At 40.1% G+C, this 144,179-nt stretch overlaps 5 protein-coding genes across 14 annotated transcripts in view; 3 read left to right on the plus strand and 2 right to left on the minus strand.

Annotated features, from left to right (window-relative positions):
* Positions 1-1,428: 1,428 nt before the first annotated feature.
* Positions 1,429-14,965, minus strand: scyl1 (SCY1-like, kinase-like 1). The gene is made up of 18 exons (XM_042419470.1): positions 14,749-14,965; positions 11,606-11,746; positions 10,382-10,504; positions 10,046-10,272; positions 9,814-9,904; positions 9,211-9,366; positions 8,725-8,883; positions 8,447-8,554; positions 8,027-8,140; positions 7,765-7,920; positions 7,456-7,644; positions 6,472-6,547; positions 6,159-6,356; positions 5,386-5,534; positions 5,206-5,295; positions 4,749-5,066; positions 3,338-3,416; positions 1,429-3,018 (listed from the first exon to the last, which is right to left on the minus strand). The coding sequence occupies exons 1-18, from the start codon at positions 14,854-14,856 to the stop codon at positions 2,894-2,896; spliced, it is 2,607 nt and encodes an 868-aa protein (XP_042275404.1). The 5' UTR covers positions 14,857-14,965; the 3' UTR covers positions 1,429-2,893.
* A 3,094-nt stretch (positions 14,966-18,059) lies between these two features.
* LOC121901665 lies at positions 18,060-39,041 on the plus strand. Of its 2 annotated transcripts, none has more exons than XM_042418564.1 (7): positions 18,060-27,224; positions 29,714-31,334; positions 33,508-33,536; positions 34,430-34,558; positions 35,270-35,336; positions 35,484-35,591; positions 36,691-39,041. In XM_042418564.1, exons 1-7 carry the CDS (start codon positions 27,112-27,114, stop codon positions 37,324-37,326), a joined length of 2,703 nt encoding a protein of 900 aa, XP_042274498.1. In that variant the 5' UTR covers positions 18,060-27,111; the 3' UTR covers positions 37,327-39,041. The 2 variants fall into 2 exon arrangements, with proteins under 2 accessions (XP_042274498.1, XP_042274499.1); XM_042418565.1 differs by having other exon boundaries at positions 27,118-27,224; positions 29,965-31,334.
* A 2,725-nt stretch (positions 39,042-41,766) lies between these two features.
* rom1b (retinal outer segment membrane protein 1b) lies at positions 41,767-46,778 on the plus strand. The gene is made up of 5 exons (XM_042418566.1): positions 41,767-41,917; positions 43,203-43,445; positions 44,228-44,415; positions 45,029-45,275; positions 46,474-46,778. Exons 1-5 carry the CDS (start codon positions 41,768-41,770, stop codon positions 46,723-46,725), a joined length of 1,080 nt encoding a protein of 359 aa, XP_042274500.1. The 5' UTR covers position 41,767; the 3' UTR covers positions 46,726-46,778.
* A 2,104-nt stretch (positions 46,779-48,882) lies between these two features.
* ccdc88b (coiled-coil domain containing 88B) lies at positions 48,883-100,411 on the plus strand. 5 transcript variants are annotated; one of them, XM_042419306.1, is made up of 28 exons: positions 48,883-48,972; positions 50,947-51,095; positions 51,981-52,089; positions 58,860-58,929; positions 59,121-59,179; positions 60,130-60,213; positions 61,080-61,220; positions 63,366-63,511; positions 64,408-64,489; positions 66,131-66,289; positions 68,623-68,769; positions 69,095-69,278; positions 69,504-69,619; positions 70,055-70,123; positions 71,318-72,031; positions 72,982-73,161; positions 76,350-76,690; positions 76,877-77,036; positions 78,359-78,757; positions 80,439-80,600; positions 81,500-81,777; positions 81,950-82,093; positions 83,607-83,793; positions 89,275-89,420; positions 94,951-95,058; positions 96,960-97,105; positions 99,479-99,826; positions 100,236-100,411. In XM_042419306.1, the coding sequence occupies exons 2-28, from the start codon at positions 50,965-50,967 to the stop codon at positions 100,271-100,273; spliced, it is 4,848 nt and encodes a 1,615-aa protein (XP_042275240.1). In that variant the 5' UTR covers positions 48,883-48,972; positions 50,947-50,964; the 3' UTR covers positions 100,274-100,411. The 5 variants fall into 5 exon arrangements, with proteins under 5 accessions (XP_042275240.1, XP_042275243.1, XP_042275239.1 ...); XM_042419309.1 differs by lacking the exon at positions 48,883-48,972 and adding an exon at positions 48,982-49,055; XM_042419305.1 differs by lacking the exon at positions 48,883-48,972 and adding an exon at positions 49,069-49,208.
* Positions 100,412-113,086: 12,675 nt separating this feature from the next.
* The window catches only part of macrod1 (mono-ADP ribosylhydrolase 1), a 128,126-nt gene continuing 97,033 nt past the window's right edge, over positions 113,087-144,179 (minus strand). For 4 of the 5 annotated variants that reach the window (XM_042418909.1, XM_042418911.1, XM_042418912.1 and 1 more), the window contains 5 exons: positions 129,125-129,246; positions 126,688-126,718; positions 123,865-123,938; positions 119,769-119,850; positions 113,087-113,507 (listed from right to left, as the gene is read on the minus strand). In XM_042418909.1, the coding sequence (XP_042274843.1) occupies positions 113,473-113,507; positions 119,769-119,850; positions 123,865-123,938; positions 126,688-126,718; positions 129,125-129,246 (344 nt within the window). In that variant the 3' untranslated portion in view covers positions 113,087-113,472. Of the gene's footprint in view, positions 113,508-117,965; positions 117,999-119,768; positions 119,851-123,864; positions 123,939-126,687; positions 126,719-129,124; positions 129,247-144,179 lie in introns of all 5 variants that reach the window. The other variant, XM_042418910.1, reaches the window with a different exon arrangement.

Consider the following 144,179-nt stretch of genomic DNA (forward strand, 5'->3'; position numbering starts at 1 on the left):
AGACTGAATGAAAACAATCATGTACACCATATATATCTTATTCTCACTATCTTAAGAATTAATATCAGTTTCTCTGGAGTTGCTTCCTGCGTTCTTACAGTGCAGACGCTTCTGCTCGAATCTTTTTTTTTTTTTTTGCTGATATTCGTGTTTTTCCTCTGCAATAAAACTGACTTTTCTGTTCGCCACTTCCTTTTATTAAACCAAATTTGAGGGTTAATATCTCACACCGCACTGTAACTTTTATTCTCCTGTTTTATCTCTTATTTTTTATTATTTTTTATTTTTTATTTCCAGTTTAACACTTTTTAATTGTATTTAAATGTCTTTTTATATTGTCTTGTGTTGCTTTTATGTTCTATGTAAAGCACTTTGAATTGCCTTGTTGTTGAAATGTGCCACACAAATAAACTTGCCTTGCCTCTACCACCATGCAGTAATTTATGAGTAGAAGAAGTCAAGGGCCTACATTTGCCAACACCAGTAAATCCAAGTAAAAAGGGGTCTTTTGTGCATCTTCCAGCAACGTGCAGCAGAATCAGGTGCTTCTCAGATCAAGGACATCATCTGGGGAACAGCTCTGACAATTCTCACCCTTGTGTCAATTATCCAATAGATTTAAATTCCTGTTCCACCTTTTACCCAATGACCAGTAAATGTATATTTGTAGGCATAAAAAAAAAAAAATTGCTTGCTGTCTTGATTTAGGCAATGCATCTGTTTGACCAAGCTGAGAAGACACAGCTTTGACAGCTATTGATGCAGATATTCAGAATATAGCAGCTTGAGGTTGAGTTCTGAGCTCATCAGCTGTCGGGACATTTTTATTTTACTGCAACAAAAGTACAAACTTTCTCTGTAAAGTCAACATATATTTTTTCCTGTTCTGTCAAGTTTTTATGACACTGTTTTCAGTTTCCATAGTATTAGATGCCACCTTTTGTAATTGTTGAAGTAAACAATATGATATTCTCTCTCAGTTACCTATACATCCATCTATTCATCCAGATAGTTTGGGTTTTATTTGTCCTGGCTTTAAGATATTGGTCTCTGCCCGTCTTCAATACCAATGCGCTAAATAAAATTTAAATTATGGTGCTTTTTTTTTTTTTTTTTTTTCTAAAAGGCATCAACAGCAATATCTCTTTCCAGAATCAGTGTCCAATACAGTGGAGATCAATAGATAATCCACACAATTAACTTTAATAAATATAAATAAATTAAAATTAATTTACATGGGAATATTTCCTACTGAAGATATACTCTCTATGAAAATTGTCCACATTGCGGTCTGTTGAAATGTTCACCTCTGTTGTATTGTGGTGTAAGCAGCAGAAATCTCAGATATATGTCTCAAAACCTCTTTTACGGGTACATTTACTGAGGAGTAATATGACAGCAGCCTTTAATTTAAAGAAGAAACATACGTTAATTTGAATTTATATTTATTTTTAGAATAGCTCACATGCTACATGATTTGGACTTTGTGAAATGCATCCAGTCTTCCTCAGTCCACCAAGACTAATGCAGCATAGTTAATTGGCTAACAATCCCATACCAGGACATTTGCTCCAATGGTGATCGCTGTTGATTGTGTCAGCTGGCTGATCTATACAGCATTTTGTATGGTGAGTAACACCCAACCCAACAATACTATATCCAACACAGACAGGCAATATGGGGTCTCACTGAAAGGTTTGATGAAAACACAGAATCTGCAGGTTTGGGACATTTCAGATCTAACTTTTAGTTCTGGGACGTGATCCTACAGAGCAGATCTGCAATATAAATAAAGGCACAAATAAAAAGAGCAAAAGAAACTTATAATCTCCTTTACCCCGACCACACCCAGTACCATTAAAACCCAGTGATGGGTAAATGTTACATCTTCAAATGATCCTAAAATGCATGACGAGACCTTCAACAGACTAAAAAATAAATCTTTTGATTCCACAAACCCTCCACCACAGCGCTATACCTCATGGGAGACAAAGGAAACATAAAGTTCCCTCGATATCAGTCCTCCAGCCTCTTCTTTGTGTCCGAGCTGCTCCGCTGTGTGTCTGGAGTGCACGTTATACATTTACAGATCTGAATCCAGTCAAATGTGTCACCTGTCAGACCAGGTCAGTACAGTAAAATACAGTGTTGTGTGTGCAAAGTAAACTCAACATGTTTGTAATTTCTGGCCATGGAAGCTTTTGTTAGGCCACACAAATACACAAGTGCATGCACGGATTGATTTAAAGTCTGTAAGTTAGTGACAGCTGAACTAAAACATTCATAACCACTGTGTGTGTGTGTGTGTGTGTTTCTGTGTCTGTGTGTGTTTATACTGAAAAACATTCAGTATATTAATAATACGTTTGATTCTGAAATTCTGATATATATATTTTTCCATTTTTAAAAAAAAGTGTCATTTCTTCATGTCATTTTAAGACAAGATGCACCATTTATATACATTTACTTTACAACGGAGACTTTGTGAGTTATGGATTTAAAAAAAAAAAAAAACAGAGGGGGGCATATTGTGTGATCAACTCGAGCCTCTGCTGCGAGTGGTGCTGAAAGTCTCTCTACCTCTCCGTCTTTGCCCTCGTTTCCTTTCTTTCAACTCGATTACTGCTTTTTCCTTTTTCAGCCATCTCTCAGTTTCTTAATGATGAACAGCAGAGAATCTCCAGGCTGAGAGTCGTCTACTGAGCAACAGTGACCCTTTCCTCTCCTCATCAAGTCTATAACAAGGACTGTTCACAGTATTTTCCTCACTGCTAACACTCCTGGTCCTGTACTTATGGAATGTCGAGCCTCCATCCACCGGTCCGGGTTCAGTCACTGCAGTCTGTGCCCCTCCCTCTCCGTCCCCAACCTCAGATCTTTCTTTCCATCTCCATCAGTCCAGTTTGCGTGCGCCCAGTTTGAGAGGACCTTTAGCAGCTTTGCGCTCCGCCCGCTTCGCCTCCAGCTCTTTCCTCCTCTCCTCCCGTTTCTTCTTGGACAGCTCGGCTTTACTGAGACCTGGTGGTCGATACAGAAAGACAGACAGTTCAAAGAAAAGGCATAAAGTGGCTACATCATAACTATCTAATGGGAATACCTGAACAGAAGTAAGTATACAGAAAAACTTCTGGTGAAGATTTAGAGTCGGAGGACTAAAAATGCTCCAGTAATGAGAACAGATGCCACAGAAATCACATAAAACCAAAAAAACTCACACAGATGGTTGGATTTTTATAAAATGTCCAACTAAGTGTAAATGTGACATCTGTTTGCAGCTCATTTTGACCAATTAAAAAGAGTCGTGTTCCTGATGAGGGAGGCAGGCCGATAGACTTACCCTGGCTTCCATCCACAGACTCCCAGCTCTCCTCTGCTCCCCAGTCTCCTGTTGCCTCTGCGGCCCATCCATCTGCAGCCTGACCGGGAGAAAACACAACACACGACTCAATTAAACTGATCACACTGACCCTTACATTCCTGACTGCACCCCTATTGTATTCGTTTCATGCGCGTGCTTTCATAACCTAAAGATGATGCTCTCATTAAGGGAATGCAGTATTTTAGGTGGTTGTTCTTAATCCAGATTGTACAAATTGTGTCATTATCTCAACAGTTTTATTTAATGTCCCCTTGCCTCGTCTTTACAAGCCAACTGGTCTAAAAACAAAACACGTTATATTCATACTTGTATGTTAAGAGATTTGAGACTTCAGTAAAACATCCAGCAAAACCATCTGCAAACCTTCACTGTGATGGCTCTGATCTATGACAGTGAATGAATGATTGTGAACACAGTAACTGCTCTGGAGTGTCTCCTATTCAGTAAAAAAACAAGGGGTGATGCAAGTATGTCCACCAAGGCTCTATGTCACAAAGTTAATGAAATAATGTAAAACACAATTAGTGTATAATTCACCAGCCTAGTGATGATCAACAACAGAAATCAGACACTGAGCTGTAAGTCAAAACAGATGCTGACGCCCCCTGTGTCAAACATAAATCCAGCTTTAGATTTGACAGCACTAAGCGTCTCCCGTCTCCCTTCTTCTCCTCCTCCTCCTCTTCCTCTATCCCTCTACTTCTGATCTGATAGTAACATCAAGTGTACTGTTATTTGTATTTGGTCACATTTTTTTCACAACAACAATGTGAATAGTTAGCTGTGCACATTAGCTGTTAGCTGTGCGCATGTATCGGACATTCATTTAAACATGTAACTAGAGCTGCAACAGTTGGTCAATTAATTGATTAGTCAATTGACAGAAGATTAATCACCAACTATTTTGGTAATGGATTCATTGTGAGTCATTTTTTTAAGAAAAAATGTCCAAATTCTCTAATTCCAGCTTCTCAATGTTAATGTTTTCTGGTTTATTTAGTGAAAATCTTTGGGTTGTGGACTGTTGGTCAGAACAAAAGACGACATTTGAGGACGTCACTTTGGGCTCCAGGAAATGGTGAACGTCATTTTTCACCATTTTCAAACATTTTATAGACCACACAACTAATCAAGAAAATAATCAACAGATTAATAGATAATTAAAATAATTGTTAGCTGCAGTCAAACTTGTAACAAATAAATGAGGATGCAGCATTTTTATCTCTATTAAATGAATCGATCTGTTATTTTCAGCTTGTGATTCACAATTTCTGTCAAACTTTTTTTACATTTCAGATCTTATCAGCACAAATTGAATTTGTCTCTCTATCCTTTACTCTTGTGTCTTGTTGCTTCCCTCTCTCCTCACCGTGGCAGCAGTGCCGGCTGTGTTTCTCTGCGACACGCTGGCAAACAGGTCGTTCTGATTGACTCCTTTGGTTGTGCTGCTGCTTTCCCAGTTGTACTCGCTGGCTAACCGCACCCCCTCAGGCAGGGGGAGCGTCTTGTCAACTGAGGTCGTGTCCGTCTCCTCCTCGCCCCAGTCGTTGCCCCAGCCTTCCTCGCCGGCAGAACTCTGCCCCTGGCCGTCTTTCTCGTTGGACCAGCTGTCGTCGGCGTCCCAGCCAGAGCTGCTCCAGTCAGAGCTCTGCTTTTTCATCGCCATGGAGGACGACGTCCGGCCCACCTAGATAATAACAAAACAATCAATTCATCTGCCCAAAAGAAGACATTTTTATCTTTTGCTTCTCTTTCATTTGATATTATTGTGATTACAGTAGTATTAGGTTCATAAAAGCAGTCTGGTGATATTATAGGACACATACTCCTCTGTCACTGGCCTTCTTTTTGGATGATGACATTCCTGACCAGTCAGTGGTCCAGTCATCAGTCTCGGTGTGAGCTTTCTCTGGATCCTTAGTGGGAGAAGCAACATAATCTAACATAAACGTACGTGTCTCTACAATTATTAGTAATCTTCTCTTTCAGAAGTGTTGAAATCGTACCTCTAAACTTCCCCAATCTTCCTCGTCGTCCCAGCGGTCTCCTATTGGCTCGTCGTCATTGTCCGTCACTTCTGGAGTCTGCGATTGGTTGGCACGGCTAGAGGCAGCATGGTGAGTCAGAGAAGCTTGTGGAGTTTTATCTTCAGAATCTGTGATAGAAAGAACGAGATAAAGAATAAAACATAGTACAGTACATAGTCTATACTTCTGGCAGATGTGAAGACTATACACCTATCCAAACATAATTCAATGTTGGGTGGTGTGCTAATATAAGGATATATAACATCATTAACACAGATGCAGCACATTATTGTGCAGATCCCAGCTGTACTGCCATTCTACTAAATGTCTCTCCAGGCTCCCCTCACTGCCTTTCTATTGTACACAACCTGAATTATTAATCATGAAGCTCTTATGTGACTGAAAAATAATTTACTAGCATGTTTCCACAGGCTATTATAATGTCATACAGATAAGGTGGCAGAAGTGTCTCATGCAGTCTGACTTCTTTTGTTTGCCTTCATCTAGTTTATAACATTTTGTTGACTCTTATCAGATACGTGAGGAAGAGTCTTATTGTTTGACAACATCTGACAACATTTTTGTGGTGACTTTAGTATTAAGGAACATTCTCCTCTCCTGATTCTTTGATTTAGCATGAATATCGTAACTGGATATCACACAATTTGAACTGGAACCCAATTAGCATGATCAGGCTAAGTGTTTGTCAGCAGATAACACATAAGGTCCCTGCACATCCACTACATCCCTACCAGGTACAGTTGCTGCATCAGTGGCGCTGGTAGGGCCGGTGGCATTGGCAGGATCACTGCCCTCAACCGCTACACCTCCCTCTGTCCCTGGAGCGTTGCGGATCAGCTTAGAAGTTATTGTCGACATGCCGGTTACAGCCCAGCCGGCCCAGCTGGAAGAGGCACCTGCAGGCTGAGCGCAGGACGCTACGTCCTTTTCTGCAGGACAGACGGGAGAGAGACTTTCATGTAAAAATTCCACTCGCTGGTTTTCTTACTGAATGAGACATGAATGTAGAAAGCAGGTTGCAGCTCAGCGCGGTGCGTTACATACCGATCTCAGCCAGCTTAGTTGGATCTTCTGACACCGTCTCCAGCTTGGAAATAAAACTCTTGATGGCTTTGAACGCCTGACAGAGAGGAGAGGGTAGAATAGCACATTCTGAGTAAAAACTTTTCAATTTATGGTAACAGAAAATGTTATCTACAGTATACAGTGGTTAAACATCTAAATATGAGGCTGAATTATTTAGCCAGAAAGAGGTGGTAAAGTTCGGTAAAAACAACTGGCATCACAAGCCAGCTAGAATCTAGAGCTGATCGTTGCTCTTGACACTTCTGAGCTCTTTGACTCATCCAAAAAATTTCATCTGGGGTCACAGTGTCTTAAATTAAACAAGTAAAGCAGCGTTTGCTAAGCTGCTGAGCATCATGAGTTAGTAATGATCCACTTAATATTCTTAGTTAATATGTTGACATTTTGCTGAAATTTTAATCAAAGCAAAGAATCTGCCGTTATTTTGTTCTTAAATTATCTATCTTCTCTAATTAATTTTGTAATAAATACTGTTGTTGTAGAGACCAGGCTTCACTGTGCTGCCTTATTCTGCTGTGTGACGGTAACACTTATTGCTTGTGTCTCTGTGAGAGGAATCGATAGAGGGCGGCAGAACCCAAAATGTTTTTTTCTAGGTTGTGTTGTTCTGCACCTCAAAACAGACAAGCTGGCAGATGTGTGTCGTGCAGTGTTAACATCTCATATTACTGTCTGTTGGGGAGAGTACTTGTATCAGATTACTATAATTAACCATTCACGTGAATCCAGCCTGTTCTTTACTTATCTAATAGGGGCCACAGTAACAAAAAAGTAGAAAATCATAAAATCAATTAAGTCAAACAATTTCTGTAACATTTTGTGGCTGACAAAACACTTTTGAATTTACTTTAAATAATGAGTAACAATATCAATTTGTAGATGTTTTCTTATCTGCACAGTAAAGACATCATGTAGTGATAAATCCCTAACAGACATGTGTACCTGGTCCCTGACGCTCTTATCAGGGTCAACAGTTATAGCACAGAGCGTGGGTAAGATTCTGGCAGCGATCTCCGTTACACTGTAGTAGTTGTGTGTGGCGGCGAATCCCAGCACGCCGGCGGAGCGTGAAGCTGGGAAGGGGTCTTTAGTGGCTCGTGAGAAGGCGGAAATCAAAACACGCTGTCGAGTCTGTGAAAGAAAAAAGGATGAACATTTAAAAAGGAAACTAGTGTAGGTGGACTTCTACAGCAAGCTGGTTGGAAAACATCAGTTCAACATATTGCACAGAACGGTGTGGGAGTGGTTTACCCCGGCGTTGAGGTAGGAGGCAATCTTGCCCAGGCAGACGGTGGTGTTGCAGCGTATCGGGCCTTGTTCATCTCTGGCCTGCAGCCTGGCAAAGTGCCGCATCAGCTCCTGGTTCAGGTTGGTCTCATTCAGTTTGGGAGCCAGAAGCAGCATAGACTGGAGGCGGAGAGAAAGAAAAGTAACGGCTGCAGCAGGCTGACAACATACTGAAGAGAAGTAACATATATTAAGTCCTCCTGGGTTGTAGTTTGAGTTTGAATACCTTAACAGTCTGTTCTCTGATGGCAGGGTTGGTGTCTGTGAAGCCATGAACAACGTGAGGGAAAATCTGGGAATTGACTGCTGCCTCATTCAGATATTGAATAAACTGTTCCATCTGAAGACAGACAAATAAACAGAGAGGAGAAACAATGTTAGATTCAATAAATGCCAAAATACCTCATTCAAACCTCATTTCTGTGACATATATAAAACATACAGTATTTCCAAATGTCTGAAACATTTGTTCGAAGCTAACATATTTTGATATGAGTGAGCTTTTCAATTGTCCTGTCATTTAAGTCATGGGGTACAAATCCTGGTGGTTTATTAAGCTAACTTTTTGCTCTCAGGTGCTTCTGCGTGGAGGGTGGAAAGTGTCACCATGAGTCCTGATGAAACAGGCCTTTGGTAAGTTAAGTACCTGCTGCAGCAGTCGTATCCTCATGGCTCGGTCTGTGGAGGAGAACATCTTCACAATGACAGGGATAATCTTCTGTTGATATTCTTCAGCTGACAGGAACTTCCCCACCTGGCAGACAGATGGAGATGAGATTCTTTTTAAAAAGCTGAGCAGAGACATAACTTCCAAATGTTTACTGAAATGAAGTGCGCTCTCGGATATTAATACCAGTATAAGATTTGACTTTGTTTGGAAAATGTTTTTGTAAATGTTTAATTTATGCTTAGGTAGGAATTTACCTTAAAGAGGGGTGTGAGTACTACGGCGCCTGCATTGCCAAACTCGAAGGCTGTGAGCAGTTGAGGCAGGACCTTGTGTTTACAGAAGTCTTCAGGAAAAGAGTCCAGATTGTCACTCAGATCCTGGAAGAACTGCTGCTTCTCAGCTGGCTCCTTGATCTGGAGAGGATCATTTTAGACAGAAACTTTTAATATAATGTTACCTTAAAACCTGATTTTCACAGTTATATGAATTTTCCAAGAAACAAATGAACTGAATTATTGCTATCGGTATATTAGCACAACTAATCCCCAGTACACCACAGTTTTCAGAGCTGATACGATGGCAGAGTTTAGTGCTTGCTTCTCTAAATTAAGCAATGTTCCTGCCAGAATAGTGCGACAAGAATTTGATTTGTTTCTATCTTGATACTTTAGGTTGTGAAACACCACTGTAATAACCTCTGTTGTACATGAATAGACTTGTCTTTATATGAGTCTATGGACCTGGATCTCCTCCAGAAAAAGGTTGCTCTCCACAAAGCTGTTGCTGAGGAATCCTCCCGGGGTTCTGCAGTTCTGGAGGAACCGGGCTGGGTTGGGACGTGCGCGGGGGTTCGCGCCCACCAGCTCGCAGTAGTGAGGGACGAGGGCTTTGGGGACCTGTGGGCACGGAGAGACACACGGCACTGTGAGCTACAACATTCTCAAAAAAGCACATGACTGCATTTTATTTTCCATTTCAACAAAGATTCCTTTGAGATGTAAAAGCACTGTGAAAAAGTCAACCTCAAAGTGCTACAGATGAAGGAAATGGAGAAAGCTGTGGTCAACATTCTTAATGCAGATCTCTAGATAAATATTCTCTGTTTATCAAATGCTAAACTGGGCTGTCTATGTGTGTATGTTGCCCACTTTAAAGGCAGCTTGGCAGTAACATATTAGAGAGAATGGAGAGCTGAGCTCCGAAGTTCAATCTGACATCTCTTCTTATCATGACTGAAATATTAAGTCTTGATAATATGGGATGTTTTAGTGAATATTGAACAATAGAAGTTTCTCCAACATCACACATCATGAATCAGTGATGATGGTTCAGTAATTACATACCTTTCCCAGTGAACGAAGGGAGGAAGTGCGAGGTAGTGGCCCGTTGAACACCTCCCAGATCAGACAACCTAGCCGCCACACCTCCCCTGCCCTGCAACAAACATACACACAGTTTAAAACACACAAGTTTCTTCAGAAAAACAGGATAAATAACAAATAAACAATATAACTTGAATTTATTTATCTTTATTGTCTGCAATAGTCCTGTTATGAACTTCTTCTAAACTCTCACCATTTCTCTCCACTGCTGTTGGGCATCTCAGGTGGGTCATATTTTTCCATGTCTGGGTAAACAACCTTAGGGGCGGGGAGTGCGACCCCGCTTGGGTCACCCTGCTCTGGGGCCACATGGTCGAGTGCTCCTAGCTTCCACTCCCCAGCTCGATCCACAAAAACAGCCCAAACACCCAAGTTGTTGTGGAGCAGGTGGCAGTCATTGACCAGGAAACTCAGAGCTTTCTGTGAGAGGAGGCACAGAGATCTTACAGAGGACAGCTGACAGAAATCATTGAACTATGGCTCCCCTGAGACCAAATATCAGTTAGTGCTCTCTGATCAACCTCCTCACCAGTATCTGGTGCAGTCCCCAGGAGACCTCCAATTCACTAGATCCGCCCTTCTCTGCCTGGGCCTTCAGGTGGACAGCCAGGGGCGTCACCTGCTCCGTAACTAGGTACAGGCTCTTCTCTGTCTGTAACAAGCAAGATGAACTTTGATTAATGGCTGTTTTATTGTACAAGCTAATCTTTAATAATACTCAACTAGAGGGATAAATGACAATAGAAGCTAAAATTTAAAAAAAAGGTACATTTTTAGGTTTCTGGTCATCACAATGTACTAACTACATGGTAAAATAAAAGTGGGTAAACACAATATCTGATGCATTCATGATCATTATTGTAAACATTATTGTTCAATCACTACAGATTTCTATTAAAAGACATTATATGGGAATGCCCCAGTGGCCTAATGGTTAAGTCCACGGTTCGGTACCCTTGTTGCATGTCATGTCAGACCCCTCTCTGCTCCCATGTTTCTTGTCACTCTCTACTGACTCTCAAATAAAGGCAAAAAGGCCAAAAAAATTACTCTTGAAAAAAAAAGATAATATATGTAAATACTGAATTAATACCTAGATCTACTCAACTACAGCAAGTGAAACACAGCTCAGCCTTGTACACACAGTCACATTTAAAAAGGACTTTTTGACAACTTCCCAGACGCTACTCATTTCTGGCATCTTCAGAATTATAAATATACAATACAACCAACTAACAAGGACAAGGAGGAAACAATGAATGGACAAGAAGGGCTTTGCTAGTCATGTTTCCCTTGTATGTTTAATTTTCGATTCATTCTTTTGGCAAGTCATGTAAGATGCACCGATTTAACATGGACAATAGTACGCTAATGGTTCACCATAGCTGGACTATTTGTGGAGGTATTTTAAAATCTTGTTGAGCAAACAAAAGTGAGAAAACTGCAGTGCACTACTCACTATGACTACTGTGCAAATATTAAAGCCCTACATTGCAATATTCACACTCACCTCTATCTGAATGCAAACATGCAGAGAAGAGCAGACAAGACATTTAATTAAGTGATAGTTACATGACAATTTTGCACCATCACACAAGGCTCATCACTACGTTGCAACATGTTGCTAAGCAGGCCGAACAACGTTTTCCTCTAAACAATTACAGTGGGTGTGAAATGACTGACACACAGACACACAGACACACAGACACACAGACACACACACACACACACACACACACAAATACACACATACCTCCAATCCATCAACATAGGCCAGGATGTTTGGGTGTCGAAGGGTCTTCATACGCTTGAAGGCAGCCTTGGCTAGCTGGGTCTGCTGCTCTGTTCCCTGAGCCATCTCGTACAGGAACACAGACACTGGCTCTCCGCTGGTCTGAGGACACAGGTAGGGGTGACATGAGTCATATTTAAACCACTACTATATTAAACATTAATAACTTAAAGTCATAGTCAAAATCAAACACAGTACTATCATATCACCACATAATATTGTATATACTATAAAATTCTCCTCCACTCAAAAATATGTTTTCTTCTTGTTCCTTCAGTTGGATGTTTGAGCTTCACTGTGCAGAATGATGTATGTGCAGAGTCTGACACTAAAAGGCTGTTTTCACATTAATCTGTTGAAAGTGGAACGTTTCTCTGAGCTCATTGACAACCTGATTTTAAGGGTCGGGCCTATGAGCAGGATTTGTGACATCACAACTAGTTTTGAAGCCAATCCTGGTTCAATAATCAACTCACACAAGTGTGATGTGGAAACTTGAAGCCTCCAGTGCAAAAACACTGAGAATGGACTTTACAGTGAAGTAGGAGACATCTTGTGTCCAGCAGTTAAATTTCTGAGATTTAACATATTTATATATTTATAGACCCTGGATTTTTTAATGAGAGGGAAGGAGAAGACTTGCGTATGGTAATTATATTATTTTTTTCTCCTAGAAAAACCATATCAGACACACATTATTGGGAGTATTTTTGTATGTGTAGAGGCGGATCTTTTACCTCTTAAACTCCACAAGGACGCCAGCGTCCTCGGTCAACATTACTGTCTTTTAGGGGCTGTAGTGGGCTCAGTTTTAAAGCTAGTGGATATACTGGTGTCACATGAAACTAGACAACCTAAGGCATCCATTGGTACCAACCATTGGTACCAGGTCATTGGGAAGGTGCCTTAATAATGCTCCAGAGTTAGGCTAAATTTTGGCGAGGGACAAACTGGCATGGACATTTTCAAAGGGATCCCTTGACCTCTCACCTCAAGATATCTGAATGAAAATGAGTTCTATGGGTACCACTGAGTCTCCCTTTACATATCCACTTTATGTTATCCCATGCCATTTTGGGCAAAAACCATGCAGTTTTTTGCATGGAGTATAAATGCGTCATTTTCGCCTATTCTAAAAATTGTGTATTTGAATATTTCTGCATACTGGGGTCCCTAAACAGTCCTGGAATTGTGTAAATTGGGTATGACTAGAAAGCTGAGACTCTTGTGGATTAATGAGCCCAATTGTATTCATGTGTGAAGATGTTAGTCCCCACAGTAGCCATTTTATTGTAGTGAGACCATTTTTTGAAACTTGAACTCACCTGTATAAAATGACTTAAAATGACCTCTAGGATAATAACAGCCTCAAGAAACTTTACAACCACAAACTACAGACCGAGGGCATTCAGAGGATGTATGGCTTTCCAAGGTATTTTGACAATAAAAGGGTTTCGGAGCAATTTCCAGAACAGAAGTGCTCGCCATCCAATCGCTGAAAAAATGCAATTCTTAGACAAATCTGCAAATGTCAAAGGTTTTTGATACCAAATCACAGCATGAATTTTTCTATGGTGTTCCTCAAGGTCTCTGTGTCTTAATTTGGTATTTTGGAGGAATTTTTGACCATTTTTATTAATTGAGTGGTCAAAAATTGTTAAATTCAGCACTAAATCTGTGTAACAAACCCAAAAATTGCTGCAATCATTTATGAGACATAATTGAGCAGGGGAATGGCCATTATAATGTTTTAAGCCCTTATATCCTCTAAACTTTCAAAATTTGAATAGGTGCCTAACCAAAACACAATGTCTATTACAGATTTAGGACTAGAAAAACTTGACCCCCAGTGCTGAACTGCATCTTAACTTTATCTTCAGGTTCCCAGCTTTCAGATGATGTATACCACCTCTATGTGGCATATAACGTTGTTGATCTCCCTAAAGATCCCCTGCATATAGCTCTATGGTAGGGTGGGGAGAGTGGAAGAAGTTAAAGAAATTACAATTAACATGATTCAGGGTAATGAAAGTAGGAAGCTGGTGCTTGGCTGTCATTATCGATCCTTGCAGGGACGATGATTGAGGCTCTCAGCGACATTAACGACAACAGTCGGTTTTGTTAGTAGCTGTCAGCGATGAGGGACGAAACCTTTATTACAGCGATAAAGCATCAACTTGACAACGCTTTCAATTACAGATGTTAACTCGGCTAAAACGGGGTGACGTGGCGAGAAATACGTGTCTGTCTCCCGGAGTAAACAAAGCCTGAGTTCACTTCGTTAGCGAAGCCCGACGATAGCGTCACATAAAGCAACCAAACGACTTAAATCAGCACTGACAATGAATCAGCAATACAGACAAGAAACATACAGACACGACTGATGAATAACCACGCCGGTATAACAACGGACATCGTGTGTATAGAGGCTAAATCAAGTAGCGAACAGGCACTAACGTTAGCCGGGGTTGCGGTTTAACGAGTGACCGTGTTAATTGGTGACTCTCAGCAGAATGCGTAGCGGTTGCTCGCAGTGACGACAACCGTTGGGGAAAAAACGTACAGAACAGCCTTCAGTTTTACTTCAATCAATTTTAAATACTAATCTGTGCTTATTATCTACGCTAACCATTTGCGTATATTAAACTGTGCTAAGAAAGACGTATTCACCTCCCGTAACGTTTCCGTATCCTTGGATTTTATACCGTTAACTTATCCCAAATCGGAAAGACCCATATTCAACTAATGAGCCTGTATAATAGTACTGTAGTGTTCTGCTAATCTATATTTTCCCCACATTATAAGTAACTTCAAGAAAAGTGAACGCTTGTTGTTGTCATACAAAAAGGACCAGACGAATAACTTTATATACTGTATTGAACACATGATTGAACATTCAATTTAAGTAATTTAAAGCTTTTACAAGGACAACTATGTGTTCTGTTTTTATTTTCAACGGCTGCCGTCACTACGACAACTACGACGCATTCGGCTGAGAGTCACCAGTTAACACGGCCACTCTTTAACACGCAACACCGGCTACAGGCCTCCCGAGCTATCGCTAACCGTTAGCGCAGCATCGGCGGTGGGCTTTTTTTTTTTACCTTTCGCTTCCCCCGATGTAATGTCCATATTCCAGACTTCTCCTGGGTGTCTGGCAGAATTTCATAAGCAAAGTCTTTGACAGGATCCCTGGCAAAAAAGGACCACATCTCCTCTTTCTACCACACCTCATCAAACACACACAAACAGCGACAGGAAACTTGAAACAGACTGCAGCTGGACGGCTAGCTTGCAAGAGGAACGAATGTAAAATGTCTCCGTGGAAATTTGTTTCTGCACATTGGTTCCGCAAAAGGTTGGAAAAAACAGGTAACCCACCTCAAATTCATTAGTAACTAACAAAGTTAATGCTTACATCCTGTTCCGGTGAAATTTGACCCATATTTACATTTGTAAAACGCTTTTTTTATTTGACCCAGGACATACAAAAATGGAAATAATGTTTCAACTCTTTTATTTTTGAGCCGCTGATTAACATTTTTAGAAGGTGATCCTGGTTAAATATGACCGTTTACTTTTTTTTTAAAGATGTTGCTTTTTTCACTTTCAATAACATTCATTGAGATCATGATGGCTGTTCTCCTCTTTTATGTAACACAAGATCAAAATATAGTGTAATTGTGAATGTTTTTTCTGCATAAACAAAGTGTAAAACCTAAAGAATTCACTCTCTCTCTGCTCTCTGAAAGCTTCATTTAGGATCAATCACCTGTTTATTAATGACTGATGAAGCATTTATGCATGAAGAATAGATTTGTGGTTCAGAAGTTTGGTATAGAGACTAATTATGATGAAAGACTGAAGAATCAGAACATGAACAGTATGTGAAGGTTAAACATGCATTTTATTTAGATGAATCAATGTAAATGTCTAGTTAAAGGCACAATCCGTAATTATGTTTTTGTAGGAGTCACAAGATGATTCTGATTTTCTTTGTAGCGTTTCTGCTTCTTAGTATTTTTGAACACAAAAAATCATTCATTATATGAAGGTTCAAGTCAATACCAAGTAATGACTTCTAGACATGAACAGATTATGAGAGTATGGGTCCCTGAAAGGAACCAACCCACAAATCTAATACCCTCACTCAACAGATGCACCACTTTAATCAATGCTATCCAGTCCCAAACTACACTTATGCTTACATCTTGCATTTTGTGGTACGTACTTTAATGTGAACATTTTTGTATTTAATTTGTATAATGAGAGCATTTTTGTATTCATTGTTATGTATATTTAAGATTTTTTATTCTGTATTTATTGTACACACTTGTCTCGTCTACATGTGTTACATCGAGGCCCTGATATTTCACTCCTCTGTGTGCCGTGCGCACACTGTAGATTGACAATAAAGCTTGACTTGACTTGACTTGACTTTAAGGGCTGGATTATTAATGGGGCCCCGGACCATCATGGGCCCCAAAGGTCCCATGTTGACTATGTGTCGCTGGGTTTATGGTAATTTAATTAAGTGCAAATTTGTTTAGGAGTATGCACCACTTGAAGCACAATATAGACCCAAATGAACTGGGCTTCAAGGTGAGTCCTGCACAATTACCTGTCTAGTCCGCCTGTTTTGTAGAGGGGTCCTGTGTTGAAATTTACACATAGCATATTCTTCAGTATATATGTGTTAATGCTGCCGTCCTGGAAACAGATGCCTACAAGACCTATTGTCGTAAAAGGCAGCCTCCGCCCTAACCCACATTATAAAGGTGTCAACAGAAGTTAGGCTTCAGCCCAAGGGCTCCTCACATCTTTGGTATGTCAGAAATTGGTGTGAAAATATTCAGATAATGTCATAAATATGTTTAGGGGTCAAGTCAAGGATCATTAAAAATATTCAGCACACATTTTTGACAACCAATTTACTCTTTCTGAGATATTCTAACACACACAGCCTGAAACTGATGAAAAACTATTTGTGCTCCAAAGGGAGTCAAAGGAGGCTCAAAGACTGAACCACGGACATAATCACAGACTTTAAACAACTTAACTCAAACATTTCACATTTTTACCCTAAAGTAGGTTCATAGTCGCAGCCGATTAAAGGCACAGTGATGGCAACACTGCAGTCCAATACTACTACTAACAATAACAATCATGATAATAATTCAACACCTACGACTACTTTAGATCACTACGTTTGACCAAAGTTCCAGTATTTTAGCGATCATTGTGCTGCAGTGTTTGGGACTGTTGTCTGTTTCTAAGTTGAAAGGGTCATCAGTGACTTTTGTCTTTACCTTCTTTGGCTTCTCTTCATTTAGTCTGATATGAACCAGTCATACTGGACTGTGATAGACGAGTGGCTGTGACATGGAGGAGCAATTCAGACATTTTTCTGCCTGAGAAGGCTGTCAGTGTTGTTTTAATGTTGCTCTTCGGGATTTGGATGAATCTGCAGTGAGAAGACTTAGTAAATCTATAAGATATGACAGACCAGTGGGAGCCTGAGAGTCTCCTGGATCAGTATTTCTTCTCCACTGTTCAGTGTTAAAATGATCACTATACAAGATGATGTGTACTTGTAAAACATTTTAAGATGGCATGCGTTTGAATTGCTTCTCAGGTTAATATGTTAATATATGGTATGTATAGTGTTCAATGTTAAGAAGCTGAAAAATAAATGTGTTACAGAGAAAACTCAAATATGACATTTCATTTATAGGTGAAGGTTTTGGCAAATTAATAAACTATAATGTAAATAAATTAGTCTTTTGTGCTTCACATCTCTTGATATTCAGTTTGTCTGACTTTTACTCTCCAGCTTCTGAGTAACAAAACAAGATAAAAAAAAAAACCCAAATAATTTAGGAGGAAGATAAATGGTGGTGAGTTTACATTCAATTCATTCATGCTGTGTCACCCATTATGTACATCATTCATGTTGTTCAACTAGTGTTTTTAAGTATGTCATGTTCACATTAACGGAAACACATCAGCTCTGAACCCCACTGAGAAATGTAAAAGATTTGTGTGCTGCAAGTTAACTACAAGATGCAGTATCCTGATTTATTGTGCGCTTCCTTTTCTTCACACTACTTTTGGTCTTCATTAATTCATTCACCCCCATTGTGAAAATATTTTGCTATGCACTATATTTGAAACAATGCACTGAGATAAAATAAAGCACATAACTGCTCAATGTCAAAACTTCTTAGTTTCTGCTAAAATGTACTTCACATTAGTTATCATCTTATGTCTAAAAATGAGCATAAAAATAAACTGTAATAAGATTTAAAAGCCATTTAAGACAAAGTAACAATTACAGGTGGATGAGACGATGGGAAGAAAAACAGCATGTCAAAGCATAATGACAGTTTTATTGATCATTTACATTTTTTATATAAACATTTCAATTCCAACAGCGTCCTTTCTTGCTCTCAAACGCCCCATTTGTCTTCAGTTCCTGTGCTATTCCTTTATGAATTAAACCACAACATTTAGAACTAATTAACTTTTTCCTGTAGCTGAGTTCCAGAGCTCTTAAAATGAAAAATAAAAAAAGTAAATAAATCTGGTCAGGGGCCCATATCTTAACTTCTTTAACATAACTAGATCCTCAAATGACTTCATCAGTTTCCCATCACAGCACATTGAAAAAGCAAGACACCGCAGGGAATTGAACCCTGTCCCAACAGAGTCAGGAGTGCCACCACCGGAGTCTTTTGCTTTTTTTGTTGTTGCTGTATTAAAAAGGGCAAAAGCAAAACCTGGAGGAACAAATTTGTTCCTCCAGGAAAAGAAAGCCCGTGAACACCTGGCTGCTACATTATCTTGTCACCACATGGGGGATTTCTCTTGGTCACGAGGCTGAAACTAGAAGAAAGAGACAACTGGTTTCCCCCAATCCCCAGCATTTCCCAGAACGACACTGTATTGTTGCATGACCGATTCCACTGTATCCATATTTAACAAACCCAGGAGACCAGCATCTCTGGTGATACTCAAAGCCTTTGACAGGACTCACAGGTCAAACGAACTGCCAAGTTTACAGCTGTAACGGAAAAAAGAGAGACAGGACAATTTAAGCTGCCCCAACCCCCTCCCACATTAACCCCACACTTGTACCAAATGCTCATCCAATATGACAAATTATGCCAATATGGTTGTTTACCGCGTAACAGTATGTACCAGCTATTCTTCCTCAGTGATACTCAATTCTTCAAAGTATTTAAGGTTTTACCCCTAGAGGCTGGTTGTACCAAGTCATCCAATGACTCCCTGCAGAGGTTTAAGTCGCCTGGCTCAGTAGCAAGTTAAGCTGAGTGAGAAATCTGAAAGGAAGAGAGAAGAATGTTGCCCCACCCCCCCAAAAATCCCTGACCAAACACTACTGCAATGTTTTGACAACGACTTCATGAACACTATGTTGTGCGCATTACGTATAAAATGTTATGTAGAGCTGATGTGCATGCAACATGTTGAGTTACACATTAAAGCCATGATATGTTAAAGAAAAAAATCAAGGGAACCAAAATTACTTAACTTAGCACCCATGAGACTGAAGTGATGCAGTATTAGCGAGACAAGCTTGCAGCTCTTGATCTTAATGTGACTGGATTCTCAGTGTTCCATCACAGGTTAGGCCATCCCAGATGCCAAATAAAAGACAATCGTTTTAGGAAATTTGACCTGAGAAACCAAAGGGAAAAGAAAAAAAGGCACACACACAAACACACAGAGAGCGGGGCTTCTGCGAAGGACGTCAGGGGGGGGTTCAGATTTAAGCTCAAGCGCACAGAGGGGGGGGAGGGTTGGTACTTCATTCAGGGGCCACACTCATATTCGCTGACAGCTTCCACAGATGGCTTTGCATTCAGAGGCAGGCGAGATCGGAGTGGACAGACGAAAATGATCTGAAACAAAGAGTGATCTACACAACACACCCACCACACAATACTCAAAGATTCGAGTTCTACTCATCTTATGGGTTTTAAGATGCAAAGCAACAGGGCCCCTTGGCCAAAGAGGAATATGCTAGTAAAGCATTATTGTTACTGATGATTTGAGGTTAACATAAAGCCAGTTCCAAGATGTCATTTTGTCAACTACATTACAGAAGTTTAATTTGACAAATTAAGCCAACATCTTACTACACACTCCAGGTTAGATGACTTCACTCGTGCTTGAACCAGTCTTGCACTCTGATTTCTGTGAAGAGAAGTGCAGGGATACGCCCAACCAAAACCAATGCACAATAAACTACAGCAACACATTTGCGCTGCATGTCAGACCAAATTAAAGCTGCACCATGCACAGCTTTCCTCAGCTACTTAATTTGTGAAAACTTTCGCACAGTTGCGCGATTGCAAATTATTGAAGACAACATACTGACCTGCCGCTTACACAGTTGCGCAAGGGCTAGCAGCTGAGGACTAATTACTCCCATCTACATACATAAAACACAACCTGACTCCATTTGTTCAAACTGCATGTTGGTTGATTTCAAGGGCATGATGATTCCTGTGTTGTCCTAGTAGATAGCATTCTTCTTTTGGACTGTTCTGTAAGATCAAAAAGGCAGACAAGAAACACCCCTATGCCCCCCCACAGTATCGTAGAACTGACTATTGTTATCCTTACCCAAATGCTTTACTGCAGATAACGTCAGAATCAATGAAGGTCCATCAAATCTTCCCGTTATCACAAGAGACTCTTGTAAGAAAGCACAACAGTGCTATTTCTACTGTCAAGTATAGCAAGTTGCTTTCATTTCGAGAACAGGGCAGTTGAACCGATTCAAGATAAGTGACCGTTCTAGGGTTGAGAATTTTCTGCTTTCCAACATCAATATTTGATGGATTCAACTTATCTGCCTTCACTTTCCACTTTGAAAAGGATGTCATTCGAGCCCAGGTCACATCCGTGCGCTACAAAGCTCCAAGCTTTAGTCATACCTGAAAAAGCACAAGAAAAGCTCCCCCACACAAGCCCCCAAAAAGAACAAATGCATACCAAAACTGTATTCAATCACAACAAGCTATGCATTTATTATGCAGTAAGAAAATCCTTTACAGATAGTTCACTCATTGTATTGTCAATACAAGGCATAGTAACTAATTGCAAAGGAATTGCAATGGAGGCATTTTGCCAGACAATGAATGTTAAAGATAATGTGAACACATTTAGTGACCTTACGTGATGCTCGCTGCGCAAGGAAACTTGAACATACAATGAGTTAGGAGAGTTCCTGATGGTCTCGGGTATTGGAAAGCGCACAGGACACAGCACACTGAAAAAATGCAAAGGAAAAAGCCTCTCCCACAATACCCCTCCCCAAATACAATGAAGCAGTACAGAACTACAACACAATTACTGGCATTACAGCAATTAGAAGTAAATCTGCCTTAGTAAAGGACACAACTGAATGACTATGAATACAATTCACAAATGAAATCAAACTACTTTCCAGAAGAAGCATTTAAATACCGCAGGCCTGAACGCGAAGGATTCCTTCCTTATGAACTGAAGACTTGGACTTGAATGGAGAATTTTGAAGGGCGGGCCATTTAACTTTATATCTGCAAGAGTCACAAATACAAAGCCCCCTCCCAACCCCACAAAGCAACTTGCAGCCTGTACAGAATTACAATGACTTCTAGTAAAGAGACTTGTTACCGCACTCCCTGGGAAAATAGAGCTTCTTGCTACACCAGGAGGCTATTTTTGAGGTTGCTATCCTGCGAGGCAAAGTGTCCACTTGAATCTTGTTGGTTGCACCTGGATGTTTCCTATTCAAGCCGTTTTGCGTTGGGTAACAAGGAGCTGTGAAGTCTAGGAAGAGACTGATTAACGCCCCACAACCCACCCTCCCATTACCCAAGATATGTGCATCAAACCCCATTTACAACACCTTCCAAATAGTGTAGAATTGATACATAGTGAATCTAATGGACTTATTGAACAATACCAAATACCTTCCTACATCTCTTAAAACCGCAGTTGATGCACATGATCCCGATCCATAGCACTACAGTAAATAAGATGAGCTCAACCGAGCGGCTAGCACAGGGGGGTTCTTTCGATGGGTCACCTTTAGGGGGCCAAGCCTGTGAAAAGAAGAACTCGAAACACGTTTTAGGTACCCACCCCCCACCCCTTAACCCAAAATTCTTTTGTAGTCAGGGTCAAATACTACTTCAATACATTTTTTTGATTGCAAAACTACTGTATACTATACAGCATAGGCAATGATGACTTGATGTACAGGATAGTTACACCCACATGTACATTTCATGCATTAACTCACTGCTCGGGATAAGAGGTAGATGTAGCTGATTTGTACCAATGAGGCGCTGCTGAAGCACTGAAGGGTTGCTGTATACACTCAATCGGCCGCACAGGAGACCATCCACTCTCACACTCCAATGCTGAAAACTTCTCTGGGGTAGACCTATTGAACAACAAAGGACTGCCTCTCCCTCCGGCTGGGCAACTACTTCTGATTGCAGGGGGTAGAGAAGTCCCGATAAGACGTTCCTCTCGCCAGCACACTACCAAGGCATTCATGACAGCAGACACCACCACACTCATGTCAGCGCACAACAGGAGGGGTGACCACGGTACGAAACACTTTACACGGCTTGCCTGAAAAAGGGAAGAGAGAACTGTGCGAGAAATTGTGTTCTACAACAGTTGCTACTAGAAAGTAGTTAAAATAACTAAGTGCCTGAGAATGTTACAGAGATACCTCAACCCAAAATACAAACCAATCCCTTGCTTTTAACTTGAGAAGCTAGAAGACACTTGTGCGCCCCGTCCCACCCTCTCATCACTGGCTGGCTTGCTCGCTCGCTCTGGAACTGCTGCAACTGCGTCAGTGATGGCCACTCTGCGCTGCTACCCTGCCCTGCGCCTCTGGCTCCATCTGGTGTACCCTCGATGACTGCTGTTGCTGCTGCCTGCTCTTTTGGGCCCCCTCTGATCCTCCCTCCATGCCCTCTGGTCCTGTACTGCCTGGCTCCACTCTGGTCCTGTCCTGTCTGGCTCCACTCTGGTCCTCCCCGTGTCCCACGGCCTCGCTCCTCGCTGGTCCTGCGATCTTCCTCTAATAACTAAGTCCATTCTTCCTCACAATAACTAAGTCCATTCCTCCCCACGATAACTCAGTCCATTTCCCCCGAAAAAAAAAAAAAAAAAAAATCTTCTGTCTTCACTAAAGTAAAATAAAAAAAATATTTTTTTTTTTTTTTTTTTTTTTAAAGTTGACAACTGAAAATGAAATCCATACAGAAACATCTAGCCTGTGGTTCCTTGAGCTACAGCTAGGGCTCTGGTAATATAAGCTGTGATTTCTTCCAAGCTGCTTTCTAAATCTGACTTTTTCCTCGGTTATTTCTTTGGTCAAAGCAAAGGTGATCACTTTCAATTTTGAACGTTATTAAGGCAAACGCATAATGCATAATGCCTGACACAAAGCCACTGAGTAGAACTCAAGTAATTTAAAAAAAAAAAAAAAAAAAAAAAAAAAAAAAAAAAACTGCTTGATTGCATTCAAGGTTTTCTTCGCCCAAACTAGACTTAAGATTGAGACCAGAACCTGGTCCGCGATTTTAAATAAACAAAATACTGATTTGCTTCTTTGGTTATTAGCAGAAATAATCTTGCTTCCTTTTATAGAAAAATTAGGTTTAACCCTTTTCTCTTCAGTCTACATCATTGACGTCCTCTATTTAGTCCGAGACTGGTGCCTCTGCACTCAATTGTTCATAACTTATTCAATGATATTTGAATTGGATCTGATGTTAACATCTGTTTAAATAATTAAAATGTTTTCTCGTTTTGTTTCTCTATTCATAACAGAGCTGCTCTGAATACTCGTAACTTTCTGATCTTCTGTTTTTTAAGATTGTCTGCCCCTTCTTGTCTTCGCCTCGTCAGCATCTGGCTTCACTGCCTTTGTTACTTTCAAAACAATCTTGTCAGTTACAACAGTAAACCGTGAACTGCCTATTTTGTTACTAAATAGGTTTTTCTTCTTCTGTCGCTTTCTACCTTTCGACCTTTTACTTCGGGCTAACGAAAAATACAAGCGGTCGGTTGGTGTAGTTTTGTTGCCAGTGCTAACGGTTGCTAACCTAGCGGCTGGTAAAATCCTGACCACTCCCTTATAACCTCCGTCTAGAAACACATAAGGAAAAAGATCGGCCATGTGACCGCGTCATTCAAATTAACCAATAGCCAACATTTGCAGGCTGCTACGTCACGGCTCCCATCTTGAGCCAACTGCCGTTACTAACATGAAAATCAGAGACTTTGATTCGGTTCTTTAAAAAAAACATAACGTTAATCTTCTATACTGATAACTGTTTAGGCGCTATTTTGACTGTTTGTTCACAGTACGACCACAGTAATATGCTAACAACGTTGACATTAACGTTAGTCTATATTTGGCTCGTTTAGCCTGACGTTATCGCCATAACTAAACAGTGACGATTCAAAAAAAAAGAAAAGAAAAAAAGCTTCGGTTTCGAGTGAAGGCCATTTTCACTTCAAGTTTGCCTGACGAAACTTGTCATTTTAGTAAAAAGACTTGCTGACTCTTCAACGTAAGATACGTATCTTGATAATGAAGCTAATGTATTTGCCTTCGAGACAGGGCCTCAGTTAGCGCTCATTGACTCCGATTAAAACACGCTAAATTCAAATATTTTACAATATCAAGCTTAGTAGATCAAATCTACTATCTTCGTTCCTAATAATCGAATCTTGAAGTACTAAAAAGAAAGAAAAACAAGGTCGGTTTAACCTGAGACGCCTTCTATCGAGCCGAATTCGTTTCAGTGCCGCTGTGTGAAGCAAATGGCGTCACTCGCTCATTTTATACTGTTTGAGTGATTCGACTACGGCAAGGGGAGGTATTCGTCCGACGAGAAACTAGTCCCACTTTCGCACGACCCAAACGCTTGCAAATGTTGATTGTGGCTGTAAAATCGAGTTCAAAAGAGCAAGCTTAACAAACTAATTTATGTGGGAAAATAAATTATATATACAGTACTTTTAAACACAGCACTGTAATAATACACACAAAGATACGTTCAAACTGACTTGGAAAGGCAACCAGTGAGGGGAGTTTGTGATTTTGTTATTATTAGTAGTTTAATGTAATATTTGAAAATATCTTAAACACAAACCAGTGAAGTAAAATACAATAAAAAGATGTATTTTCAACCCACTTTAGCTACACATGATAACATCAAAACAGCTGACGTCACACGGATGGCTGCGCGGCTTAATCTTGATATATGTGTAACACGGTCCTACAAACCGGATCAAACTAGAATGTGGTTGAATCGCCGGAACTACTTCTCCTTTACTGCAATGATACGCTGTTTGTGATTGACAAACAATAGAAAAACAGCCAGCTCATCTCCTTCTTTAACTTGGATGGCTTATGTTCAATAATGTGTTCTCCTATTTTGGTAGATTGTTTAGTAGTTTCATTAAAAGCTGCTGGTGCTTGCTGTATATTTAACAAGTTTCATATGTAGTTATAAACCCATCTTTGACAGCCTTCATTGTTAGTCTATAGTCTTATGGCCCAGTTCATTCCGAACTTATGTTCAGGTTGATATTGGACTTACAGTGGTAGTGTTGGCTGAAAGTACATGATAAAACCAGAAATATCTAGAAACATCCAGAGCCAGAAAGTGTGTGGTGATGACAGGGTGGAAAATTACCAGTGCTGCAAAGGGAGTTGCTCCTGTTCAGCAGCAGAGGGAGCAGTGAGGATATGCAATCTGTCACGTCCCTCCCAAAACATGAAATCTCCCTATCCCTCCCTTTTGTTTTTATCCGCACTAGTTTTCAACATTGATTACAGTAGCTACCCTGGACAAGTCTGGGCAACCTCCCTTATGTAACTATCCTCATCAAAGCTCTATGCCATTGATCAGCAACAGTGTGGGGGAGTTGTCCTCTGGATGAGTTTCAGTTCCTCCCAACCTCCATGAATTGATCTCTTTCATGGTTGTTAAACAGGATATAGTCAGTCCACACACATTAGAGAGAGAGGCATCTTCTTTCATGTGATAACCTAGCTTAAGCTAAAACAAAGGCCTTTAATTCTATTGGCTGATCAAGACCTTGGTGTGATTTACTCATCAAAGTCATTATGAAGTGTTATAGTTCATAAATTAGTGTTATAGTTTTGAAAAGTGATTGTGTCAGTAATGTGAAATGTTAAAAATACCACTGCAGTCCTCTGTCACATGAGGCTATGTCATTTTATATCATAATTTGATGTGGGGTGAAAATCCAACCAGAAACTGTTAATTAATTAAATAACCTGAGAGTTAAGTAATTAAATAACCCAACAAAGAGGAATGTTTTGGCACCTCCAGCAAATTAAAAACCTGACAAATCAAAGTAGTTCATCACATTAATGCAAACATTTGAGAACAATGAAATATGACCAAGCACTCCTGCTTATTTGTAACATTAACACCAATGGTTTAATTCAATCAGAAATATTAAAGGGGATAGCTGCCACAGTATAACATAATCTCATAATATCCTCTCACAGTATATATGTAACCTATAGTCATTTCGCCCACCCCTTTTTAATGTAATTATTTAGGCCTTAGCCAGATGGTAGTTGGAAACTTTAAAATCAATGGGGCAACTATGGGCAGTTCAATAGCACCGGTGATGCTCATAGATGCTTTTTGTATATTAATAACAATTGCAGTGACAAAAAAAGTTTAGAAAAATGTCACACGAGATTACAGGAAGGTAACATAAACTTGAAGTGTAGTACTAAGCCACAAACGTGGGAAAAACTCCATATTGCAAGTTACATCAGTGGGTTAATTGAACCCTGTTATAGATCATGTTCCAAAGGGACCGGTTCGATTGTGTCCTGTAAAAGGACAAAGGTCTCACTCTTTCAGCTTGTTCGATGAGCTCCCAGCTGTTACATCAGGCGTGATGTCAAATCAAGCCAACATCCAGTAATTCATACATGCCTGCTCACGAGCCATGATTCCATTATTCTGCAGCCAGATGCTGAGGGAGACAAACCTATCCATGCAGGTAGATAGATACACAAAAATCCAACAACTGGATGCTTTGGAGATTTATCCTTTGAAGAGTTCATTGTGAGCACACTCTTTGAGGATTAAATTCCTTATTAGCTAGTTTAGAATATTATTCATTATTCAGATATTGTACCTATTTTCGTGGTCAGAATGACTGCAAACAGTCTAAAGCGATGATCTTTACAGCTGACATCAACAAACAGGTTGTAGCCTTACAGAGAAAAAGATTGCCAGAAAGACACTAGAGCTGCAGAGCAGACGAAACAGCTGAGCACCAACACGGATCCTCATCAGTGCCACCTGTGTAGTCAACCCAACCAAGACGGCATCGCCAGCCTGCCACCAGGAAAGAGACAGGTGATGGAGAAGTTTTTTAAGCCTGTTCACAGCCCCTCTGCCCCGGATGAGATCAAGCTGAAGAAGCACCACCACCACCACCATCATCATCATCACCATGACCCTCAGTCACACAGGTAAGATGATTCATTCCAGTCTGGCAGATTTATATTCATGTTTAATGGTACAAGACTTGAGAAATAAAATCCATGTACATTCTGAAATTGCAAGGATTCAACAATAATTTATTTGCAGTACAGAAATACGAGGAATTTTCCTTGATTCAGCTTTCAAAACAAGCAAAGACATTTATAGGCTATTCAGTAAAAAATCTAGTAAATAACATAACATAGACACTGTAACGGTGGGTGGGTTCAATAAAAAACCTAACCAATAAATAAAAATCTGATAAATAACATAAAACACAGACACTGTTATGATGACACTGCTATTCTGAGGGGGGAGTTAGGAGTGTTCTTGTGTCTGCTGGTTTTAATTGTCCAGTATCTCCTCCCAGAGGAGAGGGGCTGTAATATGTGGTGGCCGAGGCATGAGCAGTCGGCCAGGATGCCCCTGGCCTATTTCCTGGCCCTGGAGGTGTGGATGTCATGGAGGGAAGGCAGGCTGCAGCCAATGATTTTCTCTTAGTGGACAATTGCACTGCAGCCTGCTTCTCTCTCTCTTTCTCTCTCTCTTGGTGGCTGAGGGGAACCAGACCAGTGTGGAGGTCAGGATGGACTGGATGATGACGGTGTAAAACTGCACCAGCATTCTCTGTGACAATTTGAATTTTTTGAGTTGCCTCAAAAAGCAGAGCCTCCGTTGAGCCTTTTTACAGATTGAAAGTGTAACATTTTCCCATTTGATGTCCTGTCCCAGAAGGGCAAGACAATGTTGTCTTTTCTAAAGTCCACTACCATCTCAACAGTTTTGGTGGTGTTGAGCTGCAGGTTGTTGGCACTGCACCAGGATGCCAGCTGCTGTACCACCTGCTTGTAGGCCAACTCATCACTTTTATGGATGAGGACAATCAGTGTCGTGTGAGAAGTTTGATGGAGGGGTTGGTGGAGGTGCAGTCATAATTGTAAAAGGTGAATATGAGGGCAGAGAGCACACAGCCCTGCAGGGCTCCCGTGCTGAGGGTCAGGGTACTGGAGGTGTGCTTACCTGTCCTCACGCACTGAGTCCTATGAATATCCACTGACAGATCAGGTCAGGCACACCTAGCTGGGACAGCTTATGGTGGAGGAGCTCTGATCGGGTGGTGTTAAACGCAGAGCTGAAATCCAGAAGCAGGATTCTGGCGTAGCTGTTTAGGGAGTCAAGGTGCTGGAGGAGGATGTGGAGGCCCAGGTTGATGGTATCCTCCACTGACCTGTTGGCCTGGTACACAAACTGCAGGGGGTCCATGTTGGGATCTGTTATGCCCTTGATGTGCCTCAGCACAAGTCCTTCGGAGCACTTCATGGCCACAGACATTATGCAACAGGTCTGTAGTCATACAGCTCCAAGATCTTGTGCTTTTTGGGGACAGGCATGATAGTAGATCTTCTGAAACAGACTGGGACTGAGCAGAGGGACAGGAACTGGTTAAAAATGTCAATGAAAACAGAGGCCAACTGGTCTGCACAGAGCTTTAAGGTGGATGGGGAGACAGTCAGGTCCTGGGGCTTTTCTGGCTTCTGGGTTTTGGTAAGTTTACAGTTTGCACTCAGGGGGGACGAGGGCTGGGTAGAGAGTGGGTGGGGAGGCTGGGGGCAGATGTTAATGTTGGGGTGGGTGGGGGTGGAAGGATTACTGGATGGCTCAAGGGTGTGAAGTGGAAGGCAGGGTGATGGGGGAGCAGGCTTAGACTTAGACTGAGAGGTCATTTGCAAGGTGATAATCGTCCAAGTAGTAAGGGGTTTTCTTTTTGTAGTCTGTAATGATCTGCACTCTGCAGTCCTCTCCAGACAGCAGATGGGTCATTGGATGCTGATTTTTCTTTCAGTTTCTGGGAGTGTTTCTGTTTGGCCACTCTGATGGCCTTCTGACATGTGTATTTGGACTGCAATCCAGGCAGGCCTGTGGATCCTGTGTAGCTGTGGTGGTCCATCTCTTTGCCGTTGACACTACAGGCTTTGCAGATTTTAGAGGGTTTTTTTAGATTTGGTTAAAAGTTGCAGCTTGGCCATTTTGTTTGAAATGTAGTGTACGTTTGACAGACAAATTGTCAGTAAAGGTGTCAGTATGATTCCCAATTGAGAAGCAATAATCAAAAATTCAGAGCATAGATCTGGGAAAACATCATCTTATGTTAAGAAGTTCTTCTCATGCAAAGGTAACTCTTGTTGGTTCAGTAGAAATAGTACAAATATATATATATAAATAAAAACACAAAATAGAAGAGAGCTGAACTGCCGCAGCCGTTCGTGGCGGCGTCATGTTTTGTCTACTTCCATTTGCCATTATAGAACAGAGGCTGTTAATAAAGACCACTTCATTTAGTGAGCCACCTTTTGAAATCAAACATACAGAAGCTGAAAGTGGTTATAAGTTACAAATGTGCAGTTATGTGTACATTTAATACTGACTGATGCAAAGATATCATTAAAGTTGCTCAATTCCCTGTGTTCTCGTGTTGTAGGTACACAATGTTTGATGACACCGACAGAAATACAGATGAAAGCCATGGGCACCACCGCCACCATCAACATGGTCACTATGTCCATGACAGCCCTCACCGTGACACCCACCATCGCCATCAAACACGGCAATTTCACCACAGCGAAGAGGATGAGATACTTTACAACCACGACACTCCTGTGACTCTTTCTAGGGCCTCTTCCTCTTCTCTGTCTTCATCCTCTTCCTCCTCCTCTTCCTCCTGGTACACAGAGGCAAGTGCAAACGATCCCTTTTCTCTTCGTCACGCTGAGCGGCCACAGCATTCTTTGTCCTGCTCCAACATCTCAGATGTGCGCAGGGGTTTCCGGGAAGATGATAGCAGCGAGCCTGTTGTCTTTGCCACCATCAAACATGGCAGCAATGGCACTGGTTGTAGTCAGTCACATGGGAGCTCACAACAGAGGGGAAAGTGTGGTTTTTCTCCCCTTGACCGAGGTCACAGCAGGAGTGAAGAGGGCCTTCTGCAGGGTAATGAAAGTGATCAGGGAGGAGAACAATCCAGGGTACCCCACATGAACTATGGACCTCTGTATAAGACAGCTAGTTTGAACCGAAGCCTGGCTTTCAGTGAGGAGGACATTGTGTTAGGAGTCTCCAGAGGCCCAAAGAGAGCAGTGTCCTCCAGCCAGCTTCCCAGCAAAGGAATCCTCAAGAATAGGGACCCTCGTGGAGACATCCGCAAGGCGAAATCAATGGAGGTGTTGTCCCCAAGAGTTGCTAAAGGACAAGATCCTAGTGGACAGAAGGGGAAAGGGGTCGATCAAGCCGTGGTAGAGCAAGCCAGGGCAAATTTTGTGCAGGGAAAGTTGCAGTTTTCAGCCTTCCTGGATGAGATAACCAAACAAGTTATAAGTCCATCAGATCTCAACATCTTAGGTGTGAACAAAGATAAAACAACCGGCAAGAGCGTTGCCTCAGCCCAAACACATGGCCCAGTCAAGCCTCAGCTCCCACCTAAGAAGCACAGAGAGAGTTCAGGTGAGGAGAGGGAGCAGCATCCCAAACAGCACAGCCGACAGGAGAAAGCAGCTCGCAACAGCTCTCGGAAACAATCGGACTGCTCCAATCCTGATAAACTGATCTCATATGGGGCTAGGAACCACCATGGTAGCCCTCCACCTAGTCACTACCCTAACTCCGCCAGCCACAATACTCACCATGGTAGCAACCGTAAAGACAGGAGGCCGTCACCCACTGGCAGCTCCACGTCAGGGGACAGGTATGGCAGGTGTGGCCCTCATCTAACTGATGGAACCAGCACCAGCCCTGAACCCATCCAGCCCAAACAACGGCACCACCGCAAACACCAGACGACCACCTCTCACAGCCCACATCCTCATACCCAGCACTTCCCTCAGCCGCAGCCTCACCAGGCGCACCCTGGTCCTGGGCAACGAGGACTAAGCAACTCCCCTCCATCCTCAGCCCAGGGTGCAGGACCAGGCCCCGGATCTGAGTCTTCATCCTGTAAATCAGATTCATCCAGGACCAGAGATACAGCCTCCACAGCTACCAGTCATAGTTCAGAGCAGAGTGGTCGACACCATTCGCAGCATGTGGGGCACTCCAAACAACACAGGGTAAGTTGACTTAAACAGTGTTTTTGCTGTTTGTTAGAATATGATATCACAAGACAGGAAAGATTTCAGGCTTCAAATCATTAATCTGAAAGGAAAATGTCACAAACACAACATAAATAGCTTAATTCAGAAAACATTTATGAAAACATGTATTGGTTGATAACATGGTTGTAACTACTCTAAAAACAGCAAATGTAATTATCTTAATGTTACACAATTGGATTATTTGACAAATAAGCTTATCTGTCTAGCATTGCTTGGTCAGCTAATATAACTTTTATATTACTTTTTATCTTGTATTTATATTATATGTCCTTTAAGATATCCATCAAATAAACCAATCAATTTGAGCAACACATAGAGAACACATAGAGAAACCTTACTGCTAAAACAAAAATGGTTTTCAATGGGATATTTGTGAGAAATACATGAACCTTTGAAATATTTATTGCTTCAAGATATGGGAAAATGGGCAACCAAAACCTGCAACATGACCTCTTCGTGTTCTATCTTATACAACTATAATGTCTGTTTCCTTGTACATTGTACTGTACTTTGGCCTTATCATGAGTCATGCTCCTGAAAAAGAACTCTGGTGATCTGGATGAATCATGAGCCTAATTGTAAAACAGGTCAGTTATTAAACTCATAGAGACACAGCACTGCACTGAAGGGAAGGTATAGAAAGAGTAGGATGAGCATAACAAATGGAGTGTTGCTCCTCTTTTGCAGAGGCAGTGTGGCTGAGTCACTCTGTGTGGGATGGGTCCAATGCTGCGCACTTCAAGCTGAGTCATACATCAGCAATGCAGCAGACGATAGTCCTGTGCTTTTAGGGGAAACTTGTTTGGAGAACTATTTTATTCATCGATTTAAATGGCGTAATTGTTTCTTTACAAGGCTGAGCTGCTGTATGTTCTATGAATCGACTGTGTAGGCTGAGAGACTAACAATACACATCAACAGAGATAAATCTGTAGCACATACCAGCAACCAGCCAGCACTATGCAGAATGTGAGAGAGAGTTGGGTGGATAAGAGTTAGTATCACGTTGCTCTTATGTAAGTATCTGTGCAGGCTTACACTCTTATGTACTAATAAACACACACAACATTACATAACTTCGCCTTTTTCCGTGTGGGCACTGTGCAGGATATGGTCTCACTTGGGTTGCCTGGTTATGGTTCAGTCAAATAACACACACACACACACACACACACACACACACACACACAATACAACTCATACACACACACAAAAAAAGAAAGCACCCCCCCCCCCCACCCATGCCCCAGGCACATTAACACACGTTAGCACTAGGGACATTCGCTGTTGGTTACCAGCACTCAATCAATGCGATTATGCATCCGTAACACACGCACACACACACACACACACACACACACACACACACACACACAGACGAAAAGAAAAATCCTGGCTACAGTTTAGCTTCACAGAACTAATCGATTCCGGTAGACTCCATTTCCGGGAGCAGATCTGCCATAACTCAATATTTTATTCAATTTGTCATGTCCCCAGTAATGGACTGGCGACCCATCCTGGGTGTAGTCTCCCTTTTACACAGTGCATGCTAGGCCAGGCTCCAGCCTCTGTAAGACTGAACAGTAAGAAGTGGATATAAAAATGGATAGATGGTTGTCATGTCCTTATTCTTACTCACTTATTGTTCTCTATATACTGTATGTTTGATACTTTGTATGCTTTTTCATCCAGCAGGCCTGAACGGCCAGTGTCACGTATATTTTTATTATATTATTATTAAATTATTTGTATGTTCCTGTGTATGTTTTTCATAGTTTTTTACTTCTACCAGCCCACTGCAATTCAAATGAAACATGACTATGAGGTTGAAGTGATGACTATCAACAAAGGCACTCAAGGAGTGTTCACATTTATGTTGGGTAAACAATGAAGAGCTTGTCCTCCACTCCAGGGGGAATAACACAAAAAGGGCAACATGAGTGTTACACAGTTAATCAGATGTGGATGTAAATGCTCTCAAATTAAAGCAGAAAGTCATTGTTTCATTTTCAATTCAGTGTGCTGGAGTACAGAGTCAAAATGAAACTTGCACTGCATTTGTGCTCTGTATGAAAAGCCAACTAGGCTTGTACAACTTCCTCTTATCTTTCTTTTGTTATTTTTCTAGGACACGCTGTGTGACACTGACCACCTTCAGTAAGTGCTCTCTGTCCACCCACTTCACATTTGCCTTTCATACATTTCTCCCTGTCTCATTTTGTTGTCGGTCTCTCTCGTGATGGGTCAGTGGCTATTGAGCGCTCTAATGACAATCCTCTCTCACTCCACTACTGTTTTAACAGGAAGACGTGTGACCATCATTTGAATGTTGTTAGCATGAGCATATGTGACAGGAAAAAGGGTTGGACAAAATAACATAAATACCAAATGCAAAAGGAGTTTAACTTTAAAATAACTCTAATTATAATTATAAATTATAAATAATAATATTATAATTTTAATTAAATAAATATTTAATTTCATGCTAGTAGTATTTGCCAACTTGCTATATATTGTATGTGTCCACCTACACAGACTGTTCCCTTTGAAATGTGAAATATTTTTGTCAGGTGAAACTCAGATAGGAATTATGTGACGTCATCAAACTACATCCACAAGTAAGAATGATAAAGGTGTAATTTGTCCCGCCCTTATAAGGTGCAACAAAGCTAACAGGGTGTGAAAGATTTGTCAATCAGTCTGTACGCAGGTCTAACCAAGCACAATAAGTGAAAACACGTGTGTACCATGGGTGTGAGGGGCCATCATGTATCTTTATAGTAAAAAAAACCCTATCTGCCCATGCTTGGGATAATGAATAGATTCTCAAAATGGAGGTACATGAGAGAAGGCCTCATTTTGAATGGTTCCTAAAGTTATTACTGCCAAATAACTGGGCCTGGATTTCAGACTTTATTAAAGTAATAGACCAAAAACAGCATTTCTTTAAAATATTCATCCAGATCCACACAGCGTACACCCCTAAATCATCTCAGGAATAAATATATTCCGTGACAAAACTCCATCTCCCATCATCCCTCTGTGTTCAGGGCACTGCAGGAAGAGAATGCGGATCTTCACCAGAACTTGCTGCAGACGGTGGTCTGCATTGAGAGCCTGGAGGCAGAGTTGCAGAGAACCAGGGACGAGCTTAGTCATGTCAAGGAGAAGTATAAAAGGTTTGTGATCATAAACAGAACAAAACTCAACATGTCCTGCTTATACACAAGTACTTTTATGCACAAATAAGTATTTAAGATCACACGAATTTCGTTCACATGTAGGATAACATGACGTGTGCTCACATACTGACGCCATAGAGAGTCACTTCCAATTCATATCCCCTGTTAATCAATAAAAATCGATCAAATCAACCTATAGCTTTCTGTAGCAGTTTCTATAGATCAATTGATCCATGGAACATACTGGATGACAACAGTAGAGTAACAGCACATGCTGCACATTTGCCCCCGTGCAGGTTTGTGGGTGTTTAGGTCTTGTAGTGACCCATTTTCCTAAGCCAACAGAGACACAGAGTCAAGGCATCTGTCCTGTCTCTTCACACTCACCAGTGAGAGTCTTGTTCTGATCTGGGCCCTGTGAGGCCTGTATTTAGCACCAAACAACTGCCTACCCGGCACATACCTCACATTCTTCAATAGACTGGAGCAACTGGGGTGAATGGTCACCTCACACTGGGCTCCAGTTTGGTGCCAGTTGTTTCACATTTGTTAGCAGAGTTTGTGGTTGCAAGCTGACCTCACAAACAACTGTCTTTGAAGATATAATAATGGCATGGTGATAGAGTGGTAGTAACATGTCTCATATTACAGAATTTGAAAAAAAATCCCAAGTTTCATGGGTGTCTCTTCTTTTGATTTGTCCTGTAGCCTTTTGGAGACACACACTGGGACCAAGCAGGCCAATAATCTGCTGGGGGAGCACCTGCACATAGCGGTGAGAAAACTTTCAGGGAGATTTAGATGGGAAACCCCAGGCAAAATAACACAAAAGTGATCTTATCTTGTACCAGACTAACAATAGTCACATCCCCCTATGTACTTTCATGTAAATGTAACCTTTTCTGTGTGTGGGTGTGTGCAGTCAGAGAGCCTGTCCAGCGAGAGGAAGTACCTGCTAAACCGCGTGTCCCAGCTGAGCTCAGAGCTGGAGGACGCCCACAGGACCATCGCTGCCCTGGAGAACATTAATGTGAGCACACTGCCATCTACTGGACACCTGTGTGCACATACACACACACACACACACACACACACACACACATCCACAAACAGGAGATACAGACATATTGTAAACATTTTAACCGAATGCATTATTGGGATGAATTTTTCTTCTTTAATCCTGATTTTGGCTGGTAGTTTCTGTCTTTGACATTTAATATCATAAAACCACATCTTCCTGTGTCCTTACTTTAGGAAAAAGCTATGTTTCACACACAGCTATGTTTACTTTAGCACCTGTATTTGAACCTGCGTTTGCACAGCTGCTCCTCATATCTCAAGCTGAGCCCCATCACACTCAGGTCAAGATGATAAGTTATGAAACACATTTTTTTGTGCATCCTAGAGATGCGTGTGAAAGCATGGATGAATTATTTAACAGGCCTTCTCGGCAGAATCCTAGAGGCCCTTTGGGGCCCCCAGACTGTTATTAACAATTTGTCACTGGAGAGACCTCAGTCAAAAGTAGATATATCCTGGTCACATTTTTTGCTCCTGATCCTTTAATAGTTTAATAGATCCAGTTTTTTGAGTAACTGCTGATATTCACTTTTGTTAGCCTATTTGTTTTTTTTTCTCCGACATAATACAGTGAAAATTAAGCCATAGCAAACCTACATTAAAATTAGTAAGGCAATTTAAATATGTTAGCTGAATAACTCTACTTTAAAAATCTTGAGCATGAACAAAATACAGTACAGAAGTTCAACTGCAGTTTTCAACCAACAGCAGCACTTTACACATGGTTGACCTGCAAAATGTCACTAAAAAGATGTAAAACAACGTGGAGCGATGCAGGGCAAGGACAAGAGGAACGGAAGGTAGAAGTTGGCATTTTACGTGTCTGTGCCAAGGCACCCACAGCTCATAATCCGCTGTGTCGAGTGTTATAACTGATTACGTACTCCAGCCCTGAAATGACACTGTAGGCCAAACAAGTATTTCAAAAAATGAGATGATCACATCTTAATGATCTATTGTAGAAAACTCTTAGGAGTGTATAAAGTGATGTTTCTTCTTCTTTTGTTTGGATTTAATTCAGAGTTTATGTTTGTTGTCTCAAACCCCAGGTGCCGTGCTTGATAAAGGATTTATTGGAGAAGCACTTTGATTCAGCTGAGGCCATACAGAAGTTTCTGACAACTCCCACTCCGATCAGCCACTCTGCCACCTCTCCACAAGGAGACAACCAATCCCATGCTCCTAAAGTAGAAGAGACAGCACATGATTGGTTGACAAAAGAGGCAGGTCCACAGAGGGTCACAGCCTTCATGCCATTTAAACAGGGGGTGCCGACAACAGGAACTGAAGGCTGTCACTCAGGCCAGCACGATGCCAGCCACAGCCCGCCTTTCTCTGTGGCAGCCATCAGCACTGCAATCTATAAGAAAATGGCTGACAGTTACGCTGCCAGACCACAACCTCTCTATCCCCAATGCCAACAGCAACCTTCCCAGGGCACTAACCATACCGATGCCCCCCCAAACCTCCCGCAGGCCCATGTGGGTGGTGACAGCTGGGGTGGGAAGGGAGGGGTAGAGGTTACGCTTTTGGAGCAGGATGTTGTGGATGTGACCTCCATGACAGCCCAGCAGATCCTGGATGATTTCCTGCAGCAGCTGCAGGCCCATAAGGAGGCTGGTGGAGGGAAGGAGCAGCAGGGCGGGCAGCAGTGGGCGGAACAAGCAGGCAAAGTGGCAGACTGACAGTCATCCAACAACATGAATGTATATTCTGTCTCAGAGAAATATGGAAATATGGAGTTGCTCATATGTATATATCATTGCTGCTTTTTGGGCTTGTATATAATGTACTTTTAGTTTATCCATGGAGTGTTGAGAGGATTTCAATAACCAGACAGAAGAATATTATTTCTTGCATAATGTTGAAATATAAAGATTGCCATAAATTGAAGGTACAAGATTTTCACACCCACACGAAAAAAGGAATTGAGAAAAGAAAACAAAGAAAAAACATTTAACATTGGAGTAAATACATTAAAATGATTTTAGCAATTAAATGATTAAATATTTTAAAATTTGAACATGAAGTAGTAGAAAAGATAAATACAATTATAGAAAACTATTTAATAAATATGCTATTTTTCCATTTAGGCAGTAATTCTAATAGCATGTCATTTACTGCCTGTTCCCTGTCACCCTGTAATTTCCTCCTAAATGAAGAGAGAGCATGTTGATTACATATAATGGCTTCATTCACTGTGTCATACAAAGTCCCTACTGTAGCAGAATATGGCCTCTATGTTTAGTAGCTCCCTGTGTGGAGAGTTGAAATGACCAAAACATCCAACATTATCTATGACAATAGACATCAAGTGTGAAGATGTGAAAAAATCTACTTAAAAAGACTTTTAAAGAAATGTAAAAAGAAATGAATACATCATTTTTTTTGAAACAGAAACTGTTCTCCATTTCAGTAGTGAGTTCAACAGCTACAGTTGGCCTATTAGATTTACTTATACAATGAAAGTCAAGATTTTTGAAAACATAAGACACCAAGGATATTGAATTTTTTTAAAAAGGGTTTTGAGGTTAGCATAAAGTGTTATTCAACACTGTAGCCTCTTATCAGGGATTATCACTTATCACTTTTTAAAGTAAAATACATGTCATGTGACGTGATTGTGCTACCACCTACTATATTTCAATAGATGACTCTTGAATTAGACAAAGACTGAATGAAGTTTACAACCTTTTCAGATCCAGTACAGTGCTTAGAGACCCTGCAAGCAATGCATCTCTTTTCAGACACTTGAGTGAGTTTATAATAGTCAACGGCAGCCTGTTGTACCATCAATGTCAGTGTCAATGAGAAAAATGTATTTCAGCTTTTTAAAATTTTAAAATTCAACCGTGAGAGTAACCTCTAAAATTTCTTTTTTACAAACTTAATAATCCATTTTGTGTTTCCTTGTGTTGTTTGCACTGTACAATTGTGAAAAATGACACTTTAGAAAACCACACTTTAGAATTGAAAGCAGATGGTGAATGATATCTAACTGAAATTAAATTTTACAGTTTAAAACATTTCAAAATAATTAACTCTTTTATGTGAAATATAACTTTAAGTTAGCAGAAAATGACAAATTTAATATTACTGTACATGCAGAGAATTGTGTAAATATTGATTTTCTCTGTGTAAATGTATATATGATACATAAAATGTGCTGGTCCTTCCTTACTGAAACGGTATGTTTCCTGAGTAGATGTTGTGAGCTGTTGTAGAGGGAAGAATCAAAATGTATAGTTAAAAGACATTAAGTTGTAATATTGTGTAGTATTGTTATAATGTCAGCTGGATAGAGTGCAGCAGCAGCATAGTAATGTTATTTTTTATCTGTATAGCCACCAATCCCTCATCAGATATGATTTCTGCCCGCCCACATCAACTCAATATGTAATTGTACCGGTATAACTGTTCTAACAATAAATATAATAATATTTAATTAAAGCAATATCTCAGATTACACAAGTCTGTTCATTATTTTTTTATTTTCTTATTCTCTTTCTTCTTGTAAACCTCAAATGTCATAAGGAGTAATGATTCTTCATATAACATACAGACGTTATTGCTCATATTATTGCTCGTTATTGTTCTCAAAGCCTCAAAGGATAGGTTCACAATTTTTCAAGTCTGTCTTAAAACAATAGTCAGGTGCCCAAATGAACACTGTAATGCTCTCTGTAATCATTCCTTCTGTCCATACTGGCCATTAAAAGATCCCCTCCTATAATTAAGTTTATCTGAAGATAATATGAAGCTTCAGCAGTCTGAGTTAGTCAAATAAAGTAGCTATCTTCCAAAGTTACAGTCTTTGTAGTAAAAATCTCTGTGTCTCGACGGACAGTGTTTTCCTGTTGAGCTGTGGTGGAAGTATAGTAACAAAGAGGGACTTTGGCACTAAAAAGCAACTCTGAAAGATATCTACTTGATTTGACTAATTTGGATGGCTGAAGCCTCAAATTAGCTTCCAATAAACTTTAAATACATTTTTGCACAGAAGGAGGCTTGTGGACCTTTTCCCCCATCACTTACACTGTAAGAGCATTATGAAGGGATCTCTTAATGGTCAGTATGAACAGAAGGAATAATTACAGCAAGAAAAATGTGTGTTAGTCTTCATTTGGGTTCCTGACTATTGTTTTACGACAGACTTGAAAAGTTGTGATCCTATCCTGAGTATGGTGCAAGAATGAAAAGCTATGAATCTCTGACTCATTACCAATTATCCTCTAGGATATCCGCACCAAATTTAATGGCCATATAGTCGGAAATTGTCAAGATATGTTTCTCTTATCAAAATGTCTGATGGACAGATTAACTGAAAAACGCCACCATCTCTGCCACTAGAGGGAAAACAAGTTTGCTCATTATGCCAATATGAGCAAGCTTCTCAATCTCACTATTAAATTACCTTCCCGGAAATGTTATGTGATGCTAATGCTAATGGTGTAAAAGAACCTTAGTGGACAATCTAGAGTTATGGTGTGAGAGTTTGTTTGGTTTGGTGCTTTGTTAGAGCTGGAAATGTGAGACTGGCTCCGACTTAACTATAGCTCAAACTCAAGCGGTCATAAATACTTATAATAACAGTCTAATCCTATAGATCCAGCCACACCAAGCTCCCTCACTGCCTCACATGCTTTTAATCATCCTCTACAAGCATAATTCTCCTCTCCATTGCATTACTTTCACTTTACATGAACTAGCCCCTGCCTGACTCCTCGTCAGAGTCTCAGGGATCATTTTGGGGGACAATATTTACTCCATCTCAGTCCATAAATGAATCAATGAATATCTTTGCTGCGGAAAAGGAAGTTATCTTCATATGGTTTACTCCCTTTTCAAGACATGAACCCAGAGATTCTTTGAAAAAGAAAGATGGCAATTTACAGTTGGTTGTTTTGTTAATGTAATGTCCCACCATGCATAACCAGAAAGTAAATTATCAGCTGTGTTAACTTAAAACTAATTTAGTTTGGATGCAATTGGGTTGGGGAAAGTACAGTGAGTTAGTTGGATTCTGGTTGAAACGAGATAAGAGGAGACTTCATTACAGGTCAGCTGTAACATTTGCCATTGTTTGAAGTCAAACATGGGACTTCTGGAGCTGTTTCAATGTGTTTGTCCCCCTCATCTCTTTCTGCATATCTTTGCCTTATTAAACAATAAAATATTCAGTACTGCGGACTGTAAATTAGATTAACTTGCAAGGTTACCCACATTCCCAGTCCCCATGATATTCCTGCTATTTAGCCGCAGCTATCACTCTCTATCATATTTCCTTTGTCTCTTAGGCATCCATAGTGCCCCACTCTGTGCTGATGGATGTCAGGTAAGTCCACCTGTCATAACAGTCCCTCCCAGTCTACGTGTATATCAGAACAAGTTTGCTGATCAGACACTGGCCTGCTTTCTCATTGGCCCCTGGATCTTAATAGGATCCCAGGGACTCTGTTGGGGGATTACGGCTCCAAACTCTCGACTTTGGCCACTCTCTGTGTCCTCCAGCCATGGGTACAGCGGTTTAGGGGGGCGCCGCACATGCACAGACCCAGAGGGGCGCCATCAAAAGACAAGATCACATCAAGAGGAAGAAATCGTTGGTTTCAGCTCGAAGGGGGGGCTGCGGCGGTGTGACCAATTACTTGAGGGGACAAACTGTCATCTCCGGGAAAAGGAATATCTCTTTTCTTCATACATTTCATTCATCAACAATTTTCTCACATTTTTCTAAGGTTCTTTTGTATTGAACTGGATTATAAAGAATCTTTTTGGGACCAATTCAACATCCAAGTGAAAGTGTTTGGATTATCCTCTGAGATCGGCTGCGTCCTTTACCATCTAAGGGATCTACCTGCTTATCCCCTGTACCTGGAACAACTTAGATGAGCTCAACCTGTTAATAACTCACCAAACAACAAGTGCAAGGCCTGCATTGACCACTTTATGACTGCAGCTTTATTCTGTAACAACATTGAAACCAATCCTTAAATGTTTCTTTACGTGCAGCTGGCAACCTCTGGATTGACGCTCCATTTTTGACCACTTCCTTCCTTTGCTCTCATTTCCCCTCAGCTCTCTTTTCTCTTCCTTTTTGTGTTGATTGGTGCATAGTAGTGAGCCATGGTGCTGTTGAAGGTCAAGTTCACCCAGCAGAGGCGGGTGCGTGTGGCTCAGGGCCTGTGGCTGCTGTCCTGGCTGGCAGTGATGTGCGGGGCCTTCATCTTTTGTCTGGGGGTTTATCTCAAGACAGAGCTGCTCCGACGGGCCGAGGTAGAGAGGGGGAAACACACACACACGCAGTACATTAAGACTAGAAGGCCAAGTGGGGCTTAAGTCTAAAAACACTGACACGAATTTAGTCTAAATTACACAAACGTTGGTTTATATGCTCAGTGATTTGCCTTTACTTAGGGTTGTTTAATGTGTCTGTCGCTTATCAGTGAATTTTATTTAAAGTTAACGCTACAGTTTAATCTACAAACACACAAAATACAAGTGTACATACACACACAGTGACACTAAGACACATTCATACATGTACAATCATGAGGATGTTAAAAAGCTTTTGGAAAAATCTACGTTTTCTTTCCAAAATCGTCAGGAATTGAATGGGTTTTGAATTTAAGTAACGTGACCAGTAAGGTGAAGGTCATGACCTCAGCATGATTGGAATTTGTTCAAGCCAACTAGTCATCGGGCTCAATTGATCACTGATTGACTCAGATAGGTTGGAAGCCTGTCCGGTGGATGACACAGGAAAGCTGCAGGCCATGAATACATGCCTTCAGATATATATTGATCTTCAATGAGAGAACAGGTTCCATAACCTCTTCGTTGTGTTGCAAAGTGTTATTGAGTTGGTGTAGAGATAGCTTAGAGGTGTCACCGACTGAAACACAAAGTCAAAGACGCTTGCTTTGAGCTCTCAATCTGAAGACTTGAGACCAACAGAATAGTGTTTCACAGTGATTCACAAGTGGATAATCTGCTTTTATACTTGTTAGACCCACCATCTCATTCAGACAACTTGCTGAGCACTTAACTCTTTGATCAGGCCATCGACAAAACTGATTTTGCCTCATTGAGCTGAAATTATTCCTTTTCAATGAGTGAAGATTATGTGTCCAAAACTCAGTTAAACATAGCAGGCCGCACAGACAGTACAGGATAATGGTATTAGACGGTAGCAGTACTGGGCTGGGCTTTTAATGGTCATTTTAAAACAACAATGGGGCAAAGGTGTTTTTACTGCTGGCAGAAATTTGAAAATTCAGCCAATTATAAACTCAGTCCATAATTGACTTTTGCTGTAACCGGGGCAATGAATTCAATTTGTCATCTTCTTGCCATAGTAGCCTTTGCATCCAGCATATCAGCAGCTAATTGAATCTCTTGGCTGCCAAGGTCATTTTTAGAATAGATAATGCTAATTGAATGCAGGATTATTACTTGCTAAAGTGGGTAGAGGAAATGACAAAGTGACCTGCAGTTGGCTGCTGCTCTTGTCCAGCTCTTATGGCAACTATTATCTTTGACTGTGATTTTTCTTCTTGAGGTGATGGATAACACAGAGATCCACGTGGTGCCCAACATCCTGATGATGGTGGGCCTGGCCTCCATAGGCACTAACTGGGTCGCCAGTCGAGTATGTCAGGACTCCCTGGACGCAAGCCGCTTCCCACGTTGGAAGGTTCTCCTGCTGGCCTGGTATGCCACAGCCGCAGTTCTCTGTTGTATGCTCATCGCCGTCGTGGTGCTCAGCTACGCCCTGCAAGGACACCTGGAGGAGTCTCTGAAGGTGGGGTCACTTGGCTGGGTAATGATTGGCAGGAGTGACAGGAGGTCAGGGTGCAGAGAAGGTGTCAGTATCTGTCCCAAAAAAAACACTGAACCTGCTCACCATAAACTGCTTTAGCTGAAAGAGTCAGACAGCCGTCTAAAATGTGATGGCAGAGTTTAAAGGTTTAGGATGGAAAAGGGTTCTATTAATTAAAAAACACACTTTTACCTACTTATCCTCAGCTATGCATGAATTTAAAGTAAACAAATGCTTGTGCAGGAGAGGTAGGAAGCTAGGAGTGTATACAAAGACCTCTCCTAAAAACTTAAGACAAGTTAACCATAATTACATTAAATAAAAATAATTTTAATACACATTTAGAAATGAGTATGTATAAAAAAAGGAAAAGAGGTTGAAACTGAATCTAAGAAACATAATTACAGTAAACTCCTGGACGAGAGAAAGATGGAAAAAAAAATGCACTACAGCCAGTCATTGCAAATGAATTTCTGACCATATTTAACCAACAATAAAGTGAAGGATTACAGTTCATTTAAATGTGCTGAAACCAGTAATGCACTCGAAATAAAGAGTTCTTTTAGTGCTCATATTTGTTGTATATCGATTCATTTACAATGCAGAAGAATTTAACCAACAAACCAGGCAACAATGAATAAAAATAGGCTTTGAATTTAACTGACAATCTCTGTAATATGGAAACAGCTAGAAACTGCATTCTTGAAGACGCCTGCCCTCCCTCCCTCCCTCTCTCTCTTTCTTTTTCCTGTCCTCACTCTCAGGTGGGCCTGAGGAATGGTATTCGTTTCTACAAGGACACAGACGTGCCGGGCCGTTGTTTTCAGAAAGAGACTATCGATCGTCTGCAGATGGAGTTTCGCTGTTGTGGAAACAACAACTTCAGGGATTGGTTTGAGGTTCAGTGGGTCAGCAACAGATATCTGGACTTCACTTCCAAGGATGTCAAAGAGTGAGTGAATATCAATACAGTGATGTGCAAATTATGAGCTGCAGGGAGGTGACATGATGAATTAGAAAGAGAGGAGAAACTGAGTCAACAGGACTGATGAGGGAAGAGTACAAGCCAGAGAGGAGAGGGGGAAAGAGATGAGGTGGAGGTCTAGATGACAGATAAGTAGACTTCACATCCAAAAAGGTCAAACAATATGTTATGGAGGAAGGATTGAGGGATGCTGGAAGAAAAAGAATGATGCTAGAGTGGAGGAGGAGACTTATTTGAAGTATATTAAAAATAGATCTGGCCTTTACTTTTGAAGGGAGTGAGAGAAATGGATGGAAAGGTTGTCCGTGAAGCAAACAGAGACGAGTTGGTCGAAGATGAAATAAGTGAAAAGGAAGGAGTAAACAGAAAGGTTATGACATGATGACACCTGTGAAGAGGCACTGCTCAAGGCCTTTTCTCTACTTTTACCTCCCAGAGGATTACTATAAACGAAAGAGCTTTCACCTTTTATTCCTTCCTTCCTTCTTTTGGCTCTCACTCTTCCCCCATTTCAACCTCTTATCAATCTGTTTCCATCAACTTTCTTCTTCTTTCTGTCCCTCCCTAATTTCTCCTCCAGTCGTATCCGGAGTAACGTGGACGGGCGTTTCCTGTTGGATGGCGTTCCCTTTAGCTGCTGTAATCCCGCCTCTCCACGCCCCTGCCTGCAGTACCACCTGACAGACAACACTTTCCACTACAACTATGAGTTCCAGTCAGAGGAACTCAACCTGTACAGCCGTGGCTGCAGGCAGGCTCTGGTCGACTACTACATGAGCTTGATGAATTCAACTGGTCCAGGTGTGCTGTCAGTCATCTTAATACAGGTGGGTGACATGACAGCCTAAATAACTCTCTAGAGGAAATAATTTATCAAAGTTTTTACTGACCATTTAATTACTCTGAGCTATTTTCTTCACCAGGCACATTTGTTGAGAAATTACCCCCACGCAGACTAAAAAAAGAGAAAAGAATATTGAATAATAGTCCTGATTGATACATAGACTGCCATGACAACTGAAAAAAAGAAAACATCACTGAGACGCATTGATTTCTGTCTTTTAATCAAACATTCATATTCACTCCTTTGCTGGATCACAGTATCGATGGCACATTCTCTTTGAATAACAAACAAGCGAGACCAGAGGCTGGAACAGGACGCTCACACACATGTTTAACAGAGCATCGTTACACATGGCCTGCAGCTACTCAAACAATCAATTTTTTTAATGCAGCAGCTCAGTATGGTGTTTTTTTTCTAGTACATACAATATGACAGGGACAGATGGATGCCATGTGAGGAGCTACCAAGGCCTCAAGCTGAGCTGTGAAATAAAGTCTGATTTTCAACCAAAAGTCTTGCTTTGAATCGTGTTGCCTGAGATGAAACAGAAACAGGAAAGAAGCATAAGATCAATCTCAAAATGTCTGCATCACAACTGGTAGCTATAGTGCAGGTGTTGATTTTTATGGACTGCAGCAGTGTTTACAATTTGGGGATGCAAACCCCATTTTTTTTCAAGAATCACTAGATAAAAGTGTGCATGTTTTAAATATTGACTTTCCATCCCATTCTCATGCTTGAAATCCATCAGTGAAACATAATAATTTGTAATAATGTAGATTTTTTCCAAAGTGATTTGGTATCACAACTGAATCAGAATCAGCAAAACTTTTATTACCATTGTCTGTCGCAAGATAATGGAAATTTATCTTTGACATGGCTCACACACATTGAATAAAAGCATAAATATAGCAAAAAACAAATGTATAGCTTGGAAAAAAAAACTGTATATACACATAGAGTTATAGAGTAGCCTATGGCCGTATGCCACAGTTCACATCTCTGATATAACACGATGGATTGATTCTAAAAAGGTGACTCTTCTCTTCAGGGTACTGTTGTACATCAGTTTTTTCGAGGCTAACAAGATTTCAGCATCTCATTTGGTGACACACAGTGCAGGCTGACACTGAATTTTAGACCCAGTTTTCACAGAATCCTTATTGCGTCTTTCTGTCCAGATGTCGGTGCTCGTGAGCCTGCGGTACCTGCAGACAGCTGTGGAAGGAGCCATGGCTCTGGAGGACCCAGAGGGCGAAAGTGAGGGTTATCTCATGGAGAAGGGCATGAAGGAAACCTTTGAGGAAGTCAAAGTCAACGTCCTCACCATGCTAAAGTTTGGGCAGGTTGACCCCGGCGCCGAAGGGTCCTCTGACGATGCAGATGCAGAGAAGTCCGACGAGAAGGCTGCCACCCCTACTCCTGCCAGCTAGAGAGGAAAATGATTAAATATGATCTGAGGAAGAAGGGATACGGGGGGGGGGGGGTTGTGTCTGAGGTTTCTTGGTTGTGTGAGTTGGCTGGTGGCTGGTAGAACACCTGTTGGTTTTGACACGTTAGGCTTGATTAACGCTCCACCGATGCAGCAGCCGCAGCTCCCTCGCAGATGGCCCAAACGAGGCAACACATAGGGAATCTTATCAGGCCCTGCACAGACACCAAAACAAACATCTCCTCTGTGCAGGGCCTCATGAATGTGTGTCCATCAGAGAATCTGTTCAGGAAATGTGTAGTACTTTTTGTTGTAATAGAGGAGAATACATTCAGTTTAAATGGGAGTAGCGTGCACACACAGACACATATTTAACTCGTTTTGACAATTTGACTCAAATTTGGCAAAGTGACAATCACATGATGCTAAAGTTCATCCCATGTGCACTGTATTTTTTCGTCTCACAGCTATAGAGTTTGCACTAAACTGCGATGAAATGCTTAGGAACCTGTTAAAATGGCAACGCACATGAATTATATAACCTATTAAAGGTAGAAGTTTTTAACTGCTTTGTAGTGTCTGCTTCCTTTTGTACACAGAGGTAAATTAACTGCCAGTGGGTTATCTGAGTTCAGCAAGGAGAGTTGGATTAAGTGTGTGTGTGTTTGCGTGCGTGTATATGTGTGTGCGGTGCCCTATATGAAGCTGTCATCTTGTCTATTCTGGCAGCTCTGAAACAATCTGATAATCCTGGTGTAGTTAATCCCAGAACTGCTGCAGCAGCAGTATCAGCGCACACTGACAGCACACAGGAACACACTCTGTCATATAGTGACAGACACAGCACACTAATACACCGCGTTGGAAAGTATTTTATAAAGCAAAACAGTGTTTAAATGCTCCTTATTTGCAAAGAATATATCCAATGTGTGCTCCTTCTTGAATAAAACCCTATCACAGAATAAGGCCACTGAATGTTTTCTTTTATTCATAACGAACAGATAAACCTGCTTTCAGTGGTTGCAGAAAGACATGTTCTTTAATTATAAAACATGAGTGACAGAAACTGATAAAGGAGTGAGGTTTAATTTTTGGTTTCAGTCTTAGTCACATCCTTCAGAAATATTACCTGTAGTAATCCAGTAATTATTTTACAGTAACACAATGGGAGATAGAAAGTGTTTTTTGGTGAATAATATTATATTTCTTAAATAGTTCCAACAAAAATAGTGACAACATTGATCAGAGATATTAATAGAAAAACAACTTATGGCATACACCAACTTGTGATGCACCTGGACACATCATCAGTGATGTTACCTGGGGTCATTGGGTGTTTTGGGTCTTTGGGTCATTGGGTGTTTCAGGTTTTTACCCTCGCCCAAGCGACCAAGCTGGGGTTGATCAAGCTTCGGCTTGTGTACAGGTAGCACTTGTTTTTTAATAGAAAAACAAACAAACAAATTTTGCAAGCAATTTTTCATAGTCAGTTCTCAAATATTTCCCATTAATTAAATAGAAATAGGTATCTTTCAACGTTACAGGCTTTTTAGTGCCAAAGTTCCTCTTTTTGTTACTATACTTCCACCGCAGCTCAACAGGGAAACACAAAGGGGGAATTTGATGTTAAAAAAGACTGTAAATGTGTCAGATATCCACTTGATATAACTAACTCAGACTGCTGAAGCCATATATAAGCTTCAGATCAACTTTTAAATGCATTTTAGCACAAAATGACCGTGGATTTTGGCCCCCATCAGTCACACTAAAAACACATTGAAGGGGATCTTTTAATAGCCAGTATGAACAGGAGGAATGATTACAGTGAGGAAAACCTCTTTCAGTGTTCATATGGGCACCTGACTGTTGTTTTAACACAAGAATCTATCCTTTAAGTGAGAAGGGACACCTATTGTGGATCATTTGTGTTCAAAATGGGTACATAGCATTGTTCACATATAAATTAATAATAATATTCATCCAATCTGTGTAGACATTCAGATAAAAGAGGTTTATATAGCAACTACGAACCTATCCAAGCTAGAATGAGTCTATAAAATGACAAACACTCGCTGCAGATGCAGAGATAACACATTATAGGTAAAAATAGTGTTCCTTGTATAGAAAGTGCAGCGTCTAAGTGAAAGCAGTGCTGCCTGGTTGATACGGAAATAATGATGTAATGAGTATTTTTTTAACGAGCAAATAGGAGCTTCTGTCTCACACCACCAGAGGACGCCGTTACACAGTAAGTTTTGTCAGAGCAACACCGTCAACAATTCTGTCAATTTACAGGCAACAACTTGAGTCAAAACCTTCCTGATTTTCACGGTACACCAATGAGTTTTCACAAGATTTTACACCTTCAGCGCCACCTGAATGTGTCAACATCAACATCTGTTTAGGATTAGGTGTTTTTTTTTTAAGACAAACATATATTTCCATATTTTACATGCAGATGACATCCATTTAAAGTAGCCGGCAGTGAGTATAGATACGTGTTAGGCCTGTAGTCGTTTGTTAACATCGTATATGAGGAAGTGAGGCAGTATTTTCAGCCTTCAAACTCTCCCTGCATACCAAACACAATGCATGTTATTATATATTTTAGGCAATATAATATCTGGAGAGATGTCTGTGTATGTTAGTCTACTGATTGAAGGGCGTATAAAGAGGGAGGCTTAAAAAACGCAACATGTGCGTTTTTGAAAATTCCGGTGTGGTTTTGCAATGAAACCAAAGCAAACTGACACACAGTCAGAGAGGAAGAGACAGCGAGGTGGAGGGAGGGGAAGGGCCGCATAAGTGTCAAACTACTTCACTTGAAGCAAGATGTTTTCCTCTCTTGGATTTATTATATACGTATCGTTGCTGATATTTGTTAATTAGTCGTCTGCTCTAGTGTTTCACAGCTCTTGTGGCACAACAATGGACTCTAACATTATGGAGATAATAGAGGAATTCATGGAAAGTGCGTTGGCGCAATGGGTACGTCATTTATCATTTATCACTTTCAGTTAGAGAAAAGGTCATCATTTCTAGAGGCAGAGAGAGGAGAATAAAACTGGAGGATTGTGGAGAAATCAGTTAGCTGCCCTCACTTCAGATGCAGTGAAGTCTACATTATTTCCAGTCACAGACACTTATATATCTCTTACAACAGACTATTTTCCAGTTCCATTCACCCAAATAAATGTAAAAGTATGGCTTTGATAACTATTGAAACACACAAAAAGCCTAGATACTGTCTTCTTGCTATTGTGTATAGCCAAACAAACACCCTACTTCTCCTTTTAGCAGCTTCCTTCGTCTCCTTAATGACCAGCTTTCTTTCTCTCTTAGCCCTCACACTTCCGTGTCCTTGGGCTCTTCTGATTTGAAAATAATATAAAGTTATCTCCTGTGTATTCAAGGAAATGCAGTCTCCTTTAAAGTCGGCGGAGGATGTGTATAGCGTTTGTAACAGACTGAATTTCCAGCTGGGTTTTCCACATGGGAGACCAATCAGCCCGGGGGGATTTTTTCCTCTTCTGGTCAATGAACAGAATTTATGATATAATGTGAAACTGTACTGAACCTTGTGGGGATATTCTCTGTAATGTTTCCCCCTTCCAAAGAAGGGTCAGAGGTCAGGTTTAACAGAGTGTGCCCGCAGCTGGCAGAGGTTTAGCATCTCGTTCAAGGGCAGTTATGCACTGACACGAGAGGTTTCACCCCGCTTCTCATATGTTGAAGGACATCCTCTTTATCCGCTCCGCCACCCTATTTACCCTGTCGCACAGGGTCCTGAGCTCCTCTGCCGCACCTTATCAGCTGAACCAACTCGAGCTTGTTACTCTGTTTACCAACAGTGCAGCTTTTAGAAGGTGCAGGTGGGGAATAAACCTCATTATATTGCAGTTTGCATTGGCACAGCTCTTCTTAGCAGAGAGAGAGACCTTGGCTGCGGTCCTGCTTGGCTGCCTGTCCCTGTGAAGTGCTTCCCAGTGTGAGCGCACAGATTCCACCTGTCCAGACAGGTGCACCGACTCAAGTGGCTTCCTTTGTAAAAATGCTTTCCCCTCTCCATCTCCCTCCTTGTCTCTCTCTGTGCCTATTTTTTGCTCCGGCCTCTGTCTTCCTTGTCTTTCTCCACCTCTTGGCTGGTACACACTCAATGCTTTTCTCCACACACACACACACACCACACACACACAACATAATCCCTCTTTGGCTCTCACAGGTTCAGCTGTTTGAGAAGATGGTGGAAAGGGAGGATGGAGTCCCGCTCTACAGCCAGTACATGGAAGTAAACTCAATTTCGCAGAGTGTTCAGGACCGTTATCTGAGGCTGACCAACGGGATTTTCCTCAATGAGGTCATGAGGGTCATGTAAGATTGATTAAGATTTTCTTGCTTCATTGCCCTGCAACCTTGCTCAGGCTGCAATAAAAGTGACCACAGAGAAGAGAAAATAAGAGCTAATTCCATGAGCATGTGAGGTCCTTTCCCAGTCAATCTGTAATGTTAGAAGCCCATTTAAATCTAAAATTAAAAGCAGTCTAAAGTGCTCATTTTCAGTCAGCTATGTAAGAAAATTAATGCAAAAAAACCCCCTAAATTGAGTGTAACCTTGCATTTAGTTCTACAAATTGGCAATAGCTTTTACTAATATGTAAAAAAGGGTGAAAATTGGCCAGCAACTCATTGTCCAATTAAAATCCAAGGCACACGTCTGAGTGAAAACTATTAAAACGCATTAAAATAAGTAAGTAGGACTTTGCTTTTCTTTTCCTTTCTTCCATACATTTGATGTAACATTTATCACATTCCCTTTCATAACCTCACATTGTTCTGCAGCTAGTGTGAAAGGATGGTATAAATGTATGACCCATTCATATTTAGCACAAATTGCCAGTGAATCATGAAATGGGGTTCTGCATACGTGCCACCCTGTTAGTCATCTCTGCTGAATTCCTTATCTCCATGTTCAAATTTCAGCAGCATAAACCCATTTCCCTCTCAACAGGCAAGACAAGATCTTAGTCAGTGTTTGCCGAACAGCTGATTAATTTGGCCTGACCTAAGCCCCGTTATTTCAACAAATAATTGCATGTGGATTCTCACCGCCTGCTTCTCAGGCTCATTAAAATTTTATTCACTCTCTGCTTAAATGCACTGTTGCATAAGAATTTCTCATCTGGAGAGACGTGGTGCTGGGCTGTTTGATCAAGCTGCAGTAAATACACCGCTGTGTCTTTTCTGTGTTCGTCCCAGAGACCCCAACCCCAAGGTGGAACGGCTGTATGACAGCGCGAGAGATGACCACCTGCTGAGAGTCCAGAACTTTTCTATTTTAAATCGACACCTGAGAGCCTTCTACCAGGTAGGGGAGGGTTATGGAGGGGGGTTAGATCAAGATGTTAGATTAGATCATCAGGAGAGAGATTAGGAGTGACAGACTGAGAGTCAATAAAGCATGCACAGGTTTTAAATACTGAGATAGACTTTATAAGAGTTTGTTTTTGATCACAATGGAAGTAACTGTATTTCATAAGTCATGTGGAAGTGCCATGCGTTGTACTTCCACATTTTTTAAATCACATCTAGTACAGATGACTAATTTTGCATGACTAGATATTCACAAACAAGCCAAATAGTAGGTAAACAAAAGCAAACTCCACACGCTATATCTCATGGTCTTACAGCTGAAAGCTCAGCTGTTAAGTGTTTGTCAAACTATCTCCAAGGTCAAGAATGACTTTTCACTCTCAGCCACATAGCGTTGAAACTGTCAGAGTGCTGCAAAGAGATTAGTAATCTGGTTTTATGGCTGCATCTGTATTTTTATATTAACAATGGATCAAACTCTGTAAAGTGAAAAGGGTTGCTCTGAGTGGCAAACCTACAGAAAATCATCACTCAGTTCTGCAGTTCCTCTCTGCATTGTTTTGGTTTTATGGCCCACAACTTCACTGTTTTGGTTCACTCTCACCACTCTCATCCACCTATTTCCAGCAGCAGAGAAAAACTAAACCTTGTACTGTTCCAGCACCAAATGGCAGACAGGCAAAGCTAGCAGCTAACTGGCTAATTGGTGAATGTAGTGAAGCCTTTAGCTACTAAAGAGTCAGATATTTCTCTAAGATGTTGATGGAGGCCAAACTGGAGCTAAAAGGAGAGCAGACGTTGGACTTATATTCATCTGCTTGCCAGAAAAACAACTCCAAAATGCCAGTGTTGCTCTGTGTCTGCTGGATGTGTAAAAAGGCAACGTTTTTGCTGACATATTCACCATATTATCTTTATAAGGTGATAACATGTCAATGTTGTAATTACAGCTTGTTCCACTGCCCCCAAGTGGCCGAAAAAATCAATGAATGCTGCTAAGAAAGCTGTGCATTGTACTTCTTGATTTTAAATCACATCTAGTACAGTTTACTACTTTACCATACGTACTTGATCAAAAACTACACAAATATCAACTCATTTGTAATTGTCAGTGTGCTGCAGATGAGGAATCTTTGAATTTTTTGCAAAGTTATTCTTTGAATTTATTGTTTCTCTCAGCCTTTAGAAAGCTTATGAAATAGCATAAAAAGTTGCCATCTAACAGCATTTGTACCACTTTCATGTCTGTGTTTTAAATATAAAGCCACAGCTAACAGTCAATTAGCTGAGCTTAGCATGAAGACTGAAAACAGGGGAAACAGCTAGCTTGTCTCTGTCTTAAGTTAACAAAACCCACCTTAGTTGACACATTATATCTTGTTTGTTTAATAGGTACACACCTGAAATATAAAAATGACTTTCTGAATCATGGAAGTCAAATAGCCTCGTCTCACACGTCTCACACATACCCTACATAATATGTAAACATATTTCCTGAAACGTCAAACTATGTATTTTGTGGTAGTTTTGTCTTTATATAAATATTACCTCAACAAAGTGTAAATGGATATTTTGATATGCTTTAAAGCTCTGTGGCATTATCTTAGCAGTAAAGCAAGTCAGTAGACAGACAGGTGATGTTGAGGTAAGTCCGTGACACACTAAAGAGCCAGGCCACAATCATTTGGAGATGGTCAGTAGATTGAGCTTCATCTGATGCACTTTAGAAAAATGTCTTGTGTAGAATTGTTCACTTGCACAAACACTTCTAGTCAAAAAGTTCCCCAAAATACCATTGTAATGGCTTTTTTGTGGATGGGCTGAAATGACCCCCAACTCATTATAAATAGAAAAGCCTTGTAAATCACTGAAATATCCTTTTAAAAAATAACTCAGGGCCACAACAAATGGCGAGGGAGAGGGGGGGGGGGGTGATGGTGGAGGGCTGGCGAAGCAGTTGTCTTGCTGTAAGGTAGCAAAAAAATGGAAGACAAGATGGAGGAGTGAAGCAAAGCTCAACTTACAGCCTTGAATATTCCTCCTAAGGATACTGTAAAAAGTTTCAAGTGCACACAGGGGGTGGCGGAGCATTTGCACAAAAGAGAAGATGAAACACAGAAAATTTCCATCCTCAGTAGACGTGTCCCGGCTTATTATCAGGCAAATGGGGTGAGAAAAATGGAGGAGTGGCGAGCTGAATATTTCAGCTGCAGCTGTGGTTAGGAGGTTGAGGAAAGAAAGAGAATAACTCTCTATCAAATAGCTCTCAGCATCATGCATTTCATAATATGCATTGTAGGTGGCATTTGAGGAAATGACACAATTCTTTCCCCTAAGGATGATTCAAAGGCCTCCGTTCGCAGCAGAGAAAGCCCCTCCGAGTACTAGTCAGGTGGATTGAACAAGCACCGCTTAGTTTGTCACACAACATAAGAACAGGAGTCTACAAGGCCTCACTTCCTAATTTTCAGTGAATCACTAATGTCCCTTGAAAGCTCAGAGCAGCACAAAACACTGGCGATAATTGGGAAGCTCAGATCAGGTCGGCATTACACGAGAATTTTACCAGGTGCTCTCAGAATAGGCTCCACTGTTGCTGTGGGCGTTTACTTCCACATTGGTCTCAGTTTTACTTCACTGTCTGTTTTCTGACAACGCTGTGTTGCTATGTATGTGTTTATGTGTGTGTGTGTGTGTGGGTGTGTGTGTGGGGGGGGGTGGGTGTGTGTGTGTGTGTGTGTGTGTGTGTGTGTGTGTGTGTAATACAATGACAGCAGTGTGCAGCAGCCCGGCAAGGCTCAATATTCTCTACTGTGACCTCAGCTTCTCTAATACCGCTACAGTGTTATTTATGTACACGTACAAGCATGAAGGCAGAGAACACGATACAGTATTTACTCTATTACTCTATTGTGTTGTATTCTACTGTATTCTATTCTGACTATTTGTCCAAATCTAATCAGTTTGTCCTGTTTGTTTGTTTCATTTCCATTCTATTTTTTTTTTTTTAGTTTTTTTTATAGTTTTATTCTATTGTATTCTTTTGTTTTCTATTCTAATCTATTCTGCTCTGTTCTATTGTATTATTTCCTATTCTATTCTATTCTATTCTATTCTATTCTATTCTATTCTATTCTATTCTATTCTATTCTGTTCTATTCTATTCTGTTCTATTCTACTCTATTATCTTGTGTTCTATTCTATTGTATTTAATTAGTGTGCTATTCTATTCTATTCTATTCTATTCTATTCTATTCTATTCTATTCTGGTATTCTGCTCTAGTATATTCTATTTGTTCTATTCTATTGTCTTTCATTTGTTCTATTCTATTCTATTTTGTTCTGCTCTGTTATATTATTTTCTGTCTATTTTCTGTCATGTGTTATATTCTATTCTATTTGTTCTATTGCATTCTATCTAAAAAGCCTTTAATTCCTCCTGAATGGAGACACTCAGTGTTCGGCCGTGTTAACAGGATTTTAAATGTTAATTATTGATCCAACATGTTAACTTATTTATTGACTTGACAAAGATCTCGGTTTTCAGTAAACTGAAATATTTTTAAGGCTGTTGAGGATCCAATAAATAACGTTTCAATTAACTTCAAACAAACTGCAGATGGAATCTGGTTTGCACAAGTTCTAAAGTCCTAAATCCTAAAGGCAAAAAAACAGTAAAGATAAAGTAAGAAGCGAAACGGCCCACAGACGTGTTGGAAATCATTAAGGGAACTTGAATGTGGAACATGAAAAACAATCCAAACAACATAAAGAGGAATTATTTGGAAAAGATAATGTTGCAGATGGATTTTAATTCTCTTTACGACTGCAGCAGCTTGATGGCAAAGTTTGTTCCAAATTCAAGACTATAGAAGAGTAGATCATTTTCAGAGGCAGAGTCACAGAGGGATAAAGACTAATTCCTTCTCTTTTACTATAGTTCCACCAGAAAAATGTTGTACGTCCTCTAGAAATTAACATCAAGAGAAACCTGGAAGCCTGACAATCTTAACACAGCAGGTGTTACCCAAGTTGTTAATCTCTTACTTAAGCAGGGTGTGTAACTGCACTGAATGATGATGTATAAAATATAGTGCAGGAGGGATTTGGTTGAATGTATGTATTTTGGCCGTATCATGCTGCAGAGGGAATTGTTCATGAGAGGACATTTGCATGCCAACAACAACAAGTAGCTTGTATATAATTTTCAGTCTGGCTAATCTGCAGAAGTCTTGTTTGGCATCATGAACCACGAGGCTGCACGATGACCAACACAGAGCTGCAGTGGCTGGTATCCCACATGCCCTGAAGGAGCAGAAACTTCAGGTTGGCTGCACATGCCTCTGATGCCAAACCCGCACACAATGGAGCCGCTGAAGGGAGTGCTTGCCTCTTGGTACATTTCCCCTCTCAGTTTATAAATTACAGTACACAACAGAGAGAGAGAGAGAGAGAGAGAGAGAGAGAGATGTAATTGTGACTTGCTTCTGTACTCTGGTGATTTTTGCATCGATGGACCGCAGGAGAATGTGAACAGGCTTTCAGAGCAGTTGGGATAGGAGCTCGCCAAAGTCAATGTGTGGCTCTTTGACAAAAAAAACATTTTTAATTAACAGGGAAATGCTTCTCTCCATCTCAGAGTTTAAGACCAACTACAGTAAATAAAGTAATAAAGTAGCGGGCAGATGACTTTGCTGAAATTCTTTTAACAAAGTCATCTGCCCGCTACACTGGTATCGCACTAGATGGCAACGTAGGAGGATCAAAGTACTGCAGGTCCACATGACATATACTTCTTCTTGCTGCCAGAAAAGCCAGGTTTCTGGAAAGGGAATGTCTGAGGCGTTTGCCATTCAGCTTGATTCAGCGTCATTTAGAGTCTGTCAGGAGGTTTGTCCAAGACATCAAGGCAGAAACTACAACTTCGCTGAAACAAGCTGACCACAGTGTTGGTGGACTTTCTACTAGTCCTGAATCCCCATGTTTACTCTTTGACGCATTATAAATCCCTCCCATTGCAGGACCAAAGAAGAAATATCCAGATTTGAATTACATTACCTGCCGTAAATGATACAGGACCAATTTACTCACTGTGGTCCACAGTATAGTAAAATTCATCATAAGCTCTAGTAAAGCAGGTCTATTACTGAGAAGGTTTATATGCACAGTATGCCTGACACATTCTGTGGCTGAGATTAAGCTGTTTTAATAAAAGTGAGTAAATAGCAGCCCGTGTTTGATTTTTGAGGTCAATATCAATATAAATAATTGAAAGTTTTAAAAAAAATCTGATGATGATATTGTTGGTTCCCCGTGAAAATCATGTATGATCTCCATATTTGGTGATTTTAAATATGAAGTGTTCCCGTATGGGTTGAGGAAACCCTCTGACTACTATTCTACTTCTCAAACTAAATAAACAATTAAAAACCCATTTCATTATTGGTTAAATTGTCACCAAGCTGAAAACTGCTGTTTTTCTTAGCTCATCAAAAGTTAATGTTTTAGAGAAACGTGGTTTTCAAAGAATAGCAACAATATATTAGCCGATATTTGTTTAAACTTTTTTGGGAATGTTTGCGTTTCTTTGATAGTGACAAGTGAAAAGTCTGCTTACAGGTCTTGGGGAGTATTACTGCATATGTGAAAAATGTTTTATAAAGCCTTTTGTTGTTCTAGAGCGAGATGGGCAAAGTCTGATAGATTTTAACAGTGGTTAGTGTGTAAGACTTCAAGTTTAGAAATGAAAAACATCTGGGGATGTGGAGCCTGCTCCTTATCTCTGCTTAAAGCTAGCAACAATATTAGCCTCTACTAGCATAACACATCTGAATCCGTACAGCAGAGTGACTCTTGTCATGTTGCATTGGGGTAATGTAGGCACCAGGCTGACAAGTAAGAAGAATACGTGAAATAAAGAAGACAATATCTCTTGTTCTGCTGCTTCGATTTTGATCTTTTAACTGTCCATCATGAGTCTGACAGTAGAATAAGAGTGCAGTAGTGTATCTGTAGAGTACTCTTAGCCACCAGGACAACCCTTAAACAAACATTTTTGATAAAGATTACTTACGTTTGGTTACTAAATAATTATGAGCAAGATATTTACTGAGCAGGATATTTTACAGTGCTCTCTGGTGGAAAAACTATGCAATGACGCCACTGTTTCTAAACTACTGCAAACATCTTTGGCATTTCTGTACTGCTATTTCTTGTAACTTATTGCTGATATATCTGTGATGATGACCAATATTATCGGCCATGCCAATGTACTGTCAAGCAGTGGAAATCTTTGATTTGTAAATAGTAATGGGTTCTTTTGTGTTTGACATCAAATATGATGTTTTGTGACTCTGTACTTTGTTACTGTGCCATGTCTGTCGTGGCTTTCACTGCCTGCTGCCCCACATAACCCATATTTTCTATCCACAAGGGCATCTACAGAAGCAATGCAGATATATTGTTAAAACATTGGTAATCATTCATGGCATCTTTTCTATTTCTGTTTTTTTTAAGAATCCTGAAAATGAGCTTCACTGAAATATATTAAACCTAATCTACAGAAGCCTTGTTGACCTGTAAGAACAAATGAAAAGTTACTCTTATCATATATCTTCTCTTTGTTTACATCACAAACTGCAGCAGGCTGGTGGAAAGTTTTTCTGTCGTCGTTTATTCAGGCTCACTGTGGGCAGACAGACAGGACAGGCCAGGCGATCACTTCATGTTTTCCACTAAACTCTTCACATTTATTCTTTTCTCCAGGAAGACCTGCAGCAGTTGATACTGATGCCTCTCCCAAACATTGCCATTCTGGGGCAGGACCCCCTAACAGGTACAAGATAAGAGAGTGATCGTATCAGAGCCATGTCTCTCGGCAGCAATGAAGTAATTATACTTCATATACAAGTCCATATCTCTGCTATGTGTGAAACACATTAAGGTGATAATGATAGCCAGGCTGATGGTTGGGGGTGGAGATGATGATGATAATGATGATGATGACAGTTATTTCTGTGTCCTCAGAGGCAGCCGTGGAAGAACTCAGGCGACTGTTGCTGCTTTTACTAGGATGTGCTGTGCAGGTGATCACACACTCACATGACCATCACGCTTTTTGAAGGTCGATGCAACCAGTAAATAATACTGATGTTCAATATTATACATTGTAGCCATGCTGGTGGTGTGGCTCCATAGATGGTGTTAGTTCATGACAAGATATCTCTTATTATTTGAGCCGAAAAGATTAGTCGATTAATCAATTAATTGATCAACAAAAAATAATTTGCAACTGATAATTCTGATAATCAATTAATTGTTTAGGTCCTTTTTAAAGCAAATATGCCAAAAATTTGATGGTTTCAGGTTCTCAAAATTTAATTTTTGCTGCTTTTCCTCGTCTTACATTACAGGAAAATGTATGTCCTTATAGACTGTTGTGTGGACGCACAACAGTCTATAAAGATAAAGAAAGATATTTAATGTCAAAGTGAAAACAGGTCTCTACAAGATGATATAAATCAATCACAAGTATAAAATACAAAATACATGTTTGCATGAGTATTCTCCCCGTTTAACAGGACAAATCTAAATCATCACTGGTGCAGCCAACTGATTTTAGAAGTCATAATTAGTTAAATGGAGATCATGTGTGTGTCATCAAGAGGTTTAGTAGGGCTTGTAGTATGAATGCACCTGTATCTGGAAGGTTAGTATCATGGCAAAACCTATATCACGAACATCTTGTCACAAAAAAACACATTGATCACTATTATTCATTTAAGGTGGATCAGCATTGCTAATTTTTAGTGAAGAATTGACTGAAAAATAAAATTATTGCTCAGAATTAAATATATTTTTTTGCAGGTTTGCCGACCTTTTTACAGTCAGGGAGGAGATTTTATTACATCATGTGTGGACCATATTAAATATGATATTTAACAAAAGGATCACGGCCTGATACTGTATATTGCCACATGGATATATTTTGATCTAACACACACACACCTGACATTTCATCCTACTGTGTCTACAGTGTGAGAATAAGGAGACGTTCATTCAGCAGATCCAGTCTCTGGACATTGAGACCCAGGCAGGCATCGCCAACTGTATTCAGCAGGTATGCTCAAGTGTAGAATTATTCAAATCAAGCACCCTCCAAATATAAAAGGCATTCACAGACTGACCGTCAATTTGAAGAGATATTGTCCTGAGGAGATACTTCTAAGGGGATTTTTTTTTGCCTAAAAATGATTTGGCAAAGAATTTGACCTGTAGGCAGAGAGAGTGAACTATTATACCTTCAACTGGTGCTTCAAGTAAATGTGAAAATGAGCTGCTTGTCATTCTGCTGGCAGCCTTTTAAGGACCTCTGGGTGCCCCTTTGCTGCCACCGTAGGATGGATCCTCCACCCTCATGTACACGTCTCCACCTCTGTCACATCCTCCTCTCTCCTTCATCTCTTTTATGTCATTCTCTTCTTTTCTGTCCCCCCCAATAAACCATAAATGCCAAATTGTACTCTTTTAAAAAATACCCCCCATGAATAATTGCCAGCATTACAAAAACAGCATGTTGCATACCAGCATGTCTGAATAACAGTAACAGCGTGCTGCCCACCTGCCTCTTTTCTGCCAGGTTTCTCAGCCTCATAAATCATAGAGGTGAGAGGTGCTCTTCCTGTGTGGATGGATGCACCCCCTGCTTGCTGTTCATATGCCTTCTGCCCGAGGACATTTCAAACCTGTCTACATGATCATTAGTTTTGCATGCATTAGTACAGCATTTTTGGACCCACTTCCCTAACAGATACATTCCCAAAGATTGTGTTTTTTTCCATGTTGCACACAGATGCACAGATTCTGCTTGGTATTCACACAGCCTTCACACTGCATCGTTTGTCCCCAGATCTGCCATTTTGTGTCAGGTTATCCAGATGCACATTGATCTTATCATAGAGACCTGAGAAACTGTCCTTGCTTCAGGTGACTCAGGACCCTCAGACGGTGCTGCCGCTTCAGTGGGAGGAGCTGGTGGAGGTGGAAGGTGCGGACTTACAGCTGGTGTTTAGTTTGATGGCCAAACAGATTCAAAGCATGCTGGCGCAGAGAGACACACACCTGCAGGTATGCAAACATACTTAAATCACATCATAATGGTCACACCACAGGGAGAAATACTGGAACACAAGATATAAACATTCAATTATACCTGACTGTTGTATAATACAGCTGATTGGACACATGGGGACAATAAACTGCTCTGTCTCTTTACATACATGTGTACTGTCTACACGAGTTCAGACAGAGGGAGTCAAGGGCTGCAACTAACAATTACCTTCATTATCGATTAATCTGCTGAATATTTTCTTGATTAATTGATGAATTGTGAAAATTGTGAAAATTCAGTTTTCTATTATGTATGACATAGAAAAGCTTCAAATCATCACATTTGAGAAGCTGCAACCAACAAATGTTATTTTATATTTACATTATGTGATTTTTGCTCGATGAAAATGATTATTTGATTATTAAAATAGTTGCAGATGAAATTTTTGTTGATTGTTTAATCAACTAATCGTTATAGCTCTTAATAGAGTCAGAGGCATATATGGCTGCAACTACAGTGCTGTGGGAGCATGTGAATCACTTGCATTTCTACAGATTTGTTTTGTGCTTTAAAATTAGTTTAAATTAAATCTTTTAGGGCATCCTTGTGGTGGCCTTGTGTTTTAAGACAGACACCATGAAATATAACCATAACGTCCCCAGTTTGATTCCTGCAGGAGACTTTTGATTTATTTATGTATTTATTGTTTATTTAACAAGGACAGTGCACAATATCTTTATTGTACCAGATACAGCTAAGAGCTCATTTCCATCTGTAGTCTCTGGGCAGAGGCCAGCAGTGATGTGCAAGTTGCCGAAGTAAAAGCTAACAGTCAGTTGTGTTGAATTAAAACATTAATACCTTGAAAACAGACACGGTAAAAACATCAAAAAGAATAAAAAATAAAGAATAGCAAAACTATTCTTTAACAAGGGAGAGTACCATCAGTAATCTTGACATCTTCAAGAGCAAACATTTATCATTAGAAGAACCAGACACGTAGTACTAATGTTGGTCGACACACTCAGTGTAGCTCAACAACTGTTGCTCTGAGTATCCTTCAGCCACATTTCCAAACTAGATTTTAAATGTCAAAAAAAGTTAAAAGCCAAAAAATAACCCTCAAAAAGTGTGTTTGGCATTTTTGTGGAGGCTTGTGCAATGTTTTCCATTACACACGTGTCATATGATGAGTCTGTTTATGAAGTTATGAAATTTAATCATCTGAAAATTAGAACATGCATAAGTAGGTCTTGTTTCATCAGGGCTTTACTGGGTCACTTATTTGATGAACATTTCATATGCCACGCTCTCATATTCAGTTTGTTGCTATTATTTACCACTTGCAGTTGTAGTAATTCTGCCTTGACATAAATTAAATCTCAATTCAATTTAACAGGCTGAGTATAGTGTGGAATATACTGTAAAGTTCACTGTGAAATAGCTTTGGGATCCATGTAAGTTTCAATAAATAATAATATTAAAAAAAACAATAAATGAAAAAGGAAAATGCAAGTCAGTGGACTCGAGTTGCTCCTGTGAAAGTCCATAAATTCATTTCAGATTCCTTTTTTTGCTCATGTTTTCTGACTTTGAACCCACCCTGCTTGCTTAAAACCACTGAGGTTCCACTGAGACCTCTTACCAGCTTTTATTGCATAAAAAGACATTATTAAAGAAATTGTCAGGGTTTTGTATGATTGATAATGCTCTAAACCTTTCGTTACAAGCTTAATATAAGGTCAGATCAGCACACTTTGATCAAATAATTTCCACAGACAAACCAAGGGCTCACTTTGCTTTGTGCTTGGATTCTGTAACAGACACAAACAGAATTTCCTCTTGCTGTTGTGTCACAGAAAATTTGAAACCCAGCATATTTTGTAGAAAAAGAAATTGCAAAAAAGCAAAGAACATGATCACATTGCTGTACTTTCAGTCAATGCAATATTAAGAGTCACTATTACTCACTATACATGACTGTCTGTAACATTCAGAGGATTTAGATTTCTAAGTATCCAACACTTCCTGCTTATGATCTCCTCCTTTCTCTCTCATCTCTGTCATTCTCACTCTCCTCTCTTCCCCAAATCTCTCTTTCCCTCTGTCCTCTTTGTCCCTCGCCACATCTATCGTCCAATCACTCTCCCTCGCTCTCCCAGAGGATAGCAGAGCTGTGTCGGGAGCGGGAGGCCCAGACTGACTCAACCACGGCGCCCCTGGGTGGTCACAGTGAGGAGCCACCCCAAGGTCTGGCGCTCCAGCTGGCAGACAGCAAGGCCAAACTCCGCCGCCTTAAACAACAACTGTGAGTGTGTGTGCGTTGCGTGTGTGTGTTTGTGTGTGTGCCTGATAGAAAAAACTGTGAGTTTAAAATAGTTTAAAAGTTTAAAATACACAAAACTGTGAGTTGTTCCTCTGCAATGAGGAAGGAACAAATCAGGAACTTGCTGCCATAATCCTTCAATTCAGCTCACAGTGAGTATTCTGACTATATGATAAATGTTAGTGTTGCCCAATTATAATTTTTGGATATACCTGATGTAGGACAACCTGTCTTTTTACTATTTCTACCGGACACAATCGTCTCTAATTGTATTATCAGCCAATGTATCACTAGTATAATGTTTTAAAGGGGACACATCATGCTTTTTGTGATCTAATTCCTCGTTGAACTGAGGTGAGTTTGTCCGCACATGCCCACAAACGATAGTCTTTGTTGCTAAGGTTGTTTGCATTGTCCACTTGCATATTTCAGGTCGGATTTTCTACATGTACGGGACTATTTGAGAAGTTGACCTTTTGAGTAAAGAACGAGAAAGAACTAAAAAAGAACTATTATAGTTTTTTCATAGTTTGTTTACGTAGCAGCTGGAGCTGAAGGAAGTCTGCAGAGACGCAGCTTCTGGGACCTGACCAATCAGAACAGAGTGGGCTCATTGGGAGGAGGGCCTTAAAAAGACAGGAGTTAAAACTGCCTTTTTCAGACAGAGGCCGAACTGAGGGGCTGCATAAAGGGCCAGTATAAGATAAATAAGGAGTGTTTTGAACTGTAAATCATGCAAAGATATTCCAGTAGATCCCCATAATATAAATATAGACCTAGAAATCTGCATGATATGTTCCCTTTAAGCAACAAAATGGTATTGATGGTATTAATTTCATTTTTGGTATTGATGGTTTCGTGTGTATCTGGTTTTCTAGGGAAGATAAAGGTGATCAGATATTGGATTACAAGCTGGAGATTCAAACCATGGAAGAACAGCTAAAAAAACTTCAGAAAGAGGTTTGTGCACATACAGATACGTGCTTAGAGGTCTGCAGTAGGAACTGAATTCATTGTACCCACTTCTTTAAGACTGAGCTTGACTTGCACTGCTAGATTTAAAAGCAAAACCTGATATCAAGTCTTAGTAATTCCCTTTTCAAAGAGAAAGAGACACTGTTTGCTCTGTTGGACTCCCATAGAGGCTCACAAATACAACATAACTCATATGGCAACAGCTATAATATGCTGTATGTTAGGCTTAAATAGAATAAGCCAACAGCACAAAACACAGGTGGCCACTTATTAGATTCTCTCTCAGGTTATGTATTTAACAGCAAGCAGATGACACACATTGTAGCCAACTACAATTTTTGCCAGAGAAACATTGTTGTTAACCTTCTCTCTCCCCTAAATGTGGCAGTTTAGACACTAATCCATAGCAGAACAGACTACTACAGGCATGAGTAAGGGTCAAACAAGGTTATAATTCTTACATTACATTGCAAACATAGAACTTTGTCTTCTGTACCATGATTTATAAATTAAATCAGCCACACAGAAGGCTCCCTTTCTGAAACACAGCTCAAGTTTCTTATAATCATTCATCCAGAAAAACTCTTCAGAAATTAAGGACATTTTACTGAATAGTGCAGCCCTTAAATCATCATATAATGAGCAATAAAACAGAATCAGTCTCTTCTTCAGTCCCACTTAAATCACACAGCCAACAAGAGTCTTTTCTCTTCAGGGAGACCAGTAAACCTGCCTGTTTCTATAGCTAATTGTAATGTACCTGAACGTAACTGTGCACACAGAGATCTTTGACTTTAGGATAAATTCTGCTTCACAGAAGGCTTCACACTGTAGTTGTTTTTCATCAGACAATATGTTCTTAATTAAGGTTTGTACCAAACATCAATGATCCATCTTTATTTGTACATCAGGAACAGTTTGCTCTGGGCATCATGAATATTACATTTTAATTTGTTTTGGAAAATAAAAAGAGAATCAATCAAACAAAATAGGGATTTCACCTCACTTATCCAGGGGTGACCATGCAAAATGTCCCAATTAAAAATCTTTCTATTCAGGCATATTCACAAGTCTGTTCCATCTCATATTTATGTCTGACATTTGATGGTTCCCAACCCATATACCATACCATACCATTCCCACAGTGAAGAAGACTTTCCTGAATTATGTTTATATATATGTATATATACAAGTCATAATTCTACATTTACTTAAAAGTAACTCACTGATTTTGTTATAGCACTGAGATAACATCCAAGAATCGCAAAATGAGGGGATTCAAGGACAGTATTTGGCACTACAACAAAATGAGTGTATCTTCATTTAAATTATTTAAACACTTTTTCCACCACTGTGTAAATCTTACTTTAATCTAAACCTAATCCTAATATTAATTTAAAACTAAGATCTTGTAGAAAAAGAAGAACAAAAAGCTTAACACTTTCTTTCCATCATTGTTAGAACATTCGGTCCTCACAGATATATACACACACACACAGACACACACACATTTCTTTCTTCCTGTATCAGACTGTCAACATTTGCTTTACTGCATATACCAGATCTGTTCACAACCTTCTTTGACCTCATCCCCACTGGTGTGTGTGTGTGTGTGTGTGTGTGCAGAGCCGTTCTCTGCAGGGTGAGGTGAGGGGCATGCGAGCACTGCGGGATGAGCTGGACTGCGCCCGTGAACGAGCTGCGCGGGCTGAGCAGCTCCAGACTGAGCTTCAGAGCTGTAAACACAGATTGCGTAGCCTGGAGCTCACACGCACTCAGCTGAAGGTACACACACACACACACACACACAAAACAAACACACACACACACACACACACTCCAAACTCACAACACTACACACACTTCTGAATAAGTCATTTGCACCGGAAAAGAAAACAAGCAGCACAGCAACAGCTACAACATAAAATGTGTTTGGATTGTTTTGGTATTGAGTCACATGTTGAAATCTCTCACACAGAACAAAAACCAAGCAGTGCCTTTCTATACATGTACACACACAAGCACACACTCTTTACAAAGCGAAGACCTCGTACGAACATTACCAGCGAAGGTCACATCGAGAAGATCTCCCTTTTCCCCCTTTTTTGGCCGGGGCCTGCCCTATAAACATGAAAGTCTGTCCCTGACCGACTGACTGACTGACTGACTGACTGACTGACTGACTGACTGATGAAGTTACACCATTAGTCGGCCACTCCTTGGATCCGTTGTTTTAAATTAAAAGTCCTCTAGCATTTCACTCATACGTCCAGCCATACACTAGGTTTTTGACCTAGTCTTGTTAAATCTTTCTCTGAGTAGCTATTACTTTTTAAAAAGAAGTACCACTTAATCTCAAAAGCCATATATTCCCTCTCAGAGCCCTGAGCATTTCAATCAAGAGTGAGTAAGAAGAACTGAAAAGCTCAAAGCCAGAGAATGAGATTATATTGTGTGATGTCATCAGGATTTACAGCCTGGAGCGGCTTCATTGACAAAGAGAAGGAGTATGGCTTCAGTTATTGGAGCTTTTACACCCAAATGAGATTTATTCTATGGTAATAACTGTTAGGAGGCAGAAAATGTGCGCATATACTTGTAAAACACCCCACAGTGTCCTCACTTGTCACCTTCTCAGTCTTATTTAATTCATTCTGCCGTTGCTCAGCATCCTCATGACAGCCCAGATTAGCTCTCAGGATGAATTCTTCTTGTGTTTGGATTTATAATTTATTTTCACAAATTCAAAGGGAATTGTTGCAGAAGTCTCTTTAACTCTATTGTTAAAATTTGGGGTTATTCCTACTGGTAATAATGTACTCACCAAATTAAAGGGTCCCTGTGAAGTTTTCCTGTGAACAAACAAAAGTTATGTTTACACTCACTGTTACTCACCAAAACTCATTATGTATATCCTTGTGATCTCACAAATGTGTTGAATAAATTTCCTTCTTCATAGAACATTTGCGAAACAGATTTTTAAAAAGAATTTTAAATCCTGTATTGTTTACATCCATGTTTAGGCCTGCAGTCTTCTTCTTCTCTGCCTTTCCAGGCGCATTGCTGTGCTTCTCGGCACATTACAGCCACCTGTAGATCAGTGGAATAGTGTGAAATGAGTTTTAGGACTGCGCATCACATCGCCTGCGTGCACATGCACAGGACAAACAAAACTGGGACCCACTCATAAAAAAACTTCTCCATAGCACTACTAGAGGCCAAAAACTCTACAGGGAACCTTTAATTGCAGATATCTGGGAACATGGTGAAATCCCTAAAAAGAAGTCAGATAATCAGGTTATTACTGACATCACCGGTTCACTCACTTCCGGTTATATCAGAATGTCTTGTTTAACTAAAACTGGTTAAACCACTGGTGCTTCTTGCTCTGTCGCACTGTGTTGAATTATTGTTGCGGTGTTTCCAGATCTCAGTAATCACTTTGGTGAGTGCAACATTAACGATGGAACGAAAAACGAAAGGACGAAACGACGGACAAAACTGCAAAAATAAGACCAGAATTAACTTTGAAATGCCATTAAGCATGCATTAATGATGTATTTCTTGACCCATTTTGTCGCTTTTATTGTTGCTATTTTGTTTTTTGGAATCATAATGAAATGTCAGGTTTTGGCGGTCATGCCTTAGAATAAAAAAGCAAAGGTTTCTTTCTAGAAGAGGTTAAAAGTTAAAAGCAGCTTTAAGTTATAGTGGGTTTTGATTGCAGGACATGACTAGGGCTAGTTGTAGTTTAAAGGTACAGTTTTACTAATTTCTACTCCTTTTGTACCACCCTATATGATCCTTGCTTTGAACAGTATATACACACTCTTGCTTCACTAACAATGCTCTCAGGAAATGCAGGAAATACAAAGTAGAAATAGTTGCAGCAGGTTAGAGATGGTTGGTACAGAACAAATTAAATTACAACCTTTTCTCAGAGAATACATTTATGTGTACACTGTGTACAATGTTGACACTGTTTTACCATCTTGTCTGCAAGCTGACAGATGTTTGGTCTGAACGTTCACCTTCCTAGAATCAGCTTGAAATGATGATGACTTCATTTAATCTTGTAAGTTCATGTTTCCTCTCTGTGTGCACGGCGCCCCCTGCAGGAGCAGCAGCAGCTGTGTGCAGCTCTGCAGGAGACCAAAGCTCTCCTGGAGGAGCAGCTGGCGGACGCACGGGCGCGCTGCTCCTATCTAAGAGAGCTGGAGAGGGACAATCTTCTGCTGCGTCACAGGATCATAGATGTTGAAGCGGTGGGTGGAGCAATGTGTGTGTACATGTGTGTTTATCTGCTTATCTGTGCACATTTGTGATTATATTTGAGTGTGTGCAATTGAGTGGTTGTGTACATGTTAGTCAAAATACATGTTGTTGACTATGTTTGTGTGTGTCTTTAATTTACTATTCAATAAGGAATTGCCATCTTTAAAATCTGTGTATTCTTTTATGGCATAGTAGTAGCATTTCATTCAGAATATCTGTGTTTGTTGTGTGTGCCCCTTAAATGAATGAATGTGTGTGTGTGTGTGTGTGTGTGTGTGTGTGTGTGTGTGTGTGTGTGTGTGTGTGTGTGTGTGGGAGCGGGACACCGAGAGGCAGCGAGTTGATGAGCTGCTGGAGATCAACATGAGCCTGGAGGCGGACCTGAGGCACAGCAGCAGCGGTGGCCATGGTGGCGCCGTTCCCCCACTGGTCGAACCAGTTCACCACCGTTTCCTCCAATCAGAACTGGAGTCTGACGAGGAGCCGAACGAAGTGATTGGTCAGAGCACCTGTCTCTCTGCACCTTGTCATTTAAGACATTTTAATTAACTGATAAGAGAAAATATGTGGAAGTAATGCTGGCCTACAGGTTATCAATCAACAATAACCGAGTGAATCTCTTCATATATCCATTTCTCCTGCTCTCCATCCCTATCTGTCTCTCAACTCTTTTTTTCATCTTTTCCCCCCCTTTATTCTTTATTTCTCCATCCCTCTGTCTCAGATCAGAAGCCGCTGAGCGTGGAAGTAGGCGAGGCGTCGACGCTGAGGCTGCTGGGAGCGGAGCAGGAGAACGCAGAGCTAAGGAGACGTCTGGAGGAGCTACAGGCTCAGCAGGAGGTCAGAGTTCAGGGGGCGGGGGGTTATCAGTTGTAGAATCAATCCATAAGAGTTTATCTTTACCCGGTTAAAGGTTAGAGGTCAAAGTAGGTCATCAGATTTAACAACAGACTTCAGCATACAATTAATGAAACAGTATTAGGGATCGAGATCAGTGATTGCTGGAGCTCCAAGAGGAGACAGTTAGATTAGAGAGCTTATCGCACATGTCCAACTCAATCGTATGTAAACAATAAAGAGTTTCCCTTTGATATAATTATCATGTCTTGGCTGTAAGAATGATGAAAATACCAGTACACCCACCTTTCAAGTGAACCTGGCATCACTGAGTCAGACATGTATCTCCTTGCTATCTGCACCTTCAGTGTATAGATACAAATGAAAAGCAGGAAGCAGCAGTCGGTGGAGTTAACCATCCATCTCCTCTCGCTGCAGGCTGATTCGCCAGAAGCAAAGGATGAGCTGGCCTGCCTGGAGACGGAGCATCAGAACACACTCAGGGAGGTGAGTTCAGAGAGAACTAATGCCGAGGTTATGTTATGTTCACATCCAATCAACAAATATCACTGAAACACATGTGGTTTGTGGGAGACTGATTAACATATTCTAAGAACATCCTTGATCGGTGTCTGATATCAAACCACATCTTTGATCAGCAAACGTGATCTGTTATGATTTTAGACTTACAGTGGTTTTATACGAGCGATAAAGAAGAAGATCATTGAATGTGAATACATTTAGCCACCAAATCTTTTTTCTGTAGTCAACAGAAAATGAGTTGATAATGTTTGATTTTAAACATTGACTAATTTAAGCCATTTAAAAGGTCAAATCTCCAAACTGTTCACAGTTTCACAAATGTAAAGATTTGCTGCTTTTCTCTGTTTCATATCAGTTTTGACTTCTGGTCAGACAAAATAAGCTATTTAAACCTTACTCTGGCATTTGCCACTTTGATATTACAAGGGTGAAATGGTTACAGTATGTAGAGTATAAATAATCAATATATTAAACGATAATAACAATAATCATCAGTGGCAGCCTGACAGTGTGTGTGATATAAAAATAGCACAGACTCTTGTTGTTTAACTTAACAGTTAATACATAAGCACATTTCCGCATATGCATTGTTAAGTTTTTGTTTCCATGAGAAGTGAATGTGGTGATTGGATGTAACTCAGCTTTGAACATGTGGTTACAAACATCTGGAGCTGCTACAACAGCTGTGTTTAATTAATGGTAATGAAACTGTATGAATCTACAGATCATTGAAAAACTTTTGAGAACAGTGGCGCAGCTGTACAGCTATGAATTATATTTCAAACAGTGTTTCCATGTACTCTGATTTGTACTATTTTAAATGGTAGCTACTGCCTGTCATTCTTTCAGGATGCCCAGTTCAGCCTGTTCAAGGGTTTCTGTGATTATTTGTGTAGAGTTGTGCCTTTGTATACTATTTTTACAACCATCCAAAAATCATCTAAATCAATCTCCAATTTCTCCTCACCTTTTATCCTTCTTTCATATTTCACTTCTTTTTCACTTCCTTGTATTGAACCTTGATACAGTTTGAGTAAGAACGAAGTGCATGTTCAGTACATGAAAGAACCAAAAGAAAGGAAACAAAAAAGAAAGTGCAAATGCAGTAGATTCAAAGCTGAAATTTCTCTCCCATTATGCTCCCATTATACTTTTCAGTTTCAAAACTTGAAGAATGAAAACGCCACTTTGAAGCAGCGACTGGAACAAATGGTGACCAAGCTGCAACACGTAGAAGAGAAGAGGAGCGATGAAGGTGTGAAGAAGTCAGAAAGAGAGGAGGCGCAGAAGGAGGAGAGAGGAGTCCAGGGCTCTGAATCCTGCAGGGGAGAGGGTGAGGGAACGGTGAGGTTGATGGAGGAGAGGGAGAGAAGAGGAGAAATCATTGGGATACAAAGGGAAGCAGGGGTTGGTGAGGAGGTTCTCCACGTTCAAGGTGGAAAAGCAGAACTGTGCGATGAGGAGATCCAGTCCAAACGCAGGGGGGAGGCAGAAGGAGGACGGAAAGACAGAGAAAAACAGGAGAAGGAAAGTGAGCTAAAGAAAGAACAGACTGTAGTAACAACAAGCTCAGAGATCCTAAATCATCCAAAAAGCAGAGAAGATAATACAGACCAGGACCAGACCACAGCTGCAGACCAGGCTGTATGCTCCCTGTCTGGTCCTGATGTCGAGCCTCTGATGACCCAGCTCCAGGAGGCCCAGGAGGAGGCTGACAGACAGGCGATGGTGGCCCAGGACCTGCGCTCCAAGCTGGGTGAGCAGAGCAAGAAAGCCTGGGAGGCTGAGCAGCGGCTGGTGCTGCTCGAGGCCGAACTGCAGCATCTGAAGAAAGCTTCAGAGAGTCTGGGAGAGGCCCGCAGGCAGATAGAGGTATGATGGATGGACGGATGAATGGATGAGTGTTTAACTAACTTAACCTGAGTTCATTTAACTCAGTTTGAAAGAAGTAATAATAAGATCTGGAGATCATGGTTGCCAGTAAGGATGGTAAATGAACAGATGGATGAATATGTGGATAGATTTAATGTCCATTAAGTTCTAAGAAAACATGCATTTGAGAAGTACAATCATTACAGGAATATGTTTTATGTTTAATAACATTTTCCAAATGTGATATTAAAGTGAGACTATTAAACCTTTGGAGAATAAATAATAGATAAAGCTATAAAACACACTCCTTGCACAGTTCAATACACTCACAGGTTGTGCAACTACAGCCTCACATGGTCTGGTATCACCAGTAACTCATGATGGCTGTTTCATTTCACTCACTTTATGACTCTTCTCTTCTTGTTGCACTGATAAACTGATAAACATTTCAATGCTTTTATCACAAAAATACATTAAATTAGTAAACACACTCACCTCCCCAGGAGACATATTTGTTGCTTTCTGGTTGCCTAATGATGATGCCTTTAAAGCAACTGACTCAAGAGAATCCTGGAAAATGAAGAGAAAGTCAATGTGTGATTATCCTTTAATCGGCATTTGTGGCCACACAGCAGCTGTGCAGCAAAAGTAACATAATCTTGCTTTAAAGAAAAGCAAAAAATAACTGTAAATCTTTCTAAACTGATATGGGAAATACAGTACATTTTGATCATGATTCACACACTGATGCAGGTAGCAACTACATAGTTTTTATTTAGCACAGAATTATCCTAACATGTCATTTATTAAAAACATCAAGTCAGTGTCAAAGTGTTTTCTGGGAATGTGTTTTCAACAGTGAGGTAATCCATGTGGATGTCTGTGTGTACAGATGGATAGGTGCACAGCTGAAAGAATATCCTGCCATTTCTCTCTCTGGGGTGCGTTAGGTTCTTCAGTCAGACGGTCTGGTTATGGAGGAGGAGCTGTGCCGCCTACGGAGCCAAGAGGAGCTTCACAGGATGCAGACCACGGTCATCGCCACCCTGGAGGGAGAGCGAGCAGCACTGGAGAGAGACAGGGACACGTTACGCAGCACCGTGGACGCTCTGCGCACAGCCCAGCGCAAGGTTGGAGAGTACACATGAACCAACACACACTCATGCATGATGCAGCTGTGACACCAAACATTTCCATGACCATGGCAGATGTCACTTTACCTTGGGGAAGATGGATGATAGCAGAGGAAAAAAAGTGAAAACCATGTGAAGGGGAGCAGAGGATTTTTTATATAATATAAATCCATAGTGTCAAAATTTTACTCAATTTTTAATAGCTGATCCTGTAATCTCTTTAATAAATACAGCTGCAAGCGGCAATTTGCAGGTTCAAACCTGCACTCAAAAGAAAGAAGCAGGTCAATCGGCCAAAATTAAAGCTGTGAGCAGCAACGATTGGGTTTCAGGCTTCACAAAGGTGAGAAAAGTCACTTCAGCTAGTTTAATTCTGTTTAAGGAAGGAGTGAGACCAATCACACACTTGTTTCATCATCAGAAAGCCTGCAGTATTACAATAATTGTGCTGTCAAAGTTCTGCCATTCGTCCCCCCTTCATCAGATTTGAATGAAACTCAGTGCGTATGTTCAGGAGATAACGCAGGATGTCTCCAGCGAGTTTAATCAGGATCGCTCAAAGGCATCTTGAGTTATTAGCAAATATATGATAGACCATGCCCACTTGCACCGATCAGTATGGCCTTTTAGATTTTGGTTAGTATCGGAGCATGCACACCAGTTTTGGTGAAATTCTGTCCACCGGCTTTTCAAATACGCGTTTGTGACATTTGTGGCGCCCACTTATGGGTTGGACTCAAAATGCTTTGGTAGACTTATTCCCAATCACAGACGTTTTGTACCTTAATTTATGGTGATTGGACAAACAGTTAATGAGTTATATACAATATTCGCTGTTTGCTTATAAAAGAAATGTGTATCTCAGTCTCCCAAGGCCGTATACCAAATTTAGTGTTGATAGAGTAAAAATACAAAAAAGTGGATGTCAAATTACTGTTTTTTGCATTATGCAAATTGGCAAAAAATCCTTCAATGTGGACCTTTATGGTCCAAGAGGCTCTTTTGTAGAGCACATTGAGCTGGAAATTTTAAGGCAATTGGACTTACAGTGTGAGGGGCGTGGCCTTTCTAAAATTGCATTTTTAAGCCTTAATTACAGTGCCACCATCTGGCCGATTGAGCTCGCATATCCTGGGAAGCACATGCACATTATTTCCAATTATAGGGCCAAGTTTCATGGTTTTAGCTCATTCCAGCTCACGGCAGTTTGAGCCGCAGAAAAAAACATTAAATAATAATAATAAACCAGCACAAACACAGAAGGGTTCTAAACCCTTCGGAGTTTAAAGCCTAATTACTTGGTTACATTAAATGACAGAGGTTAAACTTGCCAAATACATCTATGGCTATGATACAAATTATAACATGGAGAAAACTGTTCAATAGGAAGCAGATTTGACTGAATAATTTTTTTATGCACTTAGTATTGAAGAAGTGTTGTGAACCGGCATATTCATGTATTGACGAGAAACTTACCCATGCTCAGAGGAGAGATCACAGGTTAAGATTTCAGCACAACTTCTTTAGTGGATTTTACCTTGATGAAGATCCAAGGAGAAAACTCAGTTTAAACCACACATCAACTTTTTTTTTCTCCAGACACTCCACTGCAGGATGTAGTGTGAAGGATGAAGTCTTTGTAATTTTTCTCAAAGAATGCGATGCAGAATACTATTTAAGGTGCTATTTGCAGTAAAATTGCAAGACATGGGAGAAATTGCAAGCTAAGGAAAAGAACAGTGCTAAGTCAGCATTAAAGAAATACCATGAAAGGGATTCATGAATACCTCCCATTCAGAAAGAGTCACACACAATTCTTGTGATTCTAATGTATTACCCTCCCTCTTTTGATGAAGGGAAGATCCAGTGTCTTTATTGTGGAGGTTGCATCTGTACATATTCCCAAACACTACTGTACATATCTTTTAAATACATTATAATACATTATTTGCTGAGAAAGCACCATTTATCTGTTTACAGTCAAGTTCAGATATGTTTCAACTGTCTCTGTAATATAATAGTTTCCAATTTAATACTCATTAAATGTTAAAAATGTTCTGCCATGACACCACCCAGTTGTATGATCCCAAGACTTTGCATCCGTGTGTCATCTGGTGTGCTAACACAGTATTTCTGTCTATGAAGCAACCAATATTCTTGTGCACTATCTTTCTAGTATTACTATAGTACTACTGTATATCAAACAATATATAGAGATAGATAAAAATGTGGAGTATTCCTTTAATTTCTGAAAACAGTCTGAACAAGTTACAGCAGAGGAGTTGCTGTGGTTTAATTTCAGTTCATGAATTATAAAACCTAAGCTCGACATCAACACAGTTTTATATTTTCATTTATGTTTGAGATAGATTTTGTGCTCTAACTTTCAGAGTAAGAATCAAAGAATTAATGGAGATTATAACGCTGTGTGTTAAATGAAACATGAAGCACTTACTCTACTTCTTTCAGCTGCAAGGGAAAATAAAACACAAATAGGAAATTACACCTCATCAACATTCTCTTTTGTTTGCTTCCTCGCTGTTGAGTCAGTTGATTGGAACTGAAATATGACCAAAAATGAAGTATTATGTTGGTCATTTCATGCAGAAAAAAAAGACTTTTTGGAAATGTTGCAAAGAGTGATTGAATATGCATTCATTAAAGTGCTCCTAAAAGAAGCATTAAGTAATTTCCGACCAACAACTTCAATAAGTTATAAAAAGAGAGAATCACTTCAAACCAGACTTCAGTTTAAAGGACATCCTCAGTTTGGTGTTTTCAGTAGTTAAAAAGAGGCATAATTTCTGAGTTTTCATATCATACACTGTATGTTGTTGTTACAAATTGTTAGTTTTTAAGGTTTCATTTCATATTTACTGCCAGTTTTATTGCTGCCATTTTCAGGTGTTTCACTTATGGTCTAGCCTTTTATTTATTAGTTGATCGCTTACATTTAATATATGTAGTTTTTCAATTATGTGGCCAGTTCCTAAGCTACACTAATGTCCTCTTGGAATATGTACTACTGCTGTACGTTTTTCATATGATACATTACTTATGTCTCTTTTTTTATTTGTGCATGGGCGGCCAAACTAGTTTCACCTCTAGGAATTAGTTATCTATTGTAATTTAATCTAAAGTGACCAGTAAGAACCATTACTCATCCACCTTCCTTTTTATGCTAGGGCGACCAGTTAGAGCTGACCACCCAGACTCTCAGGGCAGAGCTGGAACGTCAGGCACGCAGTTTGGAGACTTCTCGACGTCGGGAGGAGGAGTTGGATGCAGAGCTGCGTGAGGCCACCGTGGAGGCCGAATCTCTGGCCCGGGCACGAGACCAGGCGCTGCTGGAGGCCTCACGTCTGGAGCAGGAGAAAGAGGTGTGTCAGTCGGAGCTGGACGGCCAGCGGAAGGAGGGGAGGCAGAGGGAGAGGGAGGCGGCGAGACTGAGGCAGCAGCTGGAGAGCACGACCTTGGCCCTGGAGCACAGCAACCAGAGAGCTCGGGCTCTGGACACCGAACACAGGTACACACACTTAACCTTGATCATGAGCTAAGGTAGCAATTAACTTTACAAGGCATCAGAGGGAACTACTTGGCTGAACCATGCATTTATCTATAATGTCAACTCTATCTTCATTCAACCTGTGTCTGACCTGTGTGTGTGTGTGTGTGTGTGTGTGTGTGTGTGTGTGTGTGTGTGTGTGCGCAGACGTGTGTGTCAGCAGCTGTCTGAGTCTAAGGAGCTCTGCACTCGGCTGCAGGACCTGGAGAAAGAGCTCAGCACTCGATTAACCAGCATGGAGGAGGATAAACAGCAGCTGCAGGAGCAGTACGCAGATGCTCAGGCCAAGATTAGCTCTCTGTCCCAGGTGTGTTTGTGTGAGTGTGTGACATGGTAGTTTAGTCACTGACGGTGGGTGAACATATAAGCACTGCTGCAGGGATGTAGTGGAGGGTAAACTCAACTGAATTCAGCTTTCCTCTCTTATCTGGAGAACAGAGTTTATACTGCATTTTAAACTGTGTTTGTGACATACAGTAAATTCACAGTAATAACAGTGTATTATATGATATTTGTCAATTCCGTACTACATATTAATACAGTATGTTTACGCTGACAAAGTGACATAATGTAGTGTACATTTGCATATTCAATTTTTCTGGATTTCCCTCTGTCCCACAATGCAGTGTACTATAGGAAATAATGGAGTCACCCAAAACAAATTGTGGATGATTGTGAGACAGCTCTAGGAACATTTTCAAACAAGAACTACAGACATGCCAGTAAGTCTGTGAGGCTGTACTTAGGCACAGTGGTGCTTTGGGTAAAGTGATAATGCCAGCATGCTCGCAATAACAATGCTAACATGTTGATGTTTAGCAGGTTTAATGATTGCCATGTTCATGATCTTAGTTTAGCGTGTTAACATGCAAACATTTTCCTCACTTGCAGTAAAGACTGAGTGCAGCCGAGGGGAATGCCAATTGTTTTGCAGGCATTTGGTCATGAAACAAAGTATTGGACTAATTCAAAATTTAACTTGATGATGGTACTAGATGAAAAGTCAGAGGATCATCAAAGTTTTTACAATTTATCCTGACATTTCTCTCAAAATCACAAATGTCATCCTTACGGTGGCACTAGATAAAAAGTTGGGAATCACCGAAGTGATTAGGATTCATCTTCTGGGGACCATGAATGTCTGTACAAAATTTAATGGAAATCCAACCAGTAGTTGAGATATTTCAGTTTGGACCAAAGTGGTGGACCGGCTGACCGGTGAACCGACGTCTCCTTCCATAGAAACAAAATAGGGTAAAATTACTGGAAAAACATTTCGTTTTCTGCTTGTTAAATGTTATTGGTAGGAGCCAAACAAAGCTTGAGTGATGCATCACATTCATTTCAATTGTCTAGTAATTGCAAAAATTTATATTATAGTATTGTGAGGAATAGTATGGTATATATAGTTCATACTGCGTCATACAGCGATATGACTGATTATATCAAGATTTTTCTTTTTAAGCAAATGTAATAGAAACAAACTTTTATGATATTTTAATATAGACCAGCCAGTAAAGTTAATTTAGTCCACATATGTAGTTTTGTTTTGTCTCAGGATGATTATTGTTTTTATTTCGTACAGATTATAATCTTTGGACACTTTGTTTCCTATCTCTCTCTTATCAGGACCTATCCAATGAGCAGGCTCGTTCTCACGGTCTGTCCACTGAAGTCGAACACCTGAGATTGAAACTACAAAAAGCTGAGGCCGAACTTAAGGGGGCGACTAATTCTCTCAACCAATCACAGGAGAGAATAGAGTCTCTCTCACATTCCCTTAAGAAAAGTGAATCTCTTCTCCAGCTGGAAAAGAGAAGAGGAAGTGTGGACACGGACGCTACGCTTAATTCAAATTCAGACCCCTCAAACGAATCGCATATTTGTCAGACACAAATCCAGGGGACGTCACCTCTGGATCAATCCCCCAAGGTTGGCAAAGGTCATGACCTTTCCACGACCCATGATTATGCCACAGGAGAGACAGAGAGGCAGCTGAGTGAGAGGTTGATAGAACTGGAAAAAGAGGTGTGTATCTGTGTTTGAATATATTTCTGTGTGGGCCTTTAAATCTCATTTACAGGATGTCTGTGTGTGTATGTGGTTCAGTTCAACTTCTGTGCGAGGGAGATGATCTATATTATGTTGAAATTCTTGCTCGAGGGATGCTTGACGTCTATCAAATCACACTAGCCCACCACTTCCCAAGTGCAGCACTTTATTTCCAGAACTACAGCTTTATCTCTGCTCATCAGTTTTTATAATGTCACCTCGGCTACTGTTAATCTTCCTTATCTCCTCTGCTTCTCTCTTGCTTTAGCTCTTACTATTTCTTTCTCTCTAACACACACACACACACACAGACACACATAAACTCTTACATCAAACTGTAAGGGGTGGCTCCAGCACCACCAAGGTCAGGAATTTCATTCAACACATTGCTCAATAGGTACGGTGCTGCATTACTACGGTTAGGATTTTCAGTTTTGAATGAAGATAGATGAAGTAAGGGTTCACTTCCTTATCTCCCTCATATTAAGGTGCAGGTAGGCTTGTTGCTACATTGGCAGGGAGAGGAAAAAGCAGGAAACTTAAAAACACCAGTGAAAAAGTACAAATCCCCTGTGCAGTGGGTGCTGGTAGGCAATGTGAGAAGAATCCAAAATGAAAAAAGAGCTTCTGCCACAAAAAATCAGCTCCAGACTCTTCAGATGATGTAAACATGAAATGTGTTGTTGCTTTGCCAATTCTTGCTAAAATGTTAATATAAATCCATAAAGTTCAGTGGCTGTAGAGCTGACTTTTGGTGTGCTGCAAGCCCAAATTTTAATTTTGGATTAGAGCTGCAATGATTAATCGATTAATCAATTGATAGAAAAGTAATTGGCAGTGATATTGATAATTGAATAATCATTTAAGCAAAAATGGTAAAAATTCACTGGTTCCAGTTCCCCATATGTGAATGTTTTCTGGTTTTCATACTCTTCTATGATAATAAACCGATTATTTTTGGATTTTGGACTGTAACATGTACAAAACAAGACATTTTGAAAAGTAACCATGGCCTCTGACAACCTGTGATGGACATTTGTCACAATTTGCTGACATTTTACAGACTGCACCGATAATCGATTGACAGAGAAGATAATCAGTAGATTAATCAATAATGAAAATAATTGTTAATTGCAGCCCTATTTTGGATAAAAACACCTTTTATACTTGAAGCAATTTTGCAAAATATTGTCTGTTAATTTCTAATGTAACCATCATAGTGTCCAGTCAACATATTTCTTTATTCATCAGAGCAGAATTGATAAAGTCATGTGTCACAAATAGACGCAAATGTGCTGATCGGATTATTACACACATGCAAAGATTCCACTTGGACTAAGGAGAAAATGTGGTAACACTGTACAATTCAGTTTCAACCTTTATGTATGACAAAAGATGAATTTAATTTCTATATTTATAGATTGACACAAATGTCATATAAAGCTGCAATCTGACTGGGAGCGCCTGGAAAGGTCAGCTGCAGATTCAGTCCAAGTTCAAATAATATGGATATTTTGAGCGGTGTGTGTGTGTATGTGTGTGATGGTAAAGGTAGGATAGCTTCTGATGTGGCAAAGACTTGCCTGTTGATGCTCTTGCCATATGAAAATGAAATAATTTTTTTTTTTTCTCTTTATCTCCTCACTCTGATTCTCAGAAAGCGGTGGTGGTTGCAGGGCAGGAGGCTTTGCTGTCACGGCTGTCCCAGTCGCAGGAGGCGTGTGAGCACCTTAAGGAGCAGCTGGAGGCTCTGCGCCGAAACTCCCTCAGCCTGCAAGACTCCTGCACCCGACTGCAGACACTCAACACCCAGCTACAGGTGACCCAACACACAGATAGAAAGCATGATCATGGCTGAAATTATTTACCCATATTGAAAACAAAAGAGTTTATTGGACCTTTCCTTCGGTCTGCTTAAATTAAAGCACACTTTTTTGAATTTCGACATAAAGTTTTCAAGCACCTGTTACATTATTGGACTGTAAGACTGCTTTGAAGAGAGGGAGGCGCCCTTTTCTTAAAGGAATAGCTTAACAATTGGGAAGTATGCTAATTTGTTTCTTTGTTTAAAGTTAGACAAGACGATCTAAACCTCTTTCATATCTCATATCATATGTAAATATGTATCCGGTGCCGGCAGCTGGTTAGCTTAGCTTAGCTAATTAACGACTGGAAACAGGGGAAAACAGCCAGCCAGAGGCAACAAAATCTGCCTACCAGCACCTCTAAGACTCACTTATTAACAAGGATTAGTTTATGTTTGGGACTTTTTCTTGGCCAGGACCAGTGACTTCCTGGAATCTCTGCTGGTTGCCTGGCAACAAAGAGCGGTATCTTCTCATCTAACACTTGGAAAAAAATGTCAAACTGTTCCTTTAAGGTTCCAGTTGTAGACTCATTGACGCATTGAATCTGGATTATTATTTGGACATCTTGTGGTATTTGGAAATGACCACAATGCCCGAAAAGGCGAGAGTCTAATCCATTGTTACATATTACATATTCATATTCATTGTACTTTTTATAATGGTATAGCAGTGCGTATAATTTCTACGTAGCAGTAGCATCCTGTGGGCAAAAACCATTATAAAAGGTGATAAAATCTTAATAAACCTATAGCAAAACTTCAAATGTACAGCTCGTTACTTTCAGTTAAACCATCAAAATGTCTCTCTTCTGTATTGCATAATCAAACATACACAAAACAACACACCACAGGTGGAGCAAGCGTCACTGAACTCCCAGCATGCAGCAGTGCTGGTGCGTTGCAGTGAGAGTGAGGCCCGGTGCGCGGCTCTGGAGGCTGAGTCCAAGGTGTGGGCGCGGGAGCGGGAGGAGTCAGCGGCCAGGACGGATGTTCTGAGGCGGGACCACGAGCGGATGACGGCACTGCAGCAGCGGCAGGAGGTGGAGCTGGAGGAGCTGCTGGAGAAACACTCTCAGCTACGGAGCAACAACCGCAGCCTCGAGGCCCAGCACAGGGAGCTGGAGGCCAGGTACGAACACACACCGAGTGCATCAAATTAGAATAAAAATCCTAACTGTAGATCATTTTGAATCTTTTTCTGTCTAACACACAAACTCACACAGACACACACCTTCTATCTTAGTCATACATTTAAAGTTGCAGTTTCTTGTGGGAGTGAATGTTGTGTTTGCAATCTCAAGGTACAAGGAGTTCCTGGATGGTAAAACCCAGCTAGAGGAGAGAGAACGAGAGATGAAGACGGAGAGAGAGGAGATGGAAGCAGAGGCCCAGAAGAGGATGGAGCAAGAACGGGAGCTGGAGAGGCTGAAAGATGACAACGAGAGGTAACAAATATACTCTCCAGTCAGCTTCCTCAGCATCTCATTCATGAGATCAGATCATCTTTTCACTTCGCTCTGCTCCCTGCACTCGAGTTCATTTGAATATAGGAGAGCAGCAGCATTAATGCTTCTGTATGAAGCACAGGGAGCAACACAGTAATTATTTTAATGCAAATGCACTACAGGAAGGTACAGAATACATATTTTCTTGATTTAAAGCTTTTGGGCACAAAACAGCAGCACAGAAAAACAAGGCAACAACACAAAAGACATCAAAAAACAGGATAAAGGCAGTACATGCAACGAATAAGGCTTTTTTTCTTAGTTTAAAGGAACACCAAAGGAACAACATTGAAGGCTTTGGGACTGAACACATTCATTCATCTCAGACGTCACCATATTGTTTCACCTTGAATTTCTAAATGTTTTCTTAATTACATTCATGTATAATTAAGTCTGACATGGAAAACAATATCGAGTGCCTCTGATTACATTTTATTTTGAGGGTGGTGGGTGTATAAAGACAACGATCATCATCATGAGCTACGTGTGTGTACCATAGTTAGTTAATCAACCAGGTTTTCATCTTCATATTGATGCAATTGATTAATGACAGACTTCTAATGATGGGTTGCCAAACTGGAGACAAGACAACCTGCTTTGCTGGTTGTTCTGATGACACACGACAGAAAATACATCAAAAAATAAAATTAGCAGACCTATGTCTATGCATTAAAAATGCCCTTTAGACCTGTTGCAGTCTGCAGCTTTTTTATAACAATTAATGGTTTGGGTATTTTCTTTAGGGAAAACTTCACTAGTCACAGCTTGTCAAATGTGAATATGTTCTGGGTTTCTTAGTCGTCTATGATTGTAAATTAAATATCTTTGAGTTTTTGATGGTTGATTGGATGAAAAAAGAGATTTGATGATGTCACCATGAGCTCTGGGAACTCAGGATGTGCATTTACAGTATATTTACTGAAATGTTACAGACCAAGCTTTTAAGATAATAATAGAATCTGAATATATTTGTTAGTCGGTGCCCTAAAGGAAATATAGGGACTGTGGTTGATTTTCTTTATATTGAGCCATGATTCAGTTCTAACTTACATAAAAAGTTTAATTCCAAAAGCAATTTGAAAACACATTGTGAAGATAAAATAATGTTTATTACTGAATATTATACAATTTCCCCCAAAGTGATCATTAGATCTCATCTCATCTCATTACAGTTTTCATTAGAAAATGAAACAAAGATGATTGCTTACCTCTATAATGCTACTACAACCACTTAGTGACTCCAGCTATGCTCCATAATGTGGTCTTCAACCATTTCATATGAGATGATGTCAGATTTATCTATTAGTGGTTGTCTGGCTTTGCGAGGATGTTTTGTAATAATACAATAATGAGCTTTACTTAGAGAGCTCTTACCAAACAATGAAACAAAGCACTTTGCAGGACACATAACAATGACAGTGGTGAGTAAAGTCCATGTGTGTCGGTGCTGCAGGCTGCAGGCCCAGCAGAAGGAGGGGTTGGCGTCACAGGCGGAGCTGCTGGCTCAGGGCTCGGTGCTGAGGGGGGAGCTGAGCGCCTCCCAGCTGGAGAGGACTCGACTGGAGGGGGAGCTCAGCGCCCTGAGGGAAACCAACCAGAGCCTGGACCTCAGCAACGCCCGCCTCACCAGCCAGTACCAGGTATTAAACATACACACGCACACACACACACAGAAACGCACCTACACACCTGCAGATACACACAGGTGTTTTGTACTCAAGCTGCCAGTTGATCATTTGTATGCAAAAAAAAGGATTTAGTGCTTCATGGTGGAGACACTCGAATACATTACACTCTTGAAATAAAAAAACAAATTTATTTAAAGTATTATTGGGCAATTAAACAAATTTATTCAATATTTATGGCAGGTTTTAGAGACTATTTTGCATAGATGTGGTCAGAGATGAATCCCTATCATATCATCATTGGGAACAGTGACTGGCTGATTTTCTAATTCTTGATATAAAGCCAATTTCAGCTTGACATATCAGAAAAAATGAAATATTGGTATAAACAGTATATGAATACCAAGTACCTAATAATAAGTAGGGGCATCTTTTGCCTTCAGAACAGCTTTAGTCGTCTGTGAAATTCTGTCCAACAAGTACTGAATACTGAAAACTTTCTTCTAGCAGGAAAGTTTCCCAGACGCTGAAGGGATAAACAAGTTGAAATTGGACTTTATGGAGCTGTAGGAGGCTACTACACTTGGAAATTAATATTATGCACTCGTGAAATTAGAAGGGGCATCACCTCCATTGATTAAGTAACAAATTAATTAATTAATAATTGGGAGGAAAATTAATTACATCAAATGAGTCAGTCTGAACTAACAAGGGATAGGGATGAATAGGGAACACTTAGCATATATACATATATACAACTAGAATGGATGAATGAATGAATGCACGACTGAATAGGTAAATTAAATAAGTTATTGCCGACAATGAATTAATTAATGAATGAATGTTATCAAAAACAAGTCAAAAGCGCAATGAGGGGCAAATAACCCTAACTAAGGCCAACACAAATATAATTTTGGATCGCTCTTGGCATCAACTCTGACACAGAAGCATGGCAGATGGTTTTCCTACTGTTTCCGTGGTGATGAAGGGCTGATGATGAGGCGAACTTCCCGGAAAGCGCCGAGCAGGGCAAAGCAGACTCAGTGATTGTCCGGTTGCCAGGGTAACAGCCAGATGAGAACCGCTGCAGCAGGTTCGGTGAAGCACTCAGGTTCACTGCTTCCCAGGAGGGTGGATCCAGTCCCGGACTCAGCTGAGGCCACACAGCAGACACACAATGGTGTTCTGGGCTTGTTGTTGTTCAGTGGCAGGCTGCAGAGTTTGGATGCTGGAGCTATAACTAACCAAAAAGTCTCGAAAAGTAAAAAAAAAAAAGGTTAACTAAATGAAAAAAAATAGGAGATTACAAACGGTCTGTGGTTTTAGGCGTCTTTTTCAGTGTTTCTCCTTAGTTGAGAACTTCTTTTCTGGAGCTCTCAGCTGTCAGCCAAAGAAAAAAAAAAGGACAACACTCAAAATGCCAGACCATCCCGGCTGGCAGGGCTGAGAGGAATACAGAAGAAGCAGCAGCGGTCAGAAAGCCAGTGAGCAAGCCAAAAAGTACCAGACAAAGAGTTGTAAAAGTTTTTATAGCCTAGGAGGCGTGTTTTGAAATGAAAAGGATCCTTGGCGCTCTTTTGGAGGGAACGCCTTGATTACTAATTAATTTCTTTGTGTGGAGAGAAAACTGGCCTTCAACTTAAAGGAGAATCATTTTTCTTATTGAATATTTGGAAAAGCTGCATGCTTACAAATTGGAGACTCACTCATTTCTGTAATCGATCCCAAAACATCATGAAAACCTGTAGGAAAACACATAGAAATTGCAATATTGATTAACCAAATAAAGACAGAATAACATCAATACCTACATTTTCTAATCTGTAGTTAAGAACTATTAAGGTCTTAGCAATCAAACTATAGCTAAATAATACTAATATACTTAATTAAATAATTAATTAATTAAATAATAAGTTAAATAATTATTGGTTAAACAAGTCAAGATACATATTTTTACACATTTTTAGAGGCATCAGATACTCATTGTGAAGAGGAGGAGAGGGATTTTTAGTTCTGCTCCATGTTTCTACTGGTCTTTTTAAGCCTTGAGGTCAGAGGTCATTGGGTCTGTGTGCTCTTGTATACACACAGATATGTTCTGTTAGACTCAAACATCATAATGTTTATGAAAGAATTTAGCTTCTTATATTCTTGGGTTTGTTCTCTACATAGTCAACCAGCAGATGTTTCAGTCTGCTGCTTCATCCAACTATTCATGAAACCATTCCTGAATCACCTGGTCCTGTAAAAGCTGGTGAAGGTCTTCAGATAAATGTGTAGAAATCCAGTTTGTACACGGAAAGGAGTACCACAGAATCAGAGCAGGATTCAAGACACGTGCTGGATAATTCTTAAATGACCAACCGTTGTCCTCAAGTTTGTCTACACAGGAGGCTGCGTTTTTCAGTCATCCACCTTAGATATATGTCTCCATTTTAATTAACACATCTGTCTACACAGGCTGCGTAACAGCTCATGTTTCACTCACACTATACATGTGTGATCACAAAGTGTATTTTTACACTTAAAGCCTATATTCTTCCGTTTTATGTGAGTAACTGCAGTGATTGTGTGTTGGGCTCTGAGCGCTGCCAAAATGCAGGTGACCTTTACTCAAGTCACTGGTCCTAGCCAAGAAATTGTTCAACACATACTGAAAGCCCCTCATAAAATGGCGTATTGTCCCTTTTACTATTAGCTTTTTTTGTGTGGATTAAGCAAATGAGCTATAACATGTTAATTGATGAGCTTTAGAGGCGCTGGTAGGCAGGGTCAAGCTAGCTGTTTCCCCCTGTTTCCAGTCTTTATGCTCAGCTAAGCTAACCAGCTGCTGACACTAGCTTTGTATGTTTTGTACAGACATGAGAGTGGTATCGACCTTCTCAGCTAACTCTCAGCATGTGAATGAGCTTATTTCCCAAAATGTTAAACTATTCTTCTAAATGACCAATAAACAAGCAGAAGTTGCTTCCCCTGATGGATCTAATCTGTCACAAATTTTGCTCTCGCCGGTTTAATTTTCAGCTTTTGCCAGATAATTCATTTGTCCAATCAAGTTAAACTGTCCATTATTCCAAAATATTCGATAAAGGTGTTAAAGTCAGCATTCCCAGTAGACTTCTATCTTATTCAGCCTCCCACAGTGATCCTGCTCCAACACACAGGCTTCTCATTATACTGTTTTGCAGAAGGAAAATGGAGCGGAGGAGAGGTGACTGATTAAAAGTTAAAGTTCAGTGTGAAGCCTGTGGAGGCTCTCAATTAACATGTTGCCGTGGTGGTGCTAACTGATGGGGCTAGATTGGACAGAACTGTGACCAAGAATGCAAAAATGATTGAAGACAGTTTCACAAATAGGAAATTATCTCTACCTTGGCTCTACCTTCTTGAAAGACTACTTTTTTATATCGTTTTGCACAATTAGTGAAACATTAGTCATATTCTCAGATGAGATAAAGGCAGATTTGGTATTTTTCTAAACATTCACATATACAAGAAAGCTTAAAAATGAGCATTTCTTTCTTTTTTTCACTGCTTAGTGTTGCTCCATACACCTGGTGATGGTGTTTTGTGTGTCTGCCTTGAATGTCAGCTCTGCCTTAAGCAGCATCTTTATGAGACTCTCAAAGCTCAGGCTTCATTGAGCAGCTGAATGAATTCTTTGGCCATTTGTGAAGCTGCAGTTTGTGTTTGTTGCCTTTCAGTCAGTCAGTCAGTCAGTTCTCACTGAGCTCTGACCTGTCGCTTTTCAATTTGTCCATTTTTAGCCATGCTAGCAGCATCTGTATGTCTGTGTGTAGGTTGGTCGGTCCACCACTTTCCATTCGATGGATTGACATGATATTTTGTACAGACATTCATGATTCCCGGAGTATGAATCATCCTGACTTTGGTGATCTCCTGACTTTTCCTCTAGCAACACCATGAGGTTGACGTTTGCTCTGGTACGACCCCGAGGTCGTATGAACATTTGCTATATATTTGTGTATGTGCTTTAATCCCCTCTGTGCATGTGGTGTGGATCTCTCTCTCTCTCTCTCTCTCTCTGGTCATCCTGCTGTGATGCCTGTGTGTGATGGGCCGCAGGTGAGCCCGGCTGATTGTCTGATTGAATGGTTGTGACTGTGTGAGTGTGTAGGTTGTTTCACGGAGTAGATTGGTTCCAGCCTCCAAGCTTGCAGTTTAAAGGCCAGCTTCCCCCAGCTCCTGCGGCTCTCCTCTCTTCACTTCCAACCAACATGTTTTGGTGTGAAATGTTGTATCTAGATTTGATAACGTGAAATACCAGCTCAGGTTTGGTAGGGGTGGGTAGCATTTTTGTTTTTCTGTTTCTGTTATGCTAGGATCGTTAGTGATTTGTCTTTTAGTTCCTTCTATTTGAGTAGGTAATTTTAGGTTGCTCAGCTTTAGTTCCCTTTTGTTTATTGTTTTGCTGTTAACCCACCCTGAAGCTAAAAGATTTTAAAATAAACCTTTAAAGGGCTGCAAATCCTCTGTTGCTGGTGGTTCTTGGGAGCTGAGAAGAGGGGAGTCTCATCTTTCATGTGGCGCCAGGGTTCCCCCTAGGCCGGGTCCTAACAGTGATTTTGAGTAAAATGAACAGCTATTGGATGGATTGATGGATTTTCACAGACATGCATGTTCCCCTTAACATCAACGTTAGCATACATTAGTATTTAGCTCAAAGCAGTGTTGTGCCTAAGTAAAATCTAACAAAGCCGCTAGCATGGTTATAGAGTCTTGTTATTCATTAAGTTTGCAGTTTCTGTAACCAATTACCAGGAATTCAATCACAACAATCAGGTTTATTTGTACCTAGTTGCCTTTGACATCATGCACACTATAGAAGTGTTATGTTTCAAAGATGAAACACACAATACTGCTAATTGCTATTCAGCTAAATGTGAATGGATGTATAGATGCCTTTGAAGATCTTTTCCATGTAATTTTACATTTTCTCTTATGTACACAAACACACTGTCTTGGGTATGCATTCATAGATACACTCACATTATCAGGTATGCTCTTACAGACTAATTAAGACCATTAGAGCTGCAACGATTAGTCGATTAATCGATTTGTTGATCATCAGAAAACTAATTGCAAAGCTATTTGATAATCGATCAATTGTTTCGAGTCATTTTTAAGAAAAAGTGTCCAAATTCTTTGATTCCAGCTTCACAAATGTAAATATATTCGGGTTTATTCTATGAGTCAGTCATGATAATAAACTGAATATCTGTTGGTCAGGACAGAGCAAGACATTTAGGCTTGCATCTTGGGCTTTGGGAAACAGTGATCAAAATTTTTCACCATTTTCTGACACTTTATAGACCAAATAACTAATCAGTTAATCGAGAGAATAATTACTTTGCTGCAGCTTTACAGGCTATGATGTATACATGAACTACATATTGTGATCTTACCAAGCGAATTATTTTGATTGATGCCCATCCTTGTGTGTGTGTGTGTGTGTGTGTGTGTGTTCGTGTGCAGCTGTTGACCCAGCTGAAGGGGAACATGGAGGAAGAGAACCGGCAGTTAGCAGAGCAGAACCAGGGTCTGCTGAAGGAGAACCGGACTTTACTGGAGCAGAGCCTGGAGCGCCGTGACCAGCATTATACGCAACAGAGGGAGTACCAGTCAGTACACACGCACACACACACACACACACACACACACACACACTGTAGTGGAAAATTGCTTGATCATTCAATAAACACATAAAGAGAGCATTGCAGGTTATGAAATAATGTAATCAAATAATACAATCAGAAGTACAATGCATTATATTTCTGGAGACAAAGATACATATCACCTAGCTATCTTTTCTTTGTCTGAAAATTTGGCCCTCAGCCAGTCCTTTAAATACTATTGTACAGAATTTGAAACATCTATTGCTAACAATAGTAAACAACCCCCAGATAGAATCAAAATTTAAGGGTTCAACTAGGGTTCTTCACAACCATATATGACAGCACACAAGCATGCACCAAGTAGCATCACAAAATAACATTAAATTAAGAACAAACAACTCTATCCTCTAAAGGTTTATCAGATTGATACATAGAAATCTGCATAACAATGATTTGTCTTACCACTGGCTCAGACAAAAGAACAACAGAATAAACTAACTGTTAAACACTCAACTGTCTCATTTTACACAGCAAAGAACTAAGTTTAGAATAGACACAGCATAAAGGCCTTTAGAACAGGTGTGGAACACAAACATGTGTTATGTATACGTATGATATATACAAGAAATACATCAAATTATAACCTACTATTCAATTTTCCCTCACAACACTCACCCACACACACACACACACACACAAACACACACACTGAAATTACTGACAAGAAAAGAGAAGTGGATTGAAGAGGAAATCAGGTCTCCACACTTTGCTACAGGGCAGCTTAAACCATTGTTAAAATTACAGCAACAAGCAGGGACAAATTGTATGTAATGTGTGCGAGAGAACACATTTTGTTAACATTCATAACTTTGTAGGCAGTAATTCATATCCAGTACATAAAAGCACTTATGTGGAGGTCTGAGGCTGTGAGACAACAATTTCACAGTCCAACAGCACTCAGCAGTTGTCCTTTTAAATGCTTAATAGACTGGTAGCAAATTAATCCAGAACTAATAGTGAGCATGCAGAGCTGCCTTCACCCTTTATGTCTAATGAGCCACATTTCTCACAAATTACATCTTTTTGTACCTTAATTTTCAGCCTTGATTCATGAAAAGATAATTTTTTCCCCACTCAGGTTTCACTTTTTTCTCAATTACTGTCAGAAATGTCAGTGTGGTAACATTTAAAGGTGTTTCATTGCATATTTTAGTTCAGCACCCCACCATGCGACTGCAGGTCTATAACCTCTAACACCTGTAACACTGATGGGTCATAACTCTACAAAAGGTAGAGACCAACAGAAATTTACTTCAAATTTGACTCCATACCAGGATGTTAATCATCATTGCACAAGAAGTCTAGAGACGTCCATGACAGTTACAAGAATACATGTAATTGTGTAAACTGACATGCAGTGGAAAAATATTGTTTTATCTGATTTTTAAAGCTTGTGAAGAAGACTTTTTTTTTTTAACACAAAGGTCACTGAAGGTTAAATGAATAATTTGGCATTTTGAAAAATACACTTATTCGCTTTCTAGTGGAGAGTTAGATTAGAAGATTGATAACTCTCTTATCTGTCGGCTAAAAATGAAGCTACAGCTAGCAGCTAGTTAGCTTATATTAGCATACATACTGCAAACAGGGGGAAACAGCCAGCCTGGCTCTGCCAAATGGTAGCAAAATCCACCTACCATCACCTCCAAAGCTCACTGAATAGCATGTTATAACTTGTTTTTTAATCTGTACAAAAGGGGGTTAATGAGGTTTACCTTAACCTAACCTTTAACCTTTGGAACAAGCAGACAAAGAATATGTATGTTGTGCATATGTGTAAATGACATTCAATGGAAAAAAACTGGTGTTGAGCTCACTGAACGTTAAAGAGGACCTATTATGGTTTTTCTTATTTTCAGTCATATATATAATGTCACAATGTCGGACGTTCATGTTAAAAGTGGCAATGTGTCAAATAATGAGGTAAATGTGTGTAGTAAGTAATCCCTGTGAGCACAAAGCACAACATTATGGCATTTTTCCATTGTTTTGGACATTGTCACACTGAGCTATGACTCCATTACACAGTAAAGCAAAGTAAAATAGGGTGTTTACCTGTTGGAGGTGTGCTGGTTGTCTGCAGCTCTTCATCAAACATCATCATCACTGTGGCTGTTTCTGCTTGTACTGCCTCCCTGCATTATTTCTAACTGATCCACTGAACAAACAGCTCCAAATATCAACATCTGTTGTTGTGTCAACCTCCTATTATTTAGTAATTTAAAAGCTTTTAATATGAATCAGTAAAGCAGGAAATGTTGGATTTGCATCAGCAGTAACTTAACACAACTCTGATAGGGCTGCCCCTTGGCAGCTTCCAGACAGCTGGTCAATAAGAACAGAGTGGGCTCATCGGGAGGGGGGCCTTAAAGAGACAGGAGCTAAGACTGCCTGTTAAGAGACAGAGGCTGAACTGGGGGGCTGCATAAATGGCCAGTATGAGATAAATAAGGAGTTTTTTAACTGTGAATCATGAAAAGCTACTCTAGCGGAGTCCAACAATAAAGCTGTATAGCTCTATAGAGCTGGAAATGAGCATAATTGGTCCCCTTTAAAGGTACCCTGTGGAGTTGTGACCAATGTTTTTGGTGGGTGGGCTTCCATTTTCTGTATACCTTATTCTTACCCTTGAGGACACTAATCCACTGAACCACAGCTGGTGGCAGTAATGCGCCAAGAAAGGTTGCAATGCACCAGGAAAGAGCAGGCATGAAGAAGACTTCAAGCTAGTAAACATGGATGCAAGTCATGTAGTAAAGTGGGTGTGTAGTGTAGATACTGCAAGTCCACAGATAGACCTACTTGAAAAAAGGAGGATCCAAAATACCCAAAAATTAGCTTTGCAAATGTTTTACAGAGGAAGGAAATTCATGCAACACATTTGTCAGCCCTCATGGATACCCCACAATGCTTTTTGGTGAAAAACAATGTAAACATACTTGTGGTTGTAAAGAAAGAACAAAACTCCACATTGCATCCCGACATCTTAGGCCAAATGTCCACAATAATATTTTTTGTCTGAAGCCATGTCCCTTTCACTGCAGTAACCGAAACATTGGACAGACTGAGAGAGGGGTGGAAGAAAGGAGAGGGCACACTACAAGATTCAATCTTTATTTAGAGTACTGTATATGATTGTTTAAAATTCAATTTCAATTTATTTATATAGTGCTAAATCATAGCAGAAGTTATCGCAGGGCACTCTTCACACAGAGCAGGTCTAGACGGTACTCCTTATTTTACAGAGACCCAACATTCTCCCATGAGCAAGCACTTGGCGACAGCAGCAAGGAAAAACTCCCCTCAGTTTAAACTCAGCAGCACTCAGGTTGCAGGCACACACGTACTGACGACAGGCACAGCTGAAATTTAATTGGCCAGAGTGACACGATTGGCAACGTGTCACAAATATGAAGCTGTTGCACCACTCTGGAAAAGAAGAGGGGTTGACCTTCAGGGTGTCAGTGAGACTCTGCCAAGTTTGGATTCTGACAGTGTGACTCAAACCTGTACCGCTCCATACAAGTAAATATTATTGAAACATATTATTTGAGTAGAAGCAGTGCTTTTTTAAATATTAATTAGGATTTGGAATAAAAGTACTTGGGGAAAAAAACCCTTGACAGCAAGGCTACTTCTGAGTACAAAAAAAGGTTTTGTGCTAAAACCTTTAACTTTATCTCTTCAGTCTGAATTATTTGGTGATGTTTTATCATCACAAGGTCTGATGAGTGCAGTTTATTTAAACTGGAGTGTTTATTCCTGTAGATCAAGTTATTTGCAGGAAGTAAAGGTCTCTGTCTTGTGCCAAGTACATTGCAGTGCGGTTCGTCAGTAATGAGAGTGTAATCCAAACTAACACCAGGATACAAGTCCAAATAGGGTACAGAGGGTAGAAGGAGACAGATGTTATTATCTCATAGCCAGCAGTTTCTCATTAAAAAATTAAGTGAATATGAACCACAGTCTGGACTGAAGCTCCTGTTCAGCTTTTTCTTTGTGTTCATAGGTGGAATGAAGAGCAAATACAAGTACACTATGAAACACTTAAATTACAAACAGGATGACATAACAGTCATCTTGTCAGTCCATGTGATGTGATAGTTCAGGTACAAACCAGTCAAATACAAAAATCCATCAAATGTCTCATGTCTCTGATTGAGAAAAAAATGAGTGCACATTTCAGATAAACTGCCTCAGAAACACAACACTTTCCTGACAGCAATAAGTCACACTCCTTGATTTATTTCCATTTTAAAAGTGTCTGCCAAAATATATTAAAGACCTTGAAAACTGCGAAAGACAGTCCTTGAGTTACGAAAAAATAACAATCACTTCTGTTGTGAGTGAAGCTGAACTAATGATGCAGTGACTTTGCCCTTCTAAACTAAAGTCGGGGGTCAATGTTGTGGATCTAGTGAGCAAACATGGAGAGCCTTCAGAAGCTTTCACAAAATGAATTGTACTGGCCTTCGAGTGTGTTTGCATCTTGCGAGGCAGCTGGGTTCACGAGATCACAAGATTATGCGAGAATGCACCTTGTCAGGCTTCAAGTTATGCACTTGTGTCCGAACCAATCAGCATCAGCGGGCTCGCATTATCCCGTGATCTCGATCTGTGATAGACGGTGATAGACAGTGCCTGCCCTTTTCCAAGTTTCCAAGGATGACTTCTCAGATGGTTCTGTGTAAAAAAAACATCTGGTGCATCATCAAACATTCAGCTTATTTCATATTTTAAAATTTATTTTAATTTATAGCAATCCATCCAACAGTTGCTGAGATATTTCAGTAAAAGCCAAAAGATGTCAGCGTAATAGTACTGCTAGAGGTAAGGTCAGTAGGATTCATTGTGTGGGAAAAATTAATGTCTGTACCAAATTTCATGACTATCCCTCCAACAGTTGTGGAGATATTTCAGTGGTGGATCAACTGACCCCCATTACCATCCACAGAGCCACGCTGCTAAAACAGAACAGGGGTCTCGATACCAAACTAAACTTGTCATTTTCCATCTCTGAACATTGCTCATCTCTTGTAACATCCCTGATCTTCTCCGCCCACAGCCGTGTGTTGGTAACCAGCGGTCAGCTGAGCGTGTCAGCGCCTTTGTGTTTAGTATTTTTATCCTCAGCCGTCTTTCATGCAGAGGGAGGTTTCCTGAGAGTGCAGGCTCTTTTTCCGCAATGCCGTCCTTTCTGTTTGACCGCGCCACAGCTTGAACCCTAAACCCTCTGCTCACCAGCAGCACATCAACATTAACTTCCATATGCAGTGTCTTTTCTGATCTGGCATTTTTTCTCATTTTATAGGAATGGGCTGAATCATGCAGCCAGGTTTTATACACACTCACAGAATAATCCCATCTACTCTCACTGAAAATGAATGCGTGAAATGAATCAAGCAGCCTTCCTGCTCAGATTTTTCTTCTCAGCTCTCAGCTGCTTTGTTCTGATGCTTCATGTGGTTTCCTTCAGGGAGAAGCTGAGCGAGCTCCGTCGGGAGAAGCAGAAGTTGGTGGAGAAGATTATGGATCAGTATAGAGTCCTGGAGCCCAGCATGCAACCTCCAACCAGCAAGGCCAAGTACGTATAAATATATATATACACACACATATATATATATATATATATATATATATATATATATATATATGTATATACCTATACACTGAACTGTGAGTTTATTAGTTAACTGCACCTGCACAATTCAACTCAATACAATACTCCTGCAGTAGACTGTGTGTTTATATAACTAAACAATAAGGAAAGTGCTTCACATAAAGTAAAAAAAACACACAAGTTAAAATAATAGAATCCATTGAAAAAGAAATTACAAAATCAAAGCAGAAAAATAATTAGAAGGTAGTTTAGGCATTAAGTGTGGATACTGATGAATGCTTAACGTTCATTCAGAGGTGGTGAAAAACATCAGTTTACACCTGAATTCAAATATAGTGAAAGCTGGCCAGATCTTGTGTATCTATCAATAACACATATAACAATAAATCCTACATGCTTATACAGAGCAATTTTCTTCAGAGAGGAGCTGACTCAAGTCTATATGCAGTATTGTCTCAATATGTCTTACCCAGTGCCAACAAAGTAAACAGTGTAAGCTTCACAAAGATGGGATTTATTGCAGGTCTGTTGTATTGTTGTACAGGTGCACTGCATGGTCGAAAACATACAGTGACTAATGTTTTATGCACAAAATGCACCTTGGGCAGCCAAGTGTCACTTCTTTAAAGGATAATGTTGGCAATTTTCTATATTTTTCTTCTTGTCAACAAATCTCATGTGCAGAGCCAAACCAACAATAAATTGATCTACTAACAAGTATTGTGTGTGTATCCAAAGCCTGATGTAACTTATACATCAGGCCACACCGTTGCACTGGGTAATATGTTCCTTGGACATGAAAGAAATGGTTACCGTAGTTTGTTTAGAAGCTACACGGTTTTAATAGTTTTTGGACAACAACGGAGGTCTACGGCACAGAGGAATATGATATATCAGGCTTTGGATACACACACAATACTTGTAAGTAGGATGAGTTTGTTGTTGGTTTGACTGCACATGAGATTTATTGACAATAAGAAAAAATAAGGAAAAACGCCAGCCTTATCCTTTAATATCACAAAATACATTTTGTGCATTGAAATGAAGAAAACTAATTTGGTTATCACAAAATTGTTGACATATTACTCTTTAGTCACTCCAATGACGGGAAGCATTTTGAACCACATATCTATTTTTGTCATTCTTAGTATTGTTGTGTGTGTTGTGCTCACCGAGAACACAAATTAATATGGTAATGACATTTCAATTATTACGTTTCCAAATGGATTTTCTTGATGTCATGTTACAAAGTGTGTTCTTTGGCATAATAAATGGCACTTGGCAGCTCCAGGAACATTTTGTTCTTGTACTGAAATTTTGTGCCAGAAAACACACAATTTCATGACGCACAATGCATCTTGTGAACAGGATGCAGCCACTGACACTTGGCAAGCTAATACTGCTTCTGGAAAATCACGGTGTTCACGTAATATGTGCTGTGCTGGAGATGCTGCTTTCAGCCATTACGCTCCGAGCCGCTGGAACATCCTTCCAGAGGATCTGAGAGGAGCTGAAAATACTGATATTTTTAAACCTAAACTAAAAACCCGTCTATCATCCGGCTTTTATGTCGTGTTTTATAATTTTATGGTTTTATTATTTATACTTAATTTATTTATTATCATTTATTCTATTCCATTTTATTTCAGTTCTTTTGGTGTGCATTAGTCTCTAAATCCATTTTTAACATCCTATGTTTTGTTAATCGCCTGTAAAGCTCTTTGAATTGCATCTGATTTGTTTGAAAGGTGCTATATAAATAAAGATTGATTGACTGACTGATGGTGTCAGCGTGCACACAGACACACATTCCCCTAACTAACCCCACTCTATGTAAATGGTCCCTGTCCTCCGTGTCCTCGTAGGAAATCTAACTGGATTGCAGACAGGATGAAGAAGCTAATCAAACCCCGAGGAGGAGGAAGAGAGGGACGCGCCCTCTTCACCGCCGCGGGCAGTGTGGAAAATCTGGCCGACAGCACTGAATTTACATCAGACACACCTCAGCATGGTGAGACCACACACACACAGACAGCCCAGCACACCAGCTTCTCTTTCACACATACACAAACAGCAGCCGACTAGCTTTCACAAAGATATGCTCACATGCTCACCCCATCAAGCGAGGCTACAGGCATGCATACAAATCATCTCATGACTACCAAGTGTGGTCGGCATTGATACCACTCTCTTCTCCTTAGATCTCTCCCTGTAGAGTGCCAAGACTGACTGAGGCCGGCTTTCTCTGCTAACCACATGTTGAAAGGGAAAGATTTGCGGGGCTTCATTCTCTTTTTATGCACCTTGACTGTGGAATGCATTTACTGATTCAGGGAGGGGAAGAAAAAAAAAACTCTGCAGACATTATCAAAGCCAAGATTTAAGCCCCAACCTGTATTCATGTTTTTTTTTTCCATCTCTTTTGATGTACTATTATTGTCCCCATTTAATTTTATTTTCCCTGGTTTCTTAAACTGTGTGCCAGGACCGAAACTTGGAGGGTGACTCTTTCTGTTTCTCAACAAAAGGACTGATGGCTTTTTATTGAGCCTGTAACCCCGAGAGAGAATCATTCTTTCAACACCAAGTAGAAGCAGTGAATCTCTCTCAAACTGATTTGTTGCAGTCTTTAGACTAAAAGAAATCAAGTATCTTAGTTTAATTAGTCTAAATAAATGAGGCCATGTTTTAGATGAGTGGTAGCTCCTGTTTCTTAAAGGGGACATATTATGCTTTTTGTGTTTTTTCTCCTATTTATATACTGTTATTGTCTATGTTTAAACATTAACGTATGTAGGAATTCTCCCTACAGGTCAGAAGCCTTCAACCTGATCTGAACGCTTTGTTTGTAATGTTTTTTTCTACCTTGCCAACAACATGATGTCAGCTCATCGCGTCTGTCCGTAAATGGCTGTCCGTTCCAAAGTCTTTGTTGCTACGCTTGTCGCTAAGGTTTTTCCATGCGCTGTTTGCGTTGTCCACTCTCATATTTCAGATCACATGTACAGCTGTCTTTGAGAACCTGACATTTCAAGTAAAGAACGAGAGAAAGTAGTGAAATCCTACTATTATATTTTGTTGCATGGTTTGTTGACATAGCCTCTGGAGACAGTGGAAGTCTTGCGAGGGGTAGCTGGCCAATCAGAAAAGATTGGGCTTTAAAGAGACAGCAGCTGAAACGGCCTGTTTCAGACAGAGGATGAACTGAGGGGCTGTGTAAAGTGTTAGCATGAGTTAAATAAGGAGTTTTTTGAACTGTAAATAATGCAAATATATTCCAGTAGAGCTCCAGATTAAAACTATAGTGTGAATGTGCATAATATGTCCCCTTTAAGATGAAGACATTTCCCACAAACCCTACTCCTTTCTCTGTTTCCTCTGTTTGTGGTGACATTTCCAGTAACACTTACGTTTAACCTTAAAGTTGCAGGTTAACGTGACTTTAACCCCGTAGGCCAGTTTTCATGCTCCAGCTGATGTTACAGTGCTCTGATCACAGTGGATTCTGCCTCTGCAGTTCTTCATCTCATTACATAAGTCCATAAGTCAGAATTTATGAATAATTTAAATCATAATAAAGTTATTACAATTTGATATAATCTACTGTTAAATAGGTTAGGATTGCCCTTTTAAATATAAAGGCCAGACATCATCGATTGAAAGCTCTTAAGTTGACGTACATACTTTTAAATACACCTGATTTTATACCTTATTTATGTGCTTTAATAGAATTAAAAGTGCAATTTGAATAAATTGAATGAAGCTCATTTTAGACCATGGTTGTAGCCACAATTTTCAAAGTAGCATTTGTATCATTATCATTTTTTATCATAATTTCACATTTTCACTTAAAATGCCAAATGGGATAAATTATATTTTTAATAGGAAACAGTCACCACATTTAAAATGTATCTTCATGCAAAATTAAAACTCAGTCATAAGGTTTTTATCAAGCACCCATTAACAGTTAAATACACCAGTTACTGATGCATCACAGGAGTTACTGTTGTTTCCAAATAAACACTTAAAAAACAAACATACCCCTCTATGTGCTTTTCCTTCACTATTTCTGACATCTGCCGCTGTGAGAATATGTGAAAGCTTGAACTCTGTTTGCACTGTGCTGTAAAACAATCCAGCAGATTTATTCAGCCTGATGGTGCAGCGCCGAGGCGGACAAATGCTGAGAGTCAACTTGTCAATAGCCTTGTTCAATGATTGTACTCATAGCAGAATGAATGAACCAATGATTTAATGACGTTAAAATTCCATTCCAATTTTAAACATCACTGCCATCTGCTTTTGTATAAACATGAGATCAAAACAATATTAATAATTTCTCATCCTCTAATTCTTTTAACAATGTAATTCTCACTGTTTGCAGACCCTCGCAGTGCTCCTGTCTCTCCTTCTCCCTTGAGAAAAATGCCGTCTCAGACAGAGCCGGACATTTCGGCTCCCGGGTCTCCAGCCATGCGCAGCGGCTCCGGGGGCCGTCGTAAGCTGGGGTCCCGTCACGGCTGGGGGTTGGGCTTGGCCAGAGGAGGCTCTGGAGTGTCTCAGTCCTTCAGTCCCGGCGACCACAAGACACCACCCCGCATGCGGCTGCGCTCCAGCCAGAACACCTCCTCCTCAGTCCTCTGGGAGGGAGAGAAAGGCGAAACAAACGCTCCTCAGGTAGCAGACACACCGCTGACCAGTCTGGAGAGTGTCGAGGATGATGAAGGCAGAGGTGAGGAGGAGAAAATGGAATGAGGAAGATGTGTTTTTACAGTATGTGTGTGTGCCCTTTAGAAATGTCAATCCTAATAAGTCATTAAGTCAGATTTTCATTAAAACAAGAAAAGTTGCAAATTATGTCAAATACGGCTGCAACCTCTTGAAAGAAATGTTAATTTTTTAATGTAGTCTTTAATGTTTTTAAGAATAAATTACTTGTTCAGATGGAGAGTTTATAAGTGTGCTATGTGCAGAGCATTGTGAAAGGTCTATGGAGCAACAAGTTAAATGTCAAGCTCAATAAAAAATTGGACTGTTAAGTAAAAATGCACCCAAAGAGTGGTCAAAACATCTGCAATCACTCAGAATACAGCTAATATTCTGCTTATGATATGATGAGTGTGATCTTCTCTGCTTTCCAGACAATCAACATCCCAGTGACGACATCCCGACGGCCTGAACTACAGTCAGCTCACAATTAAAAAAGAGACATTTTATAGTATTTGCTCACGACAATCTGTTTTTGTGTGTCTGACTTAAATATGAGACCCTCCTAGTATTTTTGAATACATGAATGAATAAATTCTTCAGTTAATAATTTTCTGTGTCGCTGATTGTGAAGGAATGAACTACCTTTCAAATATTGGAGCCCCACAACTTTAAATAATGTATTTAAAGTTCATCAGATGAGTTATAAATATAACTGAATACATCAATATGTAATATTTGTTAAATAGTTACAATGGAGTGTAAAAAGGAATATAAAGTGTTTTACTCCTTTTAACCTCCAATCAAAACTGTTATTTTCTTCTTTCAACAGCAATCAGTTGATAAAATAAATTAAAATTTAATTTCACTCTTCTATTCATAGTTCACAAACTCCTTTTTTGGGGGCCTTGGCTCACATTTATTCATTTATCTACTCAACACACACAACATTTCCTTTTTTCTTCATCACATGCATGTATAATAACATGGGTGTGTCCATGCATGTGCAGAGCAATGATTGGTCCAAGGTGTGTGTGTGTAACACTATCAAGAGGACTGTGTGGTTGACTAGCTTAACTGGAAATACTGGTCACTAAACTCACTGAGCTCCAGCTTTTTCCTAACTGAAGCTAACTTTCATCATAAAACTACACCAGTCAGTCACATAATGTTAATTATCCACATACTGTACAGCACGCTGCTGTGGCAGGAAGAGCTATTTCAGGCCATTCATTTTTCCCACTGACAATGTTACGTGACTCACCCAGTTACGAAACTCTCCTGGTTAAATCATTATCAAAGAAGATGAACAGCTGTGTTAGAAAATATCTGGTTCTTTGGTAAAAAGTCGAAGATACAAGACTGTACATAAAGATTCAGGGTAGAAGTTAACTACAACTCCCAAGGTGATTTTGGCAAGAAACATCTAACCACTGAGTTTAATATTTGGTCCCGTGTGCTGCTAACAGCGAGCTTATTAAAGTGTTAAGAAACAGATTTTACAATCTGCAGCGTAGATCAATTCACTTTTAATTTCTGGTTCACTTTTGATTGAATTCAGCAATTGTGACGCCTTGTTTTGTTTACAACTACAATAACAAAGTGTTTGGAATTCGTTACTGCTCTGATTCTCGCCTTCGACTGGCTTCTTCACCATAGCAACTGTGACTGAGGCACATGGGTATTGTAGTGTTTTTAGCTGTCTGGCAAAATGATGTCTCAGGAACAAAGTTGAAATTAATCAAACTGGTGGATCGTTACTTTATCCAAAAGAATCCTGAGTTTCTATGTTGCATAATGTTGTTTAAAGAACACTTTTGAAATGGGACGACAGAATTGTGAAAACTACATCGCAGCTCAAAGCATTTTAGCAGGTAAGCTAACACTAACAACGTGTTGGAGGTTCATTGACACCATGTTTCTACCTTCAAAACATTATCTTCAAGTATTTGACTCATCAAGGACCAGCTGATTGAAGGTTAAAGGAAAAGTATAACTTTATATTTCTTTTCTTTCTAGATTTTTTCCAATTTTGGGGCTTCATATTCTAGCACTCTGCAAACACTTAATCCCTTAACAGAGACCCACACAGCATCTCTGCAGTGTGCAAAACCGCTCAATTAAAAGGAATATCAAAGTAGATTTAATTAAGAACATCATATACATATGTAGTTAAGCGGTGGAAGAAATATCCAAGTGGAGCAGAGAAATGCAAATTTCACTTAAGCATTAAAGTTCAGTGCTAGAAGTGCTTCATCCCATCTTCCATAAACCTTTATAGGATTAACTAAAATGTTCGGTGTTCCTGCTGTTTCCTCTGATCGCTTCTTCTTTAAGTTGGCTCACTCAAAGTCAAAGAAGTATCACATATTTTACCTTAAAAAGGTACCAGGTACTCATAAAGTGTCTAATATTAGCTCTGAAACATGGTGAAGCAGAAGATACATGAAATTCACATATTATAAAGTCATATAAGAAAGCCACAAAAAATGTATTTAAGAGCCGTATTTAAGTGAAGAACTAAGATTTTTTTTAGTTCCAGGCATCACTCTAAGGGTCGGATCTATGCAGGAAGTAAAACAAATACATAAATCTAATGATAAACCTCCTTGTCACCCCTGGATCTGATCTGTGTACAGCGGGATAAACATGGAGAAACCCCGCCATCTGGCTCACATACAGTACGGCTGAAAAACCCATTTCATTTTAGGGTTCCTGTAAACCCAGTCATTGATCTAATGGCAAATGATCTGCACTACTGCTTTAATGACAATCCTCTTTAACTCCTTTCTCTGTTGCAACCAAATGGTGTCAGTGTGGAGCCAGCAACACACAGACAGACAGACAGACAGACAGACGGATGAAGAGGAGGAATTAGCATGCAGCTTTCCAAATGAGCAGACCTTCGAGTTCATCATAAAGCTGAAAGGTCCCTCGCATAAGACAGGCAGCTTCCAAAGACCTTCTGCCTCCCAGATTAGGACGAGAACACGTCAGCACTTCCGGTGGGGCACAGGTTGCTTCTGAGTGTGTGTTAGTGTGTGTGTGTGTGTGTGTGAGCGTGCGGAAGACAACACCAGGGATAATAGCAGGCCGTAGCTCTTTCTCTCCAGCCGGCCCTCCCAAACACACATCCTGAATTATGATTTGCAAATGACAAATGGATCGCTAATACAATTCATGAATTATGTAGTTGTCATGGTGACATTAATCAAAAAGCAGGCCCCTTCTCTCAGCTGCGAACATTGTGTTTGTGGAATTGAGATGCATGACTGGGGCTGCACACCGAGCCGCCTGAGTGAGCGCAGGGCAAAGCGATAGCAAGATATTGGTTCTGCCAGTCACTCAGAGGCTTATTATGAGTGCAATGCAACAATCACACGCCCTCAGGCACACAGACTGACAGCGCCCACAGACAAAAAGTGAAGGATAAGGCTTTAAATTCTCAATGGAGAAGCCTTGTGGTTACGCACGCTGTGAGAGTATTCACAGGTTATTTTTTCCCATTTATAAATCTCTGCGCATTACCATGAAATTCTTAAAAGAGGGGCACTCGAAAAAGGACAATGAATAAAAAACAATTTGATTTGTTTGCAATTTGCCCCCTGTTTATTCAGCAGGATCCCTCACCGAAATACACTGATGTTTAGGAGGAAGCCTTTGTCCCTGCAAGCATAACAAGCAGCAGCGACACAAAATCAGTCCCAAAATAAATAAATAAATAAAAAAGCCTTGGAGAAATAAAAAAAAAAAAAACTGTGAGAGAAAATCTTGGCACAAAATGAGTGATTAAGTGCCATCTCTACTGCTTATTCCTAAAGCGATGAATGATGGATGGCTGCCGTGGTTGACATCGCGGTTGGATCTCAGGAGTGTGCTCAGCTGCTTAATTATTGAGCACCTGAGGGGTGTAACAATATCGGTGAACATCACTTTCTCAGCCCTCCTTTTCAATGTTTTCCTCTCTCTCATGAAGGTCCCTCTCTCTGTTTTCTCACCTAGGAGAATCTCTCCACCTCTACAGCACGAGTATATCTTTCCTCATCACCCCTCCACCTCCAGTCCTTGCCTGAGCTATCAAATTTTAATGACTGTGTCTTACTAAAGAGTCTCCAGTGACCAAAAACCTTGCTTAAACCACTTTGTCCACTCACTGAACCCGCTAGGCATCCTAAACACTTAGAGGTGCATTAGGTTTTTTGTTTAGTCCTGGTGCTTCTGAGATGAATCTGTGCAACTATCAACTGAATCCAAATCAAGCAGACCCAAGCTGTTTACTTGAATCCTTCCAGGCCTGTTTCTCCAGTCTGGCTGATTTAGAATCAGCACACACCACTGAAACTTCACTTTGGGTTAATAAAAAGTTGTAAGTCACGGCTTGTTGTTAGGCATTTTCTCCCAGCAGAGGCCTCTGGTTGGGCAGGTACCGAGACAAGAGAGCGGAGAGGTGGTCTTTGATCGAGAAGTGGTGGTGTAATTCAATTAATTATATTTTGCTCCAGGCAACAGAAGCAGGGGAGGGGATTGGTGTAGATTAGCACTTGCATTGTTTTGGGTTGTCTTGCATTGTTTAAGTCACACAACTTGATAACTTATATTTTGCGTATATATACTGTATATATATTATAATTTCATTTATTTATTTCATTCTCTATTTTATTCTATTAACTAATATTTTTCCACATTATTTTTGTTAAAGTCATTCCTTAACATTGTCTTCCATAATCGTAATTATGCTTTGGCAACACACGTCAATTGTCATGCCAATAAAGCCCATTGAATTGAATTGGATCATTGAAAGAGAACACAATACCGCTAGGTGGAAAAATAACAAGTGTAAGTGCGTGTGTGTGTGTGTTTGCACACCGGCTGACCCTGCAACCTTGCCTCCTCACAAAACTGTCAAAATCTCTGTGCTTTCACCGGGCTTTTACTCAATGAGGTTAGCTCAAAGGTGAGTCTGTTCATCTATAACTTCCTTCCCTCTGCCTCCATCCATCTCTCCATCCTTTCCTCTGCACCCCACACTCTCCTCCTCTCCCCCCTTCCTACTCTATTTCATCATCCTCCTCTCTTACAGGATCGTTCCTCCTCTGCTAACAGTTTGTCCCTGCTGCACCCCACCCATCCTCCTCCCTCATGCACTCCCTTTCTCTCCCCTAGTGTATTAAGGGGCTTTGACGCTCTCAGTAAAAGCTGATTTATTCTCTTGGTGGTATCGATCGGTTTCTGCATTAAAGATTATAATTCATTACCCCGGCCCCTTTTAATACATTAAACACTCAAAATAAAAATAAAACACCACCCCACTCCCCAGCCAGACTTGCCATGTCCCGAAGGTGCGGGAAAACACTCTTGTGGAGACGTCCGGCCTGTCGTCCTCGGCCCCAGAGCTCCACCTGTGTGTGTATGTGTGTGTTTTACTGACTCAGACAGAGAGACTCTCAGAAACACAGTCACATGTCATGCACACACTCATGCAGTCCTCATGAGAAAGATAGATAGATAGATAGATAGATAGATAGATAGATAGACATACTCTTGAGGCAGAAGCCAATGCAACGACCGCTAAATGCTGGCTCCAATTGACTCCCATTCAAAAGCATCAACTTTGCTCTAGAAATACTGAGTCAACAATTTTTTTTGAGTCATTGTGTTCTTAAACGCTCAATTTAGGCCTTCTTATAAGTGTGCTGGTTGTTATTTTGGAAATTATTGCTCTGTTTACAAGATTTGAAGACTTATGGAAGCTTTGATGTCTGCCATGTGGGTGTTGATTGACAGCTGTAATTGACGGCTGGCTCACCTCCTGCTCTCCCCGCCTCCAGGACTCGCACTGAGTTGGACTATTGTTGCAATATTTCGGTAAGTTTAATGTTACTTGATTATGATTCCTGTCGTGTTAGCACAATATAGCTTAAATAGCAATACCCTGCACTCCTTATTTCAAAGGTCAAGGCTCCAAACGGAAAAGATATCACAGATTTAAGTAGCAACTCTGGGCTTCAAACCATGGATGTATTAAGAGAACTGGATACAACGCAGCTGCTGATTTTTCCTAGTGGTCACATGACATATTGCAGTGAAAAAAATCCCCTGTGGTTTCTGGGCCATAGACTGCCATTATAAAAGGAAATAAAACTGTTGACAGGACACATGAAACTGCAAATAAGGTAAATTGTTACTCTTTGTATTATTAACTTTTAATCCACGAAAATTTTATATTTGTAAAACTTTCCTACAGCCTAGAAAAGTGATTTTAAATTTGTGACATCATCCCAATGTAAAGTCTACGGGCTGACAGGACCAGCAGGAGGAACACGACTGTGCATATTGAGTGGGCCGCACAACGCAGAAGCAAACCTGGAAGCTGTAAAACTTTTTTGGCATATGTGCCAGGTAAGCAATTTTAATTTAATTGAAAAGGCGCCATCTCTGAGTCCAGTGTCCAGTTCCTATAATACATCCATGCTTCAAACCGGCTCAAGTGCAAACCAATGGAGGACGTCACACTTTGCTACATCCGTCTTTATATACAGTGTATGGTTCTACCTCATTTACATGACTTTCCATAGTGAGCAGCAAAAAGCGCCACCTTCATCTGACTTCACCAGTGCTTTGGTCATCAACAGAATATAGATTACTTCCCGACAGGTCAAGTTTAGGATTTGTGTACTGCCTATGTAGACCCCCCCTCCCACCCCTCCTGTTTGTCAGTATGGCTGGCCTCTGTGGTATAGTAAGGATTTAAGAAGCGCCATGTGTCCCCTATTGATTTTACCCCAAATGGCCACATCAATTCCCTGCACAAAACAAGATTGCCCTTCCCCATCGCCTTGACAGATTGATTTTGTATCTCGACCGTGAGGACTTGAGGAGCAATCCCTCTGATTCTGCCTCCTTGCACTGTCACTCTGACGGACAATTTCCCTCTCCATCCTTACCTCTGCCTGTCTACCCTCTTTCTCCTTCCATTAAAGGACTCTTCTACCTCCAAGCTCTAACTTCTCTCTGTCCGGCCTCCCCCTCCTCCGGCCTCCGTCTCCAACCCTCCGCCTCTCTTTCCCTCTGACAGGCTTTCAGACAGTAAATCAGAGACATTGATCCAGCGCAGCGCCCAAGTGTCCTGGATTCTGCTAAAGAGCCATTTTCATTTCACAAGCAGTTTACTGGCCTCGCTACCCCCCACCCGTAAACATCGCCCTCCTCCCTCTTCTCTCGCTCTCTCCATCATGGCCTCATCCATACACATCACCCATCTCACCTAACTGCCGGATCCTCATCCTCTCTGAGTGCCGGCTGCTGTTTTCCACTCACACTTTGCTGCCGACTCACAATTTTCTTAGAAGAAAAATACCTTATAAAAGGCCTGAAACATTTCACTAATACATACAGATTGCGTGTACACACACAGCACACAAACACAGTTGAATACTGTACCTATGCTCCTCTCTAACCCAGGTCCAGAGCTCAGCAGGGCTCCAGCAAAATCAGGACTAATTTAACTCCCCTATAATTTATTTTACATTAGAGCAATGAACAAATGTAGGACTTCTTTTGTTAAAAGGTTTGACTATCGCCTAACACGACCCCTATACTTTTCAAGTTTTAAGTTCAAGTTTCTTTTATTACCACACGGCTACGCTGGTGGATTAATCTCAGTACAGATGGAATAGCTGTAACAATACATCACATACAACACCAGTGCAAACATAAAGGATATATGTGCAAAAGAAAAAACATACCATAGCCGCTTCTGCTTTCTATAAGGTTGTATTTCCATCTAAGCCATATTTAGGGTGTGAAACTACAGAGAAAAAACAGATCAGAGATCTGTTGTGCAGCAAAATAGCTGCATATTGTTCAAATAGCAGAAATCTGACATTTATCTCTAGACTCTGTAGGAACAGCTGTACAGCATGCAAACATTTCAATGTAACATGACTCACGACATCTTGTGATTGAGAGAGTTTCTGTAACTATATTTACGTGACGACTGTCTGAATTCAAGCAGCTGCTGTAGTTTTTGTGATACTGAGTGCAGGCTGGACACATTTTGCTTATTTGAAATGGAAGAGTGACTGATGGTGTATCTGTTAGGCAGTGTAGGAATCTTCGTTGTTTTATACATCGTCCCCCCCAATTTCTGGACAGTGCAGCAGGACAATGACGGGGCTACAATATGGACACAAACACCCTCACATTAAAGCTGTAAGTTGGTGCTTACTGTTGTTGTTTCCTCTCAGATCCGATGTACCGGAGTACTGAGCCAACATGACGACAGTTGAGTCACTGTGCAAATACTTACAGACGGTGTTGTATTTGTATTTGTTGTTTATTTGATAAGTGATAGGTCTATCTATGGTATATTGAAGTACCACTTGTACTAATGGAATGGTAATATCTTAAAATGGAAAAAACAGTGGTTACTGATCATGACATTTCACAGAGTCTGTTTTTGGGGGATTTTTTGGCATTTTTGCCTTTAATGAATGGTGGGCAGTGAAGAGGCAGATGGGAAACAAGGGGAGAGAGAGAGATGAGTTTGACATGCAACAAATGGTGTTTTTGGACCAAACAGGTCTGGGGACTCCTTGAGAGGAGCTGCTCTCCCAAAAACTACGTTACCCTCCAGGGCGTTTTTTCTGTTAGCAGTGGCGTAGCCTGCACACTTCTCTCACCTCTGATGTCACATGTAAAAATGGGTGGCTGAGCTGAAATGGCAGCTGCTAGCAGTGCTAACGGGGGTTATTCACCTGGGCGACATGGGGGGGGGGGGGGGGGGGGGGGGGGGCGACGACTGGGGCAACAACAGTCAACAATGAGGCACTGCTTGCCAGCACACGTCCGACTCGGGTGAGATCAGCTAACCAGTGGGAAATGAATAACCTAATTAACCGCTGAAGTGGAGTGTGGGGGTCCAGCTTGTGGAGGCCAAGGAAGAGTGGGCCTCACACACTGCCCTCCCCTTATTCATCTTACCAGCGCTAATACCTGAAAAATGAGTGTGTCATTTTAGTGCTGGGAAATAGTGTAAAAAAATATATAATAGTTACACCTTTTATTGAGGTAAAAAGGTTGCTAGTGCCGTCTCTGGCTGGAGGCAGCAGCATGAACAGGCCCGGGAACGGCTCGGCATGCAGACCCATGTCAGTTTGTTGCACAGGACACTGACTGTGTCCGTCATATTTGTTGATCGTTTCAAATTCTGGTCACTCTTCCACTTTGTAAATACACTTTTCTTTGTGTTTGGCATATGCTGTCATTATTTTGCTTGATATACACATGTAAAACTCTGGAACTCTGTTAATTGTCTCATATCTCATGTAAAACTCACATCCTGCAGTGGTAATAGTCACTGCTAATTGGTATTTAGGCTAATATGAGCCACCTGTGTTGCTGTGTTAATGATTGTGATTAAAGGTGCCCTAAAACACCATTTATTTTGTGGTTTTGCAGTTTTACCTAACAAGATCCAGCTGGAATAATTCATCATCTTGTCACTTTTATAAAGCTTTGCTGCCTGCAAGATAAAGGCCAGACTGTGTTTGCCACTGTGATTGTGTGACGACCTAAGAGTCAACAGCAGCAGCCATAACCCTCTGACTCTGAGTGGCCTGCAGCTTTGTGAGGCCCTTCAGGGAGATAACATCCCCCAACTGCAGATTCAGACACTTGTACACCAGAGGTGACAAACACAGCGCTGTCTGCTACAAGCGGTCACAAAGGGCACTAAAGGACAAATGTTGAATGATTGTTTCACAGTTAATACAGCACTGTTTGGTTTACCTGTTTTTATACTATATTCCTACAATGAATGTTGACATGTCAGTCCAGAAATGTTTGTTCTTTCACAAGTTGATGAAGACCTCTCATGGTTGTAAAGACCTCTCTGCTGAGTCTATTTCTGTGTCCAGGTTGGCTGCCCTGTCCGAGAAAACTACAGTATACAGTAAATCGGTCAGATGATTGTCCCCGAGTAAGTGTATTGAATAAATCAATGATTGGATGTGTCAACACCTTCAATTAAACAAAGATAAAACTGAAATAATTGTTTTTGAAGCCAAGGAATAACGATTATAAGTCAGTGCTCAGCTTCAATCGCTAACTTTAAAAGACACATTCAAGGCCAGAAATCTTGGAGTTTATTACAAAATCAGCCAACTATCACCTTAAGAATACATCAAGAATTAAAGGATGTATGTCTCACAGGATGTAAAACTGGCCCATGTGTTTATATTCAGTAGGCTTAACTACTGTTAACAGTGTCTTTACAGGTCTCTCTAATTAGTCGAGCAGACAGCTGCAGCTGATTCAGAACGCTGCTGCTCGACGAGTCTTCACTAAGACCAGGAAACTGGATCGCATCACTCCAGTTCTCAGATCTTTACACTGGCTTCCTGTTTGTCAAAGAATGGATCTTAAAATACGACTAAATGGTTTAGGGTTAAAATATATTTCTGATCTGGTGCTACATTATGTATGTTCAGACCTCTCAGGTCGTCGGGGACAGGTCTGCTTTCCGTCCCCAGAGTCAAAACTAAACATGGAGAAGCAGCGTTCAGTGTTTTTGCTCCACATATCTGGAACAAACTCCCAGAAAACTGCAGGTCCTCTACAACTCTCAGTTCGTTTAAATCAAGGCTTTTCTGCTTGCTGCTGCCTTTTATTAAATAAAATTTGGGGATTTTTATTCATATCGCACTGCATTGTCATTTTTAATCTCCTATGGTATTTTAGCTTAGATTTATTTTCTACTTAACTCTTTTAAATTCTATTTGAATGTGTCCTAATGCCTTTTATGTTTGTGAAGCAGTTTGAATTGCTTTATTGTTGAAAAGTGCTACACAAATAGACTTGTCTTGCCTTAAAATATACAACATCCACTATCCTTAGACCCTTGATTCAGATAATGAAAAACTACATTAAAAACCTTTTAAACAGAAAAAAAAAGGGATACATCTCAAGAGGAGCAACAGAGGAGAGATCTCTCTTCCAGGATGCAATAGAATAAATAAATTCTATCAATAGAAAAATTACAATATGGAGAAACAGAATGACAGTATTAGTAAAAAAGGTAAGATGTGCCAAAACATCAATCTTTTGACTTTAATATAAAAAAAGCACATCAGTGTGCAACTTTCCACTAATTTCTTTGTAACTTCAGTCAACAAAAAGTGTTATAGTGTGACATTACTCCCACTATGGATGATCAAAATTGTTGAAGCCATTTAAGACCAAACACCCACACAGAAACTCTGAGAGAGAGTTTTGTGATACTTTACACTATGTGATACTTGATTTGTGCTACATTATGTGACAAAACCTGTTTATGAATAACTAACTTATTTTATCACACTGCAATTAACTGCACTGCCTGGGCCTGCAACAGCAACACAATGAACAGCTGAAACACAGCATGCAGAAAACCTCACGGAGAGAGCTTGCTGTAACAAAAAAAAATATCCAGCGAAAATTGCAAAAGCACCAATTTCCCTCATTTTCTACATGAGAGCATTTCAGCCAAACCAAACCAGGAGCAGTGCAACAGCAGAGCAACACAGGTTCTGAATAAGAGATGATTAAATGACACAATGCAAAAGCAATAAACAATTCTGCCGGAAGAAACTCAAGTAGAACAGCAACAAATATGTTTAAGTGGCAAGAAAATGTTGACAAGGCAGTCACCTATTAGACTGCAACGCAAAAAAAGTCAGCATCAGCAGTCATCAGCCTGAAATAATTCTTCATCAAACACCTGAGTGTTCACTACCAGCAGATACTGTCGACTAAACAAGCAGTGGACATTTTTCAACACACACACTTCCTCCCTCTCACACACACTTTGCTCTTGAATGTATTAAAAGCTACACACACATTTGTGCACACACACACACACACAGGTGCGTTAGTGGGCCGTGAGCAGCAAGTAATTTCCAGGGCCAACAGGATTATCAGTGTATGTTCTGGAAGATGGCAGGGAATCAGCCTTCAAGTTAACAAAACAGTTAGCGTAATTGGTCTTCATCTGTCATCTCAAACAGAGCTGTGGACTGTTTGAGTCCGAGACGGAAAGAAAGAGAGAGAGAGAGAGAGAAAGACAGAGAGAGAGAGAGAGAGAGAGAGAGAGAGAGAGAGAGAGAGAGAGAGAGAGAGATTACTGACGGGACAGTGATGAAAATTGGTCGGAGGATAATGAGTCTCGTTGTCTTTTCATCCTCTCATCCTCCGTCTCTCTCTTTCCCTCTCTCTCATTATTCAGAGTGACTGGTCGGAGAGTAGCTTCACAGTCTGCTGCTTATTAAAAAACCCAGAGCGCTTTTAGATGAGTTCATCAGGCTCTTCATCCCTTTTTTCTCTCCATCCTCCCATCCTCCCGCCGGCTCTGCATCCTCTCATCCCTACCTTTTTTTTTCCCTCCCCCTCTCTCAGTTTGAACTCCTACATCCTTCCTCTCTCTGTCTCTTTATCCCTCCCCTCTTCCATCTGTTTATTTTTTCCACCATCCTGTAGAGTACAACAGCGAGAAAGAGAGATGAGGAGGAGGAGGAGGATGATGAGGAGGAGGAAGAAATGGAGGCCCAGACAGGGGAGAGAATCAAAGAGCTCAGGAGAGGAAAAGACAATCCCCTTTGTGACAGATGAAGCTTTTATAGAAAAGGGGGCATTCTCCCAATTTCCTGTTGATAGTCTTTGTAGTTTATATACAGTACAACCCCTATCCTTCCTCTGTCCCATCACTCCACCTCCCTCCTCCCTGTGCGCCTGCACCACCGTGGCAGATTGTTTGGAATCAATAAAGATGGTTGTTGGCAGATGAAAGTCGTGGGGCGGGACGGTGGCTCTCTAAACACTCATTTCACTTCACACAAATCACCGCCTGCGCCCTGCCGACACGTGACAGCTACATCCTGCAACAAACAATTAAAACCCCATACAGATGTGCTGTGGGGAGAAGCATGATGGCTCTAGCATAAATACACATATGGAGTGTTCTGACAGGCAGACAGGCAGCGAGCGTAGGTGGGATTTGGACAGCATGGAAATAAAGGAAAAAGGGGGAAAGGGGGGAGGAGTGATGATAGTTGTTAAGAAAGAACAGGTGCTGTGGTCATCACCTCAAAAAAAGTGTAAAAACCTGAGCTCTTTCTGTCTTCTTCACACACAGAGACAGATGCACAGTAGAAAATGATGAAGGAAATACTCATGTGAAGAAGTCCCTCCTGATAGTCCTGCTCACTGACTCGTATCACATCATGAGAAATAATCCATTCATACACTAGAAGCCTGTGTGATTAGTTTTAATAAGTTTTTATCATTGCTTCACACTCGCTGGAATCAAAAACAGTAGCACACAACTCATAGGGTGTTTGTTTAATGCAAAGCTACCACTGATGATGACAGACAATAGGGGACCAAATTAGAGTGCAGTTTAAGTTGCAAGCAGTCCATTTCTCAAGAAGAAGTATCATCACTCCACACAGTTATCTTAACCTCAGCTATTAGTGCGAAAAACAGAGAAACTAATCAACATCTGCACTTCAAAAAAAGCAATCATCCTCTTAGGAGTTATCTTCCTGCTGAAGAAGGTCTTGATCTGCGTCGACACAAAGGAGGATGCTGAGCGTGGCGGTGTGTATCCACAGCAACCAAATCTGACAATCCACTCTCTCAGAGTTTACTCTTCACTGTGGTCTCTGTGGGAGCTGGGAGAGAAAGATTTAAACTTGTTAAACGAGGGTACAGAGCATTTTACCTTGGTCATGCAGCGGTTAAAAGCGATTTGGCTTTTGGAGCATCTGGTTGCTTCAGAGGGATCTGTTAGTGAGGATTAGTCACTTTCAGTCCAACATGGTTAAAGACACACTCCAAACATGCAAACACGTGCACATACACATCAAACAGACAGCCAGTGTGGGTAGTGCCAGGTGTTGGAGACACATAAGGTTTATAGCGGAGAGTTGGTGGCCTGCCTGCAGCAGCTCTGTCACACAGACAGACAGTTCCGGTCCATCTACCAGCCAAGCACCGCTACTGCTCGCTCACTGCTGCTACAAAATCTGCTGCACATCCATTAGAGGAGGAAGACACCGACAGCCAGCACAGACTTTTTTAAAGGGACACACCTGCATTCTTGCATTTTTGGAAAATAATCTCTTTAGTCGACCGACCCGGTGTGAGGATGTGAAAGTGCTGATTTATATGCTTCAAGTGCAGAGTTGATGCTGTGTCACAGATTGTAACTTTAGCATATTGAGTGGAGTTTTCCTCATGACTTAAGACTTTCTAACTCATTTAATAAGATAAAGTAAATTTGGCAAACATATATTTACCTTGTGAGGCAGCTGGATTCACAAGATCACAACATCACAAGATCACAACATCACGCGAGAAACCATCTTGTCAGGCTTCAGGTTATGCGCTTGTGTCCTAGCCAATGGTGGTTCGGACCAATCAGTGTCGTGAATCCGGCTGCGTCGCAAGGTAAGACGGTGATAGACGATGATGGACAGATGGCTCATCCAATCACCTGCCAAGTAGCGTTTTTGAAAGTGCCTGCCCTTTTCTTAACAGTTTCCAAGGACAACTTCTCACATGGTTCTGTGTAACAAATCATCTGGCATGTTAACTGTATATAGGGCATAAATAAAAAAATTGCATAATCTATCCATGAAATGAAATCAAAGCTTATGGTGCTCATAAACCTTTAAAGCAACATTAATAGATTTTTTTGGCCAATTAAGTGGAACAAGCTGTAAACACAACACTGACATATTAAGACCGTATAAAGTTAACATTGCAAACTTGTTAGCAAACAGTTTCATGTTTACACACCCAGCGGACCCAGAGCAATATTAGCATTCATTTGGAGTTGAGTTTCTCACCACCTGTAAGTCTAATATTCACTTCACGTTTTGCTCTCCAAAAACTCCAGAGGAAAATATCTTTAGCAGTTAAATGCTCTACTATGTTCACCTGCTAGTCTCTAACTTTGTCTGTGTGCTGTTTGCCGCTGTAGTGACTCAGACTGCTTAAGCATCATAATAGCTTCAGCAAAACCTTGGAATGTATTTTTGCTCAGAACGAGCAACCGAGATCCATTTTACCGTACATTGTATTGGCATGTCAATATTGCATTAAGACAGACTTGAAAAAAACCTGAACCTATCCTTTAGTATGATGTGACTACTAGTTTTTTATCAACAAAACACACTCAACAAACCTAATATTCTTAGGTTTCTGTAGAAAATACAGAATACAAGGTCATCAGTTTGAGATCCCATTATTTTTTTATCAATTGATCTTCCCTAAGGCCTGCATTGACATGAGAGAGAAAACCTGTCTGGCATTGGCCATGACTAGTGGATCTGTCTGCAAAAAGATTAAAAAAAAATTAAGACTCTTAACCCAATGTCTGAGTTTAAAGCTCATGTGAGACATGTGGCTGTAAAGTTGATTAGATTCTGCTCTTATTTTAACAGGCTTCTGTCTCAGTGCTTTTCTTTTCTCTCTTTTCAGTTCTGTAACTCCTTGTCTGTCAGGAAATATATCTAAAGGGCTTTAATTTCATGGAGACCATGAAATTTCTCCTTTCATTTGAAATTAAAGGGGACCTATTATGCTCATTTCCAGCTCTGTATTTTTATGTTGGGACTCCACTAGAGTAGCTTTGCATGATTACGAGTCAGAAGAACTCCTTATTTATCTTATACTGGCCCTTTATACAGCATCTCAGTTCAGCCTCTGTCTCTTGACAGGCAGTCTTAGCTCCTGTCTCATTGAGGCCCCTCCCGATGAGCCCACTCTGTTCTGATTGGCCGGCTTCAGGAAGCTGCTGAGGTGCAGCCATATCAGAGTTGTGTTAAGTTACCGTCGATGCAAACCCAACATTTCCTGCTTTACTGCTTCATATTAAAGGCTTTTAAATGAATAACAGGACACATTTATTGTGAAGAATTTCCAGGAAGTGAAATGTGCAGACGACCAGCACACCTCCAACAGGTAAACAACTTATTTTACTTTGCCCTGCTGTGTAATGGAGTCATGGTTTGGCGTGACTACCCCCAAAACAATGGAAAAATGCCATAATGTTGGTGGAGCAGAGCAGTGAACAGATGACCATATATATACACATCGCTCACAAGCTGATATCAGCTCCGGCTGATAGAAGAAAAAACTGTTGGAAACCAAGCATTCAGAGCAGTCTGAGGCCGGTGCTTTTTGCTCACAGAGATAACTTCTACATATGTTTACCTCAGTATTTGACACTGAGGCCACGTTTAAAATGAACATCCGACACTGTGACATTATATATATGACTGAAAATAAGGAAAAGCATAATAGGTCCCTTTTAAGCACAGCACACCTGCTATGGTTTCAGTGTCAACCTTGCTTTAATGAGTTGGCTTTTTGTTGAACAGGCTGCCATGTTTTTGTTGTTAGCAGAATGTGTGAAGGTTTGTCTGTTTGTTCTTGTTTATCTTTATTAACGTTCTTTCAAATTTCAGTTAATTTATCTCGGCTTTTTTGACAGAAAACTCTAGAAAGTGATAAGTTAAGGATAAAGTTTGATTATTATATTTTTTTGTAAGGTCTAAAAGCACAGACAGGCAGGTTGTAAAGGCACTAATTCAATTATTTACACAGCAGACTTTTTACTGTAAATTCTGAATATGAATGTTTGAGTGACCCTGCTCCATCTGAATAATTCAGGTTAATATAAGACTTTGACACTTCTACAAAACTTGTGGAGGCGAGAATCTTCTCAGCAACTTTCTGTTTTGTTGGTCTTGACTCTGGCTGTGGCAGCCGCTGTGTGCCAAGTCATGAAAAAAATAACTCTTTCATACTGTAAACGCAAAAAGTATGAGACCTCTCTTTCAAAATGGTTTGGAAGCGAGAGGTGAGTTTGATTTATAGTAGTGGTAAAGCAAGACATTAGAGGTTAAGGCTGCAGTTGTAATACCAATGCTTAATTTGAATAATTGAGTGAATGACTGATCATGCTTAGGGGCCCAGACTGCTTGGCATTATAACACTATCAATCATGAGTGTAATCAAAACAAATGGGTGAAGTCTTCATGTCACAGCCCTAGCCAACATAAAATTTACGTATTTACTAAACTTCATTAACTGTACAGATCAATCTACGATGATGCCACACTCTTTTTCCTCTTAGTCTATTTTGAAAAGCAGGTGAGACAGATTCAAAAAGGAATCTTTGAGGCTCAAAATGCGGTCGTTTTTTTTTTTTCATTCAAACCAGGCACTTTTCACCTTGGGAGGAAAAAGCTTTCAACATTTTTTTCCTCAACAACATTTTGTTAACTAGTTAGCTTGAGGTCAGCAGTGCTCGTTACTTGCATTCAGGAATGCAAAGAACGCAAAAACCCATTATCATTTAAAGGTAAATTTCACCATGTTTTATGTGGATGTCCAGTCAGTGTTAATGGTAAATTTAGTCAATTGAAGCAATAAATTCCTCAGTGCATATTATATTGACCGAGAAAGCTGAGTTTTCCTGCTCGCAGAGCCGTGCCGGCAGTGCCTACATGGACCAGGATGCACTGTGCGTGAGCTTCTGACAGCCAACCCACAACCCACTCCAGCTTGAAGAAATACAGTTGAATATCCAAAGTCCACACAAAGTCCAAACATTGTAAAATGTATCCTTGTCCATAACATAGTCATATTTTGGGATGCCATTTTTGCTTTTGGAAAACATTACAAGGAAGTTTTGTTTTTGAGCGGCATCTAGAGCATGCCCTGCCTACCCAGAAGTGGGGACTAGAAATCCAAGCTGAAATAGCCTGTAGCCCCCCCCCCCCCCAACTACGTCAATGTAAAGTCATATGATGGCGCTGGTGCCGGAAGAACAACAGATTTTGCAGCTGTGCCCCAGAGACACAGAGAACATCAGCAACAACTGCAGGCGTTTTTCACACAATATCCCTAATTTAGATAGCTCAAGGTTGAAAATCAGCGAAATGGTCTTTAAGTGAAGTGCAAAGACAGAAAATTTATTCTCAGAATACGACAAGTGCTGGTTAGAGGACATGTCAGGGTTTCCCTACGTGAACAGAGAATTTACATTCAACACAGAGGTTAAGACTGCCTATCTACAAGTCTAAACTACACATGTTAACGCACACCATGCGGGTTACCTGAACAATAAGCTGCTGTCATTGGTCAGCAGGCTAAAGGGGCGGGCACAGAATTGAAGGGAAAACACAGATGATTGGCTATGAAAAATCTGCAATCTCACCAATCTCACAGAACTGAAAATGAAAGACACACACACATTCATACACATTCTCGTTCTGTCTGTTCCAGTCTTTATGCTAAGCAGGAGCTCTGCACTTAAGGGACGGGTTCACAATTTTTCAAGTCTGTCTTAATCAGACGCTCAAATGAAAATTGAAACAGTTTTTTCTTGCTGTAATTTCTCCATGTTGTTCATACTGGTCATTAGAAGATGCCTTCCAAATGCGCTTATAATGTAAATGATGGGGGACAAAATCCACAGTCCTTGTGTTCAGCAAAAATGTATTTTAAAGTTAATCTGAAGATAATATCAGGCTCCACCTGCCTGAGTTAATCAAATAAAGTGGATATCTTCTTAAGTGAAAATTTCCCTCATTGTATCTCAAGGACAGTGTTTTTGATGTTCAGCTGCAGTGGAAGCATCGTAACAAAAAGAGGGAATTTGGCACCAAAAAGACTAAGTTTAACTATTGATTTGATCTGAATAGCTGAAGGCTCATATTAGCTTCAAAAATACTTTCAAATACATTTTTGTACAAAATGGGCACTGTAAATTGTGGTGCCCATCACTTACATTGAAATTGCTTTAGTAGGGGAACTTTCAATGTCAAATATGAACAGGAAGAAAAAAACGTGTCAATGTTCATTTGGGCATCTGACTGTTGTTTTAGGACAGACTTGAAAAATAAGTGAACTTATCCAATAACACACTGATATGACAATGACATCATTCTAACTCTCGGAAATAAAGCAAAACAAGTGTATTTCCAAAAAACGTTGAACTGTCTTTTAAATCTTTTTATTGTGCTGACCTTTTAACAGGTCAGTGTCAATAATGAACATTTGTAGTTTAAGCTGGTTATGAGGATTTACTTATAGCAATGTACTTGCATCTAATAAAATTACTCTTTCAACAAATCTCACAGAAAAGGGACCTATTCACTCTCTCCGTCTAATTTTTTAGTGGTGCAATAAATTTAAAAAGCAACTAAATCTCGAGTAAATCACATCTTGTTTGTTCCAGATCATAATTTACATGACATACAGTATATGTAACCCCAGATCACTATGTGCATTAAACAGTGTCTTAACTCACCACAGCAAATGTCTGGCACAACAACAATTATTATCAATCAACTGAATTTGTGTTCAAATAAATTGATTTGATTAAATAAATTCATGAAAAAAATAACAAGACAGTTTCTCAGGGTGTCAGCTATGGAAAAGGCCATGTCAGTAAACAGAATATATGCATCACATGTACTGTACATCAGTGGATAATCTCTTAAATGTGTGTATCTGTATGGGTGCGCTTTGAATGAAAAAAAAGATAGAGCATACATGTGGTTCAGGCCACTGTGCATGTTCGTGTGTAATTAAATGTGGAATGTGTCACTGCATGTATGGGTGTAGAGCAAAGTGTATGTTCATTTGATGTAATTAAACACAATTAAGTGTGCTATATATACACAGCGTAAGGGCCTTGTGTATGTGTGAATGTAGTGGATGTGCAAACAGCACACAGTGGATGAGTATTTATCACACCATTGTGTGTGTTGCTATTTGTGTGCGTAGCTAAATTGAGCTGAGCTTAGCTGTCTGTGTGTGTGTGTGTGTGTGTGTGTGTGTGTATGTGTGTGTGAGTGAGAGAGAGCGAGAGAGAGCGAGAGAGAGAGAGAGAGAGAGAGAGAGAGACAACTCACCAGCAGGGAAGTAGAGCGGGAGGTTCTGCAGATACAGCTCCTTATCCGTCGGCAAGAACACACAGAAGATGACTCTGTCCAGCTGACGCACACACACACACACACACACACACACACACAAAATGACCTTTATTACAAGCATATGCAATAACCGTGAATTCATCAATAGCAGCAGGGAACAATGTAACAGTGTGTGACATTGTGCGGCGGCGATATCAGGAGAATGCAGCTAATGCATCAGTCCATTACTCCTCTATTAGCTCCCTATTATAATCATGGCACAAGATGTCGCTTGTTACACTGTGTGCTGGGGACAGAGTGCTGGAAATGTAAAGGAAGAAAGTATGTGTGTATGTGTGTGTATGGGTGGGTGAGAGGTTGAGAGAAAAAGAGAGAGAGAGAGAGAGAGAGAGAAAAGAGTTTGTACTGTAGGTCAATAAAAACTTCTATTGTATATACAGGTATTTGTGTGTTTGTGTTTGTGTGTGTGTGTGTGTGTATAGGCAAGAGAAGAGCATGTATCTTTGTGTGCTTTTGTGCTTGCCCCTGAGTATTACACTGAGAGTGTGTGTGTGTGTGTATTTAGCACAGGCCCTCAGTTACCTCATTACAGTGTGAGAGACACTAGTCGACTAAATCCGGACTCATAGTACACACACACACAGCAGAACACACAAAGCCATAAACATAATAGCTTTCAAATAATGTTAAGACACTAGTCGGATAAGTGCAGCTATTTTACAACAATAAACAATCTTTATGCTCTTGCGTTCTTTAGATCCTGTCTCTGTAATATTTACGTTGTGTTCTGTATATCTGGACATACAGTACAGTACAGCTCACAGCACTGTGTGTAGCCTGATAATGAAAGTTACTGTAGCTACAGTAAAAAAGATGCTTCCAGGGATAAGCTCCACTGTACCCTCTTATTTCTCAGCCTCTGACAAACATTATTACCACCATAATGTCTCTACAAAGGTTTGGCTCCTTTCTGTTTTGGGTGAGGCAATGCAATTTATAGACAGGCTGTTTCCATCAATTTCTGTCTGGTGTGGGAGTTTTAAGTCTCATTGCTTTCAAAGACAGACATTTCAGCAGTCTGCTAGCCCGCAGCTCGTGTTTTTCAGTCCCGGCTTGTTGCACAATTACCATCACTCCCCAGGATTTGAATGGAGGCTAAAAGGGAAGATATGGAAATGTGCGGTAAGTAACTACATCCCCTGGGCTAAGGTTCGAAATCTCTAACCTCCACACAGTGTTGCTTCCACTTGCGCCAATTTGCAGCCTCCCCCATTCAAATTAAAGCAAATGCTTGCAAAGAGAGATGCAAAATGGCCTCCAGAAAGCGTTAGCAGTGGGGAGCTCATTTTGATACTACTGCAACAGAGACCCTGGAGATGCTAAAGCTAACAATAACATCAAGTGAATGCAATGGGCTCTCTCAGAACTGCCTGTCTTTAAGGGAAACACAGAGCCTGTAAGTATTCCCTTCTCAAACACAACAAGAGTCTGCAGCTAAATTTATCTCTCACATCTTGCACAGTTCACTTTGACCTGTTGTGGGGAATTAACTGATACTAGCAGACTTTATACACACTTTATACACAAAGTCACATGAAAACTTACTCAACCTTGCTTTAAAGTCAAACTAAAATTTGAATTCTTCTCAAGTTTTGTGGGGAAAATACACTGTAAACTATAATGATGCTGTGGCTCTTGTGCATATTTTCTCATTTTTTCGAAAGTGGATGAAGGCCGCTCTGTAGATATTTGTGGTAACAGTGTCGAACACTTTAATCCTCTAGGTTGGCATTTGAGAGCCAGCGTTGCTAGAAACACTACTGTGGTGTGCTACTGACTGTAGCCCTGAAGCCTACGAATGTTGATACAAGACATTTTTAACAAGTCTACATCATGTTAGTTATGTACTTCAATTTAAGCCATCTGTCCCTGAACAACATTCAACATTTGGGAGGAGCCATTGTGCTTTTAAGTTTATATTTCACTCACAAAGTGAAGGCTAGTTAGCCTAACTTGCTAATGTTAGCACCAAGCGGGAACTCCTACAGCTTGAGGTTGAAAGTGCAATTCCATCGACGGCTGCTAGATGCTGGTTCCCATTCAAAAAGCGCCAACTTCTCTCTTGAAATTCTAAGTCAATACGTTTTTTTAATGAGTCATTATAGTCTCAATCACTAAATTCTGTGCTAGTGGTCATTTTGGAAATTATTGCTCCTTTAATAATATGTGAGGTCTTATAGCAGCTGTAATGTCTGCTGTGTGGGTGTTGACTGACAGCTGTGATTGACAGTTGGCTCACCTGCTGCTCTCCTCGGCTCCAGGACTCATTTATTAAGTTTAATGTTACTTGAAGGTCCTGGCTCCAAATTAGCACTGATTCCCACTAGACGTGATATTACTTTTGGTTCATGTTTTTTTTAACACCTGCTGAGTCATCGGCAGCTCGTTCACACACTCCTGTGTTCACGCCGCATTATAGAAAGGAGGATCTCAGTGTTTCTTTCATTGGTTCAGTAGTGTTAGTTAGTGACGGCAAATGACCAGACTGTGAAAACTCACGACGGAGAGTCGTGAAACCGCAGCATCACAGTAAAGTGTGGAGTAATGTAGGGAATACTCAAATCTCTAACATCATCAGCCCTCAGCTAACAGGTTAACAGCCTGTGTGGCTGTTGGAATTTAAGCAATTTTACAAACTATTTTAAATGCCACACAGATATTGCACCAGCCGTCATCAGTCGACACCAAAAATTCATGCTTACTGGAGCAAACTATTGTCGTGGGAACTGTCACTGCATAAAAATCAGCAAAAGCTCAGTTTCTACTTCTTGGTAATTACAATTTAGACCAAATAAATACACAAGTCAAAACAAACACCAAGTATTTTCTATTTCAAACTATCACACACCAGTTTTGTTGAAACTTTCCGGTCGACTGTGAAACTAATTTGTAAAATACAACAAGTCTCAAACTTATTATGAGCTGCAGTGGGTATTACTTGTTAGTTTTCTCCCGGCATTTTGTAACCGCTCTGCTGATGTTTTATGAATAAATGATTTATGTTTTTATTATTACTCCTGATACAAAATATTGGCACATTGCCCCGTGTCACGAGTCCAGTTTTGTGTCTTATGTGTGTGCAATTTTCAATTTCATTTTCTACATTACTGCAGTCCAAGTCAGAGCAAGCCCAACAAAACACTCAATTATGTTCAATTAGAGAATAAACCCAGTTTCCTCTGGTGAACATTCTTACTTTATATGTATGCAAACAAACTCCCTCTCACCATCTCATTAGATTACAATAACACTTTTTTCACTAAAAAAACACATTGTATTTCTGGGCAGAATGTAAATAAGAGTCTCATTGATTTGGCTCCGGTCTTATTTTCAGCCGTTTAAGGCTTGTTGACTGTCATCCTCTATGGTGAGACATGTTTCATTTGTTGGGCTCCGAGTGGCTGACGGCAACAGTTGACTGGTATTGCTGCAGAGACTCTGGAGACGCCGGCGCTAACAATAACATCGTCAACACCCTCTCTGGGAGGTGATTCGGCACGGCGGTTAGAGAGAGAGAGAAAGACTGAAAAGAGGAGTGGGAGGAGACCTGAGAGGTAAAGGAGGAAGAGGGGAGGAGAGCTTAGAGCATGTTAACGACTGATTGGAAAGTTTCCTCTTTGTTCCAATCTCCCCTCACCCCCCTTTTTCCTCCACCGTCCCTCCCCTCCAGTCATCTATTCCATCATTTTGTCTTTTCTCTGCTCGCTGTTTCTCCGGAGAGAAAGTGTGTGTGTGTGTGTGTGTGTGTGTGTGTTTGTGTTAGTCGGGTTTAGTCCCGCAAGGAGCCAATTAAAACGCAGACTTGGCCATGAGCATGAGAGCCAGAACTTGGGAGTGTGTGTGTTTAAATGTATGTTTGTGTGCGTGCGTGTCAAAGCGTGTGCGTGTGTGTGTTTTCTCAATACACCCTTCTCCTCTCTCTCACTAGAAAACAAAAACAACAGCTGTGAAAGGAATAATACCTAGAGGAAATGGTAGGAAAAATTGCCAATCACGCACACGCATATACACGCACCTTGTCATGATGTTCATCCAGATACTCCCTCACAGTTGCTAACGCCTCGTGCACGGCTTGCTCAGGTGGATATCCTGCACAAACACACACAAACATCAAAAATATACACATAATTTGCAAGAACAGGTGCAGTGACAGATCTGTGCATTTGCGTTCGGTTGCTGTCTGCGCGGTTTGTTTGTTTTTTTTTCCAGACAGGTATCTGTTCTTCTTTCCTTTATTCTAACACTTTGCATTCTGTGTTTTCTCACTTGCTCTCATCCTGGCTCACCTACTCCGGGGAGAGTCAGAAACAACACACTTGTTGGTTACGAAAAGACAGATGGAGAAAGACTACAGTGCTTCTTCTATATTCATTGAGCGACTGAGACCTTTCAATGCTGAGAAATTATCCCCACTGCTGGAATCGCAGCACAAAGGCAGTGAAAATGTCTCGTCTGGCCAAACTGCTCAGCCCAAATGCAGTAATTATTCCATACATCATGAGCTTGAGTTCAACGTAGGAATACAAATACACATTATGGCTGAGCAATGTATTGTTAAAGCATCAAAATAAACACATGCAGTATTCACATTGCAAAGGATGTAATGAAATAAGTCACATTGTGCCCTCAATTGTGCACTATATAAAACATTTGATTGCCTGTTTCCCTTTTCAAAAGTCCATCTGATAAATATGCATCTTTAAAATGAGTGAACTTTTAAGTACCTTCACACAGGTGTTACTTATGCCTGATTAGACTCCTCTCAGGACAGTGTGGGCGTGTACATACAGTACTGTGACACCTACCTCACTCCTCCTGTTAGCTTTATTCAACCCTGTCTCCTAATAATTACATTTATATAAAATTAATTTCCAAAAGATAATATGTTTTGAATGTAAAGCAACGCTGCCCAGATTCTGTTTTTTTTATCAACATAATGAGGAAATGTTTTAAAGGAATGTTTACAGTGACTTGAAGCACAACACAAGATGTGTTAATTTAATATGTAATCAAAACTTTACCAAAAACCTAAAGACACAGGATACAAGATGTGAACCTTCATCTCCAGTGTTAAAATTTATGGGAAATTGTCATCCTACGTTTCATATCTGCTGCTGTGGCACTCTGACGCTAACACACTAACACACTCCAGTGACTGGTGATGCTTCATGAACACCGAACCAGAACTGATCTAGGAAAGCAGGTCTTTTCTGTTAGTGCGGCAATCTCATGGAATAATCTGCAACGTCATCCTAAAAATCACGATCATAACCTCTTTGTAACTTCAAGAATCTTCTCAGTAATCGTTCTCTACCTGCTTGTGACTGCTTCCACTGAACTTCCACATTGTATATTGTCTAATTTCTGTTTGTTGCTTGCCTTTCCTTTTCATTTAAATGTAAACATGGCATTGTAAAAGAGTATGCACGCTCAGCCAGGAAAATAATGTATATATATTTTTTAAAACCTGTGAATAGCACATTCATCATCTACCCCGCCATCCTAAAACGATTTCTGTGAAGTACAAGACTGGAAAAAACTTTTCCCCTAAACAGAATCCAGGCAGCATTTACATTTCCTCCAAAACAGTATAAACAACATTAAAACAGTATATCAATGTACATTTTAGGGCTCATATTTGCTCTTTTGCAGCTGTTAGGGTGGAACAAATTAGACCTTTATCACTCTTCACAATACATCAAGTTATTCATAGATAGCATAGATCTGCCCTCCTTAACCTGTAACGAGGTCTAATCAGCCCAAATGATTAAAAACTCCTGTGTTCAGGGCTTTAAACTGGAGGTATCCTCTTATTTTGTGAAATATTGGAAGGCTGCTCAATTTGAATTTTGGGGTTTTCAGTGATCAGTGTTTGTAGCATTATTCAAATACCACTGTGATTGGTTAGTAGGCCTACTGTTGGCACCACTTCTCCCCTATTTTTTTTTTTTAAATTACATCAAAAAGCAGCAAGTATCAGCTCCAGTGGGTCACACAAAAGTGTGCAAAACAATTCTTGTCTCTTTTTCCTCTTTAAAAATGAGTCAAGAAGGAAAATAATTTACACCTGCAATTTGGAAATCTTTTTTAAAGGATAATGAGCATAAACAGGTTTGCTTTATTTCTTTTTTTTTCTTTCAAATGGAGGTTGAGTGCTGTTTAAATCTGGTACAATCATGCAACCTCTTTTTACTCCTCCAACTCTCTTACTGCTACCAAACACTCAGGAGGAAACAGAGAAACAAGCATGAGGGAGGAAGACACAGATAACACACTGAGTCAATCAGAACTTTGGCCTTTTCCTCTTTCTAGCAGCGGGAGAGGAGTGTTGACAACTGGCCCTTACACCCGAAACCACCCCGGGGAGCGTTTAAGCACTATCCTTAACTCTCTCTCCTGCTAGTGTGAAGGGGGATTACAGTCAATCTGACACAATCTGCAACCTAATCTATCTAAATCTGTTGGTCTTAATCCAAGGCCTTAATCTGAGAACTCCCTCTGGGCTAGAGGAGATAATGTGACAAGAGGCACTGGGTGGCTCAGCACTCGGGTTAAACAGAATGACTGATACTGGAAACAAGCATGTGATGGAAAACACAGCCAGTGTGTACACAGGCACACAGATATAGTAAATTGTTGTTGTTATGGTTGGATGAAAATGGATTATTTTTCTCTCTCACTCAAAAAGAAAATCACTACAAAGCCCTAAGCCATAAACACTTGAAGTAAAACTATGAAAATCGTGATAAATCTCACATGCTTATCACTCAACAGATGAAAATGTCATGCATTTGTTCTGGATTGAGGAGGAGATTCACACATAAACACAAACACTGACCGTAGATTCCAGTGGAGATGCAAGGGAAAGCCTGCAGAGTGAAGATGACAAAGTGGTTACAGTCTGTTGCTGATCACATAACAGCCTGCTTTCATCTCACACTCATACACAAACACACAAACAAACACACACACACAAACCATCACACTCTCTACTGGATCTCAATGAAGTGTTTCTCTTGATTGATTTTTTATGACAGCCTTTCTTCTCTCGCTGACTTTCATATCAATTTAAAGACCAAAGTGTCGATCATCTTTTGTGGTGAAGAAAAAATTCCTTTTACAGCTGCAGCAGTGTAAGTTGCTAAACAGGCATGTAGTAATTATGAAGTCAGATGCAGATTTCAGCCCTGGTTAACGTGGCAACACCCGTGGTTACTGACGGTTACAGCATGGGGACGTATCATGCATATTTACAGGTCTATATTTATATTCTGGGGCTCTACTGGTATATCTTTGCATGATTTAGAATTCAAAAAACTCCTTATTTATCTTATACTGGCTGTTAAGCAGCGACTCAGTTCAGCCTCTGTCTGAAAGAGGCTGTTTTAGATCATCGGGAGGCTCTGGAGGCTATGTAAACAAACAGTCGTTGCAGGATTTCACTTCTTTTTCTCGTTCTTAACTCAACATGGAAACTTCTCAGCCATTTTTGAACTGTTAACCATTTTTAACATAGACATCCAACATCATAACAGTATAGAAATAACAGAATATCACAAAAAGCATGTTATATCCCCTTTAACAAAACAGATATAAGAAAAGAAGAGCCTCTTGGGTATCTGTTTACAGCAAAGCCAGACAAACGGTGAGCTGAGAAGAACCACTGTGATAAATGCGCTGCATTTTAAATGGCTGCTGCACAATAAAAGCAATGTGGTCCAACACTTCAACACTTAAAATGTGAAGCAGCAGCAGTGGGAAATGTTCAGTTTGCATTCAGCAGCACAATAACACAGCCTTGATATGGCTGTAGGAGAGCAATTAGTAACAAGAGGCTTCTAACAATTAGATAAAACTACAAACAGTGACATTTAAGTACATGCATGCATTGTTTCCTCTGAATCCCTTGTAAGTGTGTAAGTAATTTAAATCCTGCACAAGAAAGGCAGACTAGAGAGGTAATTACTAAATGTAACTACATTAAATGGCGACTGCTGAACCAATACAGAGCACAGATAGTTTTTAAAAATAGTGTTTGATATGATGAAATAGATCTTAATGATTATAACTAGTCTGTGCTACAGCCTCGGTCTTGAGTTGAGTAAACCGGCCAGTAAACATCAAACTAAATTGAATCTGACTCGTTCTCAACCTGCTGTCAAATACGGCAGCTTGAGCAGATGCCAGGCTGCTCCCAGAGTCTCCAGATCTGTTTGTTTGACCGGACTGAGGAGCTGGCAACTCAGGGTGAGAGCAGACATGACGTACGAGTTCTTGAAGGCAAGAAGCAAACATATCACTTCGTGGAAGTAAATCCAATAACAAAATGCTTAACAGAATTCATGTACCTAGAAGAAAGGCTGTATGACGGAGCAGTGAACATGACAAGTGTATAAATGTCAACAAGTTCGGTTCTCCAACCTGTACACACTGCTATGAATATAATTTGAGTCTACGATAAAACAACAACAACAGGAGTCAACAATAACATCCCTTCAACATCAATACATGTTAAAGGTAAGATGACACATTGCAAATATTTGTGGATGTAACAGAAAATGTAACAAATGCTCTAACTGTTGTAGTAATGTAAAAAAAAAAGAAAAGAATCAAGCTAGCTGAATGTTGGAAACTCTAAACAGAGCATTTATCTTCACACGGCCTCCCTGAGCCTGTTTTCTTCTACTCTTCTTCTGACTTTATTTTCATGTTGCTTTGGTGTTTTTTCTTTGACTGTAACACCTCGTTCTATTGTGAAACCTCCTGCCTGGTGTTTCATAAAACCTTCTTACAACTCAACACTCCTCCCACCAGCTCCTCTTTTCTCTCTCTTCATTCCTCTCAGTTCGAATGCAGTTTCCTTTTGAAAAGTCCTGATGTGATTTTTCTCTCTTAAGCTCAGGTCACACAGTCCTGACTCCATTCCTTTGCTTTTTTCCTTCCTTCCTCTCTGTCTTTTTATGTTTTCTTCCCTTTTTTTTTTATCTTTGTGTCCCAGTCTTCACTGGTTCTTTCAGATATCTGCACTCCTTCCTTCTCTCCACCACAACAACAAACAACTCGTAGTAAGTTGTTTGTTGTGATCGTTGTAGAGAGAACTGAGTAACATTTCAGCTCTTACATTACAGTTATTCACCTTGAAGATATATTAAAAATTATAAATTCGGTTAATTTACTGCTAGCATCTGTCAGAAAGCTAATTCGGCCTTCCCTCATCCCTCTCATTCCCTGTAACCCGGTCCCATCATCCCTTCATCTCATCCCTGCGCTCTCACCACTGAACGTGCAGAATTTGCAGTTGCTGTTTGCAGGCTGTTCTTATAGCACGACCTCAGAGCTTTCTTCTGCTTCTCTCCAACTCCTCCTTGTGCTATCGGCCCAACGGTGTGGATCACATCTGCAGAGAGAAAAGATAAGAATGATGAAGAGGAAGCACGTCTTACCACCACGGTGAGAGAGACTTGCTTGAGTAGTGAGTAAAATGTATCCCGAGTCTTCCCACTTTTCAAAGTTCCCTAAGTGTTAATCATAACAGGTGTTGAATTCAGTTCTAACATAACAAACATAACAAAATGTCATACATTCAACTTTGTCCATGCAGATTTCAAATACAGTTACAGTTAACGTTCATTGTGAGACTCGTATCTTGGCTGGAACAGAGTTCATCTCCTGATTATCCGACTTGTTATGATGTGTGTCTTGGTTTGGCAGATTAGTCACACAAGGGTGAACAAATTAAGCAACACACCTTGGGGACACCAGGAGAGTAGCAGTGGGGATAGGTTTTTGTTGCTTTTTTTTAAAAAATAGCAAAATATCAAATTCGATATTCAAGACAGGGAATAATAGAGATTGTGAACTGTGCGGTCCTGAGGCAAAATATGCCATCCATCTTTTCTTTTTACCCATAAAATAAAACCTGAGCTGCCTACAGCGAGAGAACAGGTGGTTAAACAGGGCAAGAAGAGGTCTACTAGCTGCAGTGAGAACAGTCCTTTTTCACAGAGGACATTTTGACATGTTACAGTAGGAAAAGCGCTGGTGTTAATAATTTAATTAACAATGGCTGAATTCCATTTTGCTGCTCCACTTTCAGGGTGCTGGTATTGTGTGTACCGGCTCTCTGTCACAGTGTCATGGCTTTACTGTGAACAGAGCCAACATTAATGTTATTAGTGACACCTGTAACACTTTCCCCTGCTATGAGAAGTCAAAACGTCTGCTGTGAAAAAGGCCTATTGTCACCACCAGCCTTGCGGGTGATAGAGTCCAGGCGATAGATGTTTCTATGTGTTGATGTATGTGTGGTGTTTATATGTGTCACTCAAACTGTGTAGGCCTATGTCATCATCAGCCTAATTCATGCAATCAGATTGCACATGTGGTAATTATTAGCTATTTTCTCACACCAAACTTCTCCTGATGATGTTTTTAAGCAAAACTGACAGCTTGAGTCTGGAAACCTCATTCTTATATGTATTAAATACTGTATCAGTGGATCTCTTAGTCACAGGTGAGTCAAACATGCTCCCCCCAGGCCACCGAAACAGAGTGCACTAAATCACATCAAAATTTCACACTTAGGTTGCAAGCATGTTAGGTGCAAAGTAAACCATGTTTTTCACAGTTTGTGCCATAGCAGACTGATCTCCAGTTTTGTTTTCACAAGGTTTCTCCTCTTTCTTTCCACTAGGCCCTGATTCCCAACATTTCTAGTGTTTTTTGGGGGGGTTTAATCACTAATTTCAGTCCAATGTTTCTGCTAATATCAGTCATGTTGGAAAATTAACAGAATTTATGCTTCATTTGCATAGTTTATGATTTACAATGTTATTTTTTGTTCGCTTCTGTCCTGCTGTGATGTGTTTCTTTGAAAGAATTTTGTGACTGTTGGACAAATCGTCTGCTTAATTAGTAATAGTGACAACAGATGTGCATCACCTAGCGGCACTAAGCATTTAGTCACGTAGTCATTTAGTAAATATCATTCTGTGTAATTTGCTGCACTCACGACTGAGCCTGTCTGCCCACAGATAAATTGTGATCGTCAGCAGTGACAGAAATTTTGCATCAGTGTTGTTCTGTATGTTTTGAAAGCTTTGTATCAGTCTTTGTATCAGTCCTGTGGTAACCTGAGAAGATGGTATGTTCCAGTCAGGTGAGGCTGAGATGGTAAAAGGCCAGTCATTGATCAATTGAGATATGTGAAAGAAGAGAGCAGATAGCAGCTTCCTATGAGGCTGCAGATTTTATTTGTTAACTTCTTTTCTTTTGCTTCAGTTTAAGTTATTTTTTTTAATTTCCTTTGGGTTCATTTTTGCCTCTGTTTCATATTTTTGTTAATAACCTTGTCTGTATGTACTCCTGCCTTCTGACCTGCTTCCTCACCATCCACTTTCACTTCCATTGCCAAAACAACATCATCTGCCCTTTATGTGGGGCGCCAGCACTACAACTTCATTATTCATCTTCATTTTAAAAGCTGAAAGAAATGGTGATGTGAGCAGCCATTCAGAGGTCTGGAACCAGGCTCGGCTTTCAGTAAATTACTCTCTCTTATCCCCCTGTATACTAATCACACTTAATGTTTCATTTTAACAGCACACCTGGGCAGCTATAAAGGCACTCCTGTCACTGGTGTAGAGGATGTGCGTAAATAATTTTCAAATATATAACATCCAGGCAGGAAACGCTGGAGGAATGTTGTGGGTCTTTCATTATGGACAGCAGTCTGACAAGGTTAACTGGTATCCAAACTGAGAAATAAGCTGTTTTGTTTGGGTTGTTATCAAGACAATTAGCCTGCAAGCTACTTTACAAAACCAAATTAGTAGTTCCACGCCACTGTTGCCAAGAACTGATGACCTCCAACACGGCTGCCAGAGGATGTCTCAGGTCACCAAAATGCTCTACTACAAGATCACACCAGCTGATTTTAAATGATTCTCGCATTAACACTTTACTGGGACTGTCTCTAGTACTTTGCACCTTTATTAAACTGACAAGAGGCTTTGAAACAACATTTTCTTAGTCTTAGTCTTCCTCACTTCCTCAAGTTTACAGCAACAATGTCTTTCACTGCATTTAATTGCTTTGTACAATATATTTTTCATATTTTGCTGTCATGTAGCTGCTGGAGTGCTTGACTAATTCATACAGTGTATTTCCTTTGTCAAGTTAATGAATACTTTCTTCTTCTCAGGTCTGTGAAAAACTATTTCAATTGGACTAATTGATTAAATAAAGGGTAAATGAATCTAAGTGTATTGAATTGAAGGAGGAGGAGAGAGGGGGGGGGTGGGGGGGGGACAGAGTGAGGAACAGAGAGAGCTGTAGTTGAGATGTGGTTTAACCAGCCTCTACACGCCCATGTCGACGCCACCACTCATTCTGATGAGGCTCAGCGTGTTGCTCTCAGCGTGAATCCCAATGCTGTTATAAGACCTAGCTGGACCACCGCCTCGACACAGAAAAGAAATTCCACTTCAACGATGGATTTAATCCAGTATTGAGACTTTGTTTTTTTCTTAACAGATCTGTTATGTAGGACTAGATGTTAATATCACTTAATCGCACATGTGAGACTTGCTGCTTAGACTCTTAGGTCAAGTGAGTGATGTCATCGTCTGGGTTATCAAGTGGGCGCCCTCTTTCCTTGATGTTTCGCTGATAGGCCCATGACACCTCCAGAGGGTTCAGCAGCGAATGCCGGCATCCTGGGCTCAACCGCTAGATGTCATCTACTCAGTTGAGGGCCCAGGTGGAGTCCTTTCTCTTCATCCAGAGCCACTGGAGACGTCTTTGACTGCTCGTAGGTGGGCCTTCCCTCACACTCCCATCTCCCAGAGTAGCCTTGATATTGATCTGGCTATAAACCCTCTGCAGCCTGATTCAACCACTCGGACCTTTGCATTCCAGCCATGTTGTTGCGCATCGGCTGCAAGCTCAGCATACCTCAGCTTCTTGTGCCCATAGGCCTCCTCCACTGCATCCTCCCAGGGTGCTGTTAGCTTGATGATATAAATGAGATAGAGTGAGGCTGACCATAGCACAAGGTCTGGTCTGAGGTTGGTTAACATGATCTCAGCTGGGAAGCAGAGCCTCTGGCCTAAGTCTGCCACCAGGGTCTGAAATTAACACCAGCAAGCGCCGAATGGAAGTGGATTTTCAGTTTGGCAAGTAAACCTCAGAAGGCTATCCGCCACGTTGGCAGATAAATGTTTGTACCAAAATTAGTCATGTAATAAAATATGTGGCACGATGGCTCTTGAATATTTGGTCAGTGGTGGAAAGTACATCTATTCAAGTACTTATTTTACTTTTTATATTTCCACTTTATGCTTCTTTATTCTTCACTAAATTTCAGAAGGAAATATTGCACTTAATATAACAACATATGAAAGCTTTATAAAATACAATGTATCACTATAGATTAAACCAGAGGTTTGCAACCCTCCTGTGTGTCAAATTGGGTAGAAAATAATAAGCTAATAATTGAGCTAAATGTATCTAAAACAAAATGTATTATCTTTGTTTCAAATCATGCATCGAGGAGTGAGCTGCTTCTCTCCCTCTAAATGAGGGCTACAGCTTTGGAGCAGGTCCATGAAGTCCCCCTGGATGAACAGCTTACCCGTCATATTGACTGTAGCCATAAGTGGAAGATCAGTGTCAGTCATCGGGCGGTGTGCTTATTTCCTGACTGATCGCTCAATCAGACAGGTTATATAATGCTAGTTTTGACCATAGACTGTATAAAAATCATAAAGTACATTTCCATTCACCTGTTTGTATTTGCATTTTCAATTTGCGCATAAAAAAAAAGAAAAATATGAAGAGGAAAAGCTGAAAATTAAACAAAATTTTGAAATATTGCAAAGAACTTTTTATGCTTGGCTGAGGTGGAAAAGTTGGTGTATTGATTAAAGTAACATGTGACAAAATGCAAAGGAAACAGACTTAACATGTGACCTAAACGTCAACTGAAGAGAGGAAAAAATAGCAGCGGATCTGTGTGGAGTGTTTAGTCTTTTTTTTTTTTTAACATTGTTTTGGTTTGACGTTCTTTTAATTACATCATCTTGTTGTTGCCCTCTTCTTCTGCAATGGTTTAATGGCCCCTGACTGGAAAATTATCAGCACCAGCTGTTTATCTTGACAACCCAACTCCTAATATTTGCATAATCGCAGTGGATGGAAACTCGTATTCATTCAAACATTCTTCTGTTGATTTTCCTGGAAATTTGGTTACAGTTTGCGCTACATTTGGATGGAAACCTAACGATAGTGAACATTCCTGAAGAAGAAACAGGAGGGAAAGTAATAAATTAGCTGTAAAAGTCCCAAAAGTAATCTCCTTTGTTTTTCTCCACATAAAAATAGACAAGACTATTACACCCTCGTGGGTCACATTTATCTTGATTAGAATTCAAAACAATACGAGTCTAAAGATTAATTAATATGGACATTTACACAGTGCACTCTCTCGCTCTCAGACACACAAACAGACAAAGAGACACACACACACACACACACACACACACACACACACCCACACACAGTTAACAAGCCGCAGACTCCAGAGCACACAAGAAACCCAGAAGAAGCTCTTTAATCCAATCCTCAGAGGATCGGAGGCCATTAGGCAGAAAGATTTAACACAGTGTTTGAGACTTTTTGAAATATGATCTGGTGATCTTACTTCAAAACCAGAAATTCATAATGAAAGCATGAAACGTGTTCTCCCGTGCACTTCCTCGAGATTCTTTACAGCCTCATTTGTTGTTAGAAATTGTCGCTGTATCCATTGATAAGGAAATCCTGCCAGCTAACCACGATCAATGGAGGATATTTGGTTAGCGAAGCAGGATCGGCTCATTACGCGCGGGCATTGGAACAGGGCTCTGGCTGCCAAAAAGCTATTTGTACTTTGTTCTTAATAACAAGGCATTTTAAATACAGAGCTGAAAGAGAGGAAACCTTGGGGAAGGGGCAAGCTGGTTTCAGCTGACTTAAATCATAGCTCCAATCTAAAAGATATTTTTGTTAAATTCACCTAAAGATGAGCGTTGTAGCGAATATTTTAATAGCATGTAGGTTTTACACAGTTCTTTGTTCAATACAGTATTTATATCAAAACCCATCTTATTATAAGTTATTGTAATATTTGACCATGCTATTATTTTTCTACATGGATACCTCAATAGCACAGAGAGATAACACAATAACAACCAGGCATTTGAACCCATTTTAATATGATTCAATGTAATTCAATAAATGATTTTATTGACATAAAATAGAATTTTCTGGACATAAAAAGGGTCATGACAGGGTCACTTTTTCCCCAGTAAAAAGTCCCATTGATCATTGCTAATCTTTAGTTTGTGTTTGGTTCAATTCCACCATCTGGAAACACAGCTTTAATCAATACTGATCAGGAAGTGAAATTTTTTCTGATCACTTAAGAGTGACTGAAATGCAAGAAAATGTGAAAAACTCTATAAAATCTGACTTTCCACCAGCTTTCTGTGTTATTTTTGACATTTAATTCATTTAGATGCTTTGAGCTAAAAGATATCATCCCTGATTTTGTTACAGCACTCTTTTTTATACTGTTATATAAATGTTTTAATAATTTGGTGAGTTTGTATTTTTGATGGTATAAGGACAGGGTAGCTGTTTTCTTATTTTTATGCGTGCAGCAGGTAATGTGCCATCTGCCATCTATTTTTACAGCACTCATAGTGCTTTTAATAATACAGGCGATCAGTAAGTAGAAGTTTTAGTTTGCTTAAAGGATAGGTTCACAAGTCTGTCTTAAAACAATAGTCAGATACCCAAATGAACATTGAAAAAGGTTTTTCTTGCTATAATCATCCCTCTTGTTCATACTGACCATTAAAAGATCCCCTATAAACATGTTTTCAATTTAAGTGATGGGGGACAAATTGTCCTTGTTTTGTGCAAAAATGTATTTGAATTTAATCTAAAGATAATATGAAGCTTTACGTCAAATAAAGTGGATATCTTCCAAAGTTTCTGTCTTTATAGTAAAAAATTCCCTCTATGTGTCTGTGACAGTTTTCCTTTTCTGCTGCTGTGGAAGTAAAGTAACCAAAAGAGGGAATTTGGCACTAAAAAAGTCTTTAAGCTTCTAAGCTTCATATTAGCTTCAAATAAACTTTTAATTACATTTATGCTCAAAATGAGGACTGTGGAATTTGTCCTCCTTTACTTACATTGTAAGTGCATTATGAAGGGATCTTGTAATGGTCAGTATGAACAGGAGGAATAATTACAGCAAGAGAAACCTGTTTCAATGTTGTTTCAAGAAAGACTTGAAAAATTGTGAACCTATCCTTTGAGTCTGGCTTTCATTTTTCTTTCAGTGTTTGGTGAGTAGTATGAATATATGAATTGCAGAATGTGAATATTTCACTCTTTTTTACCCAAATGATGGGCAGCAGACATGAGTTGTGTGCTGAACATAATATTTGCATTTCTGCTGCTCTTCTGAATCAAGCAGCAGTTTCAGCAGAACATATTCCGCCTGCAATCATTTAAGAATGGACGAGGAGCCTTGCTGAAAAAGTAACTTATCAAAAACTACATGTGCGATGCCTCTGTGTCCCACTAAGACCAGGAGCCTCATTTATAACCGTTTCTCTGACCCATGCATACGAACATTTTGGAGAAATTTGGGGAAATTGGTGATGCAGATGGTGAGGTGGTGAATTGAAGCCAGACTGTATAATCATTCCTCTCGCACATTTAATTTCAAATTTTATTTCGATTTCAAATGTTAATTATAGATCCACTTTATCATAAACTTTCAAGCCAGCAGAGTTACTCGTGCTTGTAGTGAACTATTCCATAAGCACCTTTTGATTTTAAAAGATATAAGCCAACTCAAATGTTAAAAATATACACCTGTGATTTATTATTGAACTATTAATGAAATATTGAGTGCGATGCGCTTTCTCACCATCACATTTCCAACCCCCAGAGCACAGAGGAGAGGGCCGGGCTGTATGGTGCTCACACTCGGGGTCAGTTGTGGAACAGCACAACACCGCTGAAACGCCAGGATGGTGCCAGGATGTGGAGGGATTCTGGAAAGTCTGGCTTGATTTTCCCCGATATTAAGCATGAATATACTGATTTCTTTTCACCTCAACCACGATATTTAACTGATGAAATTATCACCATCAGTTGTAGAAATCCAAGATGACATCAAATAACTTTAAAGAATTGAAGAACAGATTGTTTATAGATTTTTAATAATATCCTCTAATACTCTGCATAAATCACCAAGTCTGATTTTAGCTTTCATACAGTTTTTATGTGTAAAATCGCTGCAGTGAACACGACTGTGCTGTCAGGCGCACGAAGCACGCTGGTGACACCACGGTGGCTGCCACACACGCTCTGCCTGCTCTAGTCACCTCACCACCACATCTTCACCACCTGCACTCATATATGTATTGTGTAAATTAGAGAAACAGCTGTGTGCTGGATTTTGGAGTAAATATAAATGTATACAGTGTTTATTGTATTTTAGATATTGAGGGTGTGGTCTCATCAATCATGCATGTGTCTATATACAGTAGATGCTTAACAAACACCAAGTGTTGAGCTTTGGTGTCACCGTGCCTCCACTGGTCCATACCCTGTGTGCAGCAATGCGCTTCTTGACATCTACCTCCATGTTTGACCACTTTTTGGGAATTGTTTCGCTTGTTGCATCGACTGCATTAACAGCTGCTGCAGCCATCGGCCTCACAAACTTTCTTCTGTTACTGCTGCTGTTCTTCACAGGAACAACATGTACATCAATATTCATGAGGGGTTTTGCCCTGACCATTTATGGTTAATTGCAGGAGTGTAGGGGATGGGATATGAGGTTCATCCACATGCGCACATTTTCAAGTTGATTGTGATTTATAAAGGGAAACATGCTTGCATTCATGCGTGCGCACAGTTTTATAAATCTGATTATTTTTTGGCACGCGCCATTGTCGGCTTTTGTGCACACATACATTTTTGGTATGGATCCAATACACTGTTTTATAAATGAGGCCCCAGGAGTGTGTGGATGAAAGTCTGCACCACAGACTGGTATGAGAGAGTTGTGCTTACAGTCAAGTCCACAGATCTGGATTGAAAGAAACTTGTCTGAATAACATGACAGTCCTTCATCGAGCTTCTAACTGATGAAGAAGAGTGCGGTCCCTGAGAAATCACTTAGTCTGAGTGCATGAATCCACACAGAAAGAATAGTAAGTATTTCAATCAAAGTCTATTTATACACAGACATGGCTATTAGACACTAATATTCTCCTATTGCATAGATTATCAAAGGTTATGTTATATAGCTTCCTTCATATCACATGAAACTGGAGGTGGTTATCCAGCAAACTGACAGCATTTTAATGATGACTTGCTGATTCTCAGCAGAACCACGATCCAAATCTCACTTGTGTCTAAGCGTAAAGGTTCTTCTTATCCTTCTCCAGCTCTTCCTTTATGATTGGTATATATTTATCTAGAGGAATCAATAAATGATTATGGGTTTTCCTTGGTTTATCCTCATTGCTGTACTTCATAAAGTGTCTTTATATATTCAGTGTGTGATGCATTTTATTTTATTTATATTCAGCAATGTTAAGGAGCAATAGGCTCTGTGTAAGAATGAGTGTGTCTGTGTGTGTGTGACAAATCATTACTGCAGCTTCTCAACAGTAATGATCCCTCTGGAGGTGTCATGGGGCTAATCTCTTTTTTACTGTCAATGGTTTTATACAACAGGATATTCCCGAACGAACTGTCAAGAAACGCTATCTTACTGCTGAAGTGGCTGCAACTTTTATTGATCTCTTATGCGACACTCCTGCAGACATTTTACTCTCCTCTTGTGATTTTATTGTAGATAATTTTAATAGTAAACTAAGGTCAATCCTTGACACAGTGGCCCCACTAAAACTGAAAAAGATTACTTCTAATCTAACACCTCCCTGTAGAAATGAGGAAATTAAACAATTAAAAAGAAACTGTCGAATAGCAGAAAGAAAATGGAGAAAGAATAAATTAATGGTCAATTATCAAATTTTCTGTGAACAGCTGACGACTTACAATAAGGCAATTAAACATGCAAGACAAGCACACTTCTCAAAATTGATAACCGACAACCGGAATAACCCCCAAAATCCTCTTTTCAACCGTTGACCGTTTAATTAACCCTGTTTTTATGAAGTCTAGCAGTATGTCTACCAACTCCATATGTGAAGCGTGTGCAGTCCACTTCAGAGATAAAACAGACACTATTAGATCAAATTTATGTCAATGTCAGCCTATGAATTTTAATACCCCAGAACCTTTGTTTTTATGTGAGGAAACACTGGAGTAATCTGTCATGGTTGATGATGAGATGCTTGGCAAAGTTATTTCTCAATTAAAACCCACAACCTGCTTTTTAGATTCTCACATCCGACAGTTTATAGCTTTGATGAAGATTTACTCAACATTGTTAACTATTCTCTTCAGATGGGTGATTTCCCTACTGCTCTTAAGACCGCCTTCTGAAGCAAAACAATTTAGATCCCTCAGTTCTTAATAACTACAGACCAGTATCCAATTTGCCATTTTTATGTAAAATTTTGGAGAATTGTTTTTAATCAGTTAAATGATTTTATGAACTCCCACAATCATAGCAGTGAGACAATTGTCAAGGTTGTAAACGACCTCAGGTCCAATATGGATATAAAAAACTTTCTGTATTAGTACTACTTGACTTAAATTACGCCTTTGATACAATAGATCACTCAATTCTTTTGGGTAGACTTCACAATCCGATTGGTCTTTCTAGTACTGTTTCTAATTGGTTCAAATCTTATCGATAAAGAATTATTGTAAGGATGGATGAGTGTTCATCTAAAAGCTATAAAATGAATTGTGGTGTTCCTCAAGGTTCAATTTTAGGACCTACACTTTTTAACCTTTACATGCTGCCAATTGGAAATGTCATCAGGAGGCACGGCATCAATTTCCAGAGCTATGCTGATGACACACAGCTTTATATCGCTGTGTCTCCTGATGACTCAGGGCCAATAGTTGCCCTTTTTAACTGTATTTTAGATATCAAGTTATGGATGGCAGAGAATTTTCTACAGCTCAACTAGGATAAAACTAAAGTCTTGGTTATTGGTACTGAAGCTCAGAGAGACAAACTCAGAGAGATCTTAGTTTTGAACCTCACATTAGAAACATGACTAAGAATGCATTTTATCATCTTAAGAACACTGCCAAAGTGCGACAGTTTCTCTCTCAAGCCAACAAAGAGACACTAATACATGCTTTTATTACTTGCAGGATTGACTATTGTAATGCTCTACTTTCTGGCCTCCCGAAAAAGAATAGAGCTCAATTACAATTACTTCAAAACTCAGCTGCATGTGTGTTGACAAAGACCAGAAAGAGAACACACATGACACCAATTTTAAAGTCTCTGCACTGGCTGCCTGTTTGATTCAGAATTGATTTTAAGATCCTTTTATTGGTTTATAAAGCTCTTAATGGTCTTGGTCCGACCTATTTATCAGATTTGCTTTTAGCCTATGAACCCACTAGAACCCTCAGGTCTTTTGGTAGTGGACTTTTAATTATACCAAAAGTCAGAACGAAAACCCACAGTGAGGTATCCTTTTATGATTGTGGTCCACGTCTCGGGAACAGTTCCCTGAAGACCTGACGGCAGCAGAGAATGTTGATATCTTTAAAAGCAAACTCAAGAGCTACCTTTTTAGCCTGGCTTTTAACTGAACTTTATTTATTTGTGTATTTGTCTGTTTTATTTCTTGGTAGATCCTTTTATTTTATTTTTCATTGTTTGGATTGTTTTACTTTTAATACTTTTTATTTCTGGTTTTACTTACTTCAATACACCTCCTCTCTTTTAGTATTTTATTATTCTATTTTGTGCTCTTAACTTTTCATTTACTTTTTATCTACCATTTTATTTTATTACTATTACTATTATTTATTCATTTATCATTTCTTTTTCCATATCTCACTTCTTATTACCTTATTTTGAGTTTTTATCTATTTCTATCTTCACCTGGTGTTTGCTCATTGCAAATTGATGAGATTTATGATAGCATTTCCTCAGTTCCTGTTTTTATTGAGTGCTGTTACTTCTGTGTGGTTTATTAATTACAAAGTCATTTATCACTTTGTGTGTGGATGTGTGTGTGTGTGTGTCGGGGGGGGGATTCAATTTCATTTGTAAGAAAAGTGCTATACAAATTAAGTCTGATTGATTGATTGATGATTCAGTCACACATCTTTAATCTGTAATGGGAGGATCACATTTGACCCTGATGAGTCTGACTCTCCCATCTGACTCCTTGTTCTGTCCACATTTGTTCAAAATCAGCACTCAGCGTCGATGAGTGTTAATTTTCCACCAGACTCCGGCTACCAGCCTAGTAGATGTTAAGAGTCACAACATCAGCTAACTATATTTTTTCTCTCTTGCACCAACAACAATGTAATCTGTTCACTCTGACTCCACCGTACTCTTTCTACATTACGGCTTCACCGGTCTGTGCACCATCAAAGAGAGGAAATACAAAGGAAACTGCATATTTGCCGTTCAACTACTTCAATCCCTTCATCCACCTTTTATTTAATTGTAGTTATAAAAAATGCAGAAGAAGTGACTGTGGCCTGTTGTCCCCCTGTAGAAAAAAATAGCTACGCAGCTTTGAATATTTGTCATTATTACCTGATGTATCACTTTATATTCCTCTGTTGTAATGTTTTATGTTTTTTATTTTCAAGCGTTGAATTATTTAATGTTAGGGCTGCAGGATATGATTGAAATCATTATCACAACATTATTCCGGATATTTTCCAATATATATATACTGTTACGGGGCATTCAAAAATGCAAGGGGCTGTGTTGGCAGGGACGTGCTGAGTTGATGAAGTACGATCCAGGGAGTCCAGTTTGAGTGATAGATCCATCAGTTTGAAGGCTTATCAGATGCCAGAACACAGCGTGTCAGTTTAAAATACTCTGAGACAGGATCTTTTTTTTCCTTTCGTCAATGTAGAAAGAAGTTGTTAACTTTACAAAATAATCTACCAGGAATTTACACTTTTTTTCTCCTTTTTTTCCCAGCTGCACAGTGCTGTTGTTTTTCTGAACATGGCCTCGGCATTAAATGAGGTTAATTTATTTATTTGTCAAAAAAAACCATAAATTTTTTATGATAGCTTGCTCAGAATCACTAATTTAAACAAGAAGAAACTGTAAACCACAACCTGATAAGATTATATCCTCTTGATAGTATTTTGCTGAAATTCGATAAATGATAATATTGAATTATCAGCAAAGAGATAGTGTGTGCCCATATCATCCCAGATCATATCTTTAGGTCAGGTACAGGACAACAAACAAGATCAAGAGAAGAAAGTAGAGTGTTTCGACCTAGAGAGATTGAAACGTTTCCTTTTTAAGCCAGTAATAAAAAAGAATTGTGAGCTACAATCCAATGTGCGGATGCTGCATTTTTCCCCAAAACTGAATTATCACCATCAATATTTGATGTTCATTAGATTTTTCTTTCCTGAATATTTTGGCATTTGCTTTTATTAGACAGCGCAGATACAAACAGGAAACAAGAGGAGAAGAGGGGTGTGTGTCATGAAACAAAGGTCCCTGGCCGGCGATGTTGCAGTCAAATTGTATGCGTCTCAACCACTGAGCCACCAGGACGGTGCATCAGATTTTTTTAAGGCTCAATCTTGAGTTTTGCTTATCATTTTAATAATCTGATATAAAATTCAACTAAAAGCTTGTGTCATATAGGTATGTATGTGTAAGTACACATACTATATCTTTTCCCTGATTCATAGATGCTTGTTGGGCTTCACTGTATTGAAGGTCTAAGCTGAAACGTTTGACTGTGATTCAACATAAAGCTGTTTGAATAAAGATGATGAAATGAGCACGTCTGTGTGCGGTTATCCTCCTTAAAGCAATTAAGAGCTCCAAGGCCACCAGCACCAGCATAAATTTGATGGGGTTGAGGTGCTTCTTCATTTGATATGTCACTGTATTGACAACACACACGGGTGCAAAAGCTCCATCTACAGATGGATTTCCGTCAAAAGTGAATTATTTGTTCCATCATAATCTGTTTATTTTTACCACTGACGCAAAAAAAGATCCTTTTATCAGTACTTTTTAACGTTTTGGTGTAATTTATTATCACACTGCAGCTTCTCACACACACACACACACACACACACACACACGTGCGCTGAATGAAGTCAGCAAACAGCACAGCAGAGCAGAGAGGCCGTGTTGGAGACAGTGAAGTGAAGATTACTGGCGTTAATGACAACTATGCTCGTTACTATAAGTGCAACAAAACCTCTGCAAGTAAAGAGCCAAAACTTTATCAATACACATATTTTACACAACCACAGCGCGCTAGCTAGAATTGGTACAAACAAGCTAAAACAAAAGCTGTCTGTATGTAGTCAAACTGTTTAGCTTAGTTTGCCACACATCTTAAATTTTGGCAAATTCTTGTGAACTAAAGCTGCTGGCTGAGACAAACCAGCCCCTTCTCTCTCTACCAGCGGTACCTGCAGCAGTGAATCACATCAGCAGCAGAGGGAGGAGGTCAGAGGAGGAATGACTGATACTGACTGATGTCTGTGTTCTTCTTTCTTTCTAAACTTCACTCAGTACTTTCGGGTCAGAAATATTGTTTATTTCACTGATATTTTAGATTTGTTTCCAGTGAGATATTATTGAGTTTATATAGTGACTTTGCTGTTGTAAACTTTACTGCTGCTGCTCTAGAAACAACATTTAGTTAAATTTAAAATACAAATCAATTCTAATCCTGTTCTAAATTTATTCTCTTTTAAAATAATATATTATTTAAATGGTTAAAAAGTACAGACAAGCAGTAACACAAAGTAATTAACCTGAAAGATTGTCAGTGTGCAATCACATATGTTAATATGAAAGTGACAAGAATTTTAACTTTTTTCTTTTACTGACTGATGTAGATTCTGGTTGCCTTTGAGGTTGAAAATGATAATAAGTATAGATATTTGTGTTATTTTAATTCTAAAATATAGTTGGATAGTTAAATTACGTAGAAGTTTTATTTCAGTAAGGAGAGAAATAGGACTCCATCACTGGTTGCATACTTTTTGAAAGTAAAATGTTTCATTTTTTACTTTTCATACATAAATTAGTGCCTTTTCCAGGGATGGAAATCATGGCCAGAATGCACCAAATTGCACCAT

The sequence above is a fragment of the Thunnus maccoyii genome, chromosome 8 (genome assembly GCF_910596095.1).
Source record: "Thunnus maccoyii chromosome 8, fThuMac1.1, whole genome shotgun sequence".
Classification (NCBI taxonomy): Eukaryota; Metazoa; Chordata; class Actinopteri; order Scombriformes; family Scombridae; genus Thunnus; species Thunnus maccoyii.

Excerpts from the sequence above, each read along its gene's own strand:
- rom1b (XM_042418566.1), top strand. The coding sequence starts at position 41,768 with ATGGTGCTGTTGAAGGTCAAGTTCACCCAGCAGAGGCGGGTGCGTGTG. Across the intron at positions 43,446-44,227 it reads ACCTGGAGGAGTCTCTGAAG|GTGGGCCTGAGGAATGGTAT; the intron begins GTGGGGTCACTT and ends CCTCACTCTCAG. Across the intron at positions 44,416-45,028 it reads ACTTCCAAGGATGTCAAAGA|TCGTATCCGGAGTAACGTGG; the intron begins GTGAGTGAATAT and ends TTTCTCCTCCAG.
- ccdc88b (XM_042419304.1), top strand. The coding sequence starts at position 49,653 with ATGGACTCTAACATTATGGAGATAATAGAGGAATTCATGGAAAGTGCG. Across the intron at positions 69,279-69,503 it reads GGAGCCGAACGAAGTGATTG|ATCAGAAGCCGCTGAGCGTG; the intron begins GTCAGAGCACCT and ends CCTCTGTCTCAG. Across the intron at positions 69,620-70,054 it reads AGCTACAGGCTCAGCAGGAG|GCTGATTCGCCAGAAGCAAA; the intron begins GTCAGAGTTCAG and ends CTCTCGCTGCAG.
- scyl1 (XM_042419470.1), bottom strand. The coding sequence starts at position 14,856 with ATGTGGTCCTTTTTTGCCAGGGATCCTGTCAAAGACTTTGCTTATGAA. Across the intron at positions 10,505-11,605 it reads CCTATGTTGATGGATTGGAG|ACAGAGAAGAGCCTGTACCT; the intron begins GTATGTGTGTAT and ends TGCTTGTTACAG. Across the intron at positions 7,921-8,026 it reads TCAGAGAACAGACTGTTAAG|TCTATGCTGCTTCTGGCTCC; the intron begins GTATTCAAACTC and ends CTCCGCCTCCAG.
- LOC121901665 (XM_042418564.1), top strand. The coding sequence starts at position 27,112 with ATGGAGAAGTTTTTTAAGCCTGTTCACAGCCCCTCTGCCCCGGATGAG. Across the intron at positions 31,335-33,507 it reads GGCACTCCAAACAACACAGG|GACACGCTGTGTGACACTGA; the intron begins GTAAGTTGACTT and ends TTATTTTTCTAG. Across the intron at positions 35,337-35,483 it reads GGGAGCACCTGCACATAGCG|TCAGAGAGCCTGTCCAGCGA; the intron begins GTGAGAAAACTT and ends GGGTGTGTGCAG.